We start from the raw sequence: 144,179 nt of genomic DNA, 5'->3' as shown, positions 1-144,179 counted from the left end.
TCTTTATAGATTCTGGACAGTAGTCCTTTATCTGATATGTCGTTTGCAAATATCTTCTCCCATTCTGTCAGTTGTCTTTTGATTTTGTTAACTGTTTCCTTTGCTGTGCAAAAGCTTTTGATCTTGATGAAATCCCAATAGTTCATTTTTGCCCTTGCTTCCCTTGCCTTTGGCGTTGTTCCTAGGAAGATGTTGCTGCGGCTGAGGTCGAAGAGATTGCTGCCTGTGTTCTCCTCAAGGATTTTGATGGATTCCTTTTGCACATTGAGGTCCTTCATCCATTTTGAGTCTATTTTTGTGTGTGGTGTAAGGAAATGGTCCAATTTCATTTTTCTGCATGTGGCTGTCCAGTTTTCCCAGCACCATTTATTGAAGAGGCTGTCTTTTTTCCATTGGACATTCTTTCCTGCTTTGTCGAAGATTAGTTGACCGTAGAGTTGAGGGTCTATTTCTGGGCTCTCTATTCTGTTCCATTGATCTATGTGTCTGTTTTTGTGCCAGTACCATGCTGTCTTGATGATGACAGCTTTGTAATAGAGCTTGAAGTCCGGAATTGTGATGCCACCAACGTTGGCTTTCTTTTTCAATATCCCTTTGGCTATTTGAGGTCTTTTCTGGTTCCATATAAATTTTAGAATTATTTGTTCCATTTCTTTGAAAAAGATGGATGGTACTTTGATAGGAATTGCATTAAATGTGTAGATTGCTTTAGGTAGCATTAGGTAGACATTTTCACAATATTGATTCTTCCAATCCAGGAGCATGGAACATTTTTCCATTTCTTTGTGTCTTCCTCAATTTCTTTCATGAGTACTTTATAGTTTTCTGAGTATAGATTCTGTGCCTCTTTGGTTAGGTTTATTCCTAGGTATCTTATGGTTTTGGGTGCAATTGTAAATGGGATTGACTCCTTAATTTCTCTTTCTTCTGTCTTGCTGTTGGTGTAGAGAAATGCAACTGATTTCTGTGCATTGATTTTATATCCTGACACTTGACTGAATTCCTGTATAAGTTCTAGCAGTTTTGGAGTGGAGTCTTTTGGGTTTTCCACATATACTATCATATCATCTGCGAAGAGTGATAATTTGACTTCTTCTTTGCCGATTTGGATGCCTTTAATTTCCTTTTGTTGTCTGATTGCTGAGGCTAGGACCTCTAGTACTATGTTGAATAGCAGTGGTGATAATGGACATCCCTGCCGTGTTCCTGACCTTAGCGGAAAAGCTTTCAGTTTTTCTCCATTGAGAATGATATTTGCGGTGGGTTTTTCATACATGGCTTTGATGATATTGAGGTATGTGCCCTCTATCCCTATACTTTGAAGAGTTTTGATCAGGAAGGGATGCTGTACTTTGTCAAATGCTTTTTCAGCATCTATTGAGAGTATCATATGGTTCTTGTTCTTTCTTTTATTGATGTGTTGTATCACATTGACTGATTTGCGGATGTTGAACCAACCTTGCAGCCCTGGAATCAATCCCACTTGGTCGTGGTGAATAATCCTTTTAATGTACTGTTGAATCTTATTGGCTAGTATTTTGTTGAGTATTTTTGCATCTGTGTTCATCAAGGATATCGGTCTATAGCTCTCTTTTTTGATGGGATCCTTGTCTGGTTTTGGGATCAAGGTGATGCTGGCCTCATAAAATGAGTTTGGAAGTATTCCTTCCATTTCTATTTTTTGGAACAATTTCAGGAGAATAGGAATTAGTTCTTCTTTAAATGTTTGGTAGAATTCCCCCGGGAAGCTGTCTGGCCCTGGGCTTTTGTTTGTTTGGAGATTTTTAATGACTGTTTCAATCTCCTCACTGGTTATGGGTCTGTTCAGGCTTTCTATTTCCTCCTGGTTCAGTTGTGGTAGTTTATATGTTTCTAGGAATGCATCCATTTCTTCCAGATTGTCAAATTTGTTGGTGTAGAGTTGCTCATAGTATGTTCTTATAGTAGTTTGTATTTCTTTGGTGTTAGTTGTGATCTCTCCTCTTTCATTCATGATTTTATTTATTTGGGTCCTTTCTCTTTTCTTTTTGATAAATCGGGCCAGGGGTTTATCCATTTTATTAATTCTTTCAAAGAACCAGCTCCTAGTTTCATTGATTTGTTCTATTGTTTTTTTGGTTTCTATTTCATTGATTTCTGCTCTGATCTTTATGATTTCTCTTCTCCTGCTGGGCTTAGGGTTTCTTTCTTGTTCTTTCTCCAGCTCCTTTAGGTGTAGGGTTGGGTTGTGTACCTGAGTCCTTTCTTGTTTCTTGAGAAAGGCTTGTACCGCTATATATTTTCCTCTCAGGACTGCCTTTGTTGTGTCCCACAGATTTTGAACCGTTGTATTTTCATTATCATTTGTTTCCATGATTTTTTTCAATTCTTCTTTAATTTCCCAGTTGACCCATCCATTCATTCTTTAGAAGGATGCTGTTTAGTCTCCATGTATTTGGGTTCTTTCGAAACTTCCTCTTGTGGTTGAGTTCTAGCTTTAGAGCATTGTGGTCTGAAAATATGCAGGGAATGATCCCAATCTTTTGATACCGGTTGAGTCCTGATTTAGGACCAAGGATGTGATCTATTCTAGAATATGTTCCATGTGCACTAGAGAAGAATGTGTATTCTGTTGCTTTGGGATGAAAAGTTCTGAATATATCTGTGGTGTCCATCTGGTCCAGTGTGTCGTTTAAGGCCTTTATTTCCTTGCTGATCTTTTGCTTGGATGATCTGTCCATTTCAGTGAGGGGAGTGTTAAAGTCCCCTACTATTATTGTTTTATTGTTGATGTGTTTCTTTGATTTTGTTATTAATTGGTTTATATAGTGGCTGCTCCCACGTTGGGTGCATAGATATTTAAAATTGTTAGATCTTCTTGTTGGACAGACCCTTTGAGTATGATATAGTGTCCTTCCTCATCTCTTATTATAGTCTTTGGCTTAAAATCTAATTGATCTGATATAAGGATTGCCACTCCTGCTTTCTTCTGATGTCCATTAGCATGGTAAATTCTTTTCCACCCCCTCACTTTTAATCTGGAGGTGTCTTCAGGCTTAAAATGAGTTTCTTGGAGGCAACATATAGATGGGTTTTGTTTTTTTATCCATTCTGATAGCCTGTGTCTTTTGACAGGGGCATTTAGCCCATTAACATTCAGGGTAACTATTGAGAGATATGTATTTAGTGCCATTGTATTGCCTGTAAGGTGACTGTTACTGTATATGGTCTCTGTTCCTTTCTGATCTACCACTTGGAGACTCTCTCTTTGCTTAGAGGACCCCTTTCAATATTTCCTGTAGAGCTGGTTTGGTGTTTGCAAATTCTTTCAGTTTTTGTTTGTCCTGGAAGCTTTTAATCTCTCCTTCTATTTTCAATGATAGCCTAGCTGGATATAGTATTTTTGGCTGCATGTTTTTCTCGTTTAGTGCTCTGAAAATATCATGCCAGCTCTTTCTGGCCTGCCAGGTCTCTGTGGATAAGTCAGCTGCCAATCTAATATTTTTACCATTGTATGTTACAGACTTCCTTTCTGGGATCCTTTCAGGATTTTCTCTTTGTCACTGAGACTTGTAAATTTTACTATTAGGTGACGGGGTGTGGGCCTATTCTTATTGATTTTGAGGGGCGTTCTCTGAACTTCCTGAATTTTGATGCTCATTCCCTTTGCCATATTGGGGAAATTCTCCCCAATAATTCTCTCCAGTATACCTTCTGTTCCCCTCTCTCTTTCTTCTTCTTCTGGAATCTCAATTATTCTAATGTTGTTTCATCTTATGGTGTCACTTATCTCTCGAATTCTCTCCTTGTGGTCCAGTAGCTGTTTGTCCCTCTTTTGCTCAGCTTTATTCTCTGTCATTTGGTCTTCTATATCACTAATTCTTTCTTCTGCCTCATTTTTCCTAGCAGTGAGAGCCTCCATTTTTGATTGCACCTCATTAATAGCTTTTTTGATTTCAACTTAGTGATTTTAGTTCTTTTATTTCTCCAGAAAGGGCTTTTATATCTCTCGAGAGGGTTTCTCTAATATCTTCCATGCCTTTTTCGAGCCCGGCTAGAACCTTGAGAATTGTCATTCTGAACTCTAGATCTGACATATTACCAATGTCTGTATTGATTAGGTCCCTAGCCTTCGGTACTGCCTCTTGTTCTTTTTTTTGTGGTGAATTTTTCCGTGTTGTCATTTTATCCAGATAAGAGTCTATGAAGGAGCAAGTAAAATACTAAAAGGGTGGCAACAACGCCAGGAAAATATGCTTTAACCAGATCAGAAGAGATCCCAAATCGTGAGGGGGGAGAAAGGGAATAAAAAGAGGTTCAAAAAGGGAGAAAGAAAAATAAAAAGAAAAAAAGAAAAGAAAAGAATTAAAAAAAAAAGAAAACGAATAAAGAAAAAAGTAAAAAAGAAAAAATATATATATTAGATAAACTAGTTAAAAAACGTTAAAAAAGAAAAGGGTAAAAGTTAAAAAAAAATATTTTTACCAGAAAGCGAGAAAAAAAACAAAAAATGAAAAAGAAAAAAATTAAATTATCTGCAAGACTAAAAAAAATCACAGGGAGAAAGCCATGGGTTCCGTGCTTTGCTTTCTCCTCCTCTGGAATTCTGCTGCTCTCCTTGGTATTGAAACCACACTCCTTGGTAGGTGAACTTGGTTTCGGCTGGATTTCTTGTTGATCTTCTGGGGGAGGGGCCTGGTGTAGTGATTCTCAAGTGTCTTTGCCTCAGGCGGAATTGCACCGCCCTTACCAGGGGCCGGGGTGAGTAATCCGCTCGGGTTTGCTTTCAGGAGTTTTTGTTCCCTGAGCGCTTTCCGTAGAGTTCTGGAGGACGGGGAATACAAATGGCGGCCTCCTGGTCTCCGGCCCGGAGGAGCCGAGAGCCCAGGGCCCCACTCCTCAGTGCGCCCTCAGAGAACAGTGCCAGTTATTCCCGTCTGCCTGACCTCCGGCCGCGCTCTGAGCTCACCAAGCCTGCGACCGGTTCAAGGTAACCCCGAGCTGTGAGCTTACTGTCGGCTCTGTCTCTGTAGCCGGCTTTCCCGTTCCAATACCCGCAAGCTCTGCGACACTCAGACACCCCCGATCCTTCTGTGACCCTGCGGGACCTGAGGCCACGCTGACCCTGCGTGGGCTTCGCCCCGGTTTAGCCTCTGGAGTGATGTCCCTCAGCGTAACAGACTTTTAAAAGTCCTGATTTTGTGCTCCGTTGCTTTGCCGCTTGCCAGGAGCCGGCTCCTCTCCCCAGGGTCTATCTTCCCGTCGCTTTGGATTCACGTCTCCGCGGGTCCTACCTTTCAGAAAGTGGTTGTTTTTCTGTTTCCAGAATTGCTGTTCTACTTCTCTTCGATCTGCCGATGGATTTTCAGGTGTTTGCAATCTTTAGATAAGCTATCTAGCCGATCTCCGGCTAGCTGAAGTAGTCTCAGCCTGCTACTTCTCCGCCATCTTGACTCCTCCCCCTGTGTGTGTATTCTTGTCCACACTTTTATTTTCAACTTGTATCAATAATTTGTTTTTAAATGAATCTCTTTTTAGAGAATAGAGATGGAGATTGCCTTATGATATAATTTTAATTATTTTATTACTAAATAGAGCCCATTCAGATTATGGATATGCTTGATATAAAGCAACTCTGTCATACTGTTTTATTTTATAATTATTTTAATTTATTATTGTTATACTATATATTATATCATACTATATTATTATATATCTTATTATAATATATTATTCCATACTAAATATTATAATTTTTAATGGTCATATGCTACATTTACTCTATTTCTTTCTCATTATTTGCAGCTTGTTTTTTGATACTTGTGGTATTTAGAATGATTCACATATTTATTTTGTCTCATGTTTATATCTTTTATAATGCTCTCAGTCTTCTATTAACTATTCCTTGCATATCTAGTTTGTCAAGTTTACATGATATAGTCTGTCTCCTACCTATTACACAACAGTAAATTATATTATTCTACCCCTTTTTCTCTACCTTATTTTCTACCTTGTGAACACTGCTGTCTTTCATAACACCTCACCTTTGTAATTTTGCCAGCTTTTTCAATCCCTTTTTGGTTGTATGAGGTTCATTCTCTATTATAGAGAAGGGCTTATAAGAATAGTTTGCCTGCATAGACAGAATCTGTGCATATTTATAGCTCTTTCATAATATTTGAATGATAGTTTGAATATATTTCTTTCATTGCATCTATTTGTATTCAACTGTTTTAAAGTTGAATTTATGTTTTCTGGAAATGATTTTGCCTAACTTGTCAAAGACATCTGCTGTTCTATATTCTTTTCCATTGACTTTTTTTAAAATTTTTATTTTATTTATTTGACAGAGAGACATTACAAGTAGGCAGAGAGGCAGGCAGAGAGAGAGAGAGAGGAGGAAGCAGGCTCCCTGCTGAGCAGAGAGCCCGATGCGGGACTCGATCGGAGGACCCTGAGATCATGACCTGAGCCTAAGGCAGCGGCTTAACCCACTGAGCCACCCAGGCACCCTCCATTGACTTTTAAAAGTTCTCTTCCTTCATTCTCAATCTGCAAAGGCTTGCAGCAATGGCTCAAGTTCCAGTGCTAACTGTGTTGGAATTTGTCATCTATTTCTGTGCTTATGAGTAATTTGAAAGTCAGGATGTTTTCTCTCTCCTAGTAATAATGATCAAGGTTAGAAAATGTGGGATTTTTTTTTTTCCTATGTCTTACTGATCTTACATTTTGTTATTTTGGATAGAAAGATTTAATTCAAGTTGTATCCATTTTCTTCAAGCAAATAGAAGCCCTCAATTTTAGAAATTTTAAGTATTTTTTATTAGACCATGTATAAATTACTAAGATAAGAATTCATCCATTTTTCTAAGTCTTAAAATCAAGTATAATTCATTTCAGGATAAACTAAATTTGATATACCTAAGATCTTCATGTCCCTAAATTTAATTCACAGAATTATATTTTTATGTAGCTTAAAATGTGCAGACCATTTAAAATTGCTTAACATTGTCAAAACTTTCCCTCTTTTGGCTTCTATGTTACATCACTCTACTTTTTCCACTCTATGTTTCTGACCTATGGTAATCATTTGCAGTCTTACTTTTCCACTTCTCTTTTCCTCTTCTCTAGTATTTTGTTTTCCTTGAATGATCCCATATTCTCTCATTACATCAATTGCAATAGATTTACTAAGGGTTTCCTACCTCTTCACTGTTGGATCTATTTCTCAACCTCCATATGAATACATCCCATAACTCATTTGATATTGCCATCTTATCTTGTATAATTTGCTGAAGATATCAATTTCTGATTAATTAAAATTGAAATAATATCTAATCCATTAGATTAATGTGCCAGTAGATTAAAATTGTGTATTTCAATCATTCAGCACAATGTCTGGCTAGTAATTAGCGATGTAATTAGCTATTGGTAATAGAAATTCAATGGGCACTTTTGGAAACTAAGGGAAAGATAACTGAGAGAGAATAATCTAAGAGAACAGAGTTGAGAATAGGCTTGACATTGTTGCAGAAAACATAAATAATCTGTCCTATGTGGAATGAAATCCAAGATCTGCTTCTAGCTTTTTCTCTAGTCTTTGAATATGATACACTAATAATTTCTACTCTTTTATGAACATGTAATCTCAATATCAGTGACTTGAAGACACATAGATTTAAGAAGCCATTCATAACAAATTCTGGGTAAAAGACTCTTACTATTTATGTCACATTCTCAGGTGCTTCTGAGATTTCTGGAGTCTCAAATCTAGCAGTGGAAAAACCTGAGATGATTGACTTAAAGTGCTCTCTCTTTGGGTTGTGATATTCTTACTATTTGGCATTGCAGAAACTGAGAAACTCATTAAGTCACAAGCCTTAATTAAATTGTGCTCAACCAGGAGGACAATGAGAGAAGAGTGTCCCCCACTATCCCTCAATAGCTAAAATATGTGGTGTTGTGTTTTGTTCCCTCCTAAGGAAGATGTTCCTTACTATCTAGTTGTATCCTTTCCGATTGTGTTTACTCCAGTCACCTCTAAATTGTCTTGGAGATCTTTTGCACACTTATATCTCACTTATTCAAAGAACATTTATAACAAAAAAGTGCCTCTGTTGAATTTCCGTTAGACCAATATTTAATGATCTCATTGTACCTCTTATGTGAAAACCTTATTGGAATTTGGACAGTGCATGGTGAGTTCTTGACCTTTTTGAACTGGAGAGTAATATGATTTCAAAATCACTCTCAGTGGGTGAAAACTCACAACTGAACTGAAAATATGAATCCAAGATCAATTATAATTTCCATAATTAAATGATACAAGTAGAAAAAAACAAAAGTACAGAAATGGTTTTGATCCTAGAAATCAATATGATGTGATGGTTAAAATAGTAGTTAAGAGTGAAACTATAAAGCATTGGAGATTCTTTGAACAAAGATAGTGATGTAGGGATCAGAACTGAAGCCAAGATTTCAATTTGAAAATATAAAAATATGACAGTGTTTTGTTTTGTTTTGCTTTGTTTAAGATTTTATTTATTTAGTTTTGAGAAAGAAAGAACGGGGGAGGGGGTAAGGAGCAGAGGGAGAGGGAGACCAGCTGAGCTGAAGGCTGAGCACAAGGCTGAGCACTGAGCTGGTCATGAAGCTTGATCTCACAACCCTGAGATCATGACCTGAGGCAAAATTAAGAATCAGACACTTAGCCTCTTGAGCCACCCAGGCACTCCTATAAGGTGGTTTTTGACAATAAGACAGAAATTACGAAGAGGAAGTATATTAATTAATTAGAAGAATAATAGTTTTATCCTCCAAATATTTCATTTCTTAGTATACCATGTAAAAGAATGAAAGGACAAGAAATGCATTTTCTTTAGAGTTGCATCAGAGTTTTAAAATGAAGGTAAAACACAATTTGCTTCCTATTTTTCCAAACATCAAAGGCTTTCTGTAAGGAAGAAGACTGGCAATAGGTTCCCAGCAATGTGTCAAGAGAGTAATTAATTCATTGGACCTTTGGACCACAAAGCATCACCATCTACAACAAGAGCAACAGGAAGCCTTCTGTTAAAAAGATCTATGTTGTTTTCTTGTGCCTCTTGTTTTTATCTCAAGATATAAATTTTTATTTGAACTTGACAATTCGTTGTCCTTGCACTTCTATATGAATTCTCCACAGGAAAACAGAACAAATAGTGGTATAAAATCAAAAGACAATTGCTCTTTTTACTTCCATTTTCCTTTACGATTGCACATGTTGGGTTGAGTTGTTTTAAATATTAAAGTTATTTTTATATTACAAAATGTGAATTCTATGTTAATATGCACATTACAGTTTTAAGTTCATTTAATATGGAATAATTAAAAATATTTGTATATTTATATAATTTATAGTTGAATATTCCTAGGGATAACAGAGTTTATCTGATCCAGGTAGGCAGGAAGAAATAAAGTTAAAGTTAAAGATTGAAAAAAAAAGTGTACCATAAAAAATAAGAAGCCAGAATTTAAAATTGGCTTGAATAACAATACATTTCATTGGCACCTAAGTAACTTATTCCTGATACAACCACTGAATTTGTGAATTATCAAAATAATGTTTGAGGGAAAATAAAATAGTTAATGCTATTTCAAAAAATGTTTAAATTGATGGGTTAATGTGATTTCATGCAAAAAGGAACTGAGTATTCTCAAATTATTAATTTACCAAAAAAAAAAAAAAGCCAGGGACAAATGAATTTTATACAAAATCAGATAATACATGATATTTAAATTTTCTGCATTGTCTTCCAAAACTTTGTAAATATGTTAATAGTTGATATTGACATGATATTTTTTCCAAGAAGGGTACAAACACTGGAATTCTCTCTGTTTCCAGCCACCATATGCAAAAAGTTCCCAAAGATCACATATGAGATTTGTTCAATGACTGAAAAGCTAATCATCTTTATTAACATGATGTTTCTTTTTTTTCCTAATATTTTATTTATTTATTTGAGAAATAGAGAGAGAGAGAGCACTAGCAGTGTAGAAGAAGAGGGAGAGGCAGACTCCCTGCCAAGCAAGGAGCCTGATAATGGCCTCAATCCCAGGACTCTGGGATCATGATCTAAGCTACCCAGGTGCCCCTTAACATGATGTTTTGCATCTAAATGCCACTATTAATGTGGGAGTAAACCATAATTCTCTTTTTCCTGGACTGCATACTAGATTAGACCCGCATAGCAAATAATTAGGCTTCCTTTGTATTCTTTTAAGAGTAATATGTTAATAGGTTATTTGCCTATTACAACAAGTAATAACAATGATGTAAGAATTTTTTTTTTATTCAATTTCTGTATGTAGATCTTGTCTAGGACTCTTACTCAAATATGCTTCAGTTAGTGTCTCTCTAGTCCCTGTATCCGTTAGCCCCTGTGGGATAAAACAGCTTTCAAAGAAAGGGAAAAGGAATCTGCCTGGATAATCTCCCCAGTGAAAGCAGCCTCAATTTTCATACCCCAAGCTATGTGGAAACAAATAGAATAAAAAAAAAAAAAAACCTACAAACTGTGTTTAATCTTCTTACTAAATCAGACCCTTAAAAAGCAGAAACAAAAATAATATGGTCCTGTTTATGCCACCAATTCATACCAGCACTCCCCATTTCTAGGAGAAAAATGGATAAACAGGACACTAGAAATTGTGATATATTCCAGGAGAATATAATACCTGAATGAGACCCTGAGTGATGCCTTGAAAAGGTACCATATTTCTCTATTGCATTTTCTTCTCTTACTTTTCAAGTTATAAGAAAGTTCCCAGAACTACTTAGGAAGAATCAGCTATGCTCCAGACAAAGGCAAATTCTTCCCCTTGGTAAATAAAACCTACTTACTACCTATACTCTACCTGTTTGTCAGTTCTATCCATATATATTGGATCATTTCCACTAAAAAAAAAAAATAAACTGCTTTCTACAAACTTTATAAAGTTCTCTTTTGATGCCACTTTCTCCTCTGCCTATTGCCCAATTTCCTTTTTCAATTTAGAATTAAATTTCTTGGAAATATTTATCTCAATTTTTTTCTGATCTAGTACTTTGGAAACCATTCCAAATAGACTTTCACTCCTTCAGTATTATCCCAGCATGGATGCTAAGCATATTTGTTACTTTGTGTTCTAGTCTTTTCTCAGTGTTCCTTGTATTTGTCCAGCTTTTTTTTTTTTCTTTTCTTCAGTTAAATACTTTTTCATGTATATTTCAGAACAATACACCATCAGGATTTTCTCCTATCTCATTGGCCACTTCTTGATCTCCTTTAAAGTCTCCTCTTAATTTTTTCTCAATGTTGAAATGTCACAGATTCAGTTATTAGAGAACTTACCTTTCCTATCTTCTCTAGTGCCTCTCTGATCTTGTCTCATTTACAGCTTTTTGTGTGCCATTTGTACACAGAAAATTCCAAATATATATTTCCAGCCAGAGCTCTCGTAAATTCCCAAATCATATGTCTAACTGCCTGCTTTGTGTCTCTTATTAGCTTTTCTTTGACATATCAAACTTATGTCCGAAGGATCTTGCTTTATACAGAACACTTTATCTTCCTACAGTCCTTCTGATCACAGTAAATGACAAGTTCACTTTCCCAGTTATACAGATTATAGAAACTTAGAATCATCTTTGAGTATTCCCATTCCATTTTATCTCACATCCAGATGTGAGCAAAACCCTTTCTCTATTTTCAAAATATGTCTAAAACCCACTTAGCTCTTACACATCTACTGACTGACACCCTAGTATAAGCCATCATCATCACTCTTTGAGTGATTACAATAGACAGTCTCCCTGCTTTTACATGTGTTCCATTTTATCTATATCTAACCCAAAAGCTAAAAGGACATTGTGAAAATAGAGGTCAGATCATGCTAATCACTACCTAAAATCCTCCACTCTATTCCCATCTCATTCATAGTAAAAACCAAAAGCTTTAAAATGATCTACAATACACGATATGTTAGTTAATAGTCATTCCTTATGCACTGCAGATATGTACTCCCCTCAAGGGGTAGATTCTGACTCTTTCATCAGCCTGAGGGATCCCTCTTCAAAAAACTACACTGCTCATTTATGCACCTCTTTCAGGTTTTTATTCAAATGCCACATTCTCAACAAAAATATACCTTCTTAGAACCATATATCATGGATTTTATTAACACATTTTAAAATCACTTTCTCTAATAAAACATAAACTTCACGAACGAAATATTATTATTATTTTAAAGTTTTATTTTATAGTATATAGAATATTTTCTGGCATCTAATAAACTATCAGTCCATTTTGCTGAATGAATGAGGGAATCCATTTCTCACACTTTATACTTTCCCTTACTTCAAGCTAGGAAAAAATGGCATAGTTCAGGTCTGAGTACAAAGGCCTAAAGGAAGGAGATCTGAAGGTATATGGCAAGAGAAGGCCAATGTCCTAGCTATGAAGACAGAGAGAGTGGATTCTCTTTTATTCTGATTTTTATTCTATTCAAGATTCAAATGGATTGGATGAGGCCTACTACCCTCATTTGTGAAGGACAATCTGATTTATATAGTTCGCCAATTCAAATGCTAATCTTATCCAGAAACACCCTCACAAGTACACCCAGAATAATGTTTGATTAAATATCTGGTACTCCATAGCCCAGTCAAGCTGATATGTAAAATTAACCATCATGGACATTAAAGTAAAATGTTATATCAGTGCTATGATTAATTTATAATTAAATAGCTCATCAAAAGTCTTTATCATTTTTCTAACTCTTCAAAGGTAATTGTAATATTCTCCAATGTATTAGGAAAGCATTTCCTAAAGCTTTATTCATGTTTTTTTTCTACTTTGTGCAAGTTCATGTGCTATATGAATGACATTTTGCGGAGTTTCAACAACAGAAGAAAAAATTATACACAAAATTTTCCTGTTATGCTCATCAATAAGAAAGAAGTGAAATGGTAATTGTGATTTCTTACTACAAAAAGACCTTAGAAAGTAATTCCTGACATTTAAAAGCAGCTGAAAATGAGGAGCTTACTGCTTATAAAATGCTTCTAATATTGTATATCAAAACCATAAGGAAATGTCTTTATTTAAACATGCATTTGATTATTTTGCTAGTACTTTATTTTGAAAATTGAAAAATAAGAAGAGAATTTTTATACAAAATTTAAAATAGAATAAATGAATAACTTATTTTTCCCCAGTAAAACTTTATTAGAATAAGCACTAACTGTTCCAGAATTATTTCTATTGGGTAACTCAAATTATCACAAGTGTTAGAGTATTAACTTTATTGAGTAAAAAAGTATATCTTTTTTACTTTATCACACTTTGGGGTTTTATTTAGCTACTCAATTCAAAGTATGTTTTGTTTTTTTTTAAGATTATTTATTTATTTATTTGACAGACAGAGATCACAAGTAGGCAGAGCAGCAGGCAGAGGGAGAGAGAGGAGGAGCAGGCAGACAGAGAGAGCAGGGAGCTCGATGCGGGGCTTGATCCCAGGACCCTGGGACCATGACCCGAGCCAAAGGCAGAGGCTTTAACCCACTGAGCCACCAAAGTATGTTTTTAAGTCAAAATATTAAAAACATAATCAACAAAGCAAAGTCAGCTACTTTCAAGAATATAGAAATAATATATCTTCTTTTTCTGTGAAGGAAAAATAGAAAAGGAGTCTTTGTCATGGTCCACATTTAAACCATTTAGAAGTCCTCTTGAATTCATCTTCAAAACATATATCAAATACATAATTTTCTCCATTTCTTTGTTTAATAAATATTTTATTTATTTATTTGACAGAGATCACAAGTAGGCAGATAGGCAGAGACAGAGAGGGGGAAGCAGGCTCCCTGCCGAGCAGAGAGCCCAATGCAGGGCTCGATCCCAGGACCCTGGGATCATGACCTGAGCTGAAGGCAGAGGCTTTAACCACTGAGCCACCCAGGTGCCCCGTATTTTCTCCATTTCTAATATTTACTCCATGCCAAAATCTTCACTGACCTCCTATGACATTTTATGGAGTTTATCATTGCCATGATGGGTTTCTAACTATCCTCCTGGGTAACACTTTTTCCCTACAGCACTTAACTATTAAGAAAAATCAAACTACCCCAAAACCTAATGGATTAAAGCATGAATATTTTTCTGATTGTTCATGAATCTGCAGAAGACCTACATGCTTCTGATGATCTTGATGGCGTTTGGCAAGGAAGTTCTGGACTTGGCTTAGGCACACTCACATGTCTGGCAGTCAGCTGTCTGTTGGCTGATATAAGATAACCTCAGCCTAGACTACTGGCTCCATTTTATGCATCTCTTTATCCAGCACACCAGCCTGAGCATCTTTTCATGATGATCAAAAAGGTCCAAATGAGACAACAGAAGTGTGCCATGCCTCATGAGGCGTAGGCTCAGATCTGGAGCAGTATTACTCCTGCCATATTCTATTGGCCAAGAGTTACAAGACCAAGGCAGATTAATGGGAAGAAGAAATACAAATGATGAGAGTTGTTGCAAAGACGCATTGCAAGGACTGTAGACATGCTACAAGGGTTTGGGGAGGTGGGGTGGGAAGAATGGAGAATTGTAGTCACATTTGCAGCCAATTTATCAAGACCTCTAAAATCTGTTCTAAAACAGCATACAGGAAAAACAAAAACAAAAAAACAGCATCCAGGAGCACTAAAGTAGCTCAGTCAGTTAAGCATCCAACTCTTGATTTTGGATAAAAGCAGGATTCTCAGAGTCCTGAGATCAACCCAGGTGTGGGTCTTTGACTGTGTGTAGATCCTGCTTAAAATTCTCTCTCTCCTTCTCCCTCTGCTCCGCCCACCTCTCTCTCTCTCAAAAATAAATAAATAAATACATACATACATACATACATGCATACATACATAAATACATGAATACATAAGTTTTAAAACTATGTTATGCGTGGATAAAATAGTAATGAACTAGATAAAAGCTTATATGTATTTTATGTATTTTTGTGATATTCTTGCTGTTATAATTTTTCTGTAAATTTTATTTTTTCCAAATAAAATTCTTATATTACATACTATAGTAACAAATCTAGGCAAAACCTCTACCACTGTAAATTTGGTGTCTTTCCCCCAATCTTTCCGGTATCATATTAAAATTTTGTGTCCTGCATGTCTTTTGCAGACTATTCACACATATTAGTACCTAATTAAAGAGCTATTTTTTGAGCAAGACTTACTCTTTGGATTTTTTTCTGGTGAAGTGTAACAATGAAGACTAGGATGGGGTAACTGAGTTGTTTCCTTTATTCAATTGCCATTGGAGGGATAATTTACAGTGCGATACTATGAGATACAAGAACTTAGTGTACAGGTGCCTCCTTCCACACATCCAATGTTAGTAAATGCTCCTGTCTCATCTTGTTGGAATACACTGAGTTGCTTTTTCCTTTGCTACCACGAAAAAACACTTCACTTGGTATTTTCCTGGATTTTCTTGGTCTTCTTCATGATATTTTTGTATCCCAGTGGGGGATGTATTTCTACAGTAATATCACAGTATTATATGTCTGGCGAGAATGAAACTATAGCCTTAGATCCAGTTAGATTTCATTGAGGTAATGGAGTATAAAGTGATGTAAATACGTTCTGCAAAAGTTTAATAAACTCTAAGCCTTGTACTGATTTTCTTTAATAACAGAATGCCAATATCCTATGTAAGGACAAATGTAAATGTTGGAGTCCTTGAGGAGGTGCTCATTACCATTTTTGAGTGTTCTTGTTAATTTCATATTGAAAAAGTATGTACTTTTTGGCCCCATAAAGATATTAGCAATATAATTCTATAAGATATGTCCACGAATCAAAATAATCTGTAAATGCTTGCTTTTTTTAAAAAAAATATTCTTGGTAAAGTAGACAGTAGCTATAGAGCTCTCAGACTTAGAAGTCTTATTTTATATTTATCATCAGGCTCTTATTTGAACCTGAATCTAGACTTTGACTTGTTTTTGTTTCCCCGACCACTTACTTCAATATAGTTGACTTCTATGAGCAATATAGTTGACTTCTATGAGCAACTTCTATAGTTGCTCATCAGTTGGCTATCCTTTTTCTTCTCCTCCAAGCTTATGTTTGTCAGAGAATTGCTTAACCTGTATTATATTATCATTAGTTCTTTTCATAAGGTTTCTACTATTTACCAACTATACCCCAGAAATACCTTAGCAGAAGGAGCAGTTGGAAAACACAGCTGGGAAATGGGAAGTCATGTATCCCTGGCCAAGTTTTTTCTATAGGTGATTAGAGCTAACAGCATGATATAAATGTCTTCTCTATAAGACAATCAAACAGAAACTTTTTTTTTTTTTTGGATCCTCAACTGAGGGAACTAGAGCAGAAAAGATTAAGTGGCTAGTTTTCATGCCAAATCAAGATGATCTATAGCTGAGTCAATAATAGAATTGCTGGTATGTAGCATATGTGCCCAAGGCATCCTCTGACCCATAAGAAAAGTTTCAGTTCAGACTATGACTCTTGCAATAAGGCTAAGCATATGGTTTGTTGAAATTATACAATTGAACTCTTTAGAATAGGAAATGACCTTATAAATCAGCCACTCTAATATGTCTGAGTTGCATAGATTTAATATATTTACCCTAGGTACTTAATCATTGAACATTGACTACATAGAGTTTAGATCAAATAAGCAAGCAACTCTCTGAGTCTTAATGTAGTGTTTGTTTTAATTCTAATGTTTAGGTGTCTAAAATGTATAGTTAATATTAAAATGTAAATATAGATAATTTTCTTGATAATCTTGCAGCCTTAGTAAGAAATCTTTTGTCTTAAAGAAAAAGATATAATTAAGGTATAGTAAAAGGTATAATATAATTAATATGTGAGCTACTCACATAGAAAATAAGAAAAAGGTATATGTTTTAATCATTTTGCTTTATTCTTATAATTTTGTGCTTTGTACTCTGGATATAATTGATGCAGGCTTGTATTAAATTCAGTTAACTATTTCTAACTATAAATCAATGGTTTTAGTTTTAGTTTTTCAATGGTAAATATTTGTAATTGTTGAAATGCACAATTACAATAATAAAAGATTGAAAAGCTAACCAATCTCTGGGAAAGGGAATATATGTTCTTCAATTTTAACTGTGATTTCAAGACACAATATAATATTTAATCCTTAAATCAGTAGCTAGTGTAAACTCACTATATTCAAAATACTATTTGGTTCTATGACAGTGTGAAATTTTCCAAAGATTATTAGAAGGTAAGCAATATGGAAAGGTGTTTTGTAAGGCCCCTTCAAAGGTCAATAACACTTTTAAAAAGCTAATCCTTTTCAACTATTTGAACATGAGCTAATAATTTTTTAATATTACCAAACATACCTAGGATGACAATGGATAACAGAAAAAGTCAGAACAGTGAGTGTTCTGGATCCATAGTTGCGTTTCAAAATGGTATTTTCTTTAGAGTGAGTTGGAGAATTTGGATTGATGTAATCATATTCCATTCTTTTATTGGCTGGAAAGTGACTGGAGGACTCCAAATACAGAGTCATGGTAGGTGGCCATGTTACTCATAGGATTGGTCTAGGTTGAGATTATGAATGTGGCCAGTGCTCATCAGTACCTGGTGCACCTCTCCTTATAGGAAGCACAGGAGGTAGTTTCCCAGGCCTCTTGCACTTAGGTAGAGCCTAGTTCTTCCTACAGAACTTTAAGCAGAAATGACATGCTTGACTCCTGGGCTGAATAATACTTCACTTTCTGTTTCAACTCATACTAATATGAGTTGGAAGCCACATTTTGAAATTATGGTGCTGTACAATGGGCATGGACTAGATCCATGAGTCTAAAGAATCCCCAGATGGCAAGAGACATTTCCAAATCGACAAATAATCCTTTTCTATGCTATATTAATGGGATTTCTTGATTTCATTGTCACTCCGGGATAATACCTTATCTTGAAAAATATAGATATTTAAACATACTAGATGATACTTAAGTAAGAGGGAGTAGGGTATGAGCTAGGGAAAATACTTGAAAGCTGGGAAGTAAGACCTTGGTCTTATGAAGACACACAAAATCAAAAGGCAGATAGATCTAAAGTCTTAAAAAATGGTCAAGGTGTGATGTTTGAGCATGACCGATGTTTGGTTTTTCAGAAGTGATCAGAAAGGAAAATAAGAAGTCTTATTATATGACAAAACAATGTTGCTTATTCCATATTCTGTGGATTTGACTGGAAAATATGTTTAAATGTGCTGTTGTCCATCCTAGTTTTGCTCTCTAGAGTAATAAGAATCTTTAGTTTTGTTTTGTTTTTGGTTTTTTTTGGAAGCATTCACTATACTTATTTGTTTAAAAATATATACATTTCTATATTTCATTATCTTAAAATGAGAATATAAATAATTCCCCAATCAGATAGTTGTTTTAATACTAAGCAAATTACAAATACTAAGCAAATTACATCCTGGTTGGATGTTTCTAGTGGCAGACTTCGGGATAAAATTTAGCTAGTGTGATGTTTTAAGTACTCTTAGGATCAACACCTGTGGAAGGAAGGGGGAGAAAGTAAAACTGCACCAAAGGGAGAAGTTCAGCTGCTATTCAGGCCTGGCAACAACCTCAACTGATCATTTGGGGGAACTTTGGAACAAGAATAGACTTTCAAAGTTTTCTCTAGTTGAGCTGAAATGTCCAGGCCTTTATACTCCATAACAATCTGTCATTGACTGTGGCTTGTCAGGGAAGGGAAAATGGCAGCTGGGGCCACACTTTCTTCATTGATCACACAAAACATAAAGTACTTGAAACAGTCCAAAGCATATCATAAATGCTTTTTTTAAATTTTTTATAGTGGGCGAGCAAAATTTATATTTCCTGTAGCAATACATTAATTACATTTGAGAACATACATTAAAACTAAACAAGAATGCTTTAAGGATAAACTAGTTACACTTTTCAAATATTGTCTCTTAGTGGTTCAAAAACCGTTTCTCATTATAAATTAGAAGACTATAGTAGAGAAGGAAGAGATCATAGTTGCTTTCTTTTATCTCTGAAATTCCACACTCTCCTGAACTCAGTAGTTCCTTTTAGAGCCCCTCTTGTGTTGGAGCAAGGAAAAATATATTTTAGAAGAAAAGAGGGGGAAATAAATGTACAGCTTATTTACTTTAAATGTGGCTTCAAGAAAACTAAAGCTGTTTCTGTCGCCTGGGTGTTGGGGTTAATGTAGAGCATGAAATCATCCGTAATATCTGACTTGCTAAAACGTAACACAGAGGCCGCTGGGGGCAGGGAAACTTTCGCAGAAGGGCGCAGGCCTTTGGAAGGCCGAGACCAGTGTGACCACTCTGCCATAGGAATGCTGCCAGGACTGGCCTTTCCCGAAGCTTCCCTTCTTCTTCTTTTTTTTTTTTTCCAAGATTTTATTTATTTATTTGACAGAGAGAGAGAGAGAGCACAAGCAGCGGGAGAGAGAAAAGCAGACTCTCCCCTGAGCAGGGAGCCCTGTGTAGGACTCGATCCCAGCACTGATCACGACCTCAGCTGAAGTCAGACACTTAACCAACTGAGTCACCCAGGTGTCTTAGCCTAAAGGGCCATCACCCAGTGATCTAAGAGGTGTATGCATTTTCCCCTAGGCTATGTTTAGAGAACTCGAAGAATATGCAGATTAGCGTATAGTATCTTTCCTGTAAATAGCTCCTCCCAGTTCCAGTGAGACCCCCTTGTCACACATCACGTGCTTGAGAAACAGTGATAAGGTTTCATGATTATCCTGGAAGGCCAATAAAAGTGGGAGCAATGAAGAAAAAGGGTCTTCATATCTGAGGGTTTACCCTCTTGTCTTCTCTGCTCTTTCATAGCAAAGTCTGGAGTAATCTTTCATCTGTCGGTACAGAGGTTATTGGCCATTCTTAGCACCTGGGAAACCCTTTGCTGACCTTGGTTATTTCAAACCCTTGGGCCTACCCAATGGCCAATATTCACAGCAGGATATGTCTTATCTAGATGGCCATTCCTCTCAGCAGTACAATTTTACCCCTGTTTTCTAGCAGTTTATTCCTCAGAAACCTTTTCCGGGCAGTGATCTTGAACCTCTAGACAAGCCATTGTGGTAGATTACCTTTAAAGTTTAAAACAGCAATGTATCTCCACAGATTTACTTGGGCATTGAGAAAACTCTAGCATCCTTATGCTGAAAACCATGGAAAGACAGGTCTAAATCTCTCTTTCTTTCTCTCCCTCTCTCTTATGCTCTGTCAGCTCCAGACCACCACTTACTTCTGGAACTTGTCAGTTGAAAATTTCAGAGATGATATCCTCCAAAGTCAGCAGTCACTTGATGCCCTCTTTACTGGGCTTGTAGTTGTGGAGAGGAAACTCCACCTTCCTTACAGTGCCAGTATATGACGAGAATCTTGAAAACTCAACTATCTTTTTTATTGACTTCTCACCTACTTTATAGCACGTTTAATAATGATTTAAGGATGGTAAAATCACTTTGGAGATACCAATCAACTAAACAGTTTATCAATTTAGTTACTCATAATAAAGCTGGGGATAAAAGACACATGCTTTTTCCAACTGTGTGTTCTCAGCTGAAACACCAAACCCTGAAGAATCCCATTTAACATTCTGTAATTGTTTTGTTTTGTTTCGTTTCTTGGACTACCTTTGAAAAACTGATAGCTTAAAATATTTGGCTTCTCATTGCAATACAGAAAATACATAATGTTTGGGACAACCTGACATCCTTAATTCTTAGGTAAGTCAAATGAACTATATTACTGAGCACCTAATTACATTTAAAAAAATATAGACTTTGATGTAGCAATTCAATTTTTGTGAATTTAATCCTATAGAAATAACTCAAACGTGTCTACATGAAATTTCAAAACAGTATTATTTTTTCCTCATAAACAAGGTAGATAACTTAATTCTTTCTCAGAATGTGAACTTTATTTATTTTAATATATTTTAAATGGAATATTATTTTGTATACAAAATAAATTGGATATCTATGATATTGAGAAATTATTGTTAGGGGTGAGACAAGATTAACAAGTACAAAATATAATAGATTATGTCATTTGTTTATAAGTATATACTTGCATATGTATAGTACATTATACATTATATATATATTTGCATGTAAATGAAAATTTTCTGAAAAAAATCTGTAAGAAATTGTTAAATAGTAGATAAACCTTAGCAGATAATCTGTATTTGCAATCAGAGAGGAAGATAATTTTCATGTCATATGTATATCAGAAGTAATTTAATACAAATTAGTTAAAAGACATACCGTAGTGAATTATTAATCTGCTCAATACTTTATAAAGTTATTAATGTCAAAATGGGTAATAAATATGATTTTAAAACTAAAATGCAGACTAAATAAACATAAAAAACTCTGAAAGATATAATCAAGAAGTATTAAGGACTGAGATTGATAGCAAAGAACTTAGATTGATTTTAAAGCATAATTGGATAAAATTTATGGTAAAACATAAACCATAAAATTTAAACAAATTAAGACTACATTAACTTTGAGTGAAACAATTAGATAATTATAGAAACAGGTAATTGAAGAAAATTACCTGCTTTTCCTGGCATTCAAAAAAGAAACAAATTTTGATTCCCTAATCTTGATACTCAAATGCAAGAATAAAAAATCCTTTGTGGAGCACGGGGGTGGCTCAGTCAGTTAAGCATCCCAGGATCTTGGAGTCTGAGATCGACCCCCATGTCGGGCTCCCTGCTAGGCATGGAGCCTGTTTAAGATTCTTTCTCTCCCTCTCCTTCTGCCCCTCCCCACCCCGACTTCTCTTGCTCTCTCTGAAAAACAAACAAACAACAAACAAACAAAAAAAACTTTTGTGGAAAATTTGTCAGAAAAACAGGCAAATTCTTAATGGACAGATGGTTTAAATAGACATTTTGTTTTCTAAAGAAGACATACAAATGGCCAGAATGTACATGAACAAGTGTTCAAATCACTAATCATCAGGGAAATGCAAGTCAAAACCACAATGAGATATCACTTCACACCTGTTGGAATGGCTGTCATCAAAAACAAAAGAGAATGATGTAGAGAAAAGAAAGCCCTTGTACACTGTTAGTGGGAATGTAAATTAATAAACCACTATGGAACACATTATAGAGGTTCCTCAAGAAATTAAATTAAAACCAATCCTACTTTGGTATATATCCAAAGGAAACAAAATACTTAATTCAAAGAGATACCTACACTATTGTGTGCACTATAGCATTATTCACAATAGCTATGGAAACAGTGTAAGGGTCCATCAGTGGAGGATTGGTTGAAGAAAATGTGGTAGAAGTATACACGAAATATCATTCAACCATGGGAAAAACCATTCCCAAATTCGCAAATCCAGCCATTTGTGACAACATGAATGCAACCTGAGGGCATTATGCTAAGCAATAAGACAAATACTTTATGATATCCACTATCCACTATATATGTTTAATCTTTAAAAAGCTGAACAATGCTAACACTATGATGGTAATCATAGTGTATATAAGTGGATCAAATTAATGTATTGTATAAATTAAACTTACATAATGCTGGGTGCCTGGGTGGCTCAGTTGGTTAAGCGACTGCCTTCTGCTCAAGTCATGATCCTGGAGTCCTGGAATCAAGTCCTGCATCAGGCTCCTTGCTCATCAGGGAGTCTGCTTCTCCCTCTGACCCTCCCCCTTCTTATGCTCTCTCTCTTTCTCTCTCTCTCAAATAAATAAATAAAATCTTTAAATAAATTTTAAAACGTACACAATGCTATATTTCAGTTACATCTCAAAACAATGGAATAGAACAAAGGAAGAGATTTGTTTTCTTTTTCTTTATCTATCCTTTCCTTTCCTTGGGCAGTAGACCCAAATACAAAATGAAGATTTCGAAAATAGATTATTCTTGAGGGTGCATTTTGAATTGAAATTATAATTTAATTGTTTCCTTGAGGCAATAAAAGTACCATGAGATGTCAATGAGTTTTCCTTGATCTCTTTAAGAATAGACCATGTGAACAAATATTCAGTATAACCAAGTACACTACCAAGATTAAGAATATTTTTTATTGGGGCACCTGGGTGGCTCAGTGGATTAAGCCTCTGCCTTCGGCTCAGGTCATGATTTCAGGGTCCTCGCATGGAGCCCCGCATTGGGCTCTCTGCTCAGCAGGAAGCCTGCTTCCCCCTCTCTCTGTGCCTGCCTCTCTAACTACTTGTGATCTCTCTCTCTTTCTATCAAATAAATAAATAAAATCTTTTAAAAATAATAATTTTAAGATATATAAAATAAAAATGAAAAGAAAGAACAAAATATTCAAGTCTGTTAAACCTAAAATAGAATTTCATAGAAAAATAACTGGATATAACTTAAACCATTATTTATTTATAATTACAAATTCAATTACCATGTATGCCACATGCAATTTTATCTTATATTAAATATGTCTAAACATGACTTTCCTATTTCCCATGTGTATCTAGGTGTGACCTAGATAAATAGTTATACCATGATTATTTTTGGAAAAATCACAATTTAAGATACCAGTTTTTTTAAACCACCTATAGATTTAAAATAAACAAAATTTATTTTTTCTTTTTTTTCCAAACAAAATTTAAAACAATCCAAATACCAGGTAGGTTGTAGAAATTGAAAATGTGACTCTAAAAACCATTTAAATGCAAAGTCACTAGAGTTACCAATACTGTTTTGAGAAGGAAGTAGGAGGAATTACTCTTCCTTCCTTGAGGAGTTACTAAAGGACTGCTGTACTCAAGATAGTGTCTGTCATTGACTTAGATACATCACCCAGCAGATCAGGTGAGTCCAGAAACAGACCAACTTGCTTATTTTCAATAAAGCTGCAAAGGCAATTCAGTGGAAAGAGTATACAATCTTAAGATATGACACTGGAACAACATGGAATTTTGCTCCATATGTTGCATTATATGTAAAAATTAGCTGACAGTGGATCATGGTCCTAAACAACTATATACTTCTAAAAGTATATAATTGCAACTTCTAAAAGTAAATCTAAAAATTTGATAATGCAGTTATACTCCGAATACATAAAGAGCTCTCGGTACTTACTAATAAGGGCAGATTTACGTAGATGATGTGGCAAAGAAGAGGTACAGATGACAAATAAGCATATGAAAAGATACTCAATATCACTGAACATGATAATTAACACCACAATGAGATGCCATCACTATTAGAAGAAGTTCCTAGAAGCAAAGACACCACCTATAGTCTCTTTGCACTGTTTCAACTCCTCACAGAAAAGTGGCTTCAGGAAATTAGACTTCTTTAATTGGAGCTCAGCACTCAAAGTGAGCATGTTCCAGTAAAACATGAAAAGGTTAAAGATCATCTTTAATTTGGAAGTCACAGGGTCATCACCGCCAGTCTCCCAGTCAAAGCAGTTAGTTCCAAGCCTAAACGGATCCAGGGGGAGTTTTTAGATTCACCTATGGATGAAAGCCTAGCCAGGGAACACTGTAGAAGAGCCCATGGGGCCAGAGACACACTGTATCAGTCTTTGCAAAATATACTGTCTTCCTCAATGGGAAGCACGTATTTATAGAGTATCTAAGAATTTCCCCACAAATTAGTTACTGTAAAGGAAAACAACAACAACAAAATGCCTTTAACCAACAAGATTAAGAGAGATGCTTACCAATAAGGACTAATTAAAATGCCAACCTCACCTATATATCTACATCACAGTTCACCTGGAAAAGATTGTTCCTCCTAATTATGTAAATAAGGGAATTCAGAGAGGCATTATCCCAGGATTGTGATGTTACTAGGGAATTAAATCTTCTGTTCTCTAATATTTATCTGGTATGCAAAGCTTGTCCTTGTAGAAGATGTGTATCATTTTAAAGAGGCTTACTTAAAATGCCCAAAGCGGATTCCCTACAAATTCCCATTCTCTCATTCCCTAGTATCACACTATTTTCTCTTTATGGTGCATGTATATATATAAGGTATAAAGCAATGTATTACCGCCTCTTCCCTTGAACTCATAATGTTATCTCTTTATTTGAGACAAGCATCCAGTCATTTTCTTCCCTCTTGTCACAAGTGCATATTGTTACTTTCATTCTTTAGATAATTGCCTCTTTCCTTTTTATTACCCTGTTTTTGGCTGACTTCCACATCATAGCCACAGTAAGATAACATGAACAACTCCTAAGTAAGATGAGTCTTAAGGCTGCTGACCAGAAAATTCTACACCTTGACAGGAGTTATAGATGGAGCAATGCGTTTAGGATCTCTCTCAGGAAAGCAAAAAGTAACAAATGTGCCTGCTTCCTTGGTACATGTTGTAGACCCTAAGTTAAACTTGTCTTTATGTCAGGACTCAGACAGCCAATCCTGCTCTATCTCTGTATGCTCATCAAAGGATTAATTCCTTCATAGGAGTATGGAATTTTAAGAGCTTGGTTTCTAGTCAATCTGGCATTAAATGTTTTGTTTTTGTAACTTTGCCTTTCATCTAAATAGGGTGACCAAAACTATTTAAATTTAAAGATTCTACTTATAAATTCAGATCAAAACAGAAGACAAACGTCTTATCAAAAATTGAAGATAATATATTACACAAAAATAAAAATTATATGTGGCTTAAATACAAAACCGGTTATTTTATACTTCAGGAGTGGTAGTAAAAAGAGGTAAAGAAATAAGAAATATGACACATCTTTCAGTAAATCTGAGGAAAATAAAAAAAATAATCTGTATTGTCTAGGATTTTTGCAAATTTATCCGTCATTATTATAGAACATTTTGGTGATAGATGAAACATATTCTCTGAGAAAAAAGTAGACTGGTCTAATCAATGAGTCCACATCTTTCATAAGGCATTTCCACATCACTGCACATCATTCATGGCTGAAGAATATCAGAGGACTCTTGGCACTCTCATGCCCATCTCTAGCATTTTTATTATTTCTCTCATACTACGGTTCCCTAAAGTTACACCCTAAATGTCACTGATCTTCCATGTCCCCGGGGAGCAAGGAAAATGTCGGGTTGGATCTGGTAACCTTGTTGTTATTAGAAAACATGGATGCCATAAAAAATATAGATAGTTTAAGTGACTCCACTATCCAATTTTTGGAAATAGCAGTAGTTGTAACAATGATATAAACAGTAAGAACAATAATAATATTACTGCACCTCCTTAGTTTTGTGAAAGATTGATTCCCTACTGATGTTCAAGCAAGAAAAGTCAATGTAAAATGTATAAAAAGCAAAGTGTATGATTGAAGAAAATAACTAGAATAAGATGTGTTTATATATATTTAATTTTTAAATAGAGGGGACAACGCATATGTTTGTTTTCTCTTTTTAACAGAGTTTTGATTTGCAAAATATAAACATGTCTATCACATATATAACAGGATCAACTTCATGGGCCTGTGAATTGTGCAGATGCACAGAACCCAGTATTTATGGTGCCCTTAATGCCCCGATATCACCATCTTGAAATTCTTAATAATTTTATTTTTAAACTGTGTTTTACAAGCAAAGTCTGACGTGACCACTGGGCTTGCATGTGAGCAGAGGAGATACAAACAATATGCATTTCCCAGTTTGTGGATGCCTCCTTTGTATATCCAGTAAGCAACAGATTCTGATGAATCTGAAATGCAGGGTAGTTCAGTGAGAGTCTGGAGAATTTGAGGTAAGCTTGTTATGTTATGGTAGCTCACCTTGTGTTCACTTTGAATTTTGCTGAACCAGCAGCTTCGGAGGCAATGAGGATTCTGTGCTCATTTCATCAAGAGCTATGACAGAACAAGCCAGGTCACTGATCATCCTAAGAGGCTGTGCTTTCCATATGAACTTTTCAGTACTAACCAAATACTTATGCTGAATATCATGACATAGAAATAAAAGGGGAAATGGAATAACCCATATTTTTGTTTCATTTTCCTTTTGGAGCATTCATACTCACCAGTAAGCCAAAGATAGAGAGTTTCCCTTAGTATGTACTACGCATAAGTAAAACAGCAATAGTTGAGCTAGGTTTCTGCAGTGCTTTCTTTTTTGTTTTTTTCCCCCTGTTAAGAATGAAATGCAAAGGGCACCTGGGTGGCTCAGTGGGTTAAAGCCTGTGCCTTAGGCTCAGGTCATGATCCCAGGGTCCTGGGATCGAGCCCCACATCAAGCTCTCTGCTCAGCGGGGAGCCTGCTTCCCTTCCTCTCTCTGCCTGCCTCTCTGCCTACTTGTGATCTCTGTCAAATCAATAAGTAAAATCTTTAAAAAAAAAAAAAAGAATGAAATGCATTGGGGAGCCTGGATGGCTCAGTAAGTTAAGTGTCTGCCTTCAGTTCAGGTCATGATCCCTGTGTTCTGGGGTCGAGCACCACGGGCTTCCTGCTCAGCTTGGAGTCTGCTTCCCTCTCTTTATGTCATTCCTTCTGCCCTCCCCCACTGCTCGGTCTCCCTCTCAAATAAACACAATATTTAAAAAATTAAAAACAATGAAATGCGTATACATATAAGAGCCACAAAATATGAAGTGTGCAATTTTGATGGTTGTGCATAAGAGTTAAGTGTTCGTGTCTCTGCATTTAAAAGTGGTATTACACAATATGATGATAAATGTCATTCTAATAATTTAAATTATTAATTTTTCATCATGTAGAACATCAAAAATCAAAGAAAGAACATAATGCTAAGTATATGACAAAGATACAGAAAAAAAAAAGAAAAGCTGTATCATTTCGAACATTTTAAAAGCATGCTTTTCCTGCTTTCCTTTTCTTTTCCTTCCTTTTTGAACAAGGGGTTGAATGTTTTCATTTTGCTCTAGGTCTCATCAATTATGCAGGTGGTACTAAATGTAGTAAAATGTAATGACTAAAATATATTGTGACCAAGTGCTTTTCATTCAAGCAATACAGGATTTAATATTCAATAATTAATTGTAATTCACAACATAAAGGAACTTTTAAAAAATTTCTAGTATCTCAATAATGCAGAAAAATCGTGTTAAAGGTGAAACTCTCAGTTATTAATATATTAGAAAGAGAAGAGAGCTTCCTTAACATGATTAAGTACATTTATGAGAAAAAAGTACCAAAGCTAAGATTATATTTAATACTAAAAAGTGAATGAATTCTTTTGCACTTAGGAACAAAACAAGGATATGTCCTCTCATTGCTTTTATCCAATGTTGTATTGGAGAGCCCAGCCAGTGAAATTAGATGAGAAACATGACTACAGGATATAAAGATGAGAAACGAAGATGGAAAGAAAAGCTTTTTTTCATAAGTTTTTATAAATATTATATTAATTTTGTAGCCCACGGTATTACTAATCTCACTTCTTATTTCTAATAGAATTTTTATAAAATCTTCAGAATTTTCTACATAGCTGACCACTGATTAGAGGTGATATTTTGTCATAGAGTAACTTTCCAAATGCATTTAAATCATTTTCTGGACTTTCTATTTTATTTCATTGTTCATCAATTTAGTCTTGTAGTAATACATGTTTCTAAAATCTGAGGCTTTAAAATATATTTTGATATTAGGCCAAACTGGTCACACTTCAGTATGCTTCTTTTTTTTTTTTTTATGCTGTAAGAATTTTGAGCAATTCTTTTTTTTTTTTTTTTTAATTTTATTTATTTATTTATTTATTTTATTTCCAGCATAACAGTATTCATTATTTTTGCACCACACCCCGTGCTCCATGCAATCCGTGCCCTCTATAATACCCACCACCTGGTACCCCAAGGACATGGGGACTTACAGTATGCTTCTTTTTAAAAGGTTTTCATTGATACACTTATTTTTTCTAAGAATTTTATGATCAATAAGTCAATCTTCTTTCAGATTGCTTTATAGTTTTATATTATCTTAATAAACACAACAGCTTTATTTCATTTATGTCATATTGATTCATTGAATTTTTCATGGGAATATGGCTACTAGCCCCAAGTAATTCAAGCTAAGAGTTTAACTATCTTGAATGTTCTTAGGAAAATCTAAAATGTAATACGTAAAAGATGAATATTGTCATTATTATAAATAAGTTTATATTTTTAATATACATTTTTCTAAAGTAAAATAAATGTTAAAGTAGTGGCATTTTTTATGCTCAGCAATACATGATACACAGATTTGAGGAAGGGCAGTCCTTCCTCAAGGGAAGAACATATATGTGTTGTACAACACATATATGGACTATGTTATATATGAGATATGTATATAGAATGCATCTGAAAAAATCAGCATTTAGAAGAAATGGAAGGTCTTTTCTTATAAATATAAATTATTCAACAGCAAACAAATTATACTTTTGGTGTAATTGTCAGAGATTTACAGAATATCCTAAATTTGAATATCATTTCTGAGTTAGAAATCTTAAGGACAAAAGAGTACCTATGAATAATGAGAAACAAACCTGCATACATGAATTATGGCTTAAACCTTGTCATGTTAATAAAGGGTGACAGGAGCATATTATGCTGCTAGATGAAGTTTCAGCCTTTATTACATGATTTGATTTCATTGAGATCCATGGAGATAAACTGAAATGTTTAGTGACAGTCCATTTTTTTAAATCATCTCCTCCTCAGAAACAGATAAAAAAAATGTAGACATATAGTTTATTATACTTGGCACCCTAATAAAAATTCTGAATATTTGCACAATTGAATCAGTCCTCAGTTCCTTATCTATCAAAATTAGCAATTCATATACCTAGATAAACAAAACTTCTAACAAATACATAAATATCCTTTTAGTTATAAAGGATATGAGCATGACATTGAAAAGTAAGTAGAACAAATATTTTAATATGTCCTGCCTCCAGCACAATGGAGTTAATATTCTGTCAATATGTCCATTTTATCGTACTTATAATTCAGCTGTAAAAAATCATTCAAGCAAAAGCACATTAGTCATATTATTTCCCTCCTTTAACTGGCAACCTTTTATGTTATTTCAACTATTTACAATTCAGTGTATATTTAATTCACGTTCATACCTAGAAATATCCTCTGTGTCTCCAGAAAAAACCACTATGGTTGACAGTATTCAAAAACTCTGCTTTCAGAGAAATATTTTATTTTCAATACTAATTTTCTTTTTTAATTTAACTTATCAGGGCAAAGACCACCCTTCCTCAAATCTGTGTATCATGTATTGCTGAGCATAATAATGAGTTACAGACTATGCATTGTAAATAGAATAAACTGGCTTCAAAAGCAGATATTCTGCTTCCATATCCTCATAAAATTCAACACCTGCTTCACTCCTTTCTACCCTAACGTGTACATCACAGACTTTCAACAGTGTGATGTTTCTCTTCTAATACTTCATTGATTTTTAAATTCTTCATGATGTTACTGGTTTCCTTGGGAAAATATTCCATTTTGACTCCGGTGACATATGGTAAATTATGATGTTGATCAAAATCAGTTTTTCATGACTAGATTTTGGTAATATTAACCAGGGTGTCAGGAAAAAGAGAGGCATAGTCTTTCTTAATGGAATTGAGGAGCTGGTGATGTGAGCACATACCAGGGTAATCTCCCACATCCCTGGAGCATCAGATGCCATGCACGTGTTAGTAGCGAGGTCAACCCCTTTACTGATTTTCCGACTTTGCTACAAGTCAAATAGAACATGTTTAAAAAAAAGGCACTATAATTTATTTCCAAGGTACAACCCCCATCCTTTCTTGTTTTTGTATATGGGGTCACTGTGTGGTTGGTGTTTTAAATAGAAAATTGCAAGCATCAACAGTTTCTTGCTTCATCACATCTCCTGTGTCCATTCTTTCATTTTTCTGAGGTTTTTGTCTAGAATTGAGAAGGAATTTTAAAAATATTTAATCTATTTATGTTTTAATGTTTTGTGGTGTTTATAGTATAAAAATAGCTCTAGCACAACTATAAACTTCAGCAACTTCAGACCTGGTAGAGAGTTAGTACAAACGAATCCTGACCATCCACCTTCTCCCTAAGTACTCAGGAGTATGAAACGCATATCCCTGGTGGGCAGCCAGCAGCCATCAGAAGGGACTAAAAGATGTGAAACATTCATGAAATGCAAAAGAGCTCATCTCACAGGTTCTGAATCGACAATATCTTTGGCATCTTGAAACTCATCATTGGGGACTGAAGACCAGGGAAGCATGGACCAATGCTTCTAAGATAACGTCTTTGTGGAACTAGTCATTCTGCTAATACTGAGCTATATCCTCACCAACTATAGAAGAACTTCCATACCATAGCCCTTCATTTGTTATGGTGTATGGAAAATCAAAAACTAAGCTCTCTGCATCATTTTATTTTTCATCCATTTTGTGACTGCATACTGTAATTTGGTAAAAGAAATTAATTTGATGCCTAGAACACTTTTAGATATTTTTTGTCTTCTTCTTCAAAAATTATTTTTGATAAGCTGCAGTATAGTAAAAAGCATATTCAATTTTTCTTATGTAAATAAGATTTGGATACAAATTGTGACATATATAACACTTAAAATAATGTTTTATTTACTCTTAGTGTGTCCGATTATATTTCAAAAATGGTCACAACATTTCCAGTTTTCTATGTTCTTATTTAGAACTTTGACACTCTACTACCAAATGGGAGAAGATGTGTACCTTTCTATTGAACTATGGCAAGAGTGATTGAATATGATTATTGAGGCTAAAAGACAATGTAGCTTTTCCTGGTTCTCTCTCAGAATGCTCATTTTTGGAACCAAATCATCATGCTGTGAGGAAGTCAAACAGCTACAGGGAGATGTTCTTGCTGAAAGCCTTTTGGTGAGGCCCCAGCCAAAAGCCAACCCCAAACCATCAGACATGTGGGTGAGTGAGCCTTCAAATAACTCTGTATCCCTACTGTCCTCTGAATAACTCCAGGTGATGCTATGTGGAGTAGAGCAGGTCCTTTTCTCCACCAATAACCACCAAAGTTGTAGATTCATGAGTTAATAAAAGATTATTATTGACTTAGGACCTTACATCTTATGGTGATTTGTATAAAGAGGTAAGTAGTATACATAAGTACCATTTCCACAGTCTGTGTGGTTCACACCCTTCTATTTATGCTCAGGGGGAGGGTTTAGATAGCACAGACTTTACTGAAGTCAACTGTATTGTTATTCCAATTTTTTGGTCGTTTTGCTTCATTCTGTAGTTCTCCCTCTTTCTACCACTCTTATAGACCAAAAGTGATCAAAACTACTGCTCGTCTTTGAACAAACACTACCAGGACTGTTATTTTTCTTTCTTATGTGGTAAGTCTGGATGCTAAAAAACAATCTCAAGGATATTGGGAGATGGAAAGAAGAAGTGAGTTGGGCGAAATTGGAGGGGGAGACAAACCATGAGAGACTGTGGACTCTGAGAAACAAACTGAGGGTTTTAGAGGGGAGGGGTGTGGGGGTTGGGTGAGCCTGGTGGTGGGTATTATGGAGGGCAAGTATTGCATGGAGCACTGGGTGTGGTGCATAAACAATGAATGCTGGAACACTGAAAAGAAATGAAATAAAGTAGAATAGCCAAAAAAATGAGGATGAAAATAATGTTCAATAAAATTCTTTATTAGGCACTAGTAAACTACTAGTTTACTTTGTAAAAAAACAAAAAACAAAAAACAAAAAAACTTTAAAAAAATCAGGGGCTGCTGGTGAAGGGATTTTTAAAAAAAAATTATTTATTTATTTGACAGAGGGATTACAAGTAGGCAGAGGCAGGCAGAGAGAGGAGGGGAAGCAGGCTCCCCACTGAGCAGAGAGCCAGATGTGGGCCTTGATCCCAAGACCCTGAGATCATGACCTGAGCTGAAGGCAGAGGCTTAACCCACTGAGCCACCCAGGTGCCCAGTGAAGGGATATTTAAGTAGCATATCTTCATGTTCCTTGAGAAATAGCAAACATTGACACAAAACAGTGGCTATGTAACATGATACAGTTCTTTACATTTTTATCTGTTACAATCCATTTTTACTGCATTTGTTTATCCCAACATTGAGACAACATTTGGATACACTCCTGATAAATAATATAATCCAATATTCATGATAGCTCTCAGTTTTAATGTTTATCTATATTGATTTCCCTTGGGAGCTCAGTCTATTTGCAAATATGGCTTATGAACACCAGCTATAATGTTCCATGAATTTCATGGTAGTCATAGAGTTTTACTCCTTTTCATTTTTTACAATTTAACCCTCATCTTTTACCAGCGTAGCATTTGCCAAACTTTGTCTGCAAAGTGTCAGATAGGGTCAATACTTTCAGCTTTGTAGACCATATGTCTCTTTTACAATAACTCAACTCTACTATTAAAACACAAAAGCATCCATAGACAGTTCAAAACTAACGAGTCAGGCTGTGCTCCAGTAAAATATTATTAACAAAAAACAGGTGGAAGACTGGATTTGGTCCATGGACAGTAGTTTGCCAAACCCTCTGCTAGAGTGGAGACACTTTAGTAATGTTTCCTTTTAATATTTGGCATCTCTACAAAGCCCATTTTTATTTATTATCTGAGCATTCTTCTTTCTACAAAATGTTAAAAATAAGTATGTTAATGAGTATCTTTTAAAATATTTTAACAAGATAGAAATATATTTTAAAGTTTAGCAAGTAACACAAATATGCTTTTAGCTTGTAATGGAATATTTTAAAACCTTGGGACTTAAAAAAAAATAGTTTGATGATGATAATTTGAAGATTACCCCATGAGTGATATAATGAAAGTCACTTAAACCAAACACCTGGATAATTAGAGAGAAAACAGTAACTTTTTTTGGAAGGCAAAAAAAAATTGTGTTTTTTTGAGTTTTGTTGTAAATTTAAAAACTAGTTTTGGAATTGAAGGCATAGGGAAGCACACCTTTACTTTCTAGTCTACAAATAAATAATAAGCTAAAGTTCAAAATAAAGTTAATGATATTCAAAATGTATTTTGTTACTCTAAATACAAGAGATTATTTCTTGTCTTAAAGTTAAATTCATAATGAAGTGATAACTATAATGCATTTTTAATTAATCTAGTTAAAAAATAGTCCTGGATCACTGTTTTAGGAGCCACACATAACATAAGGAACCAATAAAACAAAAATATTTACTTTATGAAGCTTATATTCTATTAGGGAATACACATAAAAATAAAAATAATTGGGGAGCCTGGGTGGCTCAGTGAGTTAAGCCTCTGCCTTCGGCTCGGGTCATGGTCTCAGGGTCCTGGGATTGAGCCCCGCATCAGGTTCTCTGCTCAACAGGGAGCCTGCTTCCCCCGCTCTCTCTGCCTACCTCTCTGCTTACTTGAGATCTCTCTCTGTCAAATAAATAAATAAAATCTTTAAATAAATAAATAAATAAATAAATAAACAAATATAAAATAAATAATAAATAAATAAATAATATATGACTTGGGGATGATTATAAAACATAAGTCAAACAGGATAAGCTTTGAATATTAGAGGTAATGGAGGATACAATTTTAGATATTCTAAGAATCATGAAGAAAGTTTCATTTGGCAAATGACCAAAGAAAGAATTGATACCCGATGTGGTTATACGGGAGGAAAAATTTATAGACAGAAGTTATAACAATTGTAAATGCACTAGCAAGAGTTTGCCTAATGTATTTTGGAACACTTGGGATGCCTGCCGGGGAGACCAGAGTGGAGAGAGAAATGAGGTTGTAGTGAGTTTGTAAGAGTAAAGAGGGATCAGATCCTATGAGAAAGGATAGCAGGACTTTCAAAGGACTTGGTATTTACTTTGAATTGGGAAGATATTGGAGAGTTTTGGGCTGAAATTCACATGAACTGAATTTTTTTTTTTTTTAAAGATTCTTCTAGCAAAGCTAGAAAAAAAGATCAGGTAAAAAACTATGGGTGTTTAAATACAGTATCAGCAAGCTGAAGGGTAGGAAATAATCAGATTCTTTGATGAGAAGAAGCACAGTAACATGCTAGGATAGTAAAACTAACTGATAAAAGTCAGTTAAAGCAGGAAGCACAGAATTCGCTCTTAGTACTTGTTTCATTGTGGCTGTTAGGCTTCCTGGGAGGATATCATGCTAAGTGAAATAAGCTAGTCACAAAAGGACAAATACTGTATGACTCCACTTATCTGAGGTATTTAAGGTAGTCAAATTCACAGAAGTAGAGAATAGAATGGTAGCTGCCAGTAGCTGGGAGAAAGTGTGAGTGGGGGAGTCAATGGTCAAAGGGTACAAAGTTTCAGTTATGCAAGACAGGGAAGTTCAAGGAAATCTACTATATAGCATAGTGTCTGGTGTTAACAGTGCTGAATTGTATACAAATTGTATAAAATTTGCTAAGAGGGTAGATATTACTTTAAATGTTCTAATCACATACAAACTAATAATAACAACAATAATAATGGGAAACTTTGGGAAGCGACAAATATGTCTATGTCCCTGAAAATAGTGATAGTTTTGTGGGTGTATACTTTCCCTAAAGTAGTCCAGTTGAATCTTTTCACATGCCAATTATACCTCAATAAAGTGGTTTAAAAAAAGACTTTAATAGGAAACATGATGAACCCAAATAAGTTCTGTATCTTAGTTGATAGTATTATACTAAGAATGATTTCTTATATTTGATGAATGTTTCATGGTTCTGTAAAATTTTAACACACAGGAAAGCTCTATAAAATGTTTTCAGGAACTCTCGATACTAGTTTTGTAATTTTATGAGTCTAACATAATCTTAATTATTAAATGACTATTAAAAAAGATGAACTGCTTTGAAAGTGCCCCTATTATGAAGAGGTGAGCCTGGTGATTTAAATAATTGTTCATGTTGATTTTTTCATGATTCCTGTACAAAAAAATATGCGTTATCTGAATATACATTTGCACTGACAATGCTAACATTGATGGTGAATAGTAAACTAGGCACAAAAAGTCGTAACTAGATTTTTTTTTAAATTTCTTTTCAGCGTAACAGAATTCATTGTTTACGCACCACACCCAGTGCTCCATGCAATATGTGCCCTCCGTAATACCCACCACCTTGCTCCCCCAACCTCCCACCCCCCACACCTTCAAATCCCTCAGATTGTTTTTCAGAGTCCATAGTCTCTCATGGTTCATCTCCCCCTCCAATTTCCCTCAACTCACTCTCCTCTCCATCTCCCCATGTCCTCCATGTTATTTGTTATGCTCCACAAATAAGTGAAACCATATGACCAATTGACTCTCTCTGCTTGACTTATTTCACTCAGCATAATCTCTTCCAGTCCCATCCATGTTGATAGAAAAGTTGGGTATTCATCTTTTCTGATGGAGGCATAATACTCCATAGTGTATATGGACCACATCTTCATTATCCATTTGTCCATTGAAGGGCATCTTGGTTCTTTCCACAGTTTGGCGACCATGGCCATTGCTGCTATGAACATTGGGGTACAGATGGCCCTTCCTTTCACTATATCTGTATCTTTGGGGAAATACCCAGTAGTGCAATTGCAGGGTCATAGGGAAGCTCTATTTTTAGTTTCTTAAGGAATCTCCACACTGTTCTCCAAAGTGGCTGCACCAATTTGCATTCCCATCAACAGTGTAAGAGGGTTCCGCTTTCTCCACATCCTCTCCAACAGACGTTGTTTCCCGTCTTGCTAATTTTGGCCATTCTAACTGGTATATGGTGGTATCTCAATGAGGTTTTAATCTGAATCCCCCTGATGGCTAGTGATGATGAACATTTTTTCATGTATCTGATATAACTAGATTTTAAGATATTCTTCACGGTGTGAAGTTAATCTAGTAAAATAATAAGAGATATAAAAGTTTTACAGTTCTTTTATTTTTATTAACATCTGCAATTAAACTTTGCCAAGTTGAGGGGGCACTATATTATTTGATATTCAAAGAATAATTTTTAGCAAAATACTATTTTAAAAGCCTATTTTATTCTCTTTTATGAAGAGGAATATGAGTGTATCTCAAATATAAATATTACCAGTGGGTACTAAAAAGGCAATTAATATGTAGGTACTAATAACTGGATAAATTATATGTAATATAATAAATATTAATAGACATTAATAGATATACATTGAATGTAAGAAATGATATATAATATATATAATATAATAAATACTTAAAGTATATAATTATTTTGACTATATCTCCTACTTGTTAGTGTTTTAATTCTCCATATAAGACTTAATCTTTAAAGCTGAATTCCACACTTTATTTTCAAGTGGCCTGAGTCTTCAGATAATAATATGGATGATGCAACTTCAGGATTTTTCCATTTTAGAGACATTGCAGATATTACCAGAGGGAAAATCCTCAAGCTTGTTCAAATGTATTCAATCTATCAACCATTACCCATAAAAACTGTGTCAAGTCATTACTCAGTCTCAGTGATTTCAATTATCCTCAGGTGCTGAATGCAGAATTGATTCTCTATTTCAACTACCTTTCTTGTCACTTTTGTTGTTATTTTTGCTCAGCATCATGGTTTAAACTATGCATTCTCTTCAACATTCAGTTTTTCTTGCAAATCCTTCTACCCTACATTTTATATTTTCTAAAGGTCTGCAAACATTTTTGGCATGATTTGAATAAAATGGAATATACACACTGAATTTATTTTTATCTACTTTCACTATGTTTATGCAGCAAGAAGCACCACTGAGCACATTTAGCTTATACAAACAAGAAGTATATAATTGAACATAAATATTTTCAAAGATTCACAGAAGTTTTGTGGATGGAGCCTATACATTACTGTTGTTTAACAGCTCCCTGGGTGATTCTTCTGCAGAGCTAGTACGAGGTCCAGTGGTGTTGCATATATGCTTTGACATATGTCAGCAGTTATCAAACTTTTTGGTCTCAAGAGTCCTTTGAATTCTTAAAAATTATTGAGAATCCAAAAGTGTTTTCATTTAGATGAATTCTATAGATTCGTGTTTAATGTATTAGAAATTAAAACTGAGAAAACTTAAAGCGATTTGTTCAGTTTAAAATTACAGTATTAAATCCATTGCATGCTAACAAAATAAAATTTTAAGAAAAATAACCGTAATTTACAATCCAATTAAAATAATGAGGAAAGTAGACTCATTTTATATATTTTTTCTTATCTCCTTAATGACTGACAATTAGAAGACAGCTGGATTCTGATATCTCCTTCCTTATTTAATCTATTGGGATATTGACATCATGTAGCCACTAGTAAACTTCACTATACACTCTTTAGAAAATGAGAAATAAATGGCAAATATTATCTTATTTTTAGGGAGAAAATTTTGATCCTACACATGGTTGGTAGCTAAGTGTATGAAGTGTTCCAAACATGTCAAATAGTATTTGAACAGATATGTCCACATTATTATTCTGATTAGCTGCCAGCATACTTGAAAAGTATTTATAGTAGAACATTTTTAGAAATATATTTATTGTATAAAGAGAGAAAATTTCATTCCTTACTATTTTATATATGTCTAATTCTCAGTATCTTTTGACTTCAAAAGAACTTTAATTCACATTTTAAAAAAAACAAAGAAGCAAAGGATCTGTACTCAGAAAACCATGGCACACTCATGAAAGAAATTAAGGAAGACACAAAGAAATTGAAAAACACTCCCTGCTGATATATTGGAAGAACAAATATTGTTAAATGTTTATACTACCTACAGCAATCTAAACATTCAGTGCAATTCCTGTCAAATATCATCAACTTTTTTCAAAGAGCTGGAACAAATAATCCTAAAATTTGTATAGAACTAGAAAAGACCCCAAATGGCCAAAGCAATGTTAAAAAGAAGACCAAAACTGGTGGCATCATAATTCCAGACTTCAAGATGTATTACAAAGCTGTAATCATCAAGATAGCATGGTACCAGCACATAAAACAGACACATGGATCGATGGAACAGAATAGAGACCCCAGAAGTGGATCTTCAACTCTATGGTCAACTAATCTTCAATAAAGCAGGAAAGAATACCTAATGGAAAAAAGACAAGTCTCTTCAAAAAAATTTGCTGGGAAAATTGGACAGTCACATGCAGAAGAATGAAACTGGACCATTTCCTTACACCATACACCAAGATAAACTCAAAATGGATGAAAGCCCTAAATATAAGACAGGAATCCATCAAAATCCGAGAGAACACAGGCAACAACCTCTTCAACCTTAGCCACAGCAACTTCTTTCTAGACACGTCTCAAAAGGAATGGAAACAAACGCAAAACTGAACTATTGGGGCTTCATCAAGATAAAAAGCTTTTGCACAGCAAAGAAAAGAGTCGACAAAACCAAAAGACAACCAACAGAATGGGAGAAGATATTTGCAAATGATATATCTGGTAATGGGTTAATATACAAGATCTATAAAGAATTTATTGAACTCAACACCCAAAGAACAAATAATCCAATGAAGAAATGGGCAGAAGACATGAACAAACATTTCTCCAAAGAAGACATTCAAATGGCCAACAGACACATGAAAAAATGTTCCACATCACATGGCATCAGGGAAATACAAATCAAAACCACAATGAGATACCACCTCACCACCAAAGTGGCTAAGAGTAACAAGACAGGAAACACCAAATGTTGGCAGGGATGTGGAGAAAAGGGAACCCTCTTACACTATTGATAGGAATGCAGGCTGCCTCAGCCACTCTGGAAAACAGTATGGAGGTTCCTCAAAATGTTAAAAATAGAACTACCTTAGGACCCAGCAATTGCACTACTAGCGATTTACCTTAAAGATACAAATATAATGATCCAAAAATCCAAAGGGCTACCTGCACTCCAATGTTTATGGCAGCAATGTCCACAATAGCCAAACTATGGAAAGATCTCAGATGTCCCTTGCCACATGAATGGATAAAGAAGATGTTCATCTATATGTGTATATATATGTGTGTCTATACACACACACACACATATGTACACACACACACACGCACACATACACACAGTGGAATATTACTCAGCCACCAAAAAAAACCACAATGAAATCTTGCCATTGGCTATGATTGGAACTAGAGAGTATTATGCTAAGGAAAATAAGTCAGAGAAAGACAATTATCATATGATTTCACTCATATATGGAATAAAAAAACAGAGGATTTTGGAGGGAGAGAGGAAAAAATAAAACAAGAACATATCAGAGAGGAAGACAAACCATAAGAGACTCTTAATCACAGGAAACAAACTGCAGGTTGCTGAAGGGGAGAATGGAGAGAATGGGGTTACTGGATGATGAACATTAAGAAGGGCACAGGATGTAATGAGCACTGGATATTATGTAAGACCGATGAATCACTGACCTCTACCTCTGAAACTAATAATACTTTATAGGCTAATTAACTGAATTTAAGTTACTTTTTTAATGTAAAATTTTTTTAAAACAATAAAAGGATGTATTATGTATCTACTGTGAGTCAGACATTGTACCAGGACCTAAAAAGTCAGTGGACCCCAAAGGAAGGCTACCATGCCCGTAAAGAGAAATTGCTTGGACTACTGAGATGGATCTTAAATAATTAGTAAAATTTAATGAGGGAAAGAAAACTAGAAAATCTTCCTTAAAAAAAAAAAAAAAACAAAAACAGAAAATTAAGTCTGGTTATAAGGCCAAAAAAAAAAAAAAAAGATATGTGTGAAAATAATTAATATTCCTAATGTGGCAAGAAGTAGGCAACAAGACCTAGTGGAAATATTTAACACCAAGACCATAAAGGAACACCAGAGAAAGGAGTGAAGGGAAGGTAGTATTAATACTTTCATCTTAGAGAAAACAGGGGCAACAGGATTTGTAGTTAATTTAAGAGGCAAAAATTCCAAACGTACTCAACTAGGACACCATCAGTGAAGATGTTGTATTAATTTTCTATTGCTGCTATAACAAGTGATCACAAACTTAGTGCCTTGAAATAATACAAATTTATTATCTTAGAATTATAGACTTCATATATCTAAAAAGCATCATCAGGGCTGCATTTTTCTCAGGAAGCTCTAGGAAATAATTCATTTCTTTCCCTTTTCCAACCTTTGGAGGGTACCTGAATTTTTTGACTTATAACTCCCTTCTTCATCTTCAAAGTGTAACTTTCTCATCTTAATATCCTTGATTTAATCACATCTGCAAAATCCATTTTGTCATGTAAAGTAACATATTCACAGGTTTAGGGTATGAGGACAGAAACATTGTTCTGCTATCATTCAAAGGAAAAATTTAAATGTATTCTAAAAAATTCAAAATATAATCACCAAACACCTATTATTAGTAAAATAACCAAGCATGATCAATGATGTCTACTGAGCTTTTAACATATAAATCTAATATTATTCCAAAATAAAAGTTGTACATATAAATTAAATAAAAAACCAGTAGTTTGATTGAACAAGGAATGGTGTTTTTCCCACTCAAAACTATGTGTATGTAAGGAAACACTGATTAAGTCTACTTAAAATTAATTAGATATGTCAATTATTTGCACTGGATTTTACACATTGTATTAGATGTAAGACTTATGCAAATATGTGCATTTTAGTTTTATTTACAGCTTATCAAATTGTATTAAATGCAGTAATAAATAAAATGTAATTTTACATGATCTTTATCTTACCAGAGAGCGATATTAGAACCAAGAGCATAAACAATCCACAAGTCAAATATTCTAAAATTATTTTACTGACAAATAAATGTGTGTTATCAGTGATTGAAACATTTTGTTTTATTAGTATTCTTGCTGTTGAATATGATTCAGTTTGAATTGTTATTAGTCAGTGGGGAACTTGATGCTCAATTGAATATAATGAAATGCCTTTCTGTTGGTTTTTGTTTTATGACCACCCAGGGGGCAAATTAAAATAAAGTACCATATTCTTGTATACATATGTATAAATAGCAAGCTCAAAGTGTTAGTAGAGAAAATAAACTATACACTATTTGAGGTCAGCTACTCGGATTTGATTTTAATGATTTTTACCAACTAATTTTACATTTTTTGTAAAATAGTTTTTCCATAATTTGGAGTTTGATATATGTCCTTGACCATTTTGTGATAAAATTGTTTTTTTTGAAATAACTTTTTCAACAATTGATGTTGAACACAAATCTTTTCAGGATAATAGATAAGATTCTTAATGTGTAACTACAAGAAAATCAGTAAGGGTATTATGTGTTGAAATTTAAAATATTTTGGAGCACCTGACCAGCTTAATCAATGGAGTATGTGACTTCTGATCTTGAAGTCATGAGCTCCAGCCCCACACTGGGTGTGGAGATTACTTGGAAAAAAAAAAAAAAGAAAGAAAAGAAAGAGTATCTAAATAATACAATTATTAAATACTTAATGTTAAGTCATTAACATAATGCACATTAAGTTGAAATGATACCATCTACTCAACATTTTCAGAATCAACATTATTTCCAGTGTAAAATATGTTTTATAAATATGTCTTCTCATCTTAGCATCAGCAATCAGATAACAAAAAGAAATAAAAGGCATCCAAATCAGCAAAGAAGTCAAAGTTTCGCTATTTTCAAACAACATGATACTCTATGTAGGAAAACCAAAAGACTCCACCAAAAAATTCTAAAAGTAATAATACATGAATTCAGTAAAATTATAGGATATAGAAAAAATGTACAGAAATATGTTGCATTTCTATAAACAAATAATGAAACAGCAGAAAATCAAGGAATCAATCCCATTTACAATTGCACTAAAAAGCAGACGATATGTAGGAAAAAAATTTAACCAAAGAGGTATAAGATCTACACTCTGAAAACTATAGAATGCTTATTAAAGAAACTGAAGAGGACACTAAGAAATGGAAAAACATCCCATGCTGATGGGTTAGAAGAACAAATATGGTTAAAATGTCTATACTGCCAAAAGCAATCTACATATTCAGTGTAATCCCTATCAAAATAACACAAGCATTTTTCAGAGTTAAAAGAAATAATCCTAAAATGTGTATGGAAACACAAAACCCTAAGTAGACAAAGTGATTTTGAAAAAGAAAAGTGAAGCTGGAGGCATTACAATTCTGAAATTTAAGCTTAATTACAAAGCTGAAGTCATCAAGACAGTATAGTACTAGCACAAAAACAGACACATCAATCATGGAACAGAATAGAATACCCAGAAATGGACCCACAATTATATGATCAACTAATCTCTGACAAATCAGGAATATCCAATAAGAAAAAGTTTCGTCAACAAATGGTGTTAAGAAAATTGAACATGCAGAAAAATGAAGCTGGACTGCTTTCTTATGCCATACACAAAAATAAATTCAAAATGGGTTAAAGACCTAAATGTGAGACAGGAATTCATCAAAATTCTAGAGGAGAAAACATGCAGCGACCTCTTTGATATCCACTGGAGCAGCTTCTTATTGGATACATCTCCTATGGCAAGGGAAACAAAAGCAAAAATGAACTATTGGGTCTTTATCAAGACAAAAGGCTTCTGTGCAGTGAAGAAAACAATCAGCAAGCCTAAAAGGCAACCTTGGGAATGGGTAAAGATATTTGCAAATGACATGTCTGATAAAGGGTTAGTATCCAAAATCTATAAAGAACTTATTAAACTCATCATCCAAAACACAGATAATCCAGTTAAGATGGGGAGAAGACATGAATAGATATTTTTACGAAGATATACAGATGGCCAACAGACACATGAAAAGATACTCCATATCACTCATCATCAGGGTAATACAAATCAAAACCACAATGAGATACCACCTCACACCAGTCAGAATGGCCAAAATTAACAACGCAGGAAACAACAGATGTTGGCAAGGATACAGAGAAAGGGGAATCCTCTTACACTGTGCTGGGAATGCAAATTGGAGCAGCCACTCTGAAAAACAGTATGAAGTGTCCTCAAAGAGTTAAAAATAGAAGCACCCTCAATCTAAGGTGATCCAGCAGTTGTGGTACTAGATATTTACCCAGAGAATACAAAAATACTGATTTGAAGGGGCACACAAACCCTGATGTATATAGCAGCATTGTCAACAATACCCAAACTATAGAAAGTCCAAACATCCATTGACTGATGAACAGATAAAGAAGTGGTATAAACACATATTACTCAGCCACCAGAGCGAAGTCTGGCCATTTCCAATTTACAAATTCAAATTTGATTAGAGAAAAACTTGATATCATACAAACAAAATACTCTAGTTAAAAGACAAATCCATGTATAAAACATTTCCAAAGCAGATAAAATATATAGATTAAGGAACATAAGTTCTTAGTGACCTGTGTAAACTCCTCCCTAAATAGACATTATTTTTTAATGTCAAAGAAAAAGAAGAAGTTGGGGGCGCCTGGGTGGCTCAGTGGGTTAAGCCGCTGCCTTCGGCTCAGGTCATGATCTCAAGGTCCTGGGATCGAGTCCCGCTCGGGCTCTCTGCTCAGCGGGGAGCCTGCTTCCTCCTCTCTCCCTCTCTGCCTGCCTCTCTGCCTACTTGTGATCTCTCTCTGTCAAATAAATAAATAAAATCTTTAAAAAAAAAAAAAAAAAGAAAAAGAAGAAGTGTATTACTGGTGGAACTTAGGCTGTAATGTGTAGAGTGACAAAATGCAAATGGAGAAGACATGTAGAGGTTCATATTGCTTTTCCTCATACTGTCGCTTGCTAATTCATTCATTCAATAGCTATCTTTGACTTACAACCATAAGCAAACTATCTAAAAATTTTGGATGGATGTAGTTTTGGGGTGTATGCAGCTTATAAATGATTATACCTTAAATAAACAATAACAGAAGTAGTCAGTTTTAAATCAATTATAGATATAAACTCACTCTGCCTGAAACAAATATTTCACTGTATGTATATTAACTGGAATTTGTATTAAAGCTTGGAAAAGAGGAAAGAATAAATAAGTGCGTGCTCTGGAGGAAAATGCCCATTTTAAAATAATGTCGGTAAGTAGTCATAATGCAGCGACATCGTACGTAGAGCTAATGTGTGATGATGGTGTGTCTTTGTGACTGTTCTGGCACATAAGACTTGGTAGATAGCATATAAAGAATTTAGAAAGCTCTGGGGCGCCTGAGTGGCTCAGATCATTAAGCATCTGACTTTGACTCAGGTTGTATCTCCAGGTCCGGAGATCATAGTCCCGCATCGGGCTCCCAGCTCACTAGTGAGTCTGCTCTCTTTCCCTCTGCCTTTCCCTCACTTGTGCTCTCTGTCTCTGTCTCTTTTAAATGAATAAATAAAATCTAAAAAAAAAAAAAAAAAGGAATTTAGAAATCTGAATTCTTGTTCCATCTTTCTCACAGTATGTCCTTCTGCATTTATGGATTATTTTATTTCTTTGTGATTCACTCCCATTGTTTCTAAAAACAACATTGTTTCTATCATCATCTTGATGATATCATGTTTAGATATTTAAACAAATATTTTTTCACACAAAGTAAAACTTTACTATTATTTTGATTATCTAACAAGTCAGTTAGTGCTATATAGTAGTATGTTTTAAAAATTTGATTATAAACTAAATATGATTGAACATAAGTAAAAGAAAGGCAGTAATGTTACTATGAAGTACAGTTCAGTAAACCCAAAATCAAATGCATTACAAGCATATGATTATCATTTCAACCAGGAAAGTTATGTCAGAAATATTGAACTCTGAGAAAAAAAACTCACCAGTGATTACTTATATGAAATTATAAAAGTATGAAAATTAGTCATCATTTTATTATTAACTATCTATTTGACTATATGTGAATCATACCATTAATTGCCATTTTTAAATATAGGTTTGATAAAGTTAAATTCACTTATGAAAAGTATGACAAGACTATTCATATAGCTTTATATGTCTGTAGACATGGATATTTAATTCTCCCATCTATGCTAACTATAAAACAAAATAGAAACTAAGTTTTGATTCCCAGCTACTAATATTGATCCTGTTTATCATTTGCCCACTCTGTCATTTTCAGTGCTATTTAATGCATTAATGGTAATATCACGGACAGGTGAGGGCCACTTCCTTTTATCCACCTCTTTCTTGGAGGGCTCTAAAATTGACTTCAGCTCAAAAACATTTTTGGAGATAATTTGCTTGAATTAATTCTCATGATAACCCAGGAACCTGGGGACTACTGTAGTTTAGAAGATAAATCCACAGATGACTTCAGAGTGAGAAAATTTGCAGATCAGAGGCAAGTACCCAGCCCTGAAAATCCAGTATGGGTTTTTAAGCAACCCCATGAATATAAAAGCACAGTCCATGAGTCTTACTTTCATTCATATATAAAGAAAGTTATTAGTTTAATCCATTAATGAAATTCAGGTGATCAGCTTTTCATTAGTGGTATGTGTATCATATACTTTGAAAATAAAGCTTGTCTGCTTATTGGATATGCAGTGTCTTTACTTATTTAAATCCTATGTGAAAGTAGCAAGAATTTATTTCAGTTACATATTTAAGTATACAAGAAATATGTCATTATTTACTTCTCTATGACTAAACATATCTAATTTTTATCCTGATTCCAACAGGAAAACAAAATATAATTTGTTCCAAGCTTTGCATTTGTTTCATAACCACATGTAGCAATACATGTGTCAAGTCATGAACATAGGGTAGAAATAAACGTTCCTCAATCGTCAGTTTTCTTGTATGCAGTTTTATCCAGCTTCTTATCCTAAATATATTCATTTAAACTTTATTTTTTAAATGTAAATTTAGAGAAATACATGATAACCAAAAAGATTTGGTTTCATCAAATTGCATATCTATTGAGGAAGCCAAAACCTATAGAAGACATCTCACTTCCTTGGGATAAATTATTATTCTAATGCTCTAGATTTTCAATGACTATTGGAAAAACTTGTAGGTTGCTTTCAATGTAAGATATTTCCATGTTTTGGTTATTTGTTACTTGTAGAGAAATTTATAATGCTCAATTTATGCTCATAAACTCATATATAGCTTGTATATAGAGTCCTTAAGAATAATAGAGCATGGTATCACAGGCGTATGCATATGTCTCAACTCATCAAGTTGTATACATTAAATATATGTGGCCTTTCATCACACCTTATAATTATTCCTTAATAAAGCTGTTTAAAAAAAAGAGTAATTAAGCATAGATGATTTATTACTCTTCTCACTGAATTAAGAAAAATATTAATGGTGGTTTGAGGTTTATATTTATAGTTAGTAGTCATTAATTATAATGTGGGATTAATGCCATTAATAATAATAAACATTAAATGTGTGTAATTTTAAAATAGACACAATGGAGTTACTTTATTTCATTTCCTGTGCCATCATTTCGTTTTGAGCAATCAACATTTGATTTTAGCTTATTTGCTCAAAAATGATGCTTCTGTGTTAGACATACTATAAAGGTTTTTTTTAATTTTATAAGTTAAAGAGTATTAAAATTGAATTAATGTGTTCATCCTGCTTTATTTTATATGAAAATAAAAGCATGCTATTATTTTTAAAAGTCACCTTTAAAAATAATTGGCTATTCTATTGCCACCATCTGCTCTTCAATTTTAGTCTGAATCTAGTAGTTTTATAAATTATGCTTGGGAACTCTTAGTTGAACTGATTCAAAATAGTCTTTTATGCATTCCTCAGGTGAGTTTGAAACCACTAAGTGAAAACTGTTTTTCTAGTAAAGAAAGATTGAAAGTGAAAGGTGTTGTATTCTTTTTATTTTAATCAAGGTGAGTGTTCATTTCCAGACACTCAGATTTATTTTTTCTAATTTCAGAAAATTTTTTTCATGTCAAATTCAGTCCCTGAGGCACTGATGTCAGCTTTCTAATGAAAAAAGAATAAAATTAGTTTCACATACCTTCTCAAACTGTAAGGTATGCCATGCCAGTGAAAGTGTCTAGCATATTTAAAAGATATATTTAATATACAGGACACTCAGTCATTCAATAGAAGCACATGTCCTTTTTTATATACTTCTTTTGAAAAGTAAAAAAATAAAGGTGACCCAAGAATTCTCTTGTAGTTTGCTTTAAAAGGCTTAACTGATTGATGGTAACTGACAGCAAAAAGACAAAAAGAGGTTAGAAGAGATTTCTCTATAACGGTTAAGTATGCACTGAGATCAATATCTGTTGTGAATTAGCCCTATCGGATTTTATGACATTGTTCTCATATAATAAATATATATATTAATCTTCCAAATTAATCTGAACAAATTTTAACTCAATTGTACTACTTTTCTCCCTGATACTTAAAAAAAGTAACTATTCATAACTATTCATTCAACTTACTATTCATAACTATTCCAATAATGATATCAATGGACATTTTGGATGATATGTTTTTCCACGTAAATATATATTTTTTTCATTTTTATAAAATCTGGGTTTGGGCCTCCTGGATGGCTCAATGGGTTAAAGCCTCTGCCTTCAGTTCAGGTCATGATCCCAGGATCCTGGGATCGAGCCCAACATCGGTCTCTCTGCCTGCCTCTCTGCCTACTTGTGATCTCTCTCTGTCAAATAAATAAAATCTTTTTTTTTTAAAAAAAACTGGGTTTTTATATATGACTACCAATTCTATACAATCTTTAATTTAGTTGAAGAACTGCAGAAGTCTTTTAGAGGATGAAAATTGCTTTCAATATATATTAAAAACACTGTTCTTACAGATAGTTTTTACCATGATGTTCTTCCTTATAGGTTGGCTGATAAAATCCTCCATTTTAACAAGAGTATTTTATGTAAGAAGACTCTCTTTAACAATAGAATATAATGTTCTTCCTGGTTATTTTCCTAATACAGAGACAACCTTTGGAATAATTTTTTACTCTTTTTAAGGGAGGATCTGTTGCATTTTCAGTAAAGGAATTTTAGTTCTTTATTTAACTTACACCTGATTTGCTCAATGTTTATGTCTATCTGTGCTGGTTTGTAGCCATCTTTGCTACAACCTTGCTGGATTAATTGCTTTTCAGATTGTAGATTAATTGCACACATTAGGTTTCCAAAGTTTATTCCCCTTCTGCAGTTGAGCAGGAATTTTTCCTGTGATACACAGTGTTTGATAATCTGGCATCATTACGCCTTTGTCTTTCTTGCTGTAAATAGCAAATATATAGTCTCTGTTTTGAAAATGTCGCATGCACGATATGAAGGCAAGACAATGTAGAGGAAGCCCTGGACAAAGAGATTGTGGAGGAGCAATTAAGGAGAATGTTTCTAAGCACAAACATCACTGATACCTTTTTAGATTTGGAGAAGTTTTCACACCAACATAAATTCCTTACTCCAAATAATGTTGAGTTATTTAACAAAGATGGGACATGGAGTCTTGGATCTTTTATTTTTCAACATAAATTTTATTATTCTTCAAACTGGGTAAATAAGTAATGCTAAAATTTATGTCACTGATATTTTGAGAATAAATCAATTATTATCTTATTAAAAAAACAAAGTGAACCAAGGGTGCACCAATTTGGGGATAAAAATACTTCCTGGAAAGGGCAATAAACATAATTTAAGGAATAAGCAGTGGAACCATGTGAGGTTTGGAAGAAAGTACAGGTCATTCTCAGTGTACTTTTTGTTTCTTTGTTTCCTTTTTGTTGTTTTGTTTTTGTTTCTTTGCTGTACATTTACCAATATACTAAAGGATATAATAAAGGATGCAAATCAGCCAGATGAAGAGCTGTAGAGGGCAAGGGCTTCCATGACTTACCAGGCACCCCACTGTCCCCCAGATCTCCATGTGTTTACTAACTTGGAAGCTCTCTAAACAGTGTCCATTCTCTGTATTTTGACACTCCCATTAAGTAGGGGAGAAGAGGAGAGAAAAGAGGGCAAACATGGCATAAAAATAAATAGGACTGGAGAGATAAGACCCTACCATATTTACATTTTAATGTAAATCTCCTAGCCATGCATCCCTACTATCCTGATCTTCAAAGACAGAATTGCTTCCTCAAGAAGTTAGAAAAGGAATACGGGAGATACTAATCTTCTTGATGTAGCTGTCAAGAAAATAATTCCAAAAGATTCATCACAGCTGAATCCACTTCTGGTAGAGTTATTTGTTGTACACAAATTGGAGAGAACCATTTTTTCCAGTTTTCTTTTACATTCATTCTGGGAACTCTTCTTTAGAAATAAACCTATATTGAAATAAAAATTTGCTAGATATAATCTTCTTTAGTGTGACATCAGAAAGGAAGTAGGTGCCAAATAAAAACATCTAGGAGGTAGGATAACAGCAGAAACAATTCCCATGTTGCAATGATAATCAGTTTTCCTGGAACAAAAAGACTTTATTAAAAAATCTCTCTCGGGGCGCCTGGGTGGCTCAGTGGGTTAAGCCGCTGCCTTCGGCTCAGGTCATGATCTCAGGGTCCTGGGATCGAGTCCCATATCGGGCTCTCTGCTCAGCAGGGAGCCTGCTTCCCTTCCTCTCTCTCTCTGCCGGCCTCTCCATCTGTTTGTGATATTTCTCTGTCAAATAAATAAATAAAATCTTAAAAAAAAAACTCTCTCTTATAGAGTTGCGATAAGCTTTAGATTTTCATTAAAGTAAAATTTTCAAAAGCAAACACAGAAGATGTCTTTGTGGCTCAGTCGGTTAAGCGTCTGCCTTCTGCTTAGGTCACGATCCCAGGGTTTTGGGGTCAAGTCTGCATTGGGCTCCCTGTGGAGCTCCCTCTGCCTCCTCTCTCTCTACCTCTCATGAATAAATAAATAATTAAAAAAGAGAAATTTGATAGAAATTAAAAAGCAAACAAACGTAATCATGATTTTTAGAAAAGGGATAGAATAGCTGATTAAAATACACACACACACACGAAATCATTTTTGGCTTTTATGTTCCTCTGCATTTTTCTAAGTAATACAAATATATTGACTTATTTAAATTTTCACTTCTTTTCGCCAGGCACAAACTGTTATTTAAGTGATGGCGCTAACCAAGATTTAAGAGTACATTTCATTAAAAGCATATGATCAAATGAAGGTTGTCAGCAAGAAATTTCATGGATGTGTATGGATCAAGTGGTCTTTAGACTTAGTTAGGTTTTCTTCTCATTCTCATCAAATTTCTTTAACATTATAAATTTATTCAGTCCATATCTCTTTCTTTTTATATCACAATTATTATAAAGAAAAAAATACAACATATTTTTCTTTCTTTTAATTTTATTTTTTCAAGTTTTTATTTATTTTCTAGATAGTTAACATCTCTCTTTTTTAAATTACTTGTTTTAACATATATTGGATGATAGTTCTAAGCCTGTAGCTCCCAAAGAAGCCTATGTGTAAAGAGAAAGTAATAATTCAGCTGGAAAAGTGAGAAAAGAAGGAGGAGCCTATGAATCACCAACTCTTTCAAGAGATCTAACCCTGGTGCCCATGACAAACATGCTAGGTGGCTGAAACATGCTAGGGTAAGACAAGATGGTAACAGCATATAAAAATACCAAGGTAGATCTGGGGAAGCATTGGGTACCTTGGTAATTGGCAAGACTTTATGCAGTAGGCTAGATTTCTGTTCATATTTAATGTTGTTTGGTTTAGAAAACAAATTTTGTGATTAAATAAATTTAGGTAGTACATCTCAAAATATTCAAGAGGGTTAAATTTATGCAGTTTGATTAGAGAACAGTTAAATGGCATCAATTCAAACAATTTAGTTTCTTTGAATCTGTTTCTGTGAGAAAACAATCAAAACATGGTTATTAAATAGAGACCTTGGGGCATTGATGGTTCATTCATTTGAGCGTCCGACTCTTGGTTTCGGCTCATGTCATGATGTCATAGGCCTTGGCATCCAGCTAGGTGCTCAGCAGGGAGTCTGCTTGAATCTTTTCTCCCTCTGTTGCTACCCCAACTCGCATGCACATGTTCATTTTTTGTCCCTTTCAAATAAATAAACTAATCTTTTAAAAAATATATAAACCTTGCTTGAAAGTTTCAAAAAAAAATTTAAAAATGAGCAAATTAGGGCACCTGAGTGGATCAGTCAGTTAAGCCTCTAACTCTTCATTTCGGCTCAGGTCTTGATCTCAGGCTTGTGAGATGGAGCCCATCTCAGGCTCGACACTCAGCACAGGGTCTGCTTGAGATTCTCTATCTCTCTCAAAATAAATAAATATATCTTCTTTAAAAATGAGCAAATTAATGAAATAAAACACAGACCTTAGAAGACTTTGAACAATGAAAGGTATATAAATCAGTTATATGTTGCTATTGTTTAACCAGATATCCTAGAATTGAATGTTTTTTTAACCTCTAAATCTTAAAATATTTTTATTATTTTCATTATTAAATACAAATAAATGATATTTGTGTCATTTATAAGTTTTGGTGGCTCTAGATATGTAGTAATTTAAAAGTTTCTGTATTTCACTGTATATTTCCCATTATTAAGACAATTATTTTAGCAAATGATGCATATCAGACTAAAACAAGGTAGAAGCACATATAATAATTACAAATAATTTCCCATTCCTGATTGAAAACCAGCACTTTATTTGTAACCACCCGCATTGTGTGCTTTAAAGTAGCCTTGCAAATATGCTCATCAAACGTCTCTTCCTGACTTGTGGTCCATGGGTTTTTCCTGAATGGCCATTTCTATTTTAACTTTCTGTTTTGTGGCCCAGTTGAGCAGTTCAGTTTCAGAATCAGTTACACTTTTCAGATACTCCTATGAATAATTCAATTTTAAAATATATTTTGATGTTTTAAAATGCAAATTCAACCTATTTTGAAAACTGACTTACCAAAAAAACAATTTGGACAGATAAGGAGATTCTTATGCCAGCATCACTGGTTCAGATCTCTGCCTATCATTAGCTATTATCATCAGCTAGAAATTCGTAAAAATATGGCATCCACGATATCCTTATACTTTTAATTCCACCTTTCTATCATCGCTTAACCCAGAAACATCTCGTGTACTTTTCATTTGGCCCAATCATATCTAAATGCATTATATCTGCTAGACTCTTTTAGAAATTTCAATCATTTCTCTCATTAAAAAAACACTTTCAGAGATTCTTTCTCAATTTTTCAAAAATATACAAGGATATTTTATGGGAAAATCGATATACAAAAAGGAATAACAAATCTGTTTTAAGTTTAAATTTATTTGAAATAATTTGCATTTTTTAATCTTTTTCAGATCTGAGGATTTATTTATTTATTTATTTTTAAAAGATTATTTATTTATTTATTTGACAGACAGAGATCACAAGTAGGCAGAGAGGCAGGCAGAGAGAGAGAGAGAGGAGGAAGCAGGCTCCCAGCTAAGCAGAGTGCCTGATGTGGGGTTCTATCGCAGGACCCTGGGATCATGACCTGAGCCAAAGGCAGGCTTAACCCACTGAGCCACCCAGGCGCCCCAGATCTGAGGATTTAAAATAAGAATGTAACTGTTCAAATATGTCATTCCACTATAACAAATAATATGATAATACATGATATGTAATAAAAATTATAATTTTAAAAAACATTATATAAAAAATATTAATCCTCTTTTTGGCCACATTTTTTCTTTCATGTATAATCATAAAAATTTGTCTTTGCTTTATGTGTAATTCTATTTTCATTTTTTCCCTTGTTCATTAACTGTATCAACACAGGGAAATGTCATTTGTGTTTTTCTAGCTTTATTTTAACACTTATCAGGATCAAAATGTGTGTTAATTTACCCACAAACACCATATACTATTTGCAGCAAATTAGAGATACTTAAAATACTAACTCTTGACCAAAGAAAGAGCATGAAATCACTTTGAAGTAAACCCAAACATATAGTTGTCTGCCAAGTTAGTGGTCAAATGTAATTAATCGTGGAAATGGTCAGTTACTGAAAGGCACAATTTCCTATATTTATGATATTTCAGTAATTTACTCTTAAAATATAGTAACCATTTAGAGCATATATTACCGAGTATATATTACCGATATTGGTAGATCATCTTCCAATATTGCTATCCTCTACAGAAAGGTGTCAGAAAACTAAGATAATTTGCTAACTATAGATACACTTGCTCAAATGTCACTCATTAATTTATTGTATTACTACTATGTGTTGCATGAATTGGCTGATTAGTGCTCATTCTGATTGCCACATAATGCTCTACAGAGTCAGGTCATAATTTCTAATTTACGTAAATTTGCCTGCAGTTTACTGAAAACTCTGCTTCCTGGTTACAAATACATATAAAATTAATAACTCTGGAACCTTCTTCAGGAGGTGCGTAGATTATGTATGGACACATACAACAAAGATTTAACTGATCTGCATGTTCAGGCTAATTTTCCCTGGAAAAGTGATGATTGAGAAAAAAATAAAGTGTGATTATAACAGGGTACGAAAAGGTCCCCAGGAAATGGTGCGTGGCTCAGTAAGAGAACATCTCAAAAGTACTGTGTCTCAGTGATGCAAAGAGCAAAGGAGAGCATGCTGTAGAAGAGGCAAAACAGGTAGGAAAGGATCCGGGTCCCACCCAGAAAGCAATGGGAAGACTCCAGTGGTAAATAATGGATTGGGGGAGAAGAAGAAACACACAGTTATGCTATGTTAATAGATTATTTTGTCCTCAGGGAGAGAGATGCATTTGGAAGGCAAGATAGTGGGTTTTGTCCGGTCATTTGGAAGTTTCCTGAGTCCAGTTTCCTGAGCTAGGTAGAGATAAAGGTAGTTGGAATGTTGTTGGAGTAAAATAAAGGGAAGGGATACACCAACATATAGTTGATGATAAAATAGTAAATAGGCTTTTTTGACTTTTGGGCAGTGATTTAGACAATTTCTGAATTTAGCTTTTTTTAGAAGTTGCTGTGCTGGGGCACATCCGTGGCTCAGTTGGTTAATCCTCTCCCTTCAGCTCAGGTCATGATCTCCCGGTCCTGGTATGGAGCTCTGCTTTGGCCTCCCTTTGGCCTCCCTGCTTCTTCCTCTCCCTCTGCCTGCGTCCCAAGCTCGTTCTCTCTTCCGCTCTCTAAGTAAATATATCTTTTTAAAAAATCTATTTTATTAGTTGAGCAAAATAACATAATGAACCATTATGCAAAAACAATAAAGTTGTAAGTTCTTTTTAAAACTTATGTTCTAAAATACACTCAGTTTCCACAAAAAAATAATCCCCTCATTATTTCAAAAATTATGCATGAGTTTCAGGCTTAACAAAAACATAGTTCTAATATGGCATTCTCTCATTTTAAAAATTAGATTTATACATTACATATGTTCATTTAAAAATTTTAAAATTAGATTTATACATTACAAGTGAACATCGAGTGTGCTTTTGGGTAGGTAAATTTAGTTATGTGCTGTTATTGTTAAGGTAGTAAAGATGACTCACAAAGGACATTTTCCTTTAAATGTTTGCTAGTGTTTATATATGTGTGTATGTATGTATATATGTACAGTTATATATGTACAGAAGTAGGTATACATACATACATACTGTATATAACTGCCTATACACAAACATACAAAAATATGCATTAAATCCAATTTAAAATTCAGACTTTGAAACTGTCATTGTGCTTCAACTTTGTGTAGTGCTGATTTCATCCTAAAGCAACGAATCTTATGATGATTTAAAAATTAATTAATAGTCTAAGTAAGTTCATTATCATTTAAGATCTATTTTAGCTACACATTTTAATATTCTGTTTTTGTTGCAGAGCTATTTAGACACAGCCATTCATGGATAATAAGTCATTTATTCCTCATTAACTGTTAGGATGGATGTAGATATTCATTACAGCCAGACAACAGACTCATTTAACTGCATACAGTTCATGATTATATACCACACCAATGACTAGAATGCAAATTCTATTTCACATTAGCCTCATTTTTAACCTAAGTATTTGCCAATAACTCAGATATTCTCCTTTATAGCTGATCATTTCTTTTTAGCTTTCTTGCCAGAAAATCTACAAGTTTTTATTTTTAAAAAGGAAAAGGAAAAAATAGGAGGGAAAAACCCAAATGTTGTGGACCAAGTAAAGTGTGTAATTTATAATGATAGTTCTCTGTGCTATGACTCACTTGTTCTTTTAAAATTTGTCTTTGAAACTATGTTTTCCCTGTTGGAAATTTATGCCCTAGTCAGCTTAACCTTAAACCAGGTGAGTTTTAGCTTTTAAATGCAGACGAACTTAGCAAATCATCATAGAACTGGTCACAGTTGCAAACTTTATTTGAGTCTACAGTGAAATTCAGGAATTTGCTACCTTCCTTCCACAAATATTGAAATGCCATCTTATATTACATGAAAATATATTAAAAATAATTTTATTATTTTTTATAAAATTAACATTTTAAAATTAGTGACTGGAAAATATGGATTTCTCATGACATTGGATTTTTTTCTATAAAAAATAAATCCATCCTCTAATAATCAATGACATATCATTTTGTTAATATTATATGCCTAGGATATAGGCAACATTCAGGTTACAAGACATGGATTTAGAAATATTTTACCCATTATGTAAGAATATACTCTTGCTGGAGAAACACACCTCATAAACAGGTATGGTAGCATACGTATAATTAAATTTTAACTTCTATCATACTGGGTATTTAATACAACTAATGTGTGGTTTGCAAAGTCATCAAAGAGTATATTGTTTAAGAAAACTTCAGAGTGAAGTGATAATAAAATATAGGTTGAAAAAATAAAATGCATAAAATAAAATATACATTGAAAGGTTATAAAACAAACAAAAATAACAGGAAAAACAAGAGCCACAAAATGTGCCAAGTCACTATATGCACTATAGTCAGGTAAATAGGATAACTAGAAAAGCCTACTGATAGTAATTTTTTTATGGTAGATTTGGACAAGTTACAAAGAAATAAATGGAATTTTAAGATAGCCTCACCTAACATGACTACTTTTTAATATAATGGGGAAAAATATTTTTAGGTCTAATTATTTTACCAACCTTAACAAAAAATTAAGTGATAGTAAGGGCCAATATATATATTTTTAAAATACCAAGCCCCATTTCAAATAAGGTTCATCAACAGATAATCTATATGTACTTTACTAACAATTCATTCTACCTTGAGACATTATGAAAATGTATTTTTAGAGTATGCAGCACTAAAATTGAATAAGCTTTAATAGAGTTACTTTATTTAAATATTCACTTATTTTACAGAATGATCTCATCAAAGCACATTGCATTAGATTTATATATACATATGTTCATTTAAAATTTTTAAAATTAGATTTATACATTACAAGTGAACATCGAGTGCGCTTTTGGGTAGGTAAAAGAGAGGGTGAATATGGAGCACATCATCTTTCTACTTCCCTTAACTCCTGAAAGACAACTAAATTATCCCATTTGCTTTCTTACTAATCCCAGAAACACTTCAGAGATTTTCTCAATGCAACTACTGACAGCTATTAACTGAATGAGTGGAAATATACACCTGAACTGAGATCTGTATATACTATGTCTGGTTTTAGACATTTATCTAGACCAAAATATAAAAGCAAATACCAAAAAATCATTTTTATTCCAAAATATAAATTGTGATTCTCCAGTGTTCTTTATCTCCATGATTGCATATAATGTGGTCTCCATATGATTTCCATGAAGCAATTTGAATTTTTTATTTCCATTAAGTAAAATACACATATCAAAATGTAAATCCAAGTTGACCAGTGAGTGCAAAATTAAAAGTCTTGCAGCCCTCACGTCCTTTGATAGGTGCTGTCCCCCAGAGCGATCTACCTTTGCCTATTTCAATTGTTTGAATATTTCCTTCTTTTCTTCTAATATGATGTTATGCCATTTCTTGAATCATCAAATTTAAACTTCCAACTGATTAGTCCGTTGTTACATCCCACTTCAGGAAATAATCTATCTTTTCTGCATTGGATTGAGATTCCCTAAATTTCCATAACAGTTTAAATCCAGTCCTGAATTTTTTATTCCATTCTATTGAGCTTTGCCTCTACATTCATGAACATCATGCTACTCTAATTATTGATGCTTAAATTTAATCTGCCTGAATGCTTACTCTGCTTGTTTCTATTAAAATTCATCTTAAAAAATTTAAAAAAATAAAATTCATCTTGGCTAGCCCATGGATGCATGATTTTTATATACATGTTATTTAAACTTTATATAAACTAACATGTTGAAAACTGCACAGATCTTAAATATAGAGAATGATTAATTTTCACAAAACACACATTTCATATAATACCATCAGATCAAAAAAAAAAAATGGTTTGGGGCGCCTGGGTGCCTCAGTGGATTAAAGCTTCTGCCTTTGGCTCAGGTCATGATCCCAGGGTCCTGGGATTGAGCCCTGCATGGGCTCTCTGCTCAGCAGGGATCCTGCTTCCTTCTCTCTCTCTCAATCTCTCTCTCTGCCTGCCTCTCTGCCTACTTGTGATCTGTCTGTCAAATAAATAAAAGTCTTTTAAAAAATGGTTTATTACCAACCAATCATCTTTTCTACTCTTACATCCATTTATACTAACCTCTGTTCTCCTATCACCATTAATTACTTCTGCCTGTTTTGAATAATAAAAAGATGAAATGTCTGGCAACTTTTGCTCAACATAATAGTTGCAAGATCCATTTATGCTGTTGCTTCAGGAAGTAGTTCATTCATTTTCATTTTATGAATACACTACAATGTATTTGTAAATTATATTGCTTATGAATATTTGCATACTTTCCACTTTGAGTCTTTTAAAAGTATGGCTTCTGTGTACAATCTTGACATATCTACTTGCATACAAATGTATACATTTATGTTCCATATATCTAACTTGTATTTACGTGGTCATGGGTATTCCTATGTTCATCTTGAGTGGATATGCAGCCAGTTTTCTAAGCGCAGGTGTTGATGTGTACTTCTAGCAGGGTATAAAAGGTGCACTTGCTCAATATCTTTAACACTTGGTATTTATGTCTTTCATTTCCATCCATTTTTGGATTTAAGCTGAGTTGTTTATAGTAATCCTTTATTATCTTTCTAATATCCAGGAGATTAGTAATCAGGACCTATTTCACCTCTAATGTTAATTGTTATCATCTCCTTTTTTTTTTTTTCTTTTCTTATCCTATCTATATATCTATAAATTTTAGTGATCTCTGGAAAGGTACTATTCTAGTTTCATTAATGTTCACTATTGTTGTTCTGTTTTCATTTTTATTCATTCCTTTATTATTCATTTTCTTTTACTTCCTTTAGGCTTAACTTTTTTAACCAAAGATGGGTCTTAGGTAATTAATTTCAGGTATTTTTTCATTAACAAAATATATTTTTAAGTGTTATAAATCTTCTAATACTAAATTTCACTGTATTCCACAAATTTAGACCTGTTGTATTTTTAGTTTCGTTTAGTTCAAAATATTTGTGAGGTTCTCCTGAGGCCATTTTATTTACAGATGTGCTACTTAATTTCCTAATATTTGGAGAATTTTCCAGTAACCTTTCTGTTCTTGACACCTACTAAGGGACAAAAGTATATGTGTCTTGCCACACTTTCAGTTGGATCCCTCATAAATACACTTTGTATTGTTAATGTGGTAGTAGAGTAAGCACTAGGGGGGCTGAGGGGAGGGGAGAGGTAGTCTGCAATCTTATGATTAATTATCAGTCTTTTACTGTTCTGTGTTGTGGATATTTAACCTTAACAAGTGTTCATAGCTCTTCCCTCCTCCACTCCTCCTTTTAGATTAGATAGGAAGGCTGGAGGGGAGTGATACCATATAAATAAATACCCATTCCCCATGAAGAATAAGAATACGTCTCTCATAAAGTCTTTTCTTACTTAGATTAGGCCTTTGGAGTATTCCTCTACGAATTCAAATGATAATGCTTTTATTGGAATCTAAACTTATTTTTATAAGAAACTTCTCTATTCTTGCCTAAGTTAATTATTACATATTAAAATCTTTAATGACACTTAAAAGTCTATTTTTACAATTTAAATTTTCTAGGAGTTAGAGATATGCTACTAGAGGTGGATTTTCCAGGTGGTTAGAGATATGCCTCTTGCTTCATTTGGAAAATTTGCCAGATTTTTTTGTTTCATTACTATGTTGATTTTCTAATTAAGATACTACTCTTAACAAATACGGACAGTGCATCCTTCCTCTTTTAGTCCTCAGAATGGTTTACTTTTCTTTTTTTTTTAATTGTTCTTTATTTTTTTTAATTGCAAGTACTTCCAATGCAAATATCTCAATTATAGTGGACACTCCTCTTGCTCCCAAAAAGTGCATCTGATATCTCTAATAAATATGTTTGCTATTGTTTATAATTTTTTTTATAAATTAACAAGTTAAAAAAATTTTCTTCCAATCTTTATTTGGTAAATATTTTAAAATCACAAGTGTTAATTCATCAAATAATTTACATCATTTGAGATAACTGTATGACTGTACATTGTCAATTAAAACCTTGGGTTTTCTGATTGGAAAAGAGCCTTCCATTTCTGGGATAAATGTTACTTGGTCATGATGTTTTATTATTGATTACAAGTCAAATTCAGAATGCATAGTTTATAAATTCAGTTGAATCAGAATGTCTAAGTAAATGGGCTTCTAATATTCTTTTTTATAGTCTACATAAAACAATACAACTTTTTATTCAGATTTTTCTAGTTCTCTAGTATATACTGAATTCATGCTAGACTTTCATATACTTCTCAGCTTAGAACTTCATATGCTTTATGTTCCTAGGTTAATATTTTTATTTGATGTTTTCTTGATTATTTTGAATAGTAGATTTACCCCAAATCAATTCACACTGGAACAGTCAGTGAATTATATAATAAAACTTTTGTTAAACTTAACTAAGGCCAGCCCATAAACTGTTAGCAGTGCATTTTCCCTTTTATGTAATTGGGTAAGGAAGCTACAGGTATCTAACCCAGTTGTGAAAGCAAACAGAATTATTTGAGCTATACATAGTCTTAGGTAGGATTTGAAACAAGTAAGGCTACAACAGATGCCTCAAGATTAATCTACACTTAAGTGTAGCTATAGTATAGCTATAGTGGAAAATCTCATCAACATGTATTTCCCATCAACTTGGGGTGCTTGTCAAATCCAGTGGCATAATGATTGGTAATCCTCACTCAAATGTTTATTCTTGAAGATTTGTATTTCTTCCTGCACCTATTTATTTCTGCCCTGCTTTATCCATACAGAAAATAACAGAATCATGCTCTTTAATTCTTTTGTAAAGAATTTGTTAAGAATATAATGTAAATATAATCTAAATAATGCAATGGGACAAACCCATAGCTATAGCCAATAAAACAGTATAGATACCTAAAATATTGTCACTGAAAGGCAGCAAGAAGTGAATTTTTTTTCCATATGAGACTAGTACTTCAAATAGTTTTCTTTATAAAGATTATATTTATACATTGATCTCCAGTGAAGGAGTAAAAAGGTAAAAAGTTGTAAAAACCACCAGTTGCACTTTCTAGTAAACACAATATTAATAATTTTTTTAAAAAAAAAAAGCATTAGAAACAATGGAAATAAAGACCCTTGATTATAATTGTATAAATTACATGATGCTATATTGAACTACGCAACTCTTATCTGGTAAATACTGTAAGGAAATTCAGTGAGAAAGAAATCATCTGATTATATGGGAAATAATATATTATGACTATTAAAAATGTATTTATAATAACAATTTTTACTGAGCCACTACTTGAAAAAAATGGAAACACACACAAACTCAATTCAGTGTGTTAATGTTTTAATTAATTCATCTTTTTCAGGCAAATTTTTGCTCTCTATACCTCATTTAGCCAATTTTCTTTCCAAAATTCGTAGTTACATTCTGAAAATATTTAAAATGTCTTACTTGCTGTTTCTGATTTGCAAACCAAATAAAAATGTGTGAATATTACACTTGTGTAAATTCATTCTTAGTAGAAATATCTTTAGAGATTTATTAAATACCAGAGTAAAATTTTGACTGATAATGTATGTTTCATCTACTCATTTTGCCTCATCAACATATAGGAAAACAGTAAATTTACTTCTGCTTTGAAATATACTTTTCAAAAAACTCTAACAAGAAGTCAGTCTAAGGCTTGGGTCATTATAGGGATCAGCTATAATCTTGCGATGAGCTACAAAATTAATGCAGGGTAGAATTTATATGGTGAAAATATTTGTTGCCCAGATATTTGCTGGCACAACAAAAAGGACAAAAGAAATCATTTTAGAGGTTTGATTAAATGGAGTTATATACTATTTATTGTTCCTATTTCACAGTGGCTATAAATGTGGTTGTGAACAATTTGGTTGTCAAATTAACCATAGAAGTTTAAAAAAGAGAGTGACATTTTTGTGGTATTGTTTTACAATTATATTCTATTTCTCTCCTCGATCTCATATGCAAACCTAATGGAATTCCAACATCATTTAATGCTTATAATAGAAGTAATTCATGTAAAATATTTAGGACTATTCAGGTCTTATAGTGATCAACAAAAATTAACATATTGTCATCTTTCTTTTTAGGTAGTAGTAGTAGTGGCATTAAAATAGTCTCATTTGAAGTATAGCTATAGTAATAATACTGCCAAAAGCAAGTTATTACTCAGATTATTTTTATATTTATTTTAAATATAAGTATGCCTGTTTATTATTGGAAAATAAATGGAAGTTCCCATTGAATAGATAAGAAAATAACAAGATGATTAATAATGATCTTCTAACTCTATGTATTCTTTAGTGTTAATGGAGAAATGACTTCTTGACTCAGATTTGAATTAACGTATTTTATGCAAGGTAAATCATATGCAACAGTAGAGATCATTTCTTCATTGATATGATTGTTCCTGCCAGAGAAAGACTGATCCTCAGTAATGTTTCTGACTTTTAGAAGATCAGTATAATTCTGTATTTAAAAATTGAGGGCGCCTAGGTAGCTCCGTGGGTTAAAGCCTCTGCCTTCGGCTCAGGTCATGATCCCGGGTCCTGGGATCGAGCCCTGCATCGGGCTCTCTCCTCTGCAGGGAGCCTGCTTCCTCCTCTCTCTCTCTATTCCTACCTCTCTGCCTACTTGTGATCTCTGTCGTCAAATAAATAAATAAAAATAAAATCTTAAAAAAAAAAAAATTTGGCACATTATGTGTGTTCTGGTGCCATTAATTGCTACCTTATAATATAAAATTAATTATATAAGAATAACAAGATAACTCTAGAGTTATTATTATTTATTATTATTATATCTATAAATAATATCTATATCATTTATATTTATATATCATTTATATAATATAATGTATTATCTATAAATATATCTATATTAGGAATAATATCTATAAATTAGAGTTATTATTAATATTATTATTAACTAGAATCTCTAAATTCTTCTCATTAAGCTATTTAATTATTTTACATGTTCTCTATTCTTCATTCAGTTTTAACATATTATAAGTATTTTTGTTTTATTACATGTACTTTGCCTTTTTATTGTTGTCTAAGATATTATTTCCTATTGTTTAGGTAGCCATATTCTGCAGTTATTAATACTTAAATACATTTCTTCTATAAGAATACAGAATGATAAGCAGCTATATAGATACACATATGTGTATATATGTGTGTGTTTTATTTGTGTATATATGTATGTATATATATGCCATGTGCATATACTTTTTCTTTCCACCAACTCATTTTGAGCTGAGTAGTTGAAAAAATTCCTAATTGAGACAGTTTAATCTGGATCCCACCTAACCCCTCTGATGACAAAAGAAAAGCAGGAGTAATATCATAAGCACTTTGACCCCTCGTAACGAAAACATCAATGCAAGGTTGGAAAACTATTTTCACTTATCAGTCATTTATCAGTCATATTTCATTTTTCTCCAATGGTAATTTTTTCCCTCCTTCTGCTGACAAGAAAAAGAAATTGCTTGGTTCCAACATTAAAGAACATATTTTATTTATAGCCAGGCAGGCTTGAAATTCTTCATTTTAAATCCCTGCTGAACTTTAGAGAAACCTTTAAAAACTCAATTACATTTATACTAGGCTTTTACCCCAGCCTTCAGAGTCCAGAATTCAAATGCTCAGGGAAAAGCAACCAGTGCTAAAATTCTACAGGACCATATGAGTGTCTTAAAAGAGAGCTATCCCTAAGTTTTGATTGCAGAAAAAACATGGACTGTGCTCCTTTTCCTGGGAGAAAATGTTGGGTGGTATTCACATGAGAATGGTTGCTGATTGCTGCATATGAAATAATTCTATATTGGGATATCTTTTTGGTGATTTTTTTCTAATTTCCATTATTGGAATGACAGTTTATCAGATTAACTTTTTAAGGATTAATCCTCAAAATTGCTAATTAAAGTAACATTACAGCAAACTAAATAACTTCTGGACAGTTACTTCTTTTAGAGAGCATTTTCTAAAAGATAGCTTTGTAGCCATAAGTCCATATGGATATTACACTTTTATTTTACTTTTAACTGAATTTAGAAGATGGAGAAAAACTATATTCCTAATTAATGAAGACAATTGTTGTGAGATAATCATAGAGATTTTCCAAAGAGTGTAACTAATCACAGAAGAAGACATTTTTCCTCAATAATTCATTTATTATTTCTTAGAAACATTAAATGAAGAATTAGCTATGTTTATTTTTGTCTTTAAAGAAAACAGACAAAGCCTGTAATTTTGATAGGAAAACAAAAAGGTAAAAATAAATAAATTTCAATCTTTTTGAAAATATTTCTCAGTACTTAAGACTTTCACTACCTTTATACAATGCTTATGCTACTTATATATAATGTAACTCTAGCATTTAAATAACACTAATTGTGAAATCAGATCCTGAAAGTTTGTCCTGAAAATTTCCAAACCTTTTTTTTTTAAAGATTTTATTTATTTATTTGACAGAGAGATCACAAGTAGGCAGAGAGGCAGGCAGAGAGAGAGAAAGGGAAGCAGGCCCCCTGCTGAGCAGAGAGCCCGATGTGGGACTCGATCCCAGGACCCCGAGATCATGACCTGAGCTGAAGGCAACAGCTTAACCCACTGAGCCACCCAGGTGCCCCCCAAACCTTTTGATTATATAAAAAAAACTTTTTGGCATTGTCTGTCATAGCAGAAAAACCATACACACACACACACACACACACACACACACACACACACACACACATATATATATTCCTCTAGCTTTTGGTGATTATTACAAATATTATATGCTCTGTATTGAATGAGTATCTTTTGGCGTAAAATAGTTGGAGTGCTTTAGATTAACTGCTTTTGACCCAGAATGATATGGTCAGGTTAAATTCTTTTCTAAAAACCAACCCCTGTTAATTTGGGGCAGCAATGTACTCTGCTATAAAACTACAATCGTTTGTGTATATTGCATTTATAGCAATTCTTTTTTTTTTTTAAGATTTTATTTGTTTATTTGACAAAGAAAGAGAAAGGCACAGCTGGGAAGGGAACACAAGCAGGGGGAGTAGGAGAAGGAGAAGCAGGCTTCCTTCTGAGAGCACTATGTGGGGCTAGATCTCAGGACCCCGGGATCATGACCTGAGCTGAAGGCAGTGGTTTAATGACTGAACCACCCAGGTATCCCAATTATGGTGATTCTACGACACAATGTGAACCAATTAGGCACAAGTGTAAGTCCGCTAGAAAATTCTGCATGAGTTTTCATGCCCTAATATGTCTGCCTCTTATTACCCTTTGCATTATTATCTTTTTTTTAACTTACTTTACTGCAGGAAATCTGTCTTAATGGCTGAATCTCTAACAATCGCCATATGGCCCCACAGGAAAAAAGCTAAGACAAATACAAAAATCTTAGCTTGTCAACTTCATGCCTTTGAATCATTGAAGTAATCGCCTCTTAGGACATTGGGGGCATCAGGGAGAACCATTTTCAAGTTATTGACAGGTTTTTTGTCACTTATACCTTAGAGCAAACACAACTCTAATAGATATGAGATTTTTCTGGGTCATGCAGAAGTTTCAGTTGCAAGCAACAGAAGCTGAATAAGCAAAAAATAGATTCAGTAAAATAATATGAGGTAGTTACAATAATTGTTTTGAGGGATAGAAAACAAATACCAGAAACTGTACATAAAATCATATGTATTAAAAATGACCAGGGGAGCCTGGGTGGCTCAGTCATTAAGCGTCTGCCTTCGGCTCAGGTCATGGTCCCAGAGTCCTGGGATTCAGCCTTACATCTGTCTCCCTGCTCAACAGAGAGCCTGCTTCTCCTTCACCCACTCTCCCTGCTTGTGTTCCCTCTCTAGCTGCCTCTTTTTTTTTTTTTTTTTTTTTTTTTTTTGTCAAATAGATAAATAAAACCTTAAAAAAAAAAAAAGCTTAAAGATGATACAACTGCTGGTTCTCAACTGAAGCTATCTCTTCTTGAAATACTCAATCTTGAAATGAACAGAATACCAGACTGTCACTGCTGTTGCCGTCAGGGCTGATGTTTTGGTCATTACTCAAAAGGAGTGTTAGGACATTTATCCCCTTATTCATTTTCAAACTTAAGTTTGTAATGCTTCTGATTTCAGAGTCTCTTTCCAAGTCTGTATACTAGCTAGGGATGATTCTAGAAATTTCTATTTCTGGGATTTGCTTTGGTGTGCAAGGCTTTGGCTGGAAATCTTCCAATTATAACTAAGGATGTTCACCTGCTAAGTGTTCAGAAACATGACGGATAGTTACTAAACTGTATATGATTCTTTGATCTTTAGACTGACAATAATTTCCACGATCAAATTTGTGTTTAGGTTAAGTGTCAAGTAAGTATTGTCATTCCATGCTCTTACAAATATACTATTGATATATTTCAAGTCTGTTTACAGTTTATGAATTTTTCAGTACTAACATACTGAGAAACACAGTATCTACATGCAAATATACACATATAGTCATGCATGTAAACATCTAAATCTGTGAATTATTAACATGAAAATTAGTTAAAAATAATGGCTTAACCCATATATGAAATAATTAAATAATCAATAGAACCTAATGTACAACATGGGGACTATAGTTGATAATAATGTATTGTATACTTGAAATCTGCTTATAGATCTCAGTTGTTCTCACACAAAAAAAGGAGGGAGGGAGTAAATATGTCAGTAGACAGATATGTTAATTATCTTGATTGTGATAATTAGAAGCAAAGGAGGGAAAGGGAGCAATGAAAGGACTTTATTTTTGGATACAGTATAATTCATAATTTAAAAAATATCATACTTTATAGCTTCTACATAAAATGAAATTGTCTAGCTTAAGGGAAATAGGTTAATTCTGAAAGGACAATGAGTAAATTTATATGTTTACTTTAAATATAATTGAAATATCTATCCAGTAGTTAAGGATAACACCTATATTAAGTTTCAAATTTCTGTGAATAAATCTTGGCTTTAGCAAAAGAGAATTAAGTTCTATTTGCAATAAAATTTCAATAGGCATTGTTTAGTGTTCCCTTTAGTGTTAGATTAAATCTTAAAGTTTTAGTATCTGAAAACAAGTTCAGGAAATTCACAGAAAATAAAAAAAGAGAAATAATCCAAAATTGCATTAGTTAACAGAACTTGAAAGTTTCCTATAGTGCCATAAAATCTTATGTCCATAGAATATTCCCTTCAAAGTGTAAATAAGACTCAAATATCTGCAATGGAAAGCTTCACATTTAAACACTAATATTCCACATCAATAATCTGGTTAAAAACATTTAAAAAATAAAATATAGGGTGCCTGGGTGGCTCAGTGGGTTAAGCCGCTGCCTTCGGCTCAGGTCATGATCTCAGGGTCCTGGGATCGAGTCCCGCATCATGCTTTCTGCTCAGGAAGGAGCCTGTTTCCCTTCCTCTCTCTCTGCCTGCCTCTCTGCTTACTTGTGATCTCTCTCTGTCAAATAAATAAATAAAATCTTTAATAAAAAAATAAATAAAATAAAATAAAATATAAATATGAAATGATTAAATTCTAAAATAAAAATTCATTTGTAAGAATAAAATTCACAGAAAAGTAAGCTAAAAAATGGACTTAGATTCCTGAAAATATGAAGCTTTCGCTTTCATATCTAGATCACATAGTTAAAAGCTGTAATTTTGTTAAAAGTCAGTTAATCCTAATTAGACGTGGAATATACTTTATTTTTTTGATGGGTTAGTTTCTGTAGCTAAAACTAATCATTCACATCTGATATGATATATTTCTTCTCTGTGTCTTTGTTGAATTCTACTTCTATGCCAGACTGATTTTATTTACTTTCTTTTGTACTGCTAAGAAGTCTTTTCATTGTCTTTTTCTTTTTAATAATTATCTGTTATTTTAATATTAAGATTTTAAGATTTTAAAGATTTCACTCAGAACTAAGGATTAATATAGGCTGAATGACTTACCTGTACACAGGTGTGTCAGAGAGAATGAGCAACTGGAATGTATCCTTTAAACAAATTCTTAAAAAAATGGTTTACCCATATTCTTAGATGCAGATATTTGAAATTTAGTTGTTCCTTATACATTTGAAGGAGTGAGTTTTTAACATATTCTTCAGGAAAATTTATATTTGAAGATATTATTTAACTCTACCATTATAACAGAAGTAAATGGGTTTTTATTCCAGCAGATATCAAGTAAGCTCCTTAATTTTTTTTTAATAAGAAAGGGATATCAAGTTAACTACTTTTATACATGGACACACTTTCACCAATAGTCAACAATATTGACTCCATTCTACCTCCAGAAAACACATCAAGACTAAGTATTTCAGATTCTTTCAAAGAGATACATGTGAAAAACAAACATTTGAAAATACTGAATCACAAGAATGGTAAAGTACACTTGGAAATTTACCTTCTGTTGTTATTGCTTGCTAACCTCAGTAGTCTGATTGGGATGTATACTTATTTTTAAATATTTTACAAACATGTACATGTTCTGAATTAAATATAGTAAATATAGTAAAATAAACTTATAAACTATAGGACATCACAAATATTTGATCATTCTGACCTATAAAGCCAACAATCAGCATTTAGCACTGTACTTCCTTAATTTACATAATTAGTATCATTTCTTTCCAGCTTCTTACTGCTTTTATTTTTGTACTCAATACTGTTTTGATTAATTACTTTTAATTAACTTCATTAATTACTATTAATTACATGGCTATTTATTTAGAATTAAATTATCTAGTTAGCAATATAAAATATTTTCAAAAGATATACAATATATTATTTACTCAGTTCATAATTTATATACATGCATGTTATTTTATAATTTATTTTTGGTTTGCACACAATTGTACAATTATTATCATAACACACACATTATCCTAAATTGTGCACATATGTGGAAATGACTCTAGGGTATATACAAAGAGATATAATTGTTATATATACTTATTCCTACTCTAAATTACATCTCTGAATTTAGCTTCACCACCAGAAGGCTACACATCTGGTCTATATAATTTTAGCACCTTGCAGAATTGCTTCACTGAGTTATGCTTAATGTTTTGTGCCCATCATTAACAGTAGTCTTATATAAAAAAGAGCGTCGTGGAATATACTCAAGCATCCATTGCAGAAAATGCTGTCACTACATAGTCCTTTAGTGTTTTACCATACTTCCCACAGAATTTATTCCATTTTCTGAATTATCTCTAATGATATTGTATAAGACTTTACAGGAGAATGATTATGAATTCATTAATTGAAAGGTATCTATCCCACAACTTTCTATTTTACTCTGTAAACCAAAATGACAACTGAGATTAAAATTAAATTAAAACAATTTGGTTTTTTTTTAGATGTGAATGCTGCTTCACTTTACTAATTCTGTCCATTCTATTCTTATCCCAACTGTATTATTCACATGATGTATTTATTATTTTATCAAGTATTTAGAGAGCCACAGTGATTTCCAATGATAGGCTTGAACAAAATCAGTCTTAATATCTAATATCTACCTTTTCTCTTGGTATGTTAAATAATATATTTTATACCTAGTGGAATATATATTAATAATATGAAGGTAAAAGGAAATGTCATTTTTCTTGATAACGACATGAACAGCAAACAATATAGATAGATGAGATTGGCTTTCCGCAGGTATAATTTCATTGCAAGTGATGTGTTGTAAATTAGATACTCATGAGGATAGTTTGCCCCCACGAGTGTTCTCAAAGGCCCATTAATCTAAATGTAAATTAATATAAAATGAGAAAGATCTTAGAAACCTTTCCAGGTTAATAACAAATGTGTTTGGACATGTTGTTCATTCAGTCTACATAATGGAAAACTCAAGATAAAATCTCAGTAATGATTCTTCCAGCATTATTTAAGGCAAAGAGTGAGAATCTCTAGAAGGCATGGGAATTCCGGAAATTATATATGAATTTTCCAAAGTTTTTTATATATTCTTTAGGAAAAAATATAGTGATCAACCCTTCAAAATTCAACTGTGTGTTATGAGCACATGAAAAACTACTTGCTAGGGAGCAATGTTAATGAAATGGCAGAATAAGAGGTCCCCAGCTTCTGTTCCCACACAAAAATGATAATCTGGAAGTTATCCATGGACAAAAGTGCATCGATGGGAGATTTGGAAGCCAGGTAGGAAGATGCAAAACTTCAGCGCAGCCCAAGAGCAAAGAACGCAGCTTTCAAAAAGCAAGTCTGAGCTCTGGTGGTAAGCTTGTCCCTTCTCTAAACCAAAAGCAGACCAGTTGCCTTTACAGTCTTTGCTACAGCCCTACTTGGCTTAGGTCTGCAATGAATCCTCTAAGGGACCCAAGAACAGTCATAGCTCCTCATTCCACGTATACCCTTGGTGATCGGTCCAGTGGCTACAGACCTGATTGCAGAACCTGAAATGGGCCTGTGACCTGGCTCTTGTACCACTTTATCCATCCCAGAGCAGTTCTGCCTGGCTAGCTGCCTGTCCAGGCACTTGGCAGGAGCCTGTGCAGGGACCCAGAAGGACACACACCCATCTATTTCCCTGGTAAAAGGACCACTATTTGTCCACGGCAGCCCCAGAAGTGGGCCTGTTCACCGGCCTGTGCTCTCAGAGGCACCCTCATTCACATCTGCCCCTGCCCTAGTAACAGGCCTGCTGCCTGCAGACTCAACTGTAGACCTGGGAACAGCCGTAAGATCTGACAACCCTGCTTGTTTAGATCCCAGATGCAGTCCCATCAGTTGGGGGTCTTGCCAACAGGCATGTGAAAAGGTGCTCGACATCACTGATCATCAGGGAAATGCAAATACAGTTGGCAATGAGATATCACCTTATAACTGTTAGACTAGAGCTAGTTAAAAGATGAGAGATGGGACACCTGGGTGGCTCGGTCCATTAAACGGCTGCCTTTGGCTGAGGTCATGATCCCAGGGTCCTATGGTCAAGCCCCACATCAGGCTCCTTGCTCAGCAGGGTGCCTGCCACTGCCTCTGCCTGCCCTTCCCCCTGCTTGTATGCTCTTTCTCTCTCAAATATATAAATAAAATCTTTTAAAAAAATTAAAAAGGATAGATAACAAGGATTGGTGTGAATGTGGAGAAAAGGGAACCCCTGCACACTATTGATGAAAATGAGTATTGGTACAGCCATGATAGAAACCAGGACATACATAATTGCATAATTATAATTACCTAATTAAAAGAAAATAAACTTTAAAAGTGTAACTTTAAAATACATTCTAATTGCTTAGTGTAAGTATACATGTCCTGTGAGCTCTAAACTCTTGACTTGAGATGACTCATAAGAAAAAGGTTGTCTTAAACCGCATAGAAGTTTATTTCCTACTAATTATATTTCTGTTTTCTTTTTTCTACCTCATCAACAATAGACTGAGTTCACCACATCTTTTCCAAAATTTATTTAGAAAAATAATAGAATAAAAGTCACTCTGGAAGTAAAGGAAAAAAAGGATTGCCAGATATATATTGAACACAATATATACTAAAGTTATGTGTTATTTGATTTCAAATTCAACTCTCTTTTCTCTAAACCTAGAAACTCTGGAATATATCAAATCAACCGAGTCAAAATTAAGTGAACCCTTGACATATGACCCCTTTATAATTTGGCAACTAGTACAAAATACGCAGCCATAAAGTCTAATTTCCATTTTTTCTTTAAAATAACATCTGTATTCATAGTGCTTCTGCATATATTGTTCCACTTGTCTGGAAACCTGCCAAGTGCCCAGTGAATTTGGTACCATCCTGAATTTGATCCTATTAAAATACAGAACTACAGATGTAGGTTTGGTTTTTTTTTTTTTTAAATATGTGAAGCAGTATGATATTTACTCCATTGCTTTTAGAATTCCATAATTCAGGGGCGCCTGGGTGGCTCAGTGGGTTAAGCCACTGCCTTCGGCTCGGGTCATGATCTCAGGGTCCTGGGATGGAGCCCCGCATCGGGCTCTCTGCTCAGCGGGGAGCCTGCTTCCTCCTCTCTGTCTGCCTGCCTCTCTGCCTACTTGTGATCTCTCTCTGTCAAATAAATAAATAAAATCTTTAAAAAAAAAAAGAATTCCATAATTCAATTTTATGATAACATGAAGCTGATTAATGCATTCACTCAGCAAATACTTACTGAGCACTTACCGTGTCTCATTTTCTTAATAAATTCAATACTCCACTCATTGTTTTCTGCTTCATATGTACTTGTCTAACTGACTAGATCCAGTTATTTGGAAAGAAAAAGACCCGTCTAAATGAACACTGAATCCTGTTATGGGTTGAATTCTATCCCCCAATAAAACTGTGTTGAAGTCCAAATCACCTGGACCTCAAAATGTGACCTAATATGGACATAGGATCTTTACAGAGGTGATCAGGTTAAAATGAGGTTATTAGGGTGGGCCCTAATCCAATATGGCTGGTATCCTTCCTAAAGGGGAAATTTGGACACAGAAACAGACACATACTGAAGGAAGGCAGTGTGAAGAGGAACGGGAGAACACCATGTGAAGCTGAGGGCAAAGATTGAAATTATGGGCTCACAAGCCAAGGAATGTCTGGGCAACTAGAAACCAGTGGAGGCCAAGAAGGAAATATCCTCTCCAAGTTAAAGACAGAACATGACCTTGCCGATGCCTCGATTTTGTACATCCAGTGTCCAGAACCGTGACACAGTAAATTTGTGTTGTTTCAAGCCACCAAGCTGTTGGTACTTTCTTGAGACAGCTCTAAGAAGCTCACAGAAACCCCATTTAGTAGACAACATACTTACTCTCTTAGACCTGGCCTGATATGTTCTTAGTATTTTAGCTCAGGTAATAGTTTATAATATTTGTCACAAGATTCTGAGTTTTGTTGTATTTGCTTAACCTGACCAGCAATATATACATAGCTGGGATGTTGATCTATAATATTTTTAATGTGTTTATTAAAAAATTTATTGAATGCTGACCATATGCCAGTTAGTTTTTTAAAAAGTTTTACAGAGAAAATAGTGATCATCATCATCATCATCATCATCATCTTCAGATTTTCAGAATCATGGAATTTTGACTAAAACTGACTCATCAAATGAAGGTCAAAAAGAGATTTAATATAAATAAGATGGGAAGTAAAATTAGACATGTTACTGTTTTTGTTATTGCAGATACATCTCTAACCTCCTGATCCTCATTTCTATGTCTATATTTATCTCTGTCTAAGTTATATCTTTATATCTATTTTTTTTAAGATTTATTTACTTAGAGAATATGAGCAAGGGGAGGGGAAGAAGGAGAGAGAGAGAAAGAAAATCTCGAAAAGACTCTCCACTGAGCGTGGAGCCTGATACAGTGCTCCATTCCAGGACCGTGAGAGCATGACCTGAGCTGGAACCAAGCCAGACACTTAACTGACTAGGCCACTCAAGTGCCCCTATGTCTATTTCTGTACACAGATTATCTAGGTATTTAGGAATAAAGAGGAGGAAGGCTTTATTTTCAACAGAAAAATACTGTTAATTTGATGGACTGAGAAATCTATATACCTAAAGTTAGTGTCACAATAACTCGTCTTCTAATACTAATATTAGAATTCCACTTGTACCTTATGCAATGTAATATAACCGTGATTGATCATGTAATTCTTGGGGGGAAACCATAAACTTTGTATTACTATTCAGAAATTTAATTAAAATGCCAGTAGCATCTTAGAATTTACTTTTAGAATAATCAGAAACTAAAATTATTCTATGTTGCATTCAGAGTTCTGCCATAAGAAAATGAAAGCAATTTTAGCAACAAAATAATATCAAGACAATGAGGCATCACAATGGCGATGTCATCATGGACTAACTGATTTTATATTAACTTTATGAATTCCGAAGCATATGATATCAACACTGTCTAAACAAAAATATTGTTGACATAAACATGCTTTCAATTATTTTCATGTATTCAAATGTGTTTTCTCTCCTAATTAATGAAGTATATGTCTCTCAACCATAGTCATATCAGAAGTTTTACTTTAAATCAAACTTAAACAATACTAACTTTATGTTTTCTGAGGAGTAATATCTCAGTTGATAGAAATATAGAATATAATAACACATTTTGTAACACTTACTATGTGCCAGACAGTATTCCAAACAAAATACATTTATGTGTGTTTGTGGGTGTGTGTTTGCATACATTTTACCCTCAAATACTCTCCATGTTTAGGTAGCAAAGCACTGTTTTTATTATAAATTTTCAAATGAGGAAATTGTAAGTGATGCAACTCAGATTTCAACTTTAGTAATCTAGCTCCAAAATTCATTCTTTTAAAAACCATGCAAGAATTTATGACGACACGGGTAGAACTAGAGAGTATTGTGCTGAGTGAAATAAGTCAGTCAGAGAAAGACAAAAACCATATGATTTCACTCATATGTAGAATGTGGGAAACAAAACATGAACATAGAAAGAAAAAAAAAAAGAGAGAGAGGCAAGCCAGAAAACAGACTTTTTTTTCAGTTTGGGTTTTTTTTTTTTTTAAGATTTTTATTTATTTATTTGACAGACAGATCACAAGTAGGCAGAGAGACAGGCAGAGAGAGGAGGAAGCAGGCTCCCCACTGAGCAGAGAGCCTGATGCAGGGCTCAATCCCAGGACCCTGGAATCATGACCTGAGCCGAAGGCAGAGGCTTTAACCCACTGAGCCACCCAGGTGCCCCAACAGACTTTTAACTATAGAGAACAAACCGAGGTTACTGGAGGGATGATGGATTAAATGGGTGATGGGTATTAAGGAGGGCACTTGTGACGAGTACTCGGTGTTGTATGTGAGTGATGTATCACTAAATTCTACACTTGAAACTAAATATATATATATATATATATATATAATTGATAAATAGATGCAAATATTTAGCAGATATATGTATATACATCTATTATATATGCATGCAAATATATATTAAAATATATCATATTACTATTAAAAACATGCAAGATAATATATGCTTATATTAGAGCTATTTAATAAAATTAATAGATGTAATAATACATGGTGCTGTTAAAAAGAACAAATACATGAAAAATTTTTTCTTTGCAAATATTAATACAGATTTACCTGTGACCAGAATATTATGCCTTTTGAGAGTATAGAAGAACATTCCCCTTAAATTTCTGGTTTTTTGTTTTGTTAGTATCTATTTAAATTGACTATAAAGTCCTACCTCATTACCTCATTTTGTTGCACTTTGCTTTGTAACACTTTGCAGATAATTGTGTGGGGTTTTTGGTTGCCTTTTGTTTTGTTTTGTTTTGTTTTATTTTTAACAAATTGAAGGTTTGTAGCAACCCTGTATTAAGCAAGTCTATAGGGGCCATTTTTTTCCAACAGCATTTGCTTACTTTGTGTCTCTGTGTCACATTGGAAGTTCTCGCAATATTTTAAATTTTATCCTTATTGTTATATTTGTTATGGTGATCAGTGACCAGTGATCTTTGATGTTACTATTCTAATTCTTTGGGGGTGCCATAAACTATTCCTGTATAAAATGGCAAACTCGATAAATGTGTGTATTCTGAATGCTCTATGCACCAGCTGTTTCCCCATCTTTCTCCCTTTTGTCGGGCCTCTCTATTGCCTGAGACACATGACATTGAAATTAGTCCAGTTAATAACCCTTCAATGGCCTCTAAGTGTTCAAGTGAAATGAAGAGTCACACATCTCTCACTTTATTTAAATCAAAAGCTAGAAGTGATTAGCTTACTGAGGAAGGTACATCACAAGCCAAGACAGGACAAAAGCTAGGCCTCTTGCACCAGTTAACCAAATTGTGAAGGCAAACAATAAATTATTAAAGGTTGGGGAAGTTTTAGTGATCTGAATAGAAGGTCAAACCAGCCTCAACATTCCCTTTATCCAAACTCTAATCCAGAGCAAGGCCCTAATCCTCTTCAATTACATGGAGACTGAGAGAGGAGGTGAACCTGCAGAAGAAAAGTTTGAAAGTAGCAGACTTGGTTCATGAGGATGAAGGAAAGAAGCTGTTTCTGTAACGTAAAGTGCACAAGGAGCAGCATGTGCTGATGGAGAAGCTGCAGCAAGTTACCAGAAGACCCACCTCAGATAAGTAATGAAAGTAGATACACTAAACAACAGATTTTCACTGTCCTGAACAAACTTTTTTGGAAGAAGCTGCCATCTCACAGCTAGAGAGAAGTCAATGCTTGATTTCAGAGCTTCAAAGCAGAGGCTGGCTCACTTGTCAAGGGTGAAAGCAGTTGGTAACTTTAAGTTGAAACCAGTGCTTACTTACCATTCTGAAATTTTTAGAGTTCTTAGGAATTATGGTAAGTCTATTCTGTGTATGTTCTATAAATGGAATAACAAAGCCTGGATGACAGCCCATCTGTTTACAACATGATTTACTGAATATTTTAAACCCATTTTTGAAACCTATTGCTCAGAAGAAAAAAAAAAAATCCTTTCAAAGTATTAGTGCTCATTGACAAGACACCTGGTCATCTAGAACTCCAAGAGAGATGTACAATGAGATTAATATTGGTTTCATGCCTGCTAACAAATATCCATTCTGAAGCTCAATGATTAAGGATTATTTGTGACTTTCAAGTCTTAGTATTTAAGAAGTATATTTTGTAAGTTTATAGCTGACATATGTAGTGACTCCTTGGATGCATCTGGGCAAAGTAAATTGAAAACCTTCTGGAAACGTTTCACCATCCTAGATCCCATTAAGAACCTTTATGATTTATAGGAAGAGGTCAAAATAGCAACATTAATGGGAAGTTGGAAGAGGTTGACTTCAACCCTCATGCATGACTTTGAGAGATTCAAGACTTCAGTAGAGGAAGTAACAGCAGATGTGGAGGAAATAGAAAGAGAACTAGAGCCTGAAGATGTGACTAAATTGCTGTACTCTCACGATAAAACTTGAATGGATAAGGAGTTGTTTCTTATGGATGAGCAAAGAAATTGATTTCCTGAGATGGAATTTACCTCTGGTAAAAATGCTGTGAAGACTGTTAAAATGATTGCCAAAGATTTAGAAATTTCATAAACTTAGTTGATAAACCAGTGGCACAGTTTGAAAGGGTTGATTCCCATTTTAATAGAGATTCTACTGTGGGTAAAATGCTATCAAACAACATTGCATGTTATGAAGAAATCATTTGTGAAAGGAAGAGTCAATCTATTGTCCTATCTTAAGAAATTATCACAGTCACCCCAACCTTCAGCAACCACCACCCTGATCAGTCAGCAGCCATCAACATCAAGACAAGACCCTCCATTAGCAAAAAGATTACAACTTGCTAAAAGCTCAGGTGATGGTTGGAAATTTTTAGCAATAAAGCACTTTTTAATTGAGGTGTGTGCTTTTTTTCTAGACATAATGCTGTTGCACACTTGATAAATTATAGCCAAGTGTAAATGTAACTTTTGAATGCACTGAGAAACCAAAAAATCCATTTGACTCCCTTTATTGCCATATTTGCTTTATTGCAATATGCACTTTATTGTGGTGCTCTGAAATCAAATTCATAATGTCTCTAGATATGTCTGCAATAGATAAAATACCTTAATTTTTCTTTCCTCCTCCCTCATTCTCTCCTACGTGTATTATGCACAGCATAAATCATACCTTCTGACTACATAAAATTCTTTCTAATTTCCTTCTAAATAAAAGAAATAAGGAATTCTTCCATTGCTCCTCCACTAAAAGAATGAAGCAGCATTTATATTTGATAGAACTTACATGTTTTTGTCATAATTTAATTTTTTATTTATACCATATAGTAAGATAATTTTAAATTAGAATTGCCTTGAGGATTTTAAATGTTTTGTTGAAAAACTACAACTCAGTATGTGTTCTAAGAAATTTAGTGAAAAATATCTGGCAATAAATAATAACTCTTTTAAAAACATATTTTAAAAAATACTTGATAATAAATTAGAGTACATGAAAGTTCGTTTAAAACAGATTTTTAAGGTATAAATTTAATCAAAGAATCAATGATTTTGTTTTGTTTTAAGAATCAGTGATTTTGAACCTAGCTAGGATCTCTAAAAAACCCATTTGTCCAAGTCCTCAAATGCTTAGACAAAAATGAGACTTTATCAGTATATTGTAAATGAGGCAACAGGAGCCAGATAGATTATGTAACAATGGAAAAGTGGCTCATAGTTTCTGGAGGGCAGTGGTTTGAGAGGATATAGTGGAAAGTTCTATGGTTCTTACTTTCGAACTTTATCTCTGATATAAAATATTTCACTCTCTTTCTCTATTAAGTTAATGCTATTTCAAATTAAGTCATGCTCAAAACACTATATACAAACTAGTTGTGCCTTCTTTCAGTAGAATTTGAGTATCTTCCTGTTAAAAATGTATTTATGTCTCCAATAATAAATTCAAAATCTGACTGCGTTCATTTTATGAATTTAACTGTTGTTGTCTGGATTATATTTCAGAACTAATTGTAGGGACAACTTCAACTTTGTGTTTTGTCAAAACAATCCAGGGCTGACCATAGAATATGGTTTTTACATTCTAGATACAGAAAAACATTTTCATAACTTGCATACTTTGGAGAACAATAATACTTGACATTTTTCACTTTTTAGGCCAATGTAAATAAACATTAAAATTGATTTTTTAGTTTTTCCCTCACGGAAATTTAATTCTTGCCAATGAAAGCAGATCACACATACAAGTTCAATGAAACTTCTTATACTATGAGGAAATGTACTTGGCAGAAAAATATTTCAGTTGCCTCATTATGTGAGCTTCATTTTCATTGAGACCTATCTCATATTTAACCCTTGTATTCAAATTTGACTGGATAAGAAATTGATTTAGTAATTCCAAGGGAAAGAAAAAGTTTACATGGTGCATGAAAAATATTACACAGATATTACACTTTCTGCCAAAACTAGAATACTAAAATTAAGTCGAAACATAAGATTTCTGAATGCCCACCCTGGTGGGTCTGCTGGAGTTACATTTTTTAAAAGGAATATTAAAAGTATTAACATATATCTGCATAATCTTTATATGGTTACTGGGACATGGAATTTTTTAGGCACTGAAGCCGGTATTCTTATGGGAGTACAAGGAAAAAAACCATCACATAGATAACCAAAGTATGAAAGGATAAAATGCAAAATATAATATGATCAGAAAAAAATTTCTTATTACAGTAAAATTGACTAGTTTAGATAGAGAAAAAAGGGTATCAGATAGACTTGAAGACTAAATAAATGCTATTTATACAGTAGTTTAAGGCAGAATAAAAGGTGAAACTAATAATGCTTTTATAATCACATAAATCAAGGTCTGAGTCTATTATTTTTCAGCAGTATAACTTCAGACAAATATTTTAATATTTTGGTACTTCTAAACCTTGAGCTGTTCAGGTTAAGCTCTATGCTAATTTCTAACTGATATTCCATAATCCATAAACCCAGAAAAGAGGAAATCACTGTCAGTGCTTATGTTGAGGAATTAATACAATTAAACTGCTAAAGTAGATAATATAACTTGGAAGTCATGCATAAAATGTCTTAGAATAAAGTGATAATATAGTTTAGAAGGAGTCTGCAATGGTCTAGGTAAAAAACAAAGATTTTCGGCTTTGTTTTTAATAGCAGTACAAAGATACAGTAAAGTCAAAAACCCACCCTGATGCTATGCTCTGCTAAGTTTGCTACTTCTATAGTATTGTTCTAAATGAAATATAGGTCATGTTTTTGAATATTCAGCAATTGTCTATGAGCAGGAGGGCAACATAGTTAAAACCAGCCTACAGTAATAGCTTATACATAGAGAGAAAAGATAACTATGGGGAGGAACTATCAGTAGTGAATTTGACACAATGAAGGCTGCCACTTTCCATAGTAGGAATGAATACGAACTACTACCTGCTGCTAGGAGCACCTTTCTACAGGCTTAGCTTCAGAACTGCAAGAGTACATTTCGGTGGTGTCTACACCACAGTGCCAAGAAACCCAATTGTGGTATGAATTGCCTTCATTTGCATAGAAAATTCATATTCATTCCTGTTTCAAATCAATGCTATGATTGAAAGACAAATGACTTTGTATTATTCATGACAAATATTTTACAGTGCAATATTTGTACGATGTTATACCTTGCTGCAGAAGAAATCATTAAAACAAATACATATTAAAATGCTCTTTATATATTTTGGAATTGACAACTTGATTAACGTACATCCATCACGGTGAATGGCAACATAAATGCCATGCCAGGAGTTCTGTAATTACCATGATTTTTCATAGAATAATTAGAATTAAAGGGAGGACTGACAGCTTTCCTCTAGAGAAACTATAAAGCATATGATACATCTTACCAGAGTTTAATTTTGATAGCATGCTTGCTTCTACTTATTAAATGATGGATTTATACAATATGAGTCACAAAATAATAACTGAAAAAAAAAACAAAATCACAAAAATTAATATGGAGGGGAAATATGTTTTCACTTGTGTCACATAAGAATGTCTTAAAATTCTCACAGGAAACAAAAATTCCAGAAATAAATTTTATGTGATTAATGTCATACAAAATCAATTTCATTTTTATTCCAAACTCAATTCAAAAGAGGAGACAGTAGGTTTATACATGTTGATAGTATAAGCATGAGTAGATAGTAAGAATTAATAGAATAAACATGGTAATACCTGAAATAAAATTATTAGTATTATTTTGCAACAATAACTACTACATATTGCTCTTCTGTTAGGTTTGGAGGTAATTAATATATAATAAATCTAATTTTCAGTATAGACACCTTTTATATTATTTCCTATGGAGCTGCACTCCTAAAAAACTTAGTTACAGAGTAACTGACAACTATATAATGGTAGTTAATATTTAGTTCGAATCTTTCTAGTTTGAATATCCACATTATTTCCAAATAAACAAAGTGAATTCAATAAAATGTAACACTAAAAATTAAGTATGGAGTCTGAATATTTATAATCTAAAGTCCTTCAATTCTAATTTCCATAGTACAGGTAGACTAAGGAAAAATAAAGCCAGACTAACTTAAAAACAACCCAATATTTTTTTTTAAATTTTCTATTGTCTGTATGAAATTAAGAGAGATATTATTTGTGCCTTCCTCTGAATAATAGTAAAATTTTAGATTGGTATATGTCCACTATCCAAATCATTCACTGATTAATTTATCAAGTAATCTGTGAGAAATAGTTAAAATAATCCAAAAACTTACGTTAGTATGTCTATATTAAATACCAAAGAAGAAATAGATCCCCAAAGTTAATAACAAAACATATTAAGTGGAGATAACAAAACTGAGCCTCCATCTTTAAATTATATACATGGTCGAGATGGATTGGGATTATGAATGTGGCAAAATTGTTGAGGTCAGAGAAAAACCGATAACACATTTCCATAAAACAAAGTTAGCCATACTAGGAGACGAGGACTCTGACCATAACTCAAGCAGATTTGTGGTGAGAGTATTGTGAAATAGTTTACATGTTTAATTTTAGGGTTTTTTAAAAAACATTTGAGTAAAAAATAAAAATAGGATTTTAATATAAGGTAGGGGGTTCAAAAACGAAATTTGGGCTGGAGCTATGAATTTTTGAGTCTTCTGCCAAGAGGAAGGAATTGAAGCTGTCTATCTGGGTGGGAGTGTTGTAGAATGAAGGGAAATCAGATCCAGCACTAAGTCTTGATAATGGTCAACATTACATAGCTGGTAGAGAAGAACTCTTTTCTTAAAAGACATTGATATGGAGAAATATGAATGGAAACAATTTGTTTAGTGAATGCAAGAAAAGAAAATGTTTCAATAACAGGTTATGATAAGCTATCAAATGCTAATAAGAACTACATAAGTTGAGAAATGAATAATAAATGCTTGAAAACATGGGTTGTATTATGCCATTACTAAGAGAAGTTTAAGTGGAGAAATGAGTGTAAGATCAAGAATAAGTGGGTGGATTTATTGCAGGTAACTGGTCACCTAGGTAATGGAAAGTCAGAGGTCAAAAAGGATGATGCCCAAATGAAGATATTACCAAAAACTGAAGCCACTAATACTTTTGCCCTACAGGAAAAAAAGGAAGAAGGGAGTTCCCCAGGACCCAAGGGCACGTTCATATATAGCAATGTGGACTGTTCTGGTGAGAGTGACAGAGATGGCCAATCATGGCTAGAGGCTTGGGGATGGTCATTCTTCCCTGGCTGGGACTTGGGAAGAGTTGCATGGAAGAAGGTACAAGCATGCAGGTAGGTAAGAGTGGTGAATGGGCATCAGAGATTAAGTACCCCAACCAACAAACTTTAACAGTAGGAATTTGAGAGAGACATTTCAAAATTTTTAGAGGTACCTGAAAAGTAAAGTACTGACTAAAGACTTATATTAATACACAAAACTGGCTTTTTCCCCTTCTCTGTCTTATTTTGCTTTGTCCTCACTCCTTCCTTCTTGGATAAACTCACAAATACTTATTTGCTCCCAAACATACTCTCTGGCCTGGGTAACAGACTCAGCTTTGGGGGGGAAATCCAAATTAAGAGTTTGTTAAAAGCAGGCTCAAAGAACAGACTTTTGGTGTAGAATTCTTCATCTGGGTCATCTGGTCAGATGGCAAGAAAAATCCAATTGTCGAAGTTGGTGTTAATCATCTCTGACCGGCTGTGGCATCATAATGATTAGGAACTCACTCGTGGAGGTCTAGAATGGACCGGAATGGGAAACCCCGGGTTATGCAGTGCTGTCCCTGGCACTTGAAGGATATGAGGGCAAAAGTGATGATAAGAATCGTGTTTTTCACTAACCACCTGTAGCCTTGAAAAATAGAATGGCAAGCTCAGGTAGCCAATTACCAACTCAATGGAAACGTTGAAATCCAAAACTTCAGAATTATTTAAATAAACCGTCATCTCTTGCATCTGATTCAGACTGGAGAAAATCACATCCAGATGGCAGAGCCGAAAAGAAAACAAAATGTACAAACCTGACAGGTTTCCAGTGCTAAGGTTGAAGGCCTGAAATGGAGTTTTAGGACCATTACTTGGGGCTTGGAGGTTTTTGAATGAAAACCTATAAATGCCCTAGATTTCCATGAACTCTCTAGGAGAGCAGAAGGAGCTCTAACCCACTTGCTGGAGGAGATGAGCATCTTTCCTAAAGACTCAGAGAAGATCCAACCTTAAGAAATATATATATTTTTAATATTTTATTTATTTATTTGAGAGGTAGAGAGAGACAATGAAAGATAGAGAGCATGAGAGGAGAGAGGTTAGCAGAAGAAGCAGACTTCCTGCTGAGCAGGGAGCCCGATGTGGGACTCGATCCCAGTACTCCAGGATCATGACCTGACCCAAAGGCAGTCGCTCAACCAACTGAGCCACCCAGGTGCCCCAAGAAATACATTTTTTGATGATCTTCATCCATTTACTCTCATTGCTTTCAGAAGAAAATATTTTATCATCACAGTAAATGCAGGACTTGGAGAATACTACTGGTCGAAGAAATAATCCATACAGGAGTGGACCTTCATCCGTTAGACTGAAGGATGAGTTGATTGAAATTGATAAACAAGAAGTAGTAAATAGATTTGGACCATAAATTAATGGCCCAAACATAGAAAATGAGGAAAAGAGCAAAAAAAAAAAAAAAAAAAGACACAATATATGAAATACTAAATTAACTAATACATTGGTCTATTATCTCATTGAATGCATAAAATGATTATATCCAACAGCTATTATAAAAATACATTTCTTTCTAAACAGAATAAAATGCAACCATGGAAATATGTACATTGAAATAAGGCAAAAAGGATTTTTTCTAGGTTGTTAGATTACAAATATGATTCACCAATAAAATATAAATATTAAAAATAAAATATAAAACATTTAAAAATAAGTAAGGAGGACATTTATTCTTGATATACATTCATGTCCTGTATCTACACTTTACTTTCACTGTTAACTGCTGGGGAGAACTTTCCTTAGTCTGTTGGATCTAAATAATCTGTTGATTATTTAGATTAAAATAATAATCTTCTCAATGTTGCAACTCTTATTCTTTGACACCTTCAAATGACTCTTCTCTATAAGCATAATTTTTTTTACCACATAAACTGAGGATAAATTTTGCTATGTAGAGCATTTCCTATTCTAACAATTTTTATATTAAAATGTGAAAATATTACAGATAGATATTTTCATGGTATCTCCGTACATATACCCAAAAACACTTAAGAATTTTTTCCCCTTTCCTTCTTTCTTTTTTTTTTTATGTATTCCTTATACTTTTATGGCACTGGACAATTTGTAAGACAGTTTTACAATTTTTCATTTGATAAATCTGTGTTCTTATCAAAATTTTCGCTTTACAAAAAATGTCGACTTTGAGGTTGGTTCCAGTGCTAGTGAAGAAGGATTGAAACCCACGGCATCCTACTTCTAGCCCATGTTACTTTTGGTCTTTCTAGCGGAGGTGAATATTTGTCCTGCCTTTCACGGTCACACTCCTGTGTGAGTTTCTGTGTCCAGTGCACAAAGGCTTGGCAGGCCAGGGTCAGGGTCAAGTCTCTGTTGTGTGTCTCTGAGAGGAGCACCCCTCCCACAGCCTGGCCAAAGGCAGAAGTTAGAGGAACAGGCCCCGGTCTTGCTGGATTGTGTCTTTGTCAATCCACTGTCTGTACAAGCTGGTTCAGCTGGGGTCACCAGGCACCAGGACTTGGGAAGGTCAGAGTTGAGTCCCTCAGGTGCCTTGAGGACAAACTCCACATGTTTCTATGCAAAAGTTTAAAATACTAAGTCTTACCAAAAAAGATACACCATCTTTTATTTATTTATTTGAGAGACACAGAGAGTGAAAGAGAGAGAGAGAGAGAGCAAGCAGGAGCAGGTGGAAGAACAGAGGGAGAGGGAACCGCAGACTCCCTGCTGAACAGGGAGCCTAATCTGGGACTCACGGAGGGCAGATGCTTAACTGGCCAGGCCACCCAGGCACCCCAGACCATCCTTGTCAATGAGTCTTCCTTATCCCTTAATCGTAAGGTAAAGACCACTGAAGTTGAGAATTTAAACACAGAAAGAGTGTGCCTGAGCCTCTAATCCCTCTTTCTGCCCTGTAACAGGCCACAGTGGTCCTCTTTACACGAAAGAATCATGGGAGTCTGGGGGGCTCTGTTGGTCCGAATGGCTACAGGATGCCTCCCCAGGTGACATTGGCTTCCTTGAACACAATTTTACTGTTCTCAATCCTGGAATCAGGATGGGGGGGTGGCATTTAATTATTTTCAGTTAAGGCTGAGTAGTATGTTCCTTCTCCACTTCCATTTTCAAGAGTTGGTAACTTTCTAAAACTATTACCATCTGGGTCGAGATTTTGTTCAAAGCCCAAAGGTCAAGTATCTAGAGAATTTTCCTCAGCAGGACTGAGTGCTAGAAGGTACTCACAAGAGTCATATTCTTTTTTTTTTTTTAAATTGAGATAATAATTGACATATAACATAATATTAGTTTTAGGTGTACAAAATAATGATATTTGTATAAATTGTAAAATGATTATCAGAATAAGTTTGTTCACATCCATCACTATTCATAATTACATTTTTTTCTCGTGATGAGAATTTTGAAATCTACTGTCTTAGCAACTAGAAAAATATTTCTATAGGAAAACCTCCTAAAATACATTGACTATTATGTTATTTGATTTTAGATTCTACAAAATTATAGGCCTGATATATTTCATTCAATTGGTATTAGAATACAGGTATCTAATTAAAAAGGGCTCCTTCAAAAGATAATTCGCAAAAGTTGAGATATTTCAAAGCACACTTAAAAATTTTATAATAAAATCCTATGCGGTGTTTAATTTTTTGCTTTTCTTATTTTCTTATTTGATTTAGGCCTACATATCAGATTTTTCCCCATTTGCAAGCTTTATTTTCAGTAAGTATTATCTAAAAACATCAATCTAAAGTTTAGGGCACCATTTTTAATATTTTTATTTAAAATGTCTAATGTTTTTCTGTAAATAAAACTATTTTTTACAGGAGATTCAGTTCAATAGTAATCCATTGCCATTGTAGGATCTTAGACTGATTTGACAGTTTGGGGTTTTTAGTGGTGTTGTTTTCTTTATTATTATTATATTTCATATGCACATAAAAAAGAAAACTTGTTACCATGATGTTTTTTTATCCCATATTGCACTATCACAAAAGTTTCATGTGCCTTTCCTGTAAATAGCTTACATAAGGATATGTCTCTGGTTTAACAACTACATTTATCACAATAGATAGAAAATCACAGGGTTTTGCTTTGGGGGGATTTGGGGACTTTTTTTGAGTCAATTATGAATTGCATGTTTATATCACTATCAATTCGAAGTACATTTTTGCTTCATAAGTTCTTTAATTTAGTAAAAATACTTTTTAACATGATTCTGTGTCCCAGCAAAATGCAAGTTTTCATATTATCACAAAATATGTATTCAAATTAGAACAAAATAAATTTTTCTTAATATTAGATTTTTAGACTGGATTTATAATAATGTTTACATAAATGTCAGATTTTTTTTATTGGCTTAATGAAGTTCCCCAATTTTTAATTTTTTAATTTTAATTGAATGGAAAAAATGTAAACCATTATTGAATTAATTGGCTTTTCTCATAGAAGTATCTGATGACACGGTTATAAAATTAGTATGTTCTTGGGGCACCTGGGAGGCTCAGTTGATTAAGCGACCAACTCTTGATTTGGGCTCAGTTCATGATCTCAGGGTCATGAGATCGAGCCCCTTGTGGGACCCCCCACTCAGCGGAGAGTGTGCTTGAGATTCTTACTTTCGCTCTCCCTTTTCTTCCCCCCCCCCACTCCCTCTCTCTCTCTTGCTTGCTCTCTCTCTCAAATAAACAAATAAAATCTTTAAAAACATAAAAATTAATAAAATTAATAAAATAAAATTAGTGTATCCTTAACTGTTGGTGAATTATTTCTTATGCTAAAGGAACCAATGTATAAGAACTATTTCACATACCTATATGTTCTATTGATGGGGGGCATTTGGATAAACAACAAAATAAAAATTGATACAAATTATGTTAGTATATATTACATTGCCTTAGCTTTCACAAAATCTACTCATTATATTGTGATAAGCTTTTCACATGGTCGGGTTAAACTGATGTATCACCAAACTAGATATGCCTTGAATCATAGTAGTTCTAAAAGTTGCCTTATAATTTCAATTTGGAGGAATTTTGTATGCTGAGGATTACAACTAGATTTGTTAATAGAATTAGTAAGCAATATTTAGATTCAAAATTGAACACTGAATCTTCATAAAAATACTTCATGTCATTAATATCATTATTTTAATTTTAGCATACACATAAAATTCACTTTTATCAAGATTCATTACTGATTCTTAAATTAACTTCTAGATTCATGTAATATTAATTTTCCTTCAGAATTTCAATATTGGGATGACATAAATATAAAACTTTTTAAAAAGCAGTATGTTGCTCTGTGTTCACATCTTTCAGTTGAGCCTATACCTTGATCATAGTTTAGTTTTGTTTTTTTGATTATAGTTTCATTAAAAATTTTTTCAGTGGTTTATGTGAATTTTCTGTTTCATAGTCATGCAAAGATTTTCATTTATTTTTTCTAGTCTGCTTACAATTTATTGGAATGCAACTCTGTTGGATATTTCATAAACATTTTCTTTCTCTTCTAAATAACTTTTTCTATCTTTAAAAATGTTTTACACCTATTAAAAATCAAACAATCAAACATACATTTGCTTGTTTTTTGCAAGGATGTGTTGTCATAATATTGAACAATAGTTCGCATTAAATGAAAGCCTATTGTGGCTATTCAAAATTTTTGCCTACTATGGGCATGATTTGATCCCTTTTTAGAGGATCTTTTGTTTTATTTGTCTTAGTGAATCACTCTAAATTAAATCTAGTTCCTTTGTATTTAGTATTTCTTTCTGTTGAGTGTCTGAGAGTAGTTATAACCTGGTCTTTGAAATATACTTCACTAAATTATTCCAACTTTGAGAGATTCTAGAAAATATCACAAATGATGTTTGAATATTCTAAAGACTGTCATTGTAAGTAGCACAGTTGTGATCATTTTTCCAAGCAATACATTCAATTCCACACAATACAACTCACAAAGAAATCTCAAATTTTAGCCTAATTCTGGCTTGTAATTTTTTTCTTTTTTATACTTATTAGCATATCATTATTTTAATTGAGGATTATGATAGCTGGTGGCTTCTCAATCTTCATTTAAGTTAAAAGTCTATGCTTTCACAGGTTAAAAAAAAATAAAAGAAACAGTCATGAATTTATACTTACTTGTTTTCTTACTCTCATAGTTCATCAATATGTAATATAAATCACAGTTGTTTAACATAATATTGACCTTGCTACAAACTACTTGACCTGAGGAACATTTACTTTTAAAACTTTATGTAAAATATATTATATAATTTGACTAACCATTAAACTATAATCTCATTTGAGTTATCCATCCTAAAGAGTAGTCATTTGTTTTATCACATTTTTATCTGCTGGGTTTTGGCATTCAAGCATCAAATTTTGAAATTACTTCTACAAAAGCCTGAACATTTATATTTTTTCCTGGACATAGTGAACGATTAGTCCTACAAGAATTATCATTATGATTCACTAAAGGTTAGACATTCATTATGATATATTTTTTAAAGATCTTATTTATTTATTTGACAGAGAGAGATCACAAGTAGGCAGAGAGGCAGGCAGAGAGAGTGAGAGGGAAGTAGCCTCCCCCCTGAGCAGAGAGCCCGATGTGAGACTCGATCCGAGGACCCTGAGATCATGACCTGAGTGGAAGGCAGCGGCTCAACCCACTGAGCCACCCAGCCACCCCTCATTATGATATTTTAAGTACAGCATGTCAATGACCTATACTAATATAACTTTACTGAATAACTATGGTGTAAGCCACACCATAGTTTTTCTTGCAGTAAATGCTGTTTTGTGTTTGAGTAGAAACTTTTCAGTTCCATTGTTTCTAGTTCTTAAAAATTAATCAAAACCACCTTTTAATTTTTTTCTTTTGTACCTTTCCCCCCTGCCAAGCCTTAACTTCATAATTTCTATTATCTATCAAAATTTCACATTTCATTTCTTTCCAACCAGATAAATGTTTTAAAAATGTACATTTACTCAAATTGTACTTATGTATAAGGAAAACATAATGCACCGTCTTAAGAGTAAAAGGCTGATTTAACTCTGCATGGTTTCAGAGAGCCAGACTCCTTCTAATCTAATGCTTAAACAAATACAAGTTGTGATCCAAACAAGAGTATCCATGCTAAAAACAACAGAGTGTAGGTGGAAATTTTTAAAACACAGGAAAATGTAAAACCCAGCAAGAAGTTTACAGACTGAACTTTCATTTTCATCCAGAATTTAATTTCATGACCACTTGTATCTAGAAGTGAGGCTCATAAAACTTGTTTTCTTTTAGTATCCATGTGTCTGGAGAGAAAAGTTTTTAATAAGGAAGAGAAAGGAAGAAAAGGGAAGGAAGGAAGGAAGAGGGAAGAGGGAGGGAGAAAGAAGGAAAGAAGGGGAAAGAGAGAGAAAAAAAGAAAAGAAAGAAAGAAAATACTTACGTGAACAAAGAGTATTCTCTGTAAGTTTGGATCCCCAGTTATTTAAAAGTCCAGTTTCTTTTTAAGTTAGAACCACTGATTGACATTTACTCAACGTTGGTTCACATACATTCAGATTCTTCTTCTTCCATTCTTCTTCGTCTTGAATCTATTGCTTTAAACTGTTACAGTTACTCTTTTCTTCATTCTGAAATAACATTTCTTTTCTGGGGTAGAGCCTCAGAATTTGAAGTGGAACAATCTTTTGATTATCTGTTAGAGTAATTTTCTAAGATTTTTATTTAGAATTTTATGTATAGGTATATTGTATAAAACTATATGTATATCCACACATATGAATGTAAGAAGATAAATTTAAGGTAAATAAATACTATGTCACTTTTGTTTTGTGATGACTGCTAGGTTTTCATTCCAAAACGAATGTGAAATATTCAGTATTTATTTACCTTAAATATAGTTCAAAATTACACACACACATGCACAAATCACGGCTAATATAGAGTCTCTAACGTTCTTTGGAACAATTAAAGTTATACTTAAAATCAGCTGGATTTGTGGTATACTGGCATTGATTACACTTTGTATTATTCTTTACATTTTGTCTTCCTCATATCACTTGGTATGTGCACTTCTCATTTCTAATTCTGTTTTCATTTGTAGCTTTGCATTTTTTGTTTATTAGATTGTCAAACACTTATCTATTTTATTTAAAAAACAAGCTGCTGTATTTTCTTATCAAGTTGAGATTCCTATTTCTCACTGCTGTGTTGTCAGAGGAGAGAATGTGAATCACACACATAGAACTTTGTGTTGCTTTGTTTGTGAGACTATTTTGCACTGGGATGGAAGTCCATGATGAGTATGTAGCACAGTCTCAGCAGATAGAAATGTGCATCTTTTTAATCCTCAGAGAAGGAAATCATAGATGTATTATATAAAAGGTAGGCCCTTTCACAAGGATGCAAAGGCCTGGAGAGCTGTGAAAGTATAGCAGAGTAATCCCTTGAGAATGTAAATGTTTTTAAAGTTATTTTAAGTGTTTAGATAAATTTTCATATGACTCCCATTTTCTGAAGGCTGATGAGAAGGAAGTTGGATTGTGTTGAATATAACACTGTATCTATAGACTACAGTTTTTTAGTTTCATTAGACACAATGTTTATAGAATATTTGAACAGAACCCAAAGATGTTTCCATGAAGGACTCTTTAAGATACAGTGTGGGGGCAGGGGGAGGAGCACAGGAAAAGGAAACCATGTATATACATGGTTCATTCAGGGCACAAAATAACATCATTTTGATGAGGATATAATAGGAAACAGAGCAATGCTTTTTATTTCCTACATACAGAAAACAAAATAATCTGACAGCTCAAGGAATTGCAGATCAGTAGTAAAGGGTCTCCTAGCGAACAACATTGGCAGAGAATCAAGAAAAATCCTTGAATTGATATAAGAGCAAAGAGCTGCTACAAGTAACACCTAGATGCAAGATAAAAGCTGATCAGCATATAGTGACCCTCGGTGAGTGCTCTAATACCATATGAGATAGAAGCAGCAGGAGAAAAAAAAGTTACAACTTATTGGCCACTTCCCATCGAAAGTTAAGCGTCTTTGTCAACTCTTCTTGAAGTAGGCTTCTGACGATTTGGGTCAATACAGTGTAGCTGGAGCAAAGGTAGATGATATCCAAGGCAAGACCACAAAAGGCCCTCCAGCTTCATCTTGGTTTTCTGTCAAACTTACCCTACTAGAATCATCTTTCTGACTGGGTCTTCTTTGAATGCTCGTTTTCTGGCACCTGTTTCAGGCTGAGAATTCCAAGACACATAAAAAAGTGCCAGCAAGGTACCCTGATCAACAGTCCTGCCGAGTCCAGCCCAAGAGCAATCCCAGCCCAGTCATCAGATGAAAGTATGACAGAAAAAAGTCTTCAGTGAATTCAACCCCCATCACTTGTGTCACCATCTGATATTAGAGTCCTCTAGGCTGAGGACCTGGTCATTGTGGAGCAGGAACAAGCCGTCTCTGCTGTGTCCTCTCCAAATGCAAAAAACCATGACCATGGTCAAATGATGTCTCACACCTTAAATCAGAGTCATTTGTTATGTAACAAAAGGTAACCAGAACAAAAATCACAAATATACATGTGGTTGATCAGATGGGAAGTTTTGCAATGGGCTGGGAACAGAAAGTACATACGAGGTAAGAATAGAAAAGCTGCATTATTAATATGTATATTTATTTGTGTTTTCATATTTCATTTGGAATTTTGTGACAGATATATATATATATACATATATATACATATATATACACATACATATATATACACATATATATACATACATATGTATATATATGTGTATATATATATACACACACACACACACACACACCCATACACACATGAACATGCGGTGATTACCACCTCTATGCACACTTAGGTTAAAAAACAAATTTATGATCTAGTAATATTATGCCAAGTGTTAGTATAGATTCTTTTAACAGATACTCTTATTATACTTTCTTGACAAGACTAAAAACCAAGTGAATATTTCTGTTTAGAAAGAGTATGTCATAGTAAAAGTATGTTTCAGCAAAAAAATTGGTAGATACTTCTTACAGAAAATTATGGGTGATATATTGACATTTTGTTATCCTTTAAATGATTTTGATTTTTTTAGTTCTGTAATAGTCAGATAGTTCAAATATTTAATTTTATTATTTTTGTTTTCATAATTTCATTAAAATATAAGTGACCAAAGAAATTATATATATATGTATTATGTTTCAGTATAAATGATAAAAGATGTTATATACATATTATGTTTCAGTTTCACCAATGTGTTACATTTTAAAAATTGCAAATACCCAATTACCACCACCAAGGTGGAGATGATTTCCATAACTCAGAAGTTCCTTCATTCTTTCCAGTTAAACTTCTGCCATTCATTGAACACTGTCACTTATTGATTTTAGTCAGCATAACTCAGTTTGCTTGTCCTTTTATTTTATATAAATGGAATCATAGGTGTAGTAGACCATCTCTACCATGACCACTAATAATTCCCACTTCCTAATATTCATGCCCTGATGTATTTCCCACACAATTGGAATATGCTGGACCTAGTTACTGGGATATGCCAAATGAAGTTTACTTCTAAGTTAGATAACAAAGAGACTGGATCTTCTACACTGGGAGCTCTTACCTCCCTAGAAAGCCAGCCTCAATGGTCTGAAAGCTCCACGGAGCAAAGAACTGAGGGAAGACTCACAGTCCAACAATCCATGAGGAAACAACTCCAAATATTTGCATGAGCAACTGTGAGAACAGATCCTCCCCCTACTGAGCCTTCTGATAGGACATCCCCAGTCACTGACTACAAAGCTTGAAACTTTAAGTCAGACGTATTCAGTTAAGTTGTGTTCAGATTCCTGACTCAAGCAAACTGTGAAACAGTAAATTGCTGTTTTAAGCCCCAAGTTTTCATGTAATTTGATAAACAACAATAAATAACTAATACAGGTATGATGCATTTTTTTCCTGCTTATTTTGTTCATGCTTTCAAGATAACGTGTATTTGAAATTCACCATGTAATAGCATGTATCAATAGTTGACATTTTGTTATCTATGTAGTATTACATTATATGAAAGTATCAGAATTTTTTAATCATCCCCAGTTATTGAAATTTTGTTTCCCTTTTTTGGTCTACTATGAATAACTGAGTGATTTCCTATAGACATATATTTTCATTTCTCCATGAAAATTGTTCCTTTGTCTTGACATACAAGTACACTTCTTTTCTAAACTCAAAAGTTTTAACATTTCACACACCCATTAGCAATATATAAGAAGTTAACTTGTTCAATATCCTCTCTAATGTTTTCCATTTTAAGTCTATTTAATTGTAGTTCTTCTAGTGGTATGAAGCATAATCCATTGTGGTTCAGTTTTCATGTCCTTGATAACGAATGATGTTCATAATTTTTTCATGTGCTTTTTCAACATTTTTATATGTGTTTAGTGAAATTATGCTCAAATCTTGTGCTGTTAATTAGTTAATTTATTTATTGAATTCAGTGGCTACCTTCTAAATACTGATTCATTAAAGTTCTTTTCTATCTTGGAAATAAGTGAGTTTTTATTTTCAGATATACCTACAATGAATATTTTCTCCCAGTGTGTAGCTTATGCATTCATTTTTCTTATGGTGTCTTTTGATGAGCAGATAAACTATGCTTATACATATGTTTTCCTTTTATTTTGATCTTAATTCCTTCCTACATATTTGGGTTTCTATCTGGTATCAATTAACTTCAGAATAAAGAAATATTCATCATTAATTGTTGTGCAGTTCTCCTGAAACAAATTACATTTAATTTCCATAAATTTATTCTTACTATATTTATTTTGCCTCATTCTAAAAATTATTTTCTAAGATAAAGAATTCTAGGTTTACTGATGTACTGTTGTTGGGAAAGCAAACTGGCATAGCTACTGTATGGAGTTTCCTCAAAAACTTAAAAATAGAATTACCCTGGGGTGCCTGGGGTGCCTGGGTAGCTCAGTGGGTTAGGGCCTCTGCCTTCAGCTCGGGTCATGGTCCCAGAGTCTTGGATCGAGCCCCGCTTTGGGCTCTCTGCTCTGAGGGGATCCTGCTTCCTCCTCACTCTCTCTCTCTCTCTGCCTGCTTCTCTGCCTATTTGTGATCTCTGTCAAATCAATAAATAAAATCTTAAAAAAAAATAGAACTACCCTATGATCTAGCAATTATACTACTGAGTATTTATCCAAAGAATAGAAAAGCATGAATCCAGAGGGATACATGCAGCATCATTTATAGCAGCATTATTTACAATAGCCAAGATATGGAAGTAGCCCAAGTGTCTATTGATTGATGAATGGATAAAGAAGATGTGGGGTGTGTGTGTGTGTGTGTGTGTGTGTGTGTGTGTGTGTGTGTATGATGGAATATTATTTAGCCATAAAAAATGAAACCTTGCCATTGCAGTGACATGGATGGAACTAGAGAGCATAATGGTGGGGCACCTGGGTGCCTCAGTTGGTTAAGTGTCTGCCTTCAGCTCAGGTCGTGATCCTGGGGTCCTGGGGTTGAGCCCCAAGTCAGGCTTTCTGTTGAGCAGAGAGTCTTCTTGTCCCTCTCCTTTTGCCCCTCTTCCTCCCTGCTCATGATATCTCTCTTTTGTGCTCCCTCTCTCAAATAAATCTTCTTAAAAAGAGAGAGCATATTGCTAAATGCCAAGCAAAACAAGTCAGTAGGAGAAAGACAAATACTGTATTATTTCAATCACATGTGGAATTTAAGAAACAAAATAAATAAGCAAAGGGAAAAAGAGAAAGAGAGAGAGAGACAAACCAAGAAACAGATTCTTAACTTTAGAGAACAAAGTGAAGGTCACCAGAGGGGAAGTGGGTTGGGGGGATGGGTGAGATAGGTGATGAGGAGTAAGGAGCACAGACAGTAATTGTGATGAGCACCAGGTGATGTATGGAAGTGTTGAATCACTTTATTGTACATCTAAAACTAATGTAACACTGTATGTTAACTAACTGGAATTAAAATTAAAAAAAAAAAAAAAAGAATTCTAGGTTTATACTTTATTTTGCCCCTAGGAGTTTAAAGATACAATTTCAATGTCTTCTTTCTCAGGTTTTTGTTTGTTTGTTTGTTTTGTTTTGTTTTGTTTGTTGTTGTTGTTGTTTTAATGGAACTTTAGGCATCATTTTTGTTTATTTCTTTATTTGGAATATGTCCTTCCCCACTAACTCCAGCATTTGTTGTGATTTCCTCTTTATATTTAGCTCACAGCCCTTGACTATAATGTGCCTAGTTTTAACCTGCTGAACCACCTATGTGTTCCAATGATGTGCCTAGTTTGATTTTCTTTTTATTTGTCCTACTTTGGACAGACTAAGCTTCTTGGATTTCTGGAATTGAGTTACAATGACACTTTGGGAAAATTCTTGGCTTCTGTTTTCCTAAATATATCTTGAATCCAATTTTTCTCTATTCCCCTGGGACTCCAGTTAAATGTATGATAGAACATTTGATGTTTTCCACAGGGTTTGGATATTCTTTTATAATTTTTATTATTTTTACTCTTCTTCTGATATAATTTATACATTGGCCTTAAGTTGACCAATTCCTTTTTTTAATTGTGTTTAATTTACTGTGATTTCAATAATGATTTTTTAACATTATTGTATTTGTCAGTTCTCACATTTTCATTTGCTTCTTTTAATAGTTTTCATTTCTGCATTGAAAATTGCCATCTGTTTAAGTATGTATCTACATTTTCCAAATTTTTTAACTAAACTAATTTTTAAAGTAAGTGTTTTTTCATACTTAAAGTTTTTCATACTTAAAGTTTTTGTCTGGTTATTCCTAAATCTTCTATTGATACTTTTCTATCTTGATTATGGGTATATGTTTGTTCTATTTTGTAATTTCACAATCTTACCTATATATGTAGGTCATGGTCTATAAAAACTAAACAGTGAAGGTTGATACAAAAAATATAATTTCCAGGACATACCTCATATTCTATCAGGCTGCTAGATTTTACTACTTAATCTAGTCATTCATTAGCTTAGCTGCATTTGGCCTTTTTACACAGCTTTTGTAAGATTTACTTTGCCACTAACTTCAAATATTTTTAAGCCAATTAATTTTTATATTTATAAGGAACTATCTCCAAATGAAAAATTATGTGAGGAAAAAAGGGAATCTTGGTAAAGAAGTCAATATGAAGTCTGGTAGCATATTATGCTTTTTTTTTTTTTTTTACTATAATCCTTTACATTTTTATCAACAAGCTAAAATTACCAAAAAGGACTAATGTAGTTTTCCATCTTATCTCTAGTCTTTAGTTCTACACATTAATTTTCTTTTTATTGAGAAATTTTGTATTTACCAGTGGAGTATATATGGTCTTTTTAAGGGATTTTTAAAGTGTGAAATTGCTGGGGAGTTTGTGATAGCAAAATACTGGTTTTTAAGGTATCGTTCTTTTATATTGAATACTTTTCTATCCTTAGTACACCTGAAGTTAAAAAGCCCTGAAGGGTAAAAAATAAGTGTGTGTGTACTTTTGATTAAATTATTTACTTTTATTTTATTAAATTTCAAACTCACCATAAACACCTATTCACCCTTCAACCAGATGTTAATATCTTGCCGTACCTGTCCCTCCTCTCTCTTTCTTTTTTCCAAATCACTGAAGATGTGAGAACCTTCCTTCCAGCCCTGAGTCCCTTACCGTGTTGGTCTCAGAAAAAGGCTATTGGTTTCTATGTCATCATAATAACGTTACTATAAATGAAAATCAAGTGATGTAATACTATAACCAAACAAAATATCCACTCCCAATTTTCCTTAGCTGGCTCTGCAGTTCCCTTCATATCTTCTAATTTTTTCCGTCCAGATCACGTATCGCGGCTTCTGTGAAGTCCCTTTTATCTCCCCCAACCTACCTCATTTCCGTTTGCCCCTCTGTTCTTCATGCCAGCGAAGTCTTAAAAAGTACAGACCAGGGCGCCTGGGTGGCTCAGTGGGTTAAGCCGCTGCCTTCGGCTCAGGTCATGATCTCAGGGTCCTGGGATCGAGTCCCGCATCGGGCTCTCTGCTCAGCAGGGAGCCTGCTTCCCTCTCTCTCTCTGCCTGCCTCTCCGACTACTTGTGATTTCTCTCTGTCAAATAAATAAATAAAATCTTTAAAAAAAAAAAAAAAAAAAAAAAAAAAAAAAAAAAAGTACAGACCAGTTACCCTGAAAAAAGTATCCTGCATTGTGAATCAATCTATTTCCTTTCGACTAGATTCTGTCAGTAATTTCTGGAAAGAACATTAAATGGGTGATGCTGTTTAACACCTGCCGTACAACATGCATACCAAGCTGTCCCAGGACGGTAATGGGAAAAAGGAGCATTTAGTTAAGACAGACTTCATTATTATGAGAGTGTATTTTTCAATTTGTATTTAAGAAGTAAATTATGGGATTATTCTTTGAAACCATGTAAATAGTCTGTTCCTTAACAAACATTCACTGACACAATGATTTTTAGTATCTTTTGATTATCTTTCCTGAATCTTTAAAATATGGTGATTTTAAACAGCTATCAATCGTTGTACATTTGTAAACTGGCATATTCCTATGATAAAGAAGCCTTCTTCACTTTTTTCTCTCTTTATGGATTCACGTAATATTAAGTTAATTCAGTTTGTTATAATCCATTGCTGTCATGATTCTTCTCGATACTCAAATTGTCCACAGTTTGATGATTGTCAGCTTTTTCATTCCTTTTCATCTTAGCCTTAACATCTTATTTTTTTAGAAATGTTATTGAAATACAAAACACACACACAAAAAATGTGTATAAGCAATTTGTCTCCTTGATACATTTTCACAAAGGGCATGGATATTTTTATTTGCTAATCAGATTAAGGAATTAAACTATATAAAAATCTAAACAATTCTCCTGCTATCCTCTCCCAGCTATAGATCTCCAGAGAGCCACTGTCCTGACTTCTAAGATTTCTGGGAGGATCAGAAAAAGCCATCCTGTCCCATAGTCCCAGTAGTCATTATTCTTAACCATAACAGGTGCATTAGTCCTTGGATCATCCAGACCCTTGCTTCAGAATTAATTATTCTTCATGTTACTATATGTCACTAATTACTATTATCCCATTTCTCATTGGCTGTTACTGATATCAAGTCCAAGGATAACTGTAAATGAATTCCCAAATCCCATTTTTAAGGTTCTTTACTGGGACCACTCTTTGAACCATAGGCTGAGCCAGCCACGTCCCATCAGAAAGGCAAAATCTAAGTTAAGTATATCAAAACAGGAAGGTTAACATGTGGGTTTAATATGAGTTATTGGAGAAATGAACACGAAACAAGGACATGAGGGCACATTGAAATAGTAACTTCAGAAAGAAGTCACTGCTTGGATAAAGAAAGCTTTTGATTATTAGTATCTAGAAACTTGATGAATGGATCTAGTGCTTAATTGTACCTGCCAACTTTACTGGGCCATGGTGTGCCCAGATATTTAATTCAATATTTTTCTGGGTGTTTTCTTGAGGATGTTTTAAAATGTGTTTAACTTTTAAATCGATAAGCTGAGTAAAGCAGACTGCCTCAGTGTGAGTGGGCCTCCTAGAATTAATTAAATGTCTGAATAGAACAAAAAAGGCTGAATGAGAGGGAACGTCTGTCTGACTGCCTGGAGCTGAAACATTGGTCTTTTCTTGCCTTCTGACTCAACCTGAAACACCGATTTTTCCTGAGTGTGTAGTCTATAGGTTTTTGGACTGGAACTACCATTCTGAGTCTCAGGCTTTGGGACTCATAGTGGAAATACTCCATAGGTTTTCCTGGGTCTCCCGCTTGCTGAATGCAGATCTTGGGACTTGTTAGCCTCCATAATCACATGTGTACACACATATATACATGCACACACAATGATGCTATTTCTGGAAGTGCCAGGAAAACAAACAAACAAACAAACAAAAACAGATAAAAAACCCTTGAGGTGGTTCTTCAACCAATGCCAGGGTAAAGAGTCAATTCCCTGATAAGTCTGTTATGAAAGCAAAGAAACAAAAATGGAGCAAATTGTTTCTCCTTCTTCCTACCTTCCAGTCTTCCTTCAGAGCCAACTTCCTGGTACTAAAACCTAACAAAAGAGTCAACTGGTAAGAAGATAAATATCATTTGCAGAGATCCAACTCTAGTATCAAAGAGTAGCTTAATAACCCTGACTTCTGAATTGTAGATCAGATTTGTCAAAATTTGAACTTCATATAAATGAAATCATTTAGAACAAATAGTGTGTACTATTTTGCATACCATCTGTGTGTCATTTATATTTAACTCCATCTTATCTTTTTATAAAATTTTGTTTATATGAGAGAGAGAGAAAAACATGAACAGGGGGAGGGGCGGGGAAGAAGCTGGGAGCCTGATGTGGGGCTCAATCCAAGGACTCCAGAATCATGACCTGAGCCAAAGGCAGATGCTTAACCAACTGAGCCACCCTGGCACCCATAACTCCATCTTATTTAATGTTGCCCAATACTGATATATTCCTAACAATATTTATACTTAGCTCTTTTAGAGTAAATCAACTTGCCTTTAATTTGCTGTCTGTAATTTCTGCAGTGATCTTCAAAACTCTAATTGATGATGTGTAACATCATTATATATAAAAACGCTTCAAGTTCACATGGCCCCGAGGGTCTGACTGAAGGTCTTCAGAGTATGCAGAGTGTGAACTGCAGCAGTCAGAATCATGATAGGACAGGTGATTAGAAAGTTTCCTCCTGTGGTGCCTGGGTGCCTGGGTATCTCTCTCTCTCTGTCAAATAAACAAAATCTTAAAAAAAAACAAAAACAAAAAACAAAAAACAAACAAACAAAAAAAAACAAAGAAAGAAAAAAAAAAGAAAGAAAGAAAGAGAAAGAAAAGAAAATGTCTCCCCACTCTTTGACTAAGTTTTAGCTGAAAGGAGCGCAGCTACAACTGTAACCAATGGAGGCATTATGCTTCCAGAAAAAACTCAAGGGAAAGTATTGCAAGAAACAGGAGAAGCTGTTGGATTAGCCTCTAAAGGAAAAGATGGAGAGATTCAAAAAGTTAGCATGAAAGTTGGAAATAAAGGTTTTCTCCCAGAATATGGAGGCACCAAAGTAGTTCTGGATGACAAAGAATATTTCTTATTTAGAGATGGTGATGTTCTCAGAAGCACATAGACAGAAATAAATCATTATTGAAATGGCATCACGTGAAGCTGCCTATTCCACTGAAGTTGTGAAATCTTTTATCATGTAGATAATTTCTTTTATAATAAATTAATGGTATCTCCCCAAATAAATAAATGAATGAATAGCTTCAAATTTCTGTTTTCTGTTATCCTTCTTTTAAATGAATAGATTCATATTTGAGAACCATGGTATTTACTTCAACCTTGGATTGGCTTAAAAGGACTCAGATTTTAACATTTCAGATTTTGTCCTGTGCTATTAAGATGGTAAAATTATCTGAAATAAATTTTAATTAATGGACAAAGATTCCATTTGTCAATTCAAAAAGTTTTGATGGATAAAATTAAAAAGTATTAAAAACACACACAAACACTTCTTAAATATGACATTCAGAAAGAAGATAAAGTGAAATTACTTCTAGATTAACCGCTTAAGATGTTTGATGATCTAAGATTGATTTATATATAATCATATATGAGAAGATAACATGATTTGGTAATCTCACACTGTCATTTTTAAAACTTTATTTATTTTATTTTATTTTTTTAGTAATCTCTACACCTAACGTGGGGCTCAAACCCACAGCCCCAAGATTGAAACTCACATGCTCTTCCAGTTGAGCCATCCAGGCACCCCTACGCTATCACCTTAAACAATGAATCATTAAAAAGTAAATTGCAGGGAGGGAGGCAAGATAGTAGAAGAGTAGGAGATCTCATTTCATCTGGTTCCTTGATTTTAGCTAGGTAACTATCAAATCATTCTGAATGCATGTGAATTCAACTTGAGATGCAAGAGAAGAATTGCTGAAATTCTACAAATAGAAAAGTGACTACTTTTGGCATGTTAAGAGGTGCAGAGAAATGAATTTGAAGGGAATGGAGGATAAATAGTGGAGGGAGAGAGCCTCTGCAAAGCAGGCTACTGAAAGTGGTGCAGCCATGAAGCACGAAACCAGAACTCTTTTTAGTCTGCTCTAGTGAGAGGTGACTAAAGGTGCTCAGGTGGCAAAGTGAGGCAGAATCCTATGTGGGAGAGCGTGGCCCCGGGGTCACAGAAAGAACACGGGCTCCTGAGCCAGCAGAGTTCCCAAGCATTGGAGTAGGTAAACTGGCTGTGGTCAGTAAGCCGGGGAATGGGGTCTCAGCTGGGTTTGCCATAAACTGCAAACTGTAGCACCATCGGGTGACTGCTGTCTGTTGGGGGGCCCTATAAGCACAGGCCTGGAGCTACCTTCCTCCTTTCCCCCCAGAGGATGGGTGTAGCACCGTAGGAGTCTGCAGAGTTTGATGGACACAAAAGCAAACACTGCTTTTCCCCGAGGGTTTACTAAAGAGGGGGCTGAGATCTTTCAGTTCCAGGGATGGAGATCAGGGCATGGCCATTTTTATTTTCATCCTTTAAAGGGGTGCTGAAAGCCTCAGGGATCAAAAGCTACATAGAACAGCCTGGAGGAGCTTGCACTGAGCCCAGCGTCCTGGCAAGACATGGTACAGCTCGCCCCAGGCAACAACACCTGAGGAACTGTGCAACAGGCCCCTCCCCAAGAATACCAGCAAGAACATCAAGTGAATACCAAGTTTCCCAAGCACACTTGGATCTGTAACATTCCAAAGCTAGGGGAAAATAGTATATAGAAATCGAGGGTTTTTTGTCATGATCCTTTTATCTTTCAGTTGAAAATTTTCCCTTTCTTTTTTCCTTTTTTTTTCTTTTCAACTAGTTTCTTATGTTGTCAGCTCTTTGTTTTTAAGTCTTTTTTTTAACTTTCATTTTTACATTTACATTTTATAGATATATTCATTTTTGGCATCCTTTCCCTGTGTTCAATTTTATTTTTGTGTGTGTGTGTATATATATATATGCAAATTTTATTTGATGTATTTTTGTATTTTATATTTTGTTTATATATATTTCATATATATATGAAAGAAAACAAAACTTATATGTACAAGTTTTGCTTTCTTTACAATTTTGAGATTTAGTGTTTTTTTAACAAAACAGACCAAAATCCACCCAAGACCAAGTGAATCACCCTATTTTGTCCACCTGGGAGATTATATTCTCTCATTCCCCCCTATTTTTCTTTTTCTTTTTCTTTTCTTTTTCAGTTTCTGACTTCTTCAGATTTGTCTAGTATGTATTTTGTTTGGGTCATGGTGGTTATTTCTGATTTTGTTCTCTCATTCATCTGTTCTTCTCTGGCAAAAATAACTAGAAAGAGGAATTCATAACAAAGGAAAGAGCCAGAAGTAATATTCTCTGCCACAGATCTAATCAATATAGATATAAGTAAAATATAAGACAGGAATCCATCAAAATCCTAGAGGAGAACATAGACAGCAACCTCCTCGACCTCAGCCACAACAGCTTCTTGCTAGACGTGTCTCCAAAGGTAAGGGAAAAAAGGCAAAAATGAACTATTGGGACTTCATCAAGATAAAAAGCTTTTGCACCGTAAAGGAAACAGTCAAGCAAACTAAAAAACAACCTACAGAATGGGAGAAAATATTTGCAAATATCTTAGCTGATAAAGAGCTAGCATCCAAGATCTATAAAGAACTTATCAAACTCAACACTCAAAAGACAAACAATCCAGTCAAGAAATGAGCATAAGACATGAACAGACATTTCGCTAAGGACATACAAATGGCCAACAGACACATTAAAAAATGTTCCACATCACTTGGCATCAGGGAAATACAAATCAAAACCACAGTGAAGTATACCTCACACCAGTCAAAGTGGCTAAGAGTAATGAGACTGGAAACAACAAATGTTGGTGAGGATGTGGAGAAAAGGGAACCCTCTTACACTGTTGGTTGGAATACAGACAAGGCACAGCCACTGTGGAAACAGTATAGAGGTTCCTCAAAAAGTTAAGATTAGAGCTACTCTATGACCTATAAATTGCACTGTGAGACATTTACCCCAAACATACAAATGTGGTCATCCAAAGGGGTACCTGCACCCCAACATTCATAGCAGCAATGTCCACAATAGCCAAACTGTGGAAAGAGCCAAGATGTCATCAATAGATGAATGGATAAAGAAGATGATATATATATAGATATCTGATGTTCTTGCATATTTGTGTGTGTGTATATATATATACACACACACACACATACATACCCAATAGAATACTACTCAGCCATCGGAAAGGATGAATGCTTAACTGTTTACATTGGTGTCGATGGAACTGGAGGATATTATGCTGAGTGCAATAAGCCAATAAAAGAAAGACAACTGTCATATGATTTCCCTCACATGTGGAATATGAGAGACAACACAGACGATCATAGGGAAAGGGAGGGAAAACTGAATGGAAAATCAGAGAGGGAGACTAACCATGAGAGACTCTTAACTATAGGAAACAGAGTTGCTGGAGGAGAGTTTGGTAGAGGGTTGGAATAACTGGGTGATGGGCATTAAGGAGGACATGTGATGTGATGAGCATTGGGTGTTATATGCAACTGCTTAATTGTTAAACATTACATCTGGGGGCACCTGGGTGGCTCAGTGGGTTAAAGCCTCTGCCTTTGGCTCTGGTCATGGATCCCAGGGTCCTGGGATCAAGCCCCACATCAGGCTCTCTGCTCAGCAGGGAGCCTGCTTCCTCCCCTCTCTCTCTGTTTACTTGTGATCTCTGTCAAATAAATAAATGAAATTTAAAAAGAAATTACACCAGATACTAACGATGTGAGATACATTGGCTAGTAGAATTTAAATTTAAAAATTTGCTGAAAAATAGCAAATTGCATAATTTTGAGGCAAATTATATTATTACATTATATGGTCATTTATAGCATGTTTCTGGTACAAAGTAAGTATAATTTAATTTTCAGAACTGAGGAAGTAACATTAACTTAAATATGTAAACATAAGTTACATAATTTTATATATTTATAAGATAAAATGGTAAATATATACTGTCCAAAACTATTGAGTTGTTCAGAGTTTTTATTTAGAAAATACATTTTAAAGATTTACTGATTTATTTTAGAGACAGAGAGCACATTCAGGACGAGGAGGGGCAAAGGGAGTGGAGGATGGAGTGTCTTAAACAGATTCCATGTGGAGCATTAGCCCAACTCAGGGCTTGATCTCATAACCCTGAGATCATGACCCGAGCAGAAACCAAGCGCTAGACGCTGAGACTGCACCTAGAAAATACATTGTAAAATCAAATGGAAATTTCCCCTTTATAAGATAGCAAATATCTCTTATCAGTATTTCTATAGTTTTTCCTGTATTTATAACCAGGATATTATCTAATTATTTGTTAATATGAACAATGTGCAATTCAAGTTTCTAAAGCCATGAAGTGATTTTTCTGACTATATCATCCATTCTCTGTTCAATTTCATACTACATTACAGCTAAGGAATTTCTTTTTGCTGGAGAGCAACTTAGTAACTTTACTTGCTTGATTGAAAACCCTTTTGTTATTCCTTATTACCAGTAGAATAATGGTGAAACTAAAAATCCAGGAATTTTCATAATACAAAATTAAAAACAAGAAACTATCATGTGTTGTTTGCTTATGGCATATTAGAAATTTAAAGGCTATTGCTAGTGTTATTCTGCACTTTGCTTAGTAGTGAAGACTATTATCCTCATTATGTAAATAAGAAAGGAGACAATTTTAAAAGTTTAATGGCTTTCCCAAAGATACATAGGTACATCCAGAAATTCACCCATGCTTTCCAAATCCGGAGCCCAGGCTTGCCCATTTTCATGATTTTTGTATTCAAGATAAATGTCCTTCCCAAAGCAATCAAGAGTATTTATCTTTTACATTTTATGTCTATTTTCCCCGCTAAAAATGAAATCATAGATTTATTCCTGTATAGCTGTCCATGGTTTTTTTTTTTTTTTTCAAATCCAAAATGTGGGTTATTCAACCTTTTTAGGTTCTATTTCTTTCTAAAACCTTCTTTGTAATACATTAGCCAAAAAGTTACTTTCTCTCTTCTCAACACCTAAGAATTTCTTATGTTCACATAATTCAGGTTTAGAAAATTACCTGTTTCATCATGTCTATTTTGTATATGGGAAATAATTTCAAATGTACACATGGCTTTCTCTGTCTAGATGCATCTCATCGTCCTCTATGTTATTTTCCACTGTCTGAGAAAAGAAAGTTTTCTCAACTTTCAAGTTTCAGAGACTTTCTCTCCCCTTTCCTCGATCAGGCTTCCATCTAGGAAGATGTTTCTCCTATCTAGTGTTTGAGCAGTAAGTGTTCTCTCTGTGAACTTTCTCTTGCCAGGTGAAAATGATGGTAGATGAGTCTGTGTTTGCCATCAAAGTTGTATTTGCCTTCTGCCCGTTTACTTTGTGAACTGTGCGCACCAGAAACCAAAGGTTTCCCTGGAAGAGGGAGAAGAAGGAGTCAATGGGAAAGTATTAAAATGACAATGTATTGTGCCAGACACAGTCCCTCACAACAAACCTTCCTACCTAGTAAGTAAAACTCAATTACTTTTTATTGTGTCTTCTTTCCATAGAGAATGTATCTTTCCGAACAGTGGTACTTATCTGCAAAGCAGCATCATGCTATGAAGACATTATTTCCCTTATGGTCTCTAAGTGTTGGAAATATGGACTTAGATATTGGTTAAATATCTACATCCTTCTATATTTATTTATTTTTTTTCTCACTGAGTTGTTCAGCGCTTACCCTTAGCACAGGTGTCATCACTCTCCAAAATGGAGGAGCTCCATAGCAAGTGACTAGTAGGGGAATAACAGGAAAATGCTTGTACAGCTGACTTGTTCCATTTTTAGATTTTGCATAAAAAAATTCTGCACTTGTCAGTCATCTGGTTCCCCAACCCATTATTCTAGCCATTTCTCTTCTGAGACATTATTCTGCATCTAGTTTCTGGACCTAAACAAGACACTCCCTGTTCATGGTCTTCCAAAGCAGGGAATAGATCAGGAAGAAATCTGCTTTGTGGGTAATACCTACCTAGTGTAGTCACAAGACGCAATTCCTTGCACCTCTCTCTTCTTTTCTAGACCACACATGCCTTCTTGGAGCATGGGAATGGGTGCTGATTGATCATACATGCTTGCCTAGTTGGAATGGCACCACATAGTTTTCCTTATCTGATTTCCAAGGCTCCTCAGACCGGCCCCTACTCAGTTAAATTTTCCTTAGCTTTGACCTTTGCAGAACTGGAAGCTCATTTATGGATGTAGTTTACCATGAACTCTCAAAAAAGGAGGGAAAGTTCTTTCCTTAACATACAACAGATAATTTAGAATCCAAACCCATCATTTTCCCTACTAATCAGAGGCTGGACACAGCATCTCTTTGAACTTTTTATTCTTACACAGAGTTTAGGCTTCTCCTGTAATGCATAGTCTACTTTCAGGTAACTATATTACAGATGATTAATGGACATCTATTCCTGGTAAAATAACATTTCCCACAGCTTCATTAATGGTAAAGATAAGACCAGTTGCATCCTTTATTAAGCTAAAAATATGTCAAGGCTATCACACTTTATTCATCATTTGCATAGCCTATTGATAGTTCACAACTAAAGAATCATGCACAAAGATAGTAACATCATGATTCAGTGCTAATTAACTGCTTCTGCTGGAAATCTTCTTGTTAATATTATCATGGCATGCTTGAACATTTTGATTTTGATTTTATAAGTTTTGTTTCATATAGTTCCAATTAATCCATCATTTTTGCTTATTATTGGTACTAGATAAACAAAGATGAGTCTTTAGCATCTTACAATGCAAATATGTCTTTAAGTACAGTATAAAATTAGTATCAGTCTAAACGTATATATGAAATCATTCAGATTAATCATTATTACTTAAAATTAGCTACATATTTTTATACAAGTAAGAAATCTAAATTAGAATCTACCCTGTGTTGGGAACATTATTTATTTTAAAAATGCTTAGTTTATGTACCCAGACTTAGCACCAATATAGTAAATATGGTGTTTAGTTCACCTACCTAATCAAATAATTGACACATTTTTCCTTTTTAAATTAAAGGCATTATTTTTTTTTAAGTTGATGTTTTAAACAGTCTATTATTTGTCTGATCTTAGAAGCTAGGCAGGATCAGGCATGGTTAGTACTTGGATGGAAGACTGCCTGGGAATACCTGTTGTTACAGGCTTTGGGGCTCCTGGGTGGCTCAGTTAACGTTGAGCCTCTGGGCTGCGGTCATGATCCTGAAGTCCTGGGACCAAGCCTGTTTTTCCTTCTCCCCACTGGTTGAGCTGTCTCTCACTATCTCTCACTATCTCAAGGAAATCAGTAAAATCTTAGAAAAGAAATGATGTAAATAATCTCTAAAAAATTATTTGCATAGAATTCCAAACAGTTGTGACAAGTAAGTGTGTTGCCCAGTGTGTGTTCTATGTGTGGTGGATAATCGTTTACTCCATCATCCATTGCTTAGTGAAAAGCCCATTGTGGTGAAGAAAATGATGTGTCTTTGCTACTTTTATTTTTATTTTTTTTAAAGATTTTATTTATTTATTTGTCAGACAGAGATCACAAGTAGGCAGAGAGGCAGACAGAGAGAAAAGAGGAAACAGGCTCCCCATGAAGCAGAGAGCCTGACGTAGGACTAGATCCCAGGACCCTGGGATCATGACCCGAGCCGAAGGCAGAGGTTTTAACCCACTGAGCCACCCAGGTCCCCCTTTGCTATTTTTAGCTCATCTCCTATTTTCATTTTGGTGGAGTGTTGATAAGATTTAGTGTTCCACTGATAACCTTTTGGTTTCACAGCAGATGCACTGATAACAGAATGCTAGGGATCTCAGTGGCATATTTGAGTCTTAACTTCCTCAACTGCTTTAAATGTCATATACTTCCAAGCTACTCATAAACCCTTAAAATTAAACCACAAATATGTTCCCCCAAATTATTCTATTGTGAGGTATCCTAGCAGCCTGAGAAAACCTTAAGTGTCCTCTGAGTGATAAGAAATATAGGGATAATTTTTGTCATCCCACATTCCAAGGAAGATAATTGTTGTTCCACTGCCAGCAATACTTAAGGGTCCCAGGTACTATTATTACTTCCAATATCCCAGAGACATAATATATTAAGTGGTTAAAAATGAGTGAGTTGTTTCTTAGCTGTTGATGCCAAATTATATTTAGTAAGGGATATAGCAAAGACTATAATAAAATTTAGGTCATCTAAGAATTTAAAAATGAAAAAAAAAACCATAAAAGTAAACACACATTTACTACATGACCTAGCAATTTAACTCACACATATTTATCCAAACTAAATGGAAACACATATGCACACAAAAGACTCACATCGAAGTTCATAGCAGTATTCTTCACAGTAGCTAAAACTTGGTAATGACCCAAATGTCAATCAACAGGTTAATGGGCAAACAAAGTGTAATAAGTCCAATACATTGGAATAATAATCAGCAATAGAAAATAATGAACTGCCAATAAATTCAAAAGCATTTAAAACCATATTATCTTGGGCAAAACAAGCCAGGCACAAACAATGTGGTTTTCAAATACATTTATATGACATGGTGGAAAAGGAAATTAATATACAGTGTCAGAAAGCCCATCAGTTTTACTTGGGACTAGGGGAAAAGAGCATGAGGACATTTTAAGAAGTTATAAAAATGCTTTCTATCATGACCAAGGTGGTAAAAACCATGGTATATGCATTTATCAAAACTCATTAAAAAGGCACGCTTATTTCATTGATTCTTCCTCAAATGGATGTGGTATTTTAACATGTCAATTATACATCAAAAAAATTGACTAAAATTTCCCAAAAGTACTAATATGCTTTCATGGCTTACTGTGATATGCTTCACTATCTCATAACTTTGTACATAGTCTTTTACTTTCATCCAGTGATTCAGAATGGTGTGGAAAGTTATTTTAATGTTGCAATTTTTTGGCATCTTATTTCCAACATGAGTTTTAATTATCATAAATAGGTGATGAAAGTCACAAAAATAGGAATAAAGATGTTCAGGTCAATTCTGTATTTCCACTTGCATAATAATAATAGAGTAAAACAGTCTTTTCTTAATAATAACATAGTTGGAGTGAAATCCAGTGTATTCTTCTGCCACCATATAGTGTAATCTTTTTGATATGTTTTATAGGTTACTTAATTTGACTGCTATAAGTGTTTGAGGAAGGTTCCTGCATATAAAGTGGAATTTCGCCAATTCGAAACGTTTTTAGAATTATTTCAATTAGAATGTTTTCAATATCTGCTTAGCAATTGCATTCTCATAAGAAGGGGTATATTTTATTTTAGTCAGTGAGTCAACAAGTATTAATTGGGCTCTCATAGGATGTGTTCTATTGCACTAAGCAAATTTATTACTTCCTTACAAGTACCTATGAAGCATGGGGTTGTTTTCCCAGAGTCCCTGTAAACCATCTTTCATGGTATTGATTAAATAAGGATGAAAGAAAAGGGAAGAAATTGGCATTTCTTTGTAAATTTTTTCCTTTTTATGGTGTAGTATATGCTTTCATAGAAATGTATCCCACTTGATTAAGGAAGACAAATTTTATTGTGAATATTATCATCCATAGATCAGAAATTGACACTAACTTTAAATACAAAACTCTTGAGAAAGATTTCTGCTGTCTATGTGTGTATCCCCATGAACAAATAAAGGGGTGGAAAATGAGACAGTGAGGCAAATGAAAATCTCTTTGGGTTTATGTATTTCATATGAACTGTCTAAGTTCAAGCTCCTTTTCAATGCTAAATCCTACATTACAATTTTCAAATTATGAACTGGCAACTTCCCTGAGCCTTGATCCTTTGATTCTTCCCTGTGACAATAGTCAATTCCTCATTCGTCCATCAATCACCACCTACACGCCCAGACCAAACTACCCCAGAGAATGTCTTCATTGTTAGCTACTTTATAAATTAATGTAATGAGACATGTAACAGTGTTTTCTGGAAGCTCATGTGCTGGTTTGGGAAACAAAAGTGCAATCATTCAGTGAGTTGCCCACAATACTCTAAGATTTTACAAGCGATTTTTTTCTTAAATCAGAAATCATTGGTTATTTTCTGAAATCCTAAATGCAGTTTTATCCAAATTATAGCTTTTCAGTTTTTCTTCCAAGTATCCAGTCAGAAAGTGTATACTTGAAAATGCCCCCCCAAAAGTGTTACTGGTATGGTTGTGATTCTCTAAAGTATTCAATCATTAAACTGAAAAATGATACTAGTGAGAAGATGCAATAACTAGCCAGTGGGTATTATTATTTTTTTAAGATCTTATTCATTTATTTGACAGAGAGAGATCACAAGTAGGCAGAAAGGCAGGCAGAGATAGAGGGAGGGGGAAGCAGGCTCCCTGCTGAGCAGAAAGCCCTATGCGGGGCTCGATCCCAGGACCCTGGGATCATGACCTGAGCTGAAGGCAGAGGCTTTAACCCACTAAGCCACCCAGGTGCCCCATCCAGTGGGTATTATTTAAAAACAGACACAAACTTTTATATTTCTTTTGTGAATGTTGTGGATAAAAAGATTACAAATACCTGTTTTTCTGATCCTTATCGTACTTAGTCAACCTGTAGTCAAAGTACAAAATAACAACAATTAAAATGAAAACAGTATGCCCACTACTTTTCTTTTACTTAACACTGGTTTAAATGAAACAATATAGCCAAAAAAGAGAATACTTAAGTGAAAACAATACACATACTATTTATATGCAATGTTCAGCCCCTTTAGCTCAAAAGAAGGAATAGAAGAATGTTATTATTCGTATTAGAAGGAGGACTCCATTCAGTTCTATGAGTGGTTGACTTCAGGGTAAGTTACAATTTAAAATTTCCAACTGGGTTAATAGCAAGTACCAAAAGTTCAGAAGAGCATTAGTAATTACTTCTCCTAAAAGCCAAGATTTATTGGGAATATCATGCAGTTTAGCATTACGCATATCTTGTTCTTTTCATTGTAGCTTAAAATACATGCAATTTAATGTCTCTCTTACTAAGCATTCAAAGACTGTGTCATAATCAGAATAGTTTATTTGACTGTTTCGAGTTGTTATATATATATATTTTCTTATTATTGTGATTCTTTGTGAAATGCATAAAATAGCATTAGTATAAAAGATGATCAATTCTCAGCATCTCTGATCTATGAGGAATAGTTCATATATTTAACAGATTTCTCTAAACTGAACTAGTCTGGATGTCATAAGGGTCCTAGTGGGGTGATTCAAGTACAATCCAGGGAATTGTCTAAGTTTTTAAGGACCACCATAAAGTGTTACACATGTATATCAGCCTGAACTTCTGAGATCACTTGTGGATTCAACCCATTGACATGCCAGCTTTCTTTCTTGCTTGCTTTCTTTATATCTTTCCATTTTTCTTCTCTGCTCCTCAGAGAATGTACCTGGTTTGCTGCTCAGATCCTTGTTAGTGGCTTCCTGTTCCCCTGTGTCCTTGATCCTTTTCCTTGTCCAGACTCTGCTCCTCTAACATCCGCATTCCGTCCTTACAGTCAGTTCACTGAATTAGAGCAAACCCTTTTCTTCCCGGCTTTTATTTCACTCTGTTACAGTGACAAGAATTCAGAAATTGCTCTAAGCGCTCATTATCTCACAGTTACTTTAATGATCTATTTATTTATCTCTTGTTACAGACTTCTCAGTCTTCCTCACAGGACTCAGGGGATAGGGAGTGAAAGAGAAGCCAAGACAGATGATTGTCTGAGCAATTAGCAGTGGTGTCCTAACACCAGCCTGTGTTTGACACGAAGTTCAAGTGTTTCTGTTCTCTCTCCCCAAGACGCTAATTCCTCACTTTGAGGTTCCTAGGTTTTCTGTGTGAAGAGAGGTAAGTGCCTTGATGGATTTTCACATATATTGAGTAAAATGACCTTAATAGTCCCCTCAGCTTGACTGAATTTTAGACAGATATCCCCCTGGTTACAGGCCCCTGACCTCCCTTGTCTTAGAGCACTTAACTTAAACCAAAAACAAAAACACACACCTCTCCACTGTGATTTTTTTCCTCCTCCCCTTTGAAATGTAAATCTTTTCTCAGCCTTCTGCTAGTTTTAGAACTCAGGTCCTCTTTTTGGGAGAGGGGAGTAAGACTTAAGCACTGTTTCTATGACGTGTAATCCTCAAGATCGACACTTATTGCCTCCTTCTAGTCTCTGTGAAAAGGCAGGAGCCTCACTCTGATAAGCACCAGTTAGCAAGAAACAAAGTAAACCATACAATTCAGTAACTGTTAACTACTTTCTTTCAGGGAGGCTTCCTATTTTGTTTTATACTAGAAATTAAAATTATATTAACTATAATAGTATATATAATTAATGCATAATGTACTATTATATTAGTATATAATTATTAGTATTATGTTAGAATTATACAAATATAATATATACTATACTAGAAATATCTATGATAGTTTTATACTCAAAATTTAGTGTGCTGTTCTTTTAATGTGGCAAACTGAGGTGGTATGAGTCAACGGGGACTCAGTCTCCACCACTGAAATAATAGATCTGGAAGTTGGACTGAGCAAATAACTTGCTAATATGGACAATGTGAATTTTGTAGGAGAAGATTAAATGCTATCTATACACCTGAGCCCCTTCAAGTGAACATCTGCCTTATTTAGGAGACACTTTAAAATGTGTCTTGGCTCAAAACAACAACAGAACACATCTTGGCTCTTAATTCTCTGCAGCATCCAAACTCCCCAACATAAATAACCAAGATGGAGTTTGAACTAGATTAATCTGAGTTAAAGTAAGTGGCCACACTAAAAATCCATTACATGAGTGGGTTAGTGGCACTATTTATGCATTAATGCACTCTTCCCCAATAAATAGGTATCTGTCTTAAAAGCTTAAAAAATAAAAGTGCTTATTTCAATCAGTTTTTATAAGTTCTTATTTGAGTTTGGGATAAACCTATGTTACAAGACATGAACTCCAAGCAAGTGAGAATCTTGTAACTCTTTAGGATTTCAGATGACTTTTGAGAATAATTACTATATTTAGGGAAATTTACATTTAGGATGGAAAAGAGAATACAATTGAGAATTACAGAAACAGTTCTGTCTCTATATTTCCCAAGTGATAAAGATCAATATGGGAAAATACAATAAAGATAATTTTTGCAGTAAAAGTAGAATGAGACCAAATTATTATTTCCTTTTTGCAGACTACTAATGAGATGAAGGAAGGAAATGATGACATAGTTAAGAACAATATAGACCTTGGGTCATTCTCTGTTTTGGATTATGTCTTCTCCATGTATGGCCTGTGGGGCTTTGATAAATTACCTAAATTTCTTTCACCTCAATGTAGATATTTGCAAAATGGGATTAAAAATTATCTACCTCATCCTATTTGTATAAATTTTAAATCAGTTGACATTAATAAGGTCCTCAGAAAGAAAACCGCTCTAACACATAGCAAACATTGTTAAACTGTTTGTTAAATAAAATAAAGTTAGATCAGAAAGGACGAATACCCAACTTTTGTATCAACATGGACAGGACTATAGGAGATTATGCTGAGTGAAATAAGTCAAGCAGAGAAGAGTCAATTATCATATGGTTTCGCTTATTTGAGGAACATAGAGAATAATAGGACACGGGGAGATGGAGAAGAGAAGGGAGTTGGGGGAAATTGGAGGGGGAGACGAACCATGAGAGACTGTGGACTCTGAAAAACAATCTGAGGGTTTTGGAGAGGCAGGGGTGGGAGGTTGGGTGAGCCTGGTGGTGGGTATTATGGAGGGCACGTATCGCATGGAGCACTGGGTATGGTACATAAACACTAAAAAGAAATGAAAAAATAAATATTTTAAAAAAAAAGAATAAGAGGTGTTTGTTTATTTATAAGTATAATGATAAAGTTTGGCAAACAAGTTATTTATGAAATTTTAATATCTCAAGTTCAAGATGAAATTCTTCTAGAAGGGAAATAATGAGTTACTATTATCTGTCCCCCCCGCCAAAATAAAGTTAAAAAAAAAAAAATCACAAAACCTGTTCACCTTGAAAAACTATAGGGGAAATGGGGCTCATTTCTAGGTAATAAAATTCAAAGACCAGGGATTAAAAGAAAGAAGGTGGCACAAAACAGAACTGTCACATTAAGGGTCCTAAAACTGCCTCATGCAGAGGAAGTCATGCCACAAAATCCGAAACGGTCATCTTCTACGTAGTGAGACGCATATTGAGTGTGAAGTGTTTATTTTCTCTTCCTTTCTTGGAGAGCAAGGAAAATGTCACTGACGAAACTAAGAGGTGAAGCAGGGTGAGTACCTTGGTGAAAGCAAGGGCGACCTGGAGAGAGAACATGGAATGGTCAGGAGCAGATGCAAAGTGGACAGTCATAGGTTTGGGACATGGGATCAAGTCCCATAAAGTCAGATTTCCTCACTTATGGCCTCCAGTGGAAATCCTAAAGATGGGGGGAAGAAAAGGAAAGGACCATTTTCATACAAGGGAAAGAGAGCCAGGAGTTTTCTCACTCCAAATTTATGGTATCAGTCTGTTCTTGATTACTAAATAACCAAAAGCACTCTATCTACTTAAAGTGGAAAAAGAAGTCATTAATGATTATTAGGGAACTTGCAGATTCGTTCGGAGGAACAGAGAAATTGTGATTCTGCTTGCCTTCCAGATGCCTCCTCAGAAGCACAGAGCAAAAACTCAGCTGGGAACAAAATGTCACCTCTGCTTCTATGGAGCATAAAATAAGTTTGTTCATTAGACAACAGTAGCTGCTGTCACCAGACCCAACACCAGTCTGCAAATTGGTAATGACTAGGAACTTGGGCTGCAGCTAAGTATAAAACCTAACACCATCATTGCTCACATCTGCAAAAAAAATTGAGAAAATCCTGTCCTGAGTTTCTTTATTCACTCTATTCCCTTCTGGAGAGACGTCATATATGGTCATATCTGAGTGACAGAAGACTCAGTTCTAGCTGCAGATGGAATTGGAAATTTAAGTCTTGATTCTCTTGCCAGGATGGCGGGATTCATAACATAAAGATATTTTAAGAAAGATATTCAAAAGACATCATTTTCCATCTCTTCCTTTACATTAATCAATAACCAATATAAATCAACAACAAAATATGTAACAAACTTCATTTCATACAAACAAAAAGGCACTTTCATAGAAAGCTGAGTGTCCTGGGCCAAGTGAATTTTAATTCAATTTTTGAACTTTCAACTCAAAGATCTTTATTGGTAAGGATATATTTACTGGGGAGTTTGGGAGATCAAAAAAAGATAATGTATGTGAAAACACTTCTGGGGATAAGTTGATAAGTACTTTTATCTTTTCATTTTTTAGACTATGAGTTTATAAGAACAGAATCCTATATTCCTTACCTGCTCTTTTTATTTTTTGTTCTAATTAAAAAAAAATATGACACAATTGGGTGCCTGGGTGGCTCAGTGGATTAAGCCTCTGCCTTCAGCTCAGGTCATCAGGGTCCTGGGATCAAGCCCTGCATCTTGCTCTCTGCTCAGCAGGGGGCCTGCTTCCCCCTCTCGCTGCCTGCCTTTCTGACTACTTGTGATCTTTCTCTCTGTGTCAAATAAATAAATCACATCTTTTAAAAAAGTCACAATTGATTTTTTAATTATGCTTATTTCTTTTTTTTTTAAAATTTTTTATTTTTTATAAACATATATTTTTATCCCCAGGGGTACAGGTCTGTGAATCACCAGGTTTTTACACACTTCACAGCACTCACCAAAGCACATACCCTCCCCAATGTCCATAACCCCACCCCCCTTCTCCCAAACCCCCTCCCCCCAGCAACCCTCAGTTTGTTTTGTGAGAGTAAGAGTCACTTATGGTTTGTCTCCCTCCCAATCCCATCTTGTTTCATTTATTCTTCTCCTACCCACTTAAGCCCCCATGTTGCATCATCACTTCCTCATATCAGGGAGATCATATAATAGTTATCTTTCTCTGTTTGACTTATTTCGCTAAGCATGATACGCTCTAGTTCCATCCGTGTTGTCGCAAATGGCAAGAATTCATTTCTTTTGATGGCTGCATAGTATTCCATTATGTATATATACCACATCTTCTTGATCCATTCATCTGTTGATGGACATCTAGGCTCTTTCCATAGTTTGGCTATTGTGGACATTGCTGCTATAAACATTCGGGTGTACGTGCCCCTTGGATCACTACGTTTGTATCCTTAGGGTAAATACCCAATAGTGCAATTGCTGGGTCATAGGGCAGTTCTATTTTCAACATTTTGAGGAACCTCCATGCTGTTTTCCAGAGTGGTTGCACCAGCTTGCATTCCCACCAACAGTGTAGGAGGGTTCCCCTTTCTCCGCATCCTCGCCAGAATTATGCTTATTTCTTATGGTGAGTTTCCCCTGCTGAAATTTTAAGACTTAAGAAAAAATATCTTGTCTATATTAGTCAAATGATGTTTGACAAGAGCTTATATAAGCGTACAATAAATGGTAGACCCCTAATAAATATTTATGAATAAATTTATTTTCTTTTTCTTTATCTTTCTTTTCTCAATGATTCTAATTCTAATTTTTTCTCATTCTCTTATAAACATAATAACAATTTATAAAGTAACTGGGACATACTGAAAAGTTAACCTGACATATAAATGGTAAATAAACAAATTATGCACACTAGTAAATAAAATGACTTTCAGTGTGGCTTTATAGAATAAGCTAAAATTTTTTACTTGAAAAATTTCCTGATTTTGAAATAAAAGATGGAATATAAAAGATATTTGAAATAACTCTCTTCCAGCAGTAGTCTGTAAATATTATTTTTATAAATTTGTGGAGATTATATGACTGAATATTTATTTGGAGAGATATGACTCTTAAGTAGAAAAAATGGGGCATCCCAAGCACTATTTAAATGCTGCTTTTCACTAATGTTATTTGAAGCACAAAATTTTCTCTATTCCCAGTTATATCTGTTCTCAAGGTTTATCCCATTATGAAAAATGGGGTGTAATAGACCTTAAAACTGAGTAAGGCTTTGACAATTTGATAGATCTGATATTTTTCATGTTCCTCATTTCTAGAAAAAAAATATACTCCTGGAGTAACATGTATCTTTAGGCAAAGGTAAGATGAACAGCTTACCTCCTCAAATGAAAAATAGAATTCGACTTTAAACACTTGCCATCATTTATGGTCCACTTTCTTAGAATATTTTATTAAATCTCAACCAGTTACACACCTTTAAAAGTCAGCCAACTGAGGCTTATTTTTCTTAACTGTATATATCATTTTTATTGTGTCTATTCAATATAGTACTAGGCACTGTCAGGATTCTGAAGTAAATGGATCAGACATTTTGGTGTGTGAGTTCTATCAGACTAATCATTTTATTTTATATTATGTCTCCACCCCCCTTTAAGACTTATCTATTTATTTGAGAGAGAGAGTACATGAGCAGGAAGGGCAAAAGGAAAGAGAGAGAGAGAGAGAGAGAGAATGAATCAAGCAGACTCCACTCTAAGCATGGAATCCAACACGGGGCTTGATCTCCTGACCCTGAGTTCATGACCTGAGCTGGAACCAAGAGTCTTAACCTACTGCACCACCAGCCACCTCTATTTTATATTATCTCTTTATCTTCACAATTTATTTGACATAGATGTTACCGATCTTATTTTACAGATGAAAAGCAGAAGCTGATTAAGGGCAGAAGTTGCTTGTTCAAGAGGAAAACATTCCTACTAATTCACCATTCTTGAAAGACCAGCTAAAACTTTTTGACTGAGAATCTAACCTTTCAAGCATACTATTTTTAAAGTGCAAGATATTTTTAGAAGTCATTCCCCAAGCATATGACCTGCTGATATACATCAGAAGAGTCTAAGGATTTATTGGACAGTAATAAATGATCTTTACCTAGCAATAGCTAGCCCTCTCAAGTTCCTGGAGTTCCTTAGGGACTTACTCTATCCTCAACCACCTCCCAACTTAAACGCATATAATCACCACCCCTCACAACCCCAGCACAGCTCTTTCTCCACACAAGTCTTGTGCCTGTGCTTTAATAAAACCACCTCTTTGCACCAAAGATGTTTCAAGAATTCTTTCTTGGTCCTCATCTTCAAACTCTACTGTCTTTCCTCTATTATTAAGATGTGGACATTTTCTAAGGGCAGAATTCTATTTGTGCATGTTTGTCTATAATACATTTTAAAAATATAAATCTGCCAACCGGTAGTATTTAATGGGCTACAGTTGTGTGCAGAAACTAATTCTTGCCTGAAAGTAAAAAAAATTGGAAGAAGTGCATTTGATTTTTAAGTCCACAGGGTGCTATTTAATAAATGACTGTTCCAGTGAACTAGAAGGTCCACCTTTAAATAAGTATTAGTTCTTTCATACTATTAGAATGTTAGAAGAGAAATTATAAGAAAAATGATGTTCCAGGGACGGACATTTGAATAAAATACGTACAAAATATATGGATGTATAAATACTATACTAACCTTAAAGGAAATGTTATACATAAACAAATATTTCGCTCACAAGTATCAATTTCTACTATGTTTTAAAATAAACATAATCAGATTATTCCTCAAATTGCTAAGGAAACAAAGGCATCTTGTGTGTATGTGTGTATATTTTTTTCCAGGAATATTTCAAGAGCAGATGTACAATGTTCTCTTTTTTAAAAATTTTACTTCTATCTGTATATGAGAACAAATCATATAGTTCTCCCAGTGTTTTTAGTAATTAATAATTTCTTTGACAAAAAAATCACACATGAAAAATTTGTAGTTAAGCCCATTTTCATTTTAAAAAGGCTATTAAAACACACCTGGATCCACCTGCAACAGACAGATAATAGGAAAAAAAAATTTTTTTTTTAATTTTCAAGGCAAATATAGGTGAATAACTTTAGGCCATCTTAAATGGTTAAAAAAAAAAAGTCACCTAAAACTCTACAGGCAGAGAAAGTAATTTAACTAACTTTCAAATTAAACAATAGAAAATTATAGATTGCATGCAAAATTACCCATTTTGCATATGTAATTACATGGTGGGTTTTGGGGTTTTTTGTTTTTTGTTTTTTGGGTTTGTTTGTTTTTTTTTTTTTTTGCATCATTAGATATAACTGGAAATTTAACCTTAGGATTTGCCTTTCTTTTGATCAGAAATGTATAAATACATGGAAGGATTGCACTAATAATGTCATCACTCAACTTTCCTTCACAACATATTGCTTCTTGGCTATTTTCTTTCTAATTTAAAAACAATGGATTCACCTTAGTTTCTCTCATTTTAAAAATGTAATTCTGCCTTTTCCCCAAGCAACCTCTCTTCCTCCTTTTGTTAACTATAAAGATGTTTTGTGTGTGTTGTTGTTGACCTTGTTAAGGGTGGTTAATACTGAATTTGTTATAGTTATAATTGAAGGGGAGCAGCATATACCTCCCCCAAAATGCCTCTTTGGCATATTTTAGGCTGGTTATTTTTAAGAAATGGCAGACAGTAGAGAAGTTCTGAAAACTGAGTAGAAGTTACCATTTTGTAAGAGACATTTACATTTATAAGGGAACTCTCCATTCCTAACCAGGAAAGGAGGATGAACCTAAATTTCTAGAAACCCAATGGAGAAGACTAATAAATCTGCATAACAACAATACATACTCTTGTTTAGAGTGGTTTTCCCGGTCACCTCCCCAAACCATCCTCCCCTCACCAGCGGCTCCTTTTGTATTTAGCTGGGGATATTATTTAAGGTGGTGACTTGGGCCATTTCAGAGAGTTACTCAGTTTTTCTGGGTATCTCCTATGGATAGGGGAGATACCCATGTTATTAAACTTGTGTCTGTTTTTCTCCTGTTAATCTTTCTTTTATTAGGTAGGTGTCTCAGCCAAGAACCTAGAAAAGTAGAAGGAAAATTATTTTCCATTCCTTTACATAACTAAGAAATGACAAGGGCAATGAAGCAACAATACCAATTTGCTTTGCATTAAGTCAGTGATTCTCAAACCTGACCGCAATTTATAATCATTTGAGAAGTTTTAAATAGACACCAGTACTTTGACTCCCCCCACAGAGATTCTAATTTAATTAGTCTGGGGAATGGCATGGCTATTTTTAACATTTTAAAAGCTCTTCACTGCTTCTAGTATGCTGCCCGGATATGAAACCTTTGAAATATCTCAATACTTAAGAATTTTTTAATTCCTTTCTATACAAAGTACATTGTCACTTGTTTGAAATAAATTCTCTTCAATTCTTAAAGTGGCTCAATATTATCCCCACTTCACAGATTAAACACAGATATTAAGGAAATTGAAGTATATGTTCAAAGTCACACATCTAATAATTTTAAAAATCAGGGTTTAAAAAAATAATGTGTCAGGTTACAAAACTCATCCATTGCAATTTTCTATCCTCTAGAAGCTAGCACAATCTCAAAGATTTAGGAGCCATGAATATGCAAGTCAGCTATTTGCCCACAAAACTGTTTGTGCGAGTATTCTTAAGTTTAGGCGATATACACTTATCACCAGAATCTATGCAAAAGGAAAATATTCAAATTTGGAACAGCACTAAAAATTTAGAATAAATTTTAGAGGACATTAGCTGTGTTTCATATATTTAAATCATATATATATATATATTTATATTTAAAGAGATTGACAATAAAACATTACATCAAGAATAAAAACATTACAGAATACATATTTCTACTCTTCAGGTATACTTTCCTAACTGAAACATAGTCTCCTGGAATCTTTAACACCCAAAATTCTTTTAAAGAGGTATGTCCTCTACCACTTCTAATTTATTTTATATCTATAATATTCAGTATACAAATCTAACTAAAATTATCTCTAATATTTTTTATGTGATTACCAAGTTAAAATTTGATTTACTTCACTTTAAAAAATATTTGAAATATTATTGAAAAGTAGTACTTTTTCTGGAATAATTCCTTGTATTATCCTCTCTAATTGGTTATGGACTACAGTCATGGGATGTAAAGCTTAAAAATATTTGGTAATTTAATTTATTGTATGGTATTTATTTCAAGAGAACTTGAGGATTACCTTCCTAAAAATTTTGCAGTGGTATATTCCAAAATAAATCAAGATTACTGAGGCACTCTGATAAAGGAGCAAGATTCATGACCGACAAACAGCAAGTTTTAAAATCTGACACAGACATTATGTTTATGACACCCATGATGTCTCTTTTCATCCTTCAATTCTGTCTTCCTTTTTCCCTGAAGCTTGGGATTCTGCCTAGTTGTATAGACAGAGATCTTTGTTGTTTTTCTTTTCTAACTAAAATCTTTGGAATTCTTATGGGCAAATTCATTTAAACCTAACTAAAATAACCTTTGTTTCAGTGCTGAGTACATGTTGAATGTTAACTCTTTTGTTCAGTTTGAGAACCCACTGCACATTCTTTTTTTTTTTTTTTTTTTCCTTGTTTTCAGTCTCCAAGAAAGAAGTTGGGTTTATATTTTAAAGAAGAATGATTTTTTTTTCCTAATTTAAAAACTAGGAATGGGTATTGGTTAAAAAAAAAAAAAAAAAAAAAAAGAGGGACTGATGTGTTAAAGGAAAATAAGCGATTATCAATACTTGTGAGAGAATAACAAAATGAAAAACTTGTCTGATTGTAGGATCAAATTAAAGTTAGTAGCAGTTCAGCTTTTGCCAAGCTCTTATTTTAAAAGAAGACTAAATAGGCATTTTTACTACATGTGGTTTTAATCAGTATGATATAATTTTCAGTTCCTTTGATTAATGAGCACATTCTCAGCTCTTAGGTGTTACCTATTTGTTCAGAAGCCATAGAAACACTTCTATTTAACTGGCTTAACCACAATTTTTGACTTACTTAATTAGCTTCTCTAGAGTTGCTAATAACCATACAGCCTTGACTGTGAACCATGTAATTATTTTGACATTAATTCTCTCCCTGGGATATCTTAAGCTTGATGTCATCATTTCTCCACTTCACTTTCTGGCTAGTAATTTTACAACTGTAATGAAACTACTACCGGAAGATGTGTGTGAATATTATACCTTAAAATTTTGTGGGATAAATAGGTGTCAATTTTAATCTCACTCTAATAGCAACTACATGTTCTATCATAGCTGATAACTATATACTCTATACTACCTGAGAAAACTAGTTCTATGCCTTAAAGGAAGGTGATGTCAATCTTATCAAAACATTTTTTTAAAAGTTTGATTCAATTCTTTATATTAAACTACCAGGAAGTTCACATAGCAAAATTATAGGTTTAAACATCTTATCAACCAAGAAAAGTTCTCTAAGTTACTTTCTTTGTAAATATATGTGTATGCTTGAAAGAGAGGAGTGTGAAAGAGAGAGGGGCAAAAAAAGAGAGCAATGGAGCTGAGAAAAAGAGAGAGGGACAGAGGAGACAGTGAATGGGGAAACAAAAGAATGGTAAAAATTCTAGGGTTAATATGGCGGGTTGATCCTGCATTCCCAGATTTTGCCTATTCCAAAAATATTGTAATATCGTAATTTTAAATTCAGAAAAAATAAAATGTACTAACACCAACCACACACACAAAGCAATGAAGCTAGCCAAATGCTAATGAATAAAGACCTAATGGATTCTGAAGAAAAGGGCTCAGCCAGGGTGGTACTCACTCTCCCTTGTACCACAATCTTCAGGAAATTTCTCTACCTTTGGAATTGCTAATCTATTGAGAAACTCAACTTTTTCTCTTCTACAATTCTGTGGGATCATCTTGTCCCCCTTACCCAGCTCAAATTCTGTGATCATTATAATTATTATAATTATTCAATCATTATAATTATTCTCCTTTGTGCTCCATCCCACTTCCTTGGAAAATCACACCATAGTAATGTGTCGCCTCCACTTTTGCTGAACCTCTATTAGTGCAGCTCTTTGGAACACTGGGAAATATACTTTAAATTCAAAATCTGGAACCTGAAGTGTGTCTTTATGTTTCCAGGCATCTTGACTATATTTTTTATTCCACTAATTTTCTTACTATCTTAGACAACTATTTTACTCTTTTTCTCTACTCCAATGATCAATACCACCTTTTTGCCTTTGTCTGAATTGATAACCTTATTTTTATTAAGGAAAGTGAAGCATCTGAAAGAGAACTTCTCCAGATTCCCCTGCATATGAGCATATTTCCTATCTCCCAGCTCATGTAATCTGTTTTACTGCCTGTTAATTATATATGAACCATTCATGATCTTCTTTACAGTTCATGTCCTAACTCGGGCATTAATTTACTTCTCTTTTTGCTTACTCCAGCCTATAGCTCCAGTAATTTCCTGCACTGCCAATGTACTGTTTTTCTTTCTATCAATTCATTTTCACTGCTATAAAATAAAATATTATTCTTCCCAACTAAAAAAGGAGAAAGAAGAGGAAGCATTAGAGCAGGAGGAAGTAGAAGAAGAATTTCCTAGCCCCCGGCTGTTCCATTTCGTTTTCCTCCCTTTAAACAAAACTTTTCAAATAAATAAACTATACACATTGTCTCCAGGTTCTTTTCTATTCTCTCTTTGAACACTTTTTCCTAACCAAGCAATCTAACTGGTCAAGATTACCAAAATGATATCTATATTGCTATTGATATCATATTGCTAATGATATCTTTATTGCTATTTCTAAAGATAACTTCTCAATTGTCAGTATATCTAATCTAACAGCAATAGTTGTCAGAGTTAATCACACATCTTAATAAAGTTTAAACACTAGGATAACACAGAACATAAGTTTTTGTCCTATATCACTGTCTACCCCCTCTGTCTGCTTTGTTGGTTATTCTTCCTCTCTCAGATACCTCAAGTTTGGTGTATCCTATGATTTTATGAAGTTCTTTTTCTTATCTATCTACACTGAGGCCATACATCAGGTGACCAATGTGCTCTTACACCTGAAACACGTTTTTTACAGAACTACTTCCAAATTTATATCTTCAGCACAAATCTCTTCCCCAAGCTCAATACATATACTCAACTTCTTACATGAATTCCCCTCCTATGGATCAAATAATTGCTTTTTCTAATTTAACATGACCAAGATCGGAGCACCTGAATTGTTCAGTTGAGTTGAGTGTTGGACTTTTGATTTTGGTTCAGGTCATGATCCTGGGGTCCTAGGATGGAGCTCTGTGTTGGCCTGTGTTCAGCATGAAGGCTGCTTGAAATTCACTCCCTCTCCCTCTCTCCCCAACCCCCCACACTCCTCTCCCTATCTCAGATAAATAAATAAATCTTTAAAAAAAAATGTCTAGGATAGAACTCTGATTTTCTGCTCCTTCTGCTCCAAATCTTTTCCACTCATAGACTTTCCTATTCCATTTGATGGAAACTCTATTTTTCCAGTTAGAATTCTCCTTGAATCCTTTTTTACATATTTAGCTCGTTTCTTAAAACCAAGCATCTAGCCACTTCCTCCTATATTCCCTGCTACCTTGCCAGTTTGTCACCGTAATCTCTCAGATATACAAATATAGTTGTCTCTTACCTGGTCTTTCTGCTTTTATCTTTGCTCAACACCCAAATTCTCTTCTCAACACAATATTGAGAGTGGTCCTTTTAAAAATCTAGGTCGATGACATTCATTCTTATATTTAGAATCCTCCTCAAAATCCTCATTTCATTCAGAGTAAAATCACAAATATTTATAGTCACCTAAAAAGGCTTTTTGTGAACTTAAAACATGATCCTTTTCTAGTTTTATCTCCTATCATTTTCCCGCCTTATATTTGCTCCAAACATACCGGCCTCTTCTTCAGCCATGCTTGGTGAATTCCTGCAGTAAGCCTTTACACCTCCGATTCCTTCGGCTTCAGATAATCTTCACAGAGGGACCTGCACAGATATCTTCCTCTCTTCTTTCATGATTTTTTTTTTTTTCAGTGACACTTACTCAAAGTAGATTACCCTAACTTCTGCCTTGTCCCTGACCCTTACAATCTTGTCTAACTTACCGGTCCATGATCAGCATCACTTTCCATAGTATAATGCATTTACTATCTCCATAGACTGTACGCTTTCTCCTCCTCCTAGATTAAGAGATTGACAGGGAACAGCCATCTTTATTCAGATCATTTATATGTCCCACACATTTAGAATGGTGCCTGGCATTGATTGTAAGATTCAACATTTGCTACCAAAAAACAAAACTGAATCCTCTTTGTTGTATATAATGCACCTTTTTTTCTCATAACTTTTAGGGTTTTCTGTTTATCCTTAAGATATTGAAGTTTCAGGGCACCTGGGTGGCTCAGTGGGTTAAGCCACTGCCTTCGGGTCAGGTCATGATCTCAGGGTCCTGGGATCGAGCCCCTCATAAGGCTCTCTGCTCAGCAGGGAACCTGCTTCCCTCTCTCTCTCTGCCTGCCTCTCTGCCTACTTGTAATCTCCGTTTGTCAAATAAGTAAATAAATAAAATCTTAAAAAAAGAGAAAGATATTGAAGTTTCATTACAATGCCTAAAAGTTAGTTATTGCTGGAATTTGTTTGCGTGCATTATTGTATTGGTATTGTATTTGTTTGAAGTAGTACCTAATTCTGAAGACTCATTGCATTTATTGTGTAAAATTTGAGACTTTTATTTCTTTACAGGTTGCCTGCTTTCCACACTCAGTATTTACTCTTTTAAAATTCTAATTAAAGGTATTTTGAAGGTTTTGGGTTGACACTATTGCTGTAAACTGTTTTCATATTCCCCATCCTTGTTTTTTTGGGGACTTTACCATGATACAGATTAACATGATTTTTGTTTACTGTGTCATCTCTACACTTCCTCTTAATGATTTGTTGCTGCTTTGGTCATTTTAATGTTTATTATTTAATTTCCCAGATTTCTGACTTTTTCTGTTTTATAACAAACTTCCATTTTATATATCTCATATCCTTTTATATGACTTAGATCCATTTTTAATTTGAGAAAGGGAGAGAGAGTGCACACACACGTGTGCAAGTGTGGGAGGGCAGAGGGAGAGAATCTTCAAATAGGCTCCCTGCTGAGTGTGGAGATTGATCCTGTGGATCTTATGACCCATGAGATAACAGCCTGAGCCAAAACTAAGAGTTGGTCACTTAATGGAGTGAGCCACCCAGACACACCTCTCTAAGAATTTCAAATACCTGAATTTTTACAGTTTTCTTTATAAATATTTTTTATCTCTTTTTGCAGGTATTACATTTTCTAATTGTTCATTTCTAGAAGTAGAACTTCCTTGGATAGACATTAACGTTAATTATTCATTGATTTTATATCTTTTTTTTTTGGGTGGGAAGAATTTCCTCTAGATTGTATGTCCTTCCTTCTGAGGAATGAAATAGAACTAAATCAAATTCTAGTATGAGCATTTATATTCAGTGTTATCTCAAGGAACAGAGTTTCAGTTTCTTTATTTTTATAACAGAAATATGTACCTACCACCTTGTGAAATGGATTTAAATGATTTAAATAATATATGAACTTCCATATATAGTAAGTGATTGATATGTTATTTTTTTTAAAAAGATTATTTATTTATTTATGTCAGAGAGAGAGAGACAGCGAGAGAGGGATTACAAACTGGGGAAGTGGTGAGTGGGGAGCCTGATGCGGGGCTTGATGCAGGGATCAATCCCAGGACCCTGGGATCATGACCTGAGCTGAAGGCAGACACTTAACCACTTAACCTGGGTGGGGAGCCACCCAGGCACCCCAATATGAGATTAATAAGTATTATTAGTAGACTGAAATTCTTGAGAACATATTCTGAATCCTGTTTCTTTTAATTCTCAGTAAGTACTATAGTAACTGTCATGTCATTGGTGACGTTCCTACTTGTGGAGTGAATTATGATGGAGAGGAGGGAAGGTTCTGTGTTGTCTTATTTTTTACATTTATTTAGAGGGAGTGTTAGTCTTTTTAAGGTCTTTGGTTATGACTTTTTTTTCCTGCTGTCTTTTAAAGGATACTTAAATATCATAGTTGAGAGTATTGGCTATTGGTTGTCAACTCCATGTATTAGAATGATGGAGAAAAGATGGAAGAACTATGAAATCCCGGTCCTCAACTACAGAGTTTTTGATTTAGCTGTTTTCAGGTATGTCTAGTTCGTGATATGTAATTCAAGTGGCAAACTATTTTAAAACAATAATAAAAAAACAGGGTTAAAAATTTAAAACAAAAATACAAAAAGTCTACATACTGATCTTTAATACACATGACCAATATTTATCTGATTATTTCACAGGTACATTAACTTAATTTGAACAATATTTAATAGGCAATACAACTTAATCAGATTTTATTTACAATAATAGTAGAGCAAATATACAGAAAAAAGTTGTTAAGAGAAGATAATGGAAAAAGCAATAGTGCTATGTTAATTATATTGCAGATTTTATTCGGCAAAAATCGTTCTAAAGATAATGCTTAAACTGGCTTATTCTGAAAGTTTATATAAACCTGCATTTAAAACTTTTGATGATCATTTGAATTAATTTATTATTTATAATTGTTTATAATTACTTATTCAGTTTTCTAACTTGAAACTTTTTTGTTGTTATTGTTGGACAACTGATGTACTACAGGCATTGAATTATATACTGGGAGCATGTATGGAATTGAGACTGACTCTTCTTTCATACACTTACATCCTAAAAGTAATGATAAATGTTCTACACAATTGTAATCTGTATTACTAATTTTAAGGTTTATGTTTCAGTAATGTTTTATCAGATGTCAATTCTGATAACTATTTGAAAGATACCATAACAAGAGACATAATTACTTGAAAGAACAGAGAAATGAGAAATTAATTTTCCCTTAATAATAGAAACATCTTATTCAGGATATGAAATGAAGAGAATAAAGTGGGTTCATTGTTTATGTCCAACACAGTATATAATTATATATTGTTTTTTATGATAGAATAAATTTTGTACAACTCATAAAAAGAGAGCTCTATGAGACTAATCTTAGAGTTTCCAATGACATATTTGGATCTGGAGCCCAAAATCAACTACATTGGATATCTTGATAGCATTCTCAAAGCATAAGAGAAAGTGATATTTGGAGCCAAGTAAACCCTTGAAATCAGGGTAATTCTATTTTAATCTAGTTATATATATAATTTTATAAATTCTTCTACGTGAGTCTTCTATTATGAATATATATGCCTATTTATTCAAACAGACATTAGGATCCCTGTGGGTATGGTCCCACATTATTACATAGTATATAAGAAATGCTCTCTGATATCATAGACTTGGGTGCTAGGATAGGCAGAATTCCAAAAATAACCCCCAATGGACTTTCCCCTGTATAATCGCCCTTTTACCTGTGAGCAGAATTTATAAACACGACTAGATGTTACTCCACTATTATGTTACATTACGTGGCAAAAGTAATTGTGCAGATGTAATAAACATTGAAAGTTAAACCTTAAAATAGATTATTTGAGTTGGCCTAATCCGATCACAAAGCCCTTTAAAAACAGAACTTTCTCTGGCTGGTTGCAGAATGAAGATACAGCTGTGAGAGGAAATATTCCATTGCTGTCGTTGAAGGTGAAGAGAGCCATACAAGAAGGCATACAGACAGCCTCTAGGAGTGGACAATGCTCTCTGCTGACAGGTCGCAAAAAAATGGATGCGGCCGATTTAAAGCCACAAACAGCTTATTCTGTTAACAATCTAAACAGGGGCCCCTGGGTGGCTCAGTGAGTTAAGCCTCTGCCTTTGGCTCAGGTCATGATCTCAGGGTCCTGGAATTGAGCCCCCCCATTGGGCTCTCTGCTCAGTAGGGAGCCTGCTTCCCCCCTCCCCCCACTCTTTGCCTCTCTGCTTACTTGTGATCTATCTCTGTCAAATAAATAAAATCTTAAAAAAAAAACAAAACTAAACTAAATAAATGTGGAAGCAGATTTTTCTCCAGAGCCTTTAAGCAAGTGTCTGGCACTGCCACTGCATTGATTTTAGCCTGACGGTAAGAGAACTCAGTGCATCTGATCCAATTCTGACCTTACTGTGAGATAATAAATGGGTATTGCTTTAATCCTTTGAGTTTGTGATAATTACTTATAGACCAGTAGAAAACTGATACAGGTATGAATCCAGCTTTTTCCACTTCTGGGATGTACAAATAGGGTAACTTAAGGAGAATTAATGATGTCTATGTAGCTACTCTGTTATGGGGATGCAGAGAGGGGACAGTAGGGTTGAAATGAATAGCGTATCTGGCACGTAACAATGAATAAAATGAGCTAAGAAGGAAAACATGGAACTTTGGACAAATCATTTATGATGCATAAGAAGAAAATTTTAACGTAATGAATCTTTAAACTTCTTTAAATGCTAGACATTTCCTTTTTTTAACAGTAATTAATTTAGGTATCTATGTGAGAGAGAGAGAGAGAAAGAGAGACAGATTGATTGATTGAATCTTAAGCAGGTTCCGCTCAGCAGGTAGCCCAGCTTGGGGCTCCAACCCAGGACCCTGAGATCATGACCTGAGCCAAAACCAAGAGTGGGAGGCTTAACCAGCTGAGCCACCCAGGCGCCCAACACTCCCTTTTTAAAAAGTGCTAACCATTTCCTACTCCATTTTTGAACTAGGATAGCATATCTCAAATGACTTTTACTTTATTTATAGTTTATAGTGGTAATCCCGACCGCTTCTACATCCAAGAGCCCCTTATTTGGCAAGTGTACTTAATAGAAACACATAAAAGCAACAACAACAAAAAAGCTACAAAAAGAAACACAACAATGCATATGCCAGCACAAGAGAATTTATGTATTAAGTCATTCAATTCTCGCCGTCCACTCGTTTGTGCTTTTTGTATATTAACCCCTAACAGTTTTAGGTAGTTCTAAAACAGATAAACTAGGGCTTGTTGAAAATTTCAAGACTTTAGTGGCCCATTCATCCATCTGGATCCGCCTACCCCGTCAAACCTTAAGGGGCTGGACCTCAGCCACCCGCAGGCGCGGGGGAAAGACCTTTCCACAGAACAGGCGCGGGCAAAGCAAGGACATCGTTGATTGGCTGTAGCTCCTTGAAGCCTGGATACTGGTTTGTGATTGGTCGCCCTCAGGTTCCCGTTTCGGAACTCCGAGGCGTTTGTGGCTTAGATTCGGCGTGCGTGAATCAGCCGCTGAGGTGTTCGAGTCCCCTCAGTCCGACGGTCTTGTCGGATTAATTTAACGGTAGTACGTACTCTTAGGCCCGTCTTAAAATGGAGAAACCGAGGAGCAGAGAGATTTAATCCGTGGCCCAAGGCTGCACAGAGGTGAGTTTTGAACTGAAGTCCCTGCTGGTTCACTTTTCTTCATCTCCTCATCTTAAATGGGGTCTTGAAACGATTTCCCGGGGAGAAGAGGCAAGTGTTGAAACGGAATGGAGTGAAGTTGTTGTAGGACACCCAGCTGGTGTTCCAGAATTGCTTGCTTTAAGGAAAACCGCACCAATGGTGGCCACAGCCGGGAAGCGGGGAGCTTGGTAGTGGAGGAGAAACAGGTGTTTTCCGTGTATGTTTGATACTTACCCCAGTGCTTAGCAGAGCGTTGGTGCGTCGTGCGTTCCTGTAAGTCACTGAGAAAATTTTAAGATACGAAGATGATGTAATAATGATTATAAAGCAAATGCTAATACATTGAGAGACACTTGAAAAAACATATTTCAAATAATAAAATTACGTATATACACATACACATTCTGTGTCAAACCTGACATGGCTTTTTCATTAAAATTTATATTTAAATACCAGGAACACATAAAACACAACAACAACAGTATAGTTACATATTTATCTCGGAGACCCAGTTTGGCTGTGTTTTCGCAACTCCAGAAAAAAAAAAAAAATATATATATATATATATATATATATATATTGCCTGAGCCACTTTTTTTTCTTTCTTTCTTTTTTTTTTTTTTTAAGATTTTTATTTATTTGACATAGAGAGAGAGCGAGATCGCAGACAGAGAGGCAGACAGAGAGAGGAGGAAGCAGGCTCCCCGCTGAGCAGAGAGCCCCATGCAGGGCTCGATCCCAGGACCCTGAGATCATGACCTGAGCCTAAGGCGGAGGCTTTAACCCCTGAGCCACCCAGGCGCCCCCCTGAGCCACTTTTTAAATATTAATTTTAAGATGTACTATGGGGGAAATACTAAGAAAGACAAATTCACGGTGAATATATATTTTTAGTTAACAAAAACATTGACAGTTTGTAACTACAGTGTCTATTCTAACTTGGGACACAAAACCCTGAAATGTTTTGGGTGACCACATCACACGTATTTGCAGATTCGGCACTACAGGACAGCTCAACTTGATCAATGTCTGATCCTACCTAATATCTCAGGTTGTATTGTGTTATTTGATAATAATAGATTCTGTAATCTAAATTTTCTTACTGCATCTCAAGATAAAGCTCTTGTGATTTTTAGTAGTTTTGCTATATTTAATCATAAATGCTATTAATATAGAAATATGTTTTAGAGAAAATGTCTAATAAGCCACTTATTTGACATTTTTTTCCTCTTATAAAGCATTATGCTTTCCAGATTTATGATTATGTACTCAGCATGTTTCATAAATGAATTTTGGTGTACACTTATGCCAAGTACAGAAGTTCTTCCAAAGCACTCTTTTGCCTCCATACAGTTTGGAAATCTCTTCATTATTGTTTTCAGTTGCTAAGCAACACCTCCTCTTTGCTGTTGCCATGGTTCCTCATGAATCAGGGATGACACAAAGCCATCTGTTTAACCCAACATTCCTCCTTTCTCTAAAGTATGACCTGCTCTATTCATCCAGAGGCAAGACAGAGTAAGTTAAATATGACTTAGGGTGTAGGTAGTTGTAGGGATAAAACTCCAGTAACGTAATTTCTTTTTCTTTTGTTTGAAAAGTAATCATTCCTTAATAGAACATAAAATCACTATGCTGCTAAAATGCTGTATTCACAATAGATTGAAAGTACACTCTGAAATAATAAAGGAGAAACAAAGAGTAAAACAAAACCAAACCAAATGGCTTCAGGTATTTTAAAATATTGGTTTTATTTCCTTAAATTTACTGGGGTGTTTTCTGTCTGTAGATTCACTTTCTAAAATAACATTTAAAAGAGTATTTGAATACATATGTAACTAGGATGACCAACTTGTTTAATCCCATGGAATCTTTGGAATAGAAATGAGCAAATTGTGACTAGGATTATCCTGAATAAAAATTGGAATTTGTCTTTGTTTTTATTTTCCCAAAGCAAAACTATTTCTTGGACTCCTAACTAGGTGGTTTCAGAAGGTGCCTGGGGATATGGCTTCATTGAGTTTGAAAGTTTTTACCAAATATCCTTTATAGTTACATGAGCATTTATAAAGAGAGTGCTATTCTCAATAATTTGTTCAGAGTCTGTTAAACTAAATAGAGAATGTAAACTTTCACTTACTTGGGATGTTGATAGTTTTGGAATTTAAGAGAGTATTTTTTGGCACAGTCTTAAATGTGAACAATGCTCTTCATTCATAATGTTCTATTACATTTTGCCATAATTCTAACACTTTGTTTTTCAGCTTGTCCTGTTGCCTGTCATTTTAAAATCATTTCAAAATCTCATTTTTAAAAACCAACTATTAAGTAAATGAGTTCTGGTGATTCATCTTTGCATACCTCTCTTCTGACCACTTGGCAGATGTGTCAGAAACTCCACTGACTTGCTTTGGGGGCTACACCTGAAAATACCTTTCTTTCCTCTAAAAATAATGTAATGTTCAGGACCAAGCAATTTCTGGTTACTAATATCCAATTTGATTATCATATGTATGTTTAGATATTTGCAGACATTTGCTTTTACTTGAGTGTCAGGTAGAATATGTGTCAGTTACTATGCTGCTTTATTAATCCTGAAATAAAAAGATAAGGTCGGTATTAGAATGCTTTAATTTTATGAAGCACAGATGTCTTTAACTCAGTATGCATTTATCAAGGAAAAAGAAAGGCATATATTTCAAGTGAAATTAGGTAACAACTAAATCTGTAGCATTATCCTCTTAACACCTTCCAACTTTCCTGATTTTCTGTAATGCTTTCATGTACCAGTTCCCACAATTAAATTTCCTTAAGCACTTGCAACTAAGATAAAATAAAGCACAATCTACTGTAAGATCATTTTGATCACACATAATGCTTTAATTAAATAAATTTTCAATGTTTTAGTGAATATTTTGGATTAACACACTGGCCTTTTGAACTATATAATATGTAATTCTTTATAGAACAAAAACTGATTTTTCTCTGAACTTGAAAGTTACTCCATTTTATTTTTATTTTATTTTTTTAAAGATTTATTTGTTTATTTATTTGAGAGACAGCTTGCACGATCATGACCAGGTGGGTGTTGGGAGAGGGGCAGAGAGAGAGGGAGAAGCAGACTTCCCACTGAGCAGGGAGTCCAGCTGGATCCTTTTTCCTCTTATAAAGCATTATTATTATTATTATAAAGGGGCTGGATCCCAGGAGCTGGAGATGATGACCTGAGCCCAAGGCAGACGTTTAATTAACAGAGCCACCCACGCACCCCAAGATATTCCATTTTAATGTGGGCTTTTCTGCTTTTAAAGGACAGTGCACACTATGTACCTTTTAAAATTTAGAGATTTTGTTTCACTTGGTGTTGTGTCACTGTTTTACAGTGAGTTTGTGTTTTGCTAACTCTTGATAGATTTTTTTTGAAAATGAGTTTTGGTATTTTATATCTAAAAGGACTTCGTGGTTAAATATGTCATTACCTTCATCCCTCATATGAAAATGTGTCTTATTGAAGGATGTAACATCGTATTTCTTCAAAAATTGTGATGAAATGTTTTGACATATGTAACATATGTAACACCCGTGATATATGTAACACCATTACTGAAATCAAAATAATAAACATATTCATTAGTTTGCCTAAGTTTTCTCAAACCCCTTTGGACTCCCTTTCTTTTACCTCTGCTCCTTCCCTAGCTAACTGCTGTTTTCTATCGTTAGGCAGTAGTTTTGTATTTCCTGTAATTTTGTATCAGTGAAGTTATAGAGGACATCCTCTTTCTGTTTGGCCTCCTTAACTCAGCATAATTATTTTGAAATTCCCCCATATTTCCATGCACATATTTCATTCATTTGTAATATTGAGCAGTTTTCCACTATATACCGCAGTTATATTCATTGGTCTGTGGATGAACATTTGGGTTATTTCCAGTTATGTGCTGTTGCAAGTAAAGTGACGATGAAATTGTTATTAGTGCTTGGGAAATGGCTAACCAAAACATATGGGAAAGTCATCATAGAGAGATGTTTAAAAATTTTATCATTTTTTTTTTCCCATCATGGTAAGTGTACTCTTTAATCCCCATCCCCTATTTCCATCATCTCCACACACCTCCCCTCTGGAAACCATCAATTTTTTTATAGTTAGAGTCTGTTTCTTGGTTTTTCTCTCTTTTTTCCCCGCCTTGCTTGTTTTGGTTTCTTAAATTCCACATATGAGTGAAATCCTATGGTATTTGTCTTTCTCTGACTTTTTTGGTCAGTATTATACTTTCTAGCTCTTCCATTTCATTGTAAGTGGCAAGATTTTATTCTTTTTTATGGCTGAGTTATATATATATATATTTAATTTTTTATTTTTTATAAACATATATTTTTATCCCCAGGGGTACAGGTCTGTGAATCACCAGGTTTTTACACACTTCACAGCTCACCAAAGCACATACCCTCCCCAATGTCCATAATCCCACCCCCTTCTCCCAAACCCCCTCCCCCCAGCAACCCTCAGTTTGTTTAGTGAGATTAAGAGTCACTTATGGTTTGTCTCCCTCCCAATCCCATCTTGTTTCATTGATTCTTCTCCTACCCACTTAAGCCCCCATGTTGCATCACCACTTCCTCATATCAGGGAGATCATATGATAGTTGTCTTTCTCTGCTTGACTTATTTCGCTAAGCATGATACGCTCTAGTTCCATCCATGTTGTCGCAAATGGCAAGATTTCATTTCTTTTGATGGCTGCATAGTATTCCATTGTGTATATATACCACATCATCTTGATCCATTCATCTGTTGATGGACATTTAGGTTCTTTCCATAGTTTGGCTATTGTAGACATTGCTGCTATAAACATTCGGGTGCACGTGCCCCTTTGGATCACTACGTTTGTATCTTTAGGGCAAATACCCAATAGTGCAATTGCTGGGTCATAGGGCAGTTCTATTTTCAGCAGTTTGAGGAACCTCCATGCTGTTTTCCAGAGTGGCTGCACCAGCTTGCATTCCCACCAACAGTGTAGGAGGGTTCCCCTTTCTCCGCATCCTCGCCAGCATCTGTCATTTCCTGACTTGTTGATTTTAGCCATTCTGACTGGTGTGAGGTGATATCTCATTGTGGTTTTGATTTGTATTTCCCTGATGCCGAGTGATATGGAGCACTTTTTCATGTGTCTGTTGGCCATCTGGATGTCTTCTTTGCAGAAATGTCTGTTCATGTCCTCTGCCCATTTCTTGATTGGATTATTTGTTCTTTGGGTGTTGAGTTTGCTAAGTTCTTTATAGATTCTGGACACTAGTCCTTTATCTGATATGTCGTTTGCAAGTATCTTCTCCCATTCTGTCAGTTGTCTTTTGATTTTGTTAACTGTTTCCTTTGCTGTGCAAAAGCTTTTGATCTTGATGAAATCCCAATAGTTCATTTTTGCCCTTGCTTCCCTTGCCTTTGGCATTGTTCCTAGGAAGATGTTGCTGCGGCTGAGGTCGAAGAGGTTTCTGCCTGTGTTTTCCTCAAGGATTTTGATGGATTCCTTTCGCACATTGAGGTCCTTCATCCATTTTGAGTCTATTTTTGTGTGTGGTGTAAGGAAATGGTCCAATTTCATTTTTCTGCATGTGGCTGTCCAATTTTCCCAGCACCATTTATTGAAGAGGCTGTCTTTTTTCCATTGGACATTCTTTCCTGCTTTGTCGAAGATTAGTTGACTGTAGAGTTGAGGGTCTATTTCTGGGCTCTTTATTCTGTTCCATTGATCTATGTGTCTGTTTTTGTGCCAGTACCATGCTGTCTTGATGATGACAGCTTTGTAATAGAGCTTGAAGTCCGGAATTGTGATGCCACCAACGTTGGCTTTCTTTTTCAATATCCCTTTGGCTATTCGAGGTCTTTTCTGGTTCCATATAAATTTTAGAATTATTTGTTCCATTTCTTTGAAAAGGATGGATGGTACTTTGATAGGAATTGCATTAAATGTGTAGATTGCTTTAGGTAGCATAGACATTTTCACAATATTGATTCTTCCAATCCAGGAGCATGGAACATTTTTCCATTTCTTTGTGTCTTCCTCAATTTCTTTCATGAGTACTTTATAGTTTTCTGAGTATAGATTCTGTGCCTCTTTGGTTAGGTTTATTCCTAGGTATCTTATGGTTTTGGGTGCAATTGTAAATGGGATTGACTCCTTAATTTCTCTTTCTTCTGTCTTGCTGTTGGTGTAGAGAAATGCAACTGATTTCTGTGCATTGATTTTATATCCTGACACTTTACTGAATTCCTGTATAAGTTCTAGCAGTTTTGGAGTGGAGTCTTTTGGGTTTTCCACATATACTATCATATCATCTGCGAAGAGTGATAATTTGACTTCTTCTTTGCCGATTTGGATGCCTTTAATTTCCTTTTGTTGTCTGATTGCTGAGGCTAGGACCTCTAGTACTATGTTGAATAGCAGTGGTGATAATGGACATCCCTGCCGTGTTCCTGACCTTAGCGGAAAAGCTTTTAGTTTTTCTCCATTGAGAATGATATTTGCGGTGGGTTTTTCATAGATGGCTTTGATGATATTGAGGTAGGTGCCCTCTATCCCTACACTTTGAAGAGTTTTGATCAGGAAGGGATGCGTACTTTGTCAAATGCTTTTTCAGCATCTATTGAGAGTATCATATGGTTCTTGTTCTTTCTTTTATTGATGTGTTGTATCACATTGACTGATTTGCGGATGTTGAACCAACCTTGCAGCCCTGGAATCAATCCCACTTGGTCGTGGTGAATAATCCTTTTAATGTACTGTTGAATCCTATTGGCTAGTATTTTGTTGAGTATTTTCGCATCTGTGTTCATCAAGGATATTGGTCTATAGCTCTCTTTTTTGATGGGATCCTTGTCTGGTTTTGGGATCAAGGTGATGCTGGCCTCATAAAATGAGTTTGGAAGTTTTCCTTCCATTTCTATTTTTTGGAACAGTTTCAGGAGAATAGGAATTAGTTCCTCTTTAAATGTTTGGTAGAATTCCCCCGGGAAGCCGTCTGGCCCTGGGCTTTTGTTTGTTTGGAGATTTTTAATGACTGTTTCAATCTCCTTACTGGTTATGGGTCTGTTCAGGCTTTCTATTTCTTCCTGGTTCAGCTGTCGTAGTTTATATGTTTCTAGGAATGCATCCATTTCTTCCAGATTGTCAAATTTATTGGCGTAGAGTTGCTCATAGTATGTTCTTATAATAGTTTGTATTTCTTTGGTGTTAGTTGTGATCTCTCCTCTTTCATTCATGATTTTATTTATTTGGGTCCTTTCTCTTTTCTTTTTGAAAAGTCGGGCCAGGGGTTTATCAATTTTATTAATTCTTTCAAAGAACCAGCTCCTAGTTTCGTTGATTTGTTCTATTGTTTTTTTGGTTTCTATTTCATTGATTTCTGCTCTGATCTTTATGATTTCTCTTCTCCTGCTGGGCTTAGGGTTTCTTTCTTGTTCTTTCTCCAGCTCCTTTAGGTGTAGGGTTAGGTTGTGTACCTGAGACCTTTCTTGTTTCTTGAGAAAGGCTTGTACCGCTATATATTTTCCTCTCAGGACTGCCTTTGTTGTGTCCCATAGATTTTGAACCGTTGTATTTTCATTATCATTTGTTTCCATGATTTTTTTCAATTCTCCTTTAATTTCCCGGTTGACCCATTCATTCTTTGGAAGGATGCTGTTTAGTCTCCATGTATTTGGGTTCTTTCCAAACTTCCTTTTGTGGTTGAGTTCTCGCTTTAGAGCATTGTAGTCTGAAAATATGCAGGGAATGATCCCTGGTTTTTTGATACTGGTTGAGTCTTGATTTAGGACCGAGGATGTGATCTATTCTGGAGAATGTTCCATGTGCACTAGAGAAGAATGTGTATTCTGTTGCTTTGGGATGAAATGTTCTGAATATATCTGTGATGTCCATCTGGTCCAGTGTGTCGTTTAAGGCCTTTATTTCCTTGCTGATCTTTTGCTTGGATGATCTGTCCATTTCAGTGAGGGGAGTGTTAAAGTCCCCTACTATTATTGAATTATTGTTTATGTGTTTCTTTGATTTTGTTATTAATTGGTTTATATAGTTGGCTGCTCCCACGTTGGGGGCATAGATATTTAAAATTGTTAAATCTTCTTGTTGGACAGACCCTTTGAGTATGATATAGTGTCCTTCCTCATATCTTATTATAGTCTTTGGCTTAATATATAATTGATCTGATATAAGGATTGCCACTCCTGCTTTCTTCTGATGTCCATTAGCATGGTAAATTCTTTTCTACCCCCTCACTTTAAATCTGGAGGTGTCTTCGGGCTTAAAATGAGTTTCTTGGAGGCAACATATAGATGGGTTTTGTTTTTTTATCCATTCTGATAGCCTGTGTCTTTTGACAGGGGCATTTAGCCCATTAACATTCAGGGTAACTATTGAGAGATATGAATTTAGTGCCATTGTATTGCCTGTAAGGTGACTGTTACTGTACATGGTCTCTGTTCCTTTCTGATCTACCACTTGTAGGCTCTCTCTTTGCTTAGAGGCCCCCTTTCAATATTTCCTGTAGAGCTGGTTTGGTGTTTGCAAATTCTTTCAGTTTTTGTTTGTCCTGGAAGCTTTTAATCTCTCCTTCTATTTTCAATGATAGCCTAGCTGGATATAGTATTCTTGGCTGCATGTTTTTCTCGTTTAGTACACTGAAAATATCATGCCAGCTCTTTCTGGCCTGCCAGGTCTCTGTGGATAAGTCAGCTGCCAATCTAATAATTTTACCATTTTATGTTACAGACTTCTTTTCCTGGGCTGCTTTCAGGATTTTCTCTTTGTCACTGAGACTTGTAAATTTTACTATTAGGTGATGGGGTGTGGGCTTATTCTTATTGATTTTGAGGGGTGTTCTCTGAACCTCCTGAATTTTGATACTCCTTCCCTTTGCCACATTGGGGAAATTCTCCCCAATAATTCTCTCCAGTATACCTTCTGCTCCCCTCTCTCTTTCTTCTTCTTCTGGAATCCCAATTATTCTAATGTTGTTTCGTCTTATGGTGTCACTTATCTCTCGAATTCTCCCCTCGTGGTCCAGTAGCTGTTTGTCCCCCTTTTGCTCAGCTTCTTTATTCTCTGTCATTTGGTCTTCTATATCACTAATTCTTTCTTCTGCCTCATTTATCCTAGCAGTGAGAGCCTCCATTTTTGATTGCACCTCATTAATAGCTTTTTTGATTTCAACTTGGTTAGATTTTAGTTCTTTTATTTCTCCAGAAAGGGCTTTTATATCTCTCGAGAGGGTTTCTCTTATATCTTCCATGCCTTTTTCGAGCCCGGCTAGAACCTTGAGAATTGTCATTCTGAACTCTAGATCTGACATATTACCAATGTCTGTATTGATTAGGTCCCTAGCCTTCGGTACTGCCTCGTTCTTTTTTTTGTGTTGAATTTTTCCGTCTTGTCATTTTGTCCAGATAAGAGTATATGAAGGAGCAAGTAAAATACTAAAAGGGTGGCAACAACCCCAGGAAAATATGGTTTAACCAAATTAGAAGAGATCCCAAATCGTGAGGGGGCAGAAAGGGGATAAAAAGAGGTTCAAAAAGGAAGAAAGAAAAAAAAAAAAAAAAGGAAAAAAAAAGATAAAAGAAAAAAAAAAAAGAATTTAAAAAAAAGAAAACAAATAAGAAAAATATAAAAAAGAAAAAATATATATATTAGATAAACTAGTTAAAAAACGTTAAAAAAGAAAAAGGGAAACGTTAAAAAATTATTTAACCAGAAGGCGAGAAAAAAAAACAAAAAATGAAAAAGAAAAAAAATTAAATTAACTGCAAGACTAAAAAAAAATCACAGGGAAAAAGCCATGAGTTCCGTGCTTTGCTTTCTCCTCTGGAATTCTGCTGCTCTCCTTGGTATTGAAACCGCACTCCTTGGTAGGTGAACTTGGTCTCGGCTGGATTTCTTGTTGATCTTCTGGGGGAGGGGCCTGTTGTAGTGATTCTCAAGTGTCTTTGCCCCAGGCGGAATTGCTCTGCCCTTATCAGGGGCCGGGGTGAGTAATCCGCTCGGGTTTGCTTTCAGGAGCTTTTGTTCCCTGAGGGCTTTCCGTAGAGTTCCGGAGGACGGGAATACAAATGGCGGCCTCCTGGTCTCCGGCCTGGAGGAGCCGAGAGCCCAGGGCCCCACTCCTCAGTGAGCCCTCAGAGAACAGCGCCCATTTACTCCCGTCTGCCTGACCTCCGGCCGCGCTCCGAGCTCACCGAGCCTGCGACCGGTTCAAGGTAACACCGAGCTGTGAGCTTACTGTCGGCTCTGTCTCTGTAGCCGGCATTCCCGTTCCAATACCCACAAGCTCTGCGACACTCAGACACCCCCGATCCTTCTGTGACCCTGCGGGACCTGAGGCCACGCTGACTCCGCGTGGGCTTCGCCCCGGTTTAGCCTCTGGAGCGATGTCCCTCAGCGGAACAGACTTTTAAAAGTCCTGATTTTGTGCGCCGTTGCTCCGCCGCTTGCTGGGAGCCGTCCCCTCCCCCCGGGGTCTATCTTCCCGTCGCTTTGGATTCACTTCTCTGCCGGTCCTACCTTTCAGAAAGTGGTTGTTTTTCTGTTTCCAGAATTGCTGTTCTTCTTCTCTTCCATCTGCCGATGGATTTTCAGGTGTTTGCAATCTTTAGATAAGCTATCTAGCTGATCTCTGGCTAGCTGAAGTAGTCTCAGCCTGCTACTTCTCCGCCATCTTGACTCCTCCTGGCTGAGTTATATTTTATTGTGTGTGTGTTTGTGTGTGTGTGTGTGTGTGTGTGTGTGTTTATATTACATCTTCTTTTCTCATTTATTGATGGACACTTGGACTGCTTCCATAATTTGGCAGAATATGGAATAACAGAATTATAAATATAAGGCTTTATGTATCCCTTTGAATTAATGTCTTTCTATTTTTTGGGTAAATACCAGTAGTGTGATTCCTAGATCAGAGGTAGTGCTGTTTTTAACTTTTTGAGGAATCTCCATACTGTTTTCCATAGTGGTTGCCCCAGTTTGCATTCCTACCACATGTTACTGATTTTTAATAAAGTTCCATTGGGATCAGAAAACATAGTTTATCTGCTTTAAATTATTTTAAATTTATCTGGATCTATTTTATGGGTCACAGTATGGCCTGTCTTGGTAAAATGTTCCATGTGCATTTGAAAGAGTGTATATTCTGTACTTCTCTGGGGTAGTATATTTACAAATGTCTATTAGATTAACTTGGCTGATAGATTTGTTTAAATCTTCTATTTCTTTAGTGATTTCCTGAGAATGATTTGAGGACTATGTTGAATATAAGTATTTAGTGCTATAAGATACCACGAGTGGTGTTGTAATGGCATCCCCGAAATTTTGGTAGGTTGTGCTTTTATTTTAATTAATTTCAAAAAACATCCTTCTCTCTTGATTGATTTTTCACCCATTGGTTGGTTAAAAGTGTATATTTAGTATCCACATGTTAGGGCATTTGAAATATGTTTATGTTACTGATTTTTAAGTTAATTCCATTAGTCTCAAGCATCATATCTTATATTACATGAAATGCTAAACTCATTGAGACATGCTTTGTTGCTCAGAACATGGTTAGTCTTGGTAATATCTTAGTGAGCCCTTTGAAAGAATATGCATTCTGTTGTGGAGTGTTCTACAAATGCCTGTTAGGTCATTTTGCTTGGTGGTGCTGTTCAGGTGTACTCGGACCTTGCTGCTTTAATGCAATATCTAATGGGAAGGATATTGAAACCCCAAGTAGGATTGTTGATTTTTTTTTTTTTTTTTGTCTAAGTTTGCCCAATTTTTGCTTCTCTGTTTGGTTTATTTTGAAACTCTGTCATTAGGTACATACATATTTTGGGTGTGTGAGATGGGATGTAAGGTTAAGCATTGAGTCAAGCTATTCCTCAATACTGGGGCAAGACCACTATGAATACTCAGGGTCATATGAATTTTGAGGTTTGCTGGTAAGGGTTGGGGGAAGAGGTACTGTCCTGAGCCCCATTCCAGTTCTCCTATATGATTCCAATCCTTTCAGGTAGTAATTTACACAGCCTTAGGTCATTTCCAAATGCGCTGATCAGAACTCCGCTGCACACCCACCACACATCTTTAAGGATTCTCTTTGTGCACCTTTATTTCTCTTTGTGAGACCAGCCTCCTTGGTGTTCCAAGATGATCTCACTCTCTTTTTATTCGATAAATTGGCAAAGTTTTCCTTTGTTCTGGCTTTATTGAGATATTATTAATATACAGAAAATTACACATATATATAGTATATATGTTTTGAGGAGATGGATATATGTACACACCTGTCATTCTTACGTGAGGTATATCAAATAGTCAAACTTAAAGAGGCAGGTAACGTAACGGTGGTTGCTGGGGAACGGAGGGAGGAGGGAATGCAATACAAGATGAGTAAGTTATAGCAATCTGTGCGGCACAGTGCCATTCTTAATTTCATCTCTTCAGCTGTGGGAGTCTGCTGTTGGCCCATTTGTAGGGCTTATCTCATGCCTTTCTCATCTCTTGGGAATGTCCTTTTCTGTTTTCCAGTGTTTTGAAAAACATAGTTTTGTATATATTTCTTCTGATTCTGTTATTTGTTTCAGGTAGGAGGGAATATCCAGCCAGTGTTATCTACTTGCTGGGGGCTTCTTAATTTATTTTTAATTTTTTTATTTTCCTCTTTTCCCCTCATCTTATTTCTCTTATTTGCTAGGCTTATTTGCTCTTGTGTTACTTTTAGTTCATCTTAATTTTTAAAATAATTTTCTTTAGTACCTACTTCTCGTCATCTAATTCTTAGTTTATCTA

At 34.6% G+C, this 144,179-nt stretch overlaps 2 long non-coding RNA genes across 2 annotated transcripts; both read left to right on the top strand.

Moving 5' to 3' along the window:
- The first annotated feature begins 26,678 nt into the window (after positions 1 to 26,678).
- LOC116585661 lies at positions 26,679 to 107,133 on the top strand. The gene is made up of 4 exons (XR_004283753.1): positions 26,679 to 26,759; positions 31,787 to 31,913; positions 106,303 to 106,496; positions 107,055 to 107,133. It is a non-coding gene; the product is annotated as an uncharacterized LOC116585661 (long non-coding RNA).
- Positions 107,134 to 111,545: 4,412 nt separating this feature from the next.
- Positions 111,546 to 119,103, top strand: LOC116585660. Its single transcript, XR_004283752.1, has 3 exons — positions 111,546 to 111,857; positions 112,698 to 112,891; positions 118,721 to 119,103. It is a non-coding gene; the product is annotated as an uncharacterized LOC116585660 (long non-coding RNA).
- The last annotated feature ends 25,076 nt before the right edge of the window (positions 119,104 to 144,179 follow it).

This window comes from Mustela erminea, chromosome 3 (genome assembly GCF_009829155.1).
Source record: "Mustela erminea isolate mMusErm1 chromosome 3, mMusErm1.Pri, whole genome shotgun sequence".
In the NCBI taxonomy this organism is placed as follows: Eukaryota; Metazoa; Chordata; class Mammalia; order Carnivora; family Mustelidae; genus Mustela; species Mustela erminea.
Note: the sequence above shows the minus strand (reverse complement) of the source record. Positions and strands in the feature narration are given on the sequence as shown.